At 45.0% G+C, this 105753-nt stretch overlaps 1 protein-coding gene across 2 annotated transcripts; it reads left to right on the top strand.

Annotated features, from left to right (window-relative positions):
- Window positions 1-21900: 21900 nt before the first annotated feature.
- Window positions 21901-103889, top strand: LOC130276934 (solute carrier family 22 member 6-A-like). Of its 2 annotated transcripts, none has more exons than XM_056526964.1 (11): window positions 21901-22058; window positions 26882-27685; window positions 28244-28347; window positions 28431-28585; window positions 54679-54847; window positions 67035-67158; window positions 74104-74219; window positions 76063-76277; window positions 76354-76462; window positions 99787-99990; window positions 103026-103889. In XM_056526964.1, the coding sequence occupies exons 2-11, from the start codon at window positions 27308-27310 to the stop codon at window positions 103099-103101; spliced, it is 1650 nt and encodes a 549-aa protein (XP_056382939.1). In that variant the 5' UTR covers window positions 21901-22058; window positions 26882-27307; the 3' UTR covers window positions 103102-103889. The 2 variants fall into 2 exon arrangements, with proteins under 2 accessions (XP_056382939.1, XP_056382940.1); XM_056526965.1 differs by having other exon boundaries at window positions 21901-22069.
- Window positions 103890-105753: the final 1864 nt, after the last annotated feature.

Below are 105753 nucleotides of genomic sequence, written 5' to 3'. Positions count from 1 at the left end.
TAGTTATTGTCACGATGCCGGCTGGCAGGTAGTGGATCCTCTGTGCCGGAGAGGGATTGGCGTGGACCGTGCTAGTGGATCGGTTCTAAGTCACTACTGGTTTTCACCAGAGCCCGCCGCAAAGCGGGATGGTCTTGCTGCGGCGGTAGTGACCAGGTCGTATCCACTAGCAACGGCTCACCTCTCTGGCTGCTGAAGATAGGCGCGGTACAAGGGAGTAGACAGAAGCAAGGTCGGACGTAGCAGAAGGTCGGGGCAGGCAGCAAGGATCGTAGTCAGGGGCAACGGCAGGAGGTCTGGAACACAGGCTAGGAACACACAAGGAAACGCTTTCACTGGCACGATGGCAACAAGATCCGGCAAGGGAGTGCAGGGGAAGTGAGGTGATATAGGGAAGTGCACAGGTGAACACACTAATTGGAATCACTGCGCCAATCAGAGGCGCAGTGGCCCTTTAAATCGCAAAGACCCGGCGCGCGCGCGCCCTAGGGAGCGGGGCCGCGCGCGCCGGGACAGGACCGAGGGAGAGCGAGTCAGGTACGGGAGCCGGGGTGCGCATCGCGAGCGGGCGCTACCCGCATCGCGAATCGCATCCCGGCTGGAAGCGGAATCGCAGCGCCCCGGGTCAGTGGAACTGACCGGAGCGCTGCAGTGGGGAGAGTGTAGCGAGCGCTCCGGGGAGGAGCGGGGACCCGGAGCGCTCGGCGTAACAGTACCCCCCCCCTTGGGTCTCCCCCTCTTCTTAGAGCCTGAGAACCTGAGGAGCAGACTTTTGTCTAGGATGTTGTCCTCAGGTTCCCAGGATCTCTCTTCTGGACCACAACCCTCCCAATCCACTAAAAAAAAGGTTTTCCCTCTGACCTTTTTAGAAGCTAGGATCTCTTTGACGGAGAAGATGTCCGAGGAGCCGGAAACAGGAGTGGGAGGAACAGATTTGGGAGAGAAACGGTTGATGATGAGTGGTTTAAGAAGAGAAACGTGAAAGGCATTAGGGATACGAAGAGAAGGAGGAAGAAGAAGTTTGTAAGAGACAGGATTAATCTGACACAAAATTTTGAAAGGACCAAGATAGCGTGGTCCCAACTTGTAGCTAGGGACACGGAAGCGGACATATTTAGCGGAGAGCCATACCTTGTCTCCAGGGGAAAAAATGGGAGGAGCTCTTCTTTTCTTATCCGCGAACTTCTTCATGCGTGATGAAGCCTGTAAGAGAGAATTTTGGGTCTCTCTCCATATGATGGAAAGGTCACGAGAAATTTCATCCACAGCGGGCAGACCAGAGGGCAAGGGGGTAGGGAGGGGGGAAGAGGGTGACGGCCGTACACCACGAAAAATGGGGATTTGGAGGAAGATTCAGAGACTCTGAAGTTATACGAGAATTCGGCCCACGGAAGGAGATCTGCCCAGTCATCCTGGCGGGAGGAAACAAAATGTCGTAAATAATCACCCAAGACCTGGTTAATTCTTTCTACTTGTCCATTGGATTGGGGATGATATGCAGAAGAAAAATTTAATTTAATCTTGAGTTGTTTACAGAGAGCCCTCCAGAATTTAGACACGAATTGGACGCCTCTATCCGAGACGATCTGCGTAGGCAACCCGTGAAGACGAAAAATGTGTACAAAAAATTGTTTAGCCAACTGAGGCGCTGAAGGAAGACCAGGAAGAGGGATGAAATGTGCCATTTTGGAGAATCGATCAACGACCACCCAAACAACAGTGTTGCCACGGGAAGGGGGTAAATCAGTAATAAAATCCATACCAATCAGAGACCAAGGCTGTTCGGGGACAGGCAGGGGATGATGAAAACCAGCGGGCTTCTGGCGAGGAGTCTTATCCCGGGCACAGATAGTGCAGGCTCGCACAAAGTCCACAACATCCGTCTCCAGAGTCGGCCACCAATAGAAGCGGGAGATGAGTTGCACAGACTTCTTGATACCCGCATGACCTGCGAGATGGGAAGAGTGGCCCCATTTGAGGATTCCGAGGCGTTGGCGTGGAGAAACAAAGGTCTTTCCTGGAGGAGTTTGCCTGATGGAGGCTGGAGAAGTGGAGATCAGGCAGTCAGGAGGAATGATGTGTTGCGGAGAGAGTTCAACTTCTGAGGCATCCGAGGAACGAGAGAGAGCATCGGCCCTAATGTTCTTATCGGCAGGCCGAAAGTGAATTTCAAAATGAAATCGGGCAAAGAACAGAGACCACCGGGCCTGGCGAGGATTCAGCCGTTGGGCAGACTGGAGGTAGGAGAGGTTCTTGTGATCGGTGTAAATAATAACTGGAAATCTTGATCCCTCCAGCAGATGCCTCCATTCCTCAAGTGCTAATTTGATGGCTAGAAGCTCTCGATCCCCGATGGAGTAGTTCCTCTCCGCTGGAGAGAAGGTCCTAGAAAAAAAACCACAAGTGACAGCATGCCCGGAAGAATTTTTTTGTAGAAGAACAGCTCCAGCTCCCACTGAGGAGGCATCAACCTCCAATAGGAAGGGTTTGGAAGGGTCAGGTCTGGAGAGCACGGGAGCCGAAGACAAGGCAGACTTGAGTCGTTTAAAGGCGTCTTCCGCTTGAGGAGGCCAAGACTTGGGATCGGCATGTTTTTTGGTTAAAGCCACGATAGGAGCCACAACGGTAGAAAAATGTGGAATAAATTGCCTGTAATAATTGGCGAACCCCAAAAAGCGTTGGATAGCACGGAGTCCGGAGGGGCGTGGCCAATCTAAGACGGCAGAGAGTTTGTCTGGATCCATTTGTAGTCCCTGGCCAGAGACCAAGTATCCTAGAAAAGGAAGAGATTGGCATTCAAACAGACATTTCTCAATTTTGGCATAGAGTTGATTGTCACGAAGTCTCTGAAGAACCATACGGACATGCTGGCGGTGTTCTTCTAGATTGGCAGAAAAAATTAGGATATCGTCCAGATATACAACAACACAGGAGTATAAAAGATCACGAAAAATTTCATTAACAAAGTCTTGGAAGACAGCAGGGGCGTTGCACAGGCCAAAGGGCATGACCAGATACTCAAAGTGTCCATCTCTGGTGTTAAATGCCGTTTTCCACTCATCCCCCTCTCTGATGCGGATGAGGTTATAAGCACCTCTTAAGTCCAGTTTAGTAAAGATGTGGGCACCTTGGAGGCGATCAAAGAGTTCAGAGATGAGGGGTAGGGGGTAGCGGTTCTTAACCGTGATTTTATTAAGACCGCGGTAGTCAATGCAAGGACGTAGGGAGCCATCTTTTTTGGACACAAAGAAAAATCCGGCTCCGGCAGGAGAGGAGGATTTACGGATAAAGCCCTTTTTTAAATTTTCCTGGACGTATTCAGACATGGCAAGAGTCTCTGGGGCAGAGAGAGGATAAATTCTGCCCCGGGGTGGAGTAGTGCCCGGGAGGAGGTCGATAGGACAATCATAAGGCCTGTGAGGAGGTAGAGTCTCAGCTTGTTTTTTGCAGAAAACATCCGCAAAGTCCATATAGGCCTTAGGGAGACCGGTTACTGGAGGAACCACAGAGTCACGGCAAGGGTTACTGGGAACCGGTTTTAGACAGTCCTTGGAACAAGAGGGCCCCCAACTCTTGATCTCCCCAGTGGACCAATCCAGGGTTGGGGAATGAAGTTGAAGCCAGGGAAGTCCAAGGAGAATTTCAGAAGTGCAATTGGGGAGGACCAAAAGTTCAATCCTCTCGTGATGAGATCCGATGCTCATTAGAAGGGGCTCCGTGCGGAAACGTATGGTACAGTCCAATCTTTCATTGTTTACACAATTGATGTAAAGGGGTCTGGCGAGACTGGTCACTGGGATGTTGAACCTGTAGACGAGAGAGGCCAAAATAAAATTTCCTGCAGATCCAGAGTCCAAGAAGGCCATAGTAGAGAAGGAGAAGGCAGAGGCAGACATCCGCACAGGCACAGTAAGACGTGGAGAAGCAGAGTAGACATCAAGGACTGTCTCACCTTTGTGCGGAGTCAGCGTACGTCTTTCCAGGCGGGGAGGACGGATAGGACAATCCCTCAGGAAGTGTTCGGTACTAGCACAGTACAAGCAGAGGTTCTCCATGCGGCGACGTGTCCTCTCTTGAGGTGTCAGGCGAGACCGGTCGACCTGCATAGCCTCCACGGCGGGAGGCACAGAAACGGATTGCAGGGTACCAGAGGAGAGAGGAGCCGAGGAGAAGAAACGCCTCGTGCGAACAGAGTCCATATCTTGGCGGAGCTCTTGACGCCTTTCGGAAAAACGCATGTCAATGCGAGTGGCTAGGTGAATGAGTTCATGTAGATTAGCAGGGATTTCTCGTGCGGCCAGAACATCTTTAATGTTGCTGGATAGGCCTTTTTTAAAGGTCGCGCAGAGGGCCTCATTATTCCAGGATAATTCTGAAGCAAGAGTACGGAATTGTACGGCATACTCGCCAACGGAAGAATTACCCTGGACCAGGTTCAACAGGGCAGTCTCAGCAGAAGAGGCTCGGGCAGGTTCCTCAAAGACACTTCGGATTTCCGAGAAGAAGGAGTGTACAGAGGCAGTGACGGGGTCATTGCGGTCCCAGAGCGGTGTGGCCCAAGACAGGGCTTTTCCAGACAGAAGGCTGACTACGAAAGCCACCTTAGACCTTTCAGTGGGAAACTGGTCCGACATCATCTCCAGATGCAGGGAACATTGGGAAAGAAAGCCACGGCAAAACTTAGAGTCCCCATCAAATTTATCCGGCAAGGATAGGCGTAGACCAGGAGCGGCCACTCGCTGCGGAGGAGGTGCAGGAGCTGGCGGAGGAGATGACTGCTGAAGCTGTGGTAGTAACTGCTGTAGCATAACGGTCAGTTGAGACAGCTGTTGGCCTTGTTGCGCTATCTGTTGTGACTGCTGGGCGACCACCGTGGTGAGGTCAGCGACAACTGGCAGAGGAACTTCAGCGGGATCCATGGCCGGATCTACTGTCACGATGCCGGCTGGCAGGTAGTGGATCCTCTGTGCCGGAGAGGGATTGGCGTTGACCGTGCTAGTGGATCGGTTCTAAGTCACTACTGGTTTTCACCAGAGCCCGCCGCAAAGCGGGATGGTCTTGCTGCGGCGGTAGTGACCAGGTCGTATCCACTAGCAACGGCTCACCTCTCTGGCTGCTGAAGATAGGCGCGGTACAAGGGAGTAGACAGAAGCAAGGTCGGACGTAGCAGAAGGTCGGGGCAGGCAGCAAGGATCGTAGTCAGGGGCAACGGCAGGAGGTCTGGAACACAGGCTAGGAACACACAAGGAAACGCTTTCACTGGCACGATGGCAACAAGATCCGGCAAGGGAGTGCAGGGGAAGTGAGGTGATATAGGGAAGTGCACAGGTGAACACACTAATTGGAATCACTGCGCCAATCAGCGGCGCAGTGGCCCTTTAAATCGCAAAGACCCGGCGCGCGCGCGCCCTAGGGAGCGGGGCCGCGCGCGCCGGGACAGGACCGAGGGAGAGCGAGTCAGGTACGGGAGCCGGGGTGCGCATCGCGAGCGGGCGCTACCCGCATCGCGAATCGCATCCCGGCTGGAAGCGGAATCGCAGCGCCCCGGGTCAGTGGAACTGACCGGAGCGCTGCAGTGGGGAGAGTGTAGCGAGCGCTCCGGGGAGGAGCGGGGACCCGGAGCGCTCGGCGTAACAGTTATAATGCTAAAATATGCTAAAAAATTTCTAAAAACTACTATTCGAGTTACATCGGTATGCACACGGTGCTGTACGGATGTGCGGACGTGCTGTGGTTCACCTAGGTATCATGCGACCGATAGTCCACTAGTTTAATATATATTGAGTTCAACTAACATACATAGATTAAATCACATTGAGTAAATACATTATATATCCGCGTAGTATGAGTTGGCGTTGTGCAGTTACAGTCACGTTTTGCATATTGGGAGATTTAAAGTTAGCGTCGGTGGTTGTCATGGAGCTGCTTACACGTGACCGCTGCGGAACAGGCAATGTTTGCCATATGACCATTGCGGTCTACGTGATTTGCATCATGTGGCCTTCCACAACAGGAAGCTTTTACTACACAGGCGCAGTAACATTGTTACACGCCGCCGCCACCTTGACACATGTATGCAAGCGGTAAGAATCCTCCTCTCGCATATTGGCAAAATGTTAGGGTGAATTTCATTATAAAATACAGTTGTATACAACAAGTGTTATAGATTAGCAATCAATGTAAAGAGATGTTTTCAAGCACTTTATTAATTATGCACAATGTCACTTTCTATACTTTGTATACACTATACCTAAGAGATGAATTTGTTTGCACTGAGAAAAATATATGTATTGATTATTGCATGTGTTTTATATTATATTATGAGATGATTGATTGTATAACATGATGATGATCACCGTTGTTTTCTGCATCTTTTTGAGTGCTGTGCCAATCTTTGGTTTGCTATCTACATGCATGGACCCTAATCAGGTTTTTGGGTGCTGGCATCCATCACAGTTTATTTTGGTGAAGTAGTGCTGGAAAGCTTTTTTTTCTCTCTACATATATACATATATATATATGTATATTATATATATATATATATATATATATATATATATATTAATATATATATATATATATATTAATATATATATATATATTTTTTTTTTTTTTCTGGTGGGGGAATGGGTGCTAGGTAAGAGATCGTGGGGGTTCCCAGTGGTTGGACTCTCTGTGATCAGACATCTTAATCCCCTATCTCCTTTGGATAGGGCATAAGTTGTCTGGGGCCGGCCCAATGGTTGTCCTGCTCCTGCCCCTTGCCAGGGATAGGATAAGGAACCTAATGTTTAGTTAGTCAGTGTAAGTTCTGGCTCTGAACAGAGAAGAGTGAGCATATATATATATATATATATATATATATATGTCACGATTCGGCAGGCTGGAGGTGGATCCTCTGTGTCAGAGAGGGATTGGCGTGGACCGTGTCGGTGGACCGGTTCTAAGTTGCTACTGGTTTTCACCAGAGCCCGCCGCAAAGCGGGATGGTCTTGCAGCGGCGGTAGCAACCAGGTCGTATCCACCAGCAACGGCTCAACCTCTCTGACTGCTGAGATAAGCGCGGTACAAGGGATAAGGCAAGAGCATGGTCGGATGTAGCAGAAGGTCAGGGCAGGCAGCAAGGATCGTAGTCAGGGGCAACGGCAGGAGGTCTGGAACACAGGCTAGGAACACTCAAGGAAAGGCTTTCTCTGGCACAAGGGCAACAAGATCCGGCGAGGGAGTGCAGGGGAAGTGAGGTATAAGTAGGGAGTGCACAGGTGATGACACTGATTAGGCCTGCTGCGCCAATCAGTGGCGCAGTGGCCCTTTAAATTGCAGAGACCCGGCGTGCGCGCGCCCTAAGGAGCGGGGCCGCGCGCACAGGGACAACACAGACGGGGAACGGGTCAGGTACGGGAGCCGAGATGCGCATCGCGAGCGGGCGCGTCCCGCATCGCGAATCGCATCCCGGCTGGGAGCAATATCGCAGCGCACCCGGTCAGCAGGTCTGACCGGGGCGCTGCGAATAAGAGAACGCTGCAAGCGCTTCGGGTAGGAGCGGGGACCCGGAGCGCTCGGCGTAACAATATATATATATATACACTCTCCTCTTATGAAGAGGGTTGCACAAAGGAGCCTCAGGTGTAGCACAGATCAGGCACACCTTTACCTAGCAAGGCCACAACATCACCAGCACTATGTCAAGGCAAGTTTTCTGTCTAGTAAGACCCGAAGTATATGCAACATGCATAGAAATTAAACATTGTGGATTTAAACACCCCTTCCCCAAGATCCCTCTTCCACCCTCCTATGTTTCTCCCTTACAGTTCTCTCTGCCCCCCCCCCCCCCCCCCACAACCCTCTGTCTCCCTCATAATTACTCCTCTGCCCTCCCCATATCTCTCTTTAGAGATGGGCAAATCTTAGCTGACGAAGTCGATTTCATTCTGAATTTCATGAAAAATTTGATTCTAAACAAATCCGAATTTCCTTGCACTTGATGGTAACAAATCGCTTTATTTACTACATTTTGTGCGGGCAGGGGGACTAAAATGGTGGCTACACGTGTGAGGACATGGGGCAAGGAAGTCTGGGAAGGTGGGTAGGCGGGATCACCCTGAATCACATGACGGTATGCAGCCTATCAGCAGCCAGCCTTGTGATGTCTAAGCCCTATATATTCGGCAGCCATTGCCGAAGACGGGCATTTCCGAAAGCAGAGACTGTGTGTGCACACTAATCACCGTTACTGACAATACATATCTTTACAGCGGTGAATCATTCACCTCAAGCCCGCATTCGTTCTGGCTAAAGAGAGAGCAGACACTGTGTGGTCACTATTCAGCATTACTGACAATACAGATAAGGGAAATGCATTGACCTCAAGCCCACATCACTGCAGGCAGGCAGGAAGGGAGAGTTTAGAAGTTGTTTCATAGTCTGCCAATGGAGATCATCACAGGAAGCGCTCCCCATTCAAAGACTGCAAGTAACCATAGTGCATCCAGAATCTGTCATTGTGCCGCTCTGCGGCAGTGATTCTAATAGCGATGAATGTAATCTGCATGTCATACTGAATAACAGTATTATTTCCCTACCCCAGCACACTCTATCTGCGTGGTACGGCAAGGCAATGTGTTCTACACCCCTATTAAGGCTCTCTGTAGCCCGTTTTTAATAGCCATTCTCCATGAATATATTCTGATCAAACCAAATTTTTTCTGAAAATTCAGGCGAAAATGTGGTAGCCCTTGGGGGGTGGTATATGATAGGGGTCGTATAGTATCGGTATAGGAGGGGTTAATGTTAACCCTATAGTTCGTGACGCCAGGTTGAAGGCTGGTATGCTGAATCAATGTTCCGGCCTATCGCCGCCCTTATGAAATGACTGAAGGTCCACAAAGAGATTTAACTTGAACGTGAATAACTTTACTGAAGTGCTTGCAATATCCGCGGCACAGTAACAGTCTCATATAAACAGTCCTTAGGTTACTTAGTGACTGGCAGTTGTTGCGGATCTTGAGTTAGTGATACAGTCTCTGAATTTAGGGAGAGATTTGCAGATCCGTCCAGATTTAGGGGAGTTTTTAGGTCCGGTGGTGCTGCAGAGTGTTTGGGAATTGATACACTCTATAATTAGATTGTTCAGCCATCACCGCAAGGCTCGGGCCTAACTCACTGCGTCAGTTGCTGTACAGATCTTGCTTGCTTGCCCCGGAACAAGAGAAAGAGAAGATGGCCCCCGCTCCCTTATATGGGCAGGGGGCGGGGCGAATCTGATTGGTCCAAACATCTGCCATACACCATTACATGGTGTAATGGGATTGCTTACGTCACAGGGCCTCCAAAGGTCCTTAAGCTTAATACCATAGAGTTCACCTAGTCACATGACCAGCAGGTCCTGCAATGCTATGGAAACAAGTAATTAACCCTTTATTTACAAATAAATCATTACATTTACATTAACCTTATATAGACCACTGGTCTACTAGTAGAAATAGAGGCGACAAGGGGTAAACTACATTACATGGATCCCTACTTCCTAGGGACTCTGGCTATGGGGACCCATACATAAATAGGTACCGTATAGAATGCGGTACCAGGACACCACAAAAAATTCACCCATCTCAACCCCTCTTCCCCCCTCCCACACCTCTATGTCTCTCCCTTACAGACTCCTCTGTCTTCCCATTACAGACTTCTCCTCCCCAGACTCCTCTGCCCCTCTGACCTCCCCCTTACAGACTCCCCTGTCCCCCCAGACCCTTCTGCTCTCCCTACATCCCTGTTTCCCCTTACAGACTCCTCTCCCCCCCCCCCCCCCCACATCCCTCTGTCTGTCTAAAGACCTTACAAGTGACCACAGCACTGGTGGGAAATAGACAAAATACCCAATAACATAAACTTACAGGTGATGTGTATTCTGTAATTGTTTTTATTCCTCGCAATTTGGTCCAAATCATAAAGACTTGTAGTGTTTGATGCCTGGACATCTTAAGTGCTTCACCTTTGCAGCAGATCTTCATCCGCTACCTCACAGTAGCTCACACTGTTGTCCCTAAGAACAACAGCTCCACACGCTGTACCACTGATTTCTGTGTCCCCTTTATTCCCCTACACCCACTTCCCCCACACCCCTCTGTCTTTCTCTTACAGACTTCTCTTTCCCCCCTAGACCACACTGTCCTCCCCCACACTCCTTTTTCTATAAAAAAAATTTAGCATAAATCCCTGTTTGAAAATTAATTAAAATTTTGTTCTAGTAAAGATAAATTTCTTTAAATACATTTTTTTCCATCACTCCGGTATCTTTTTTAAATTTTTTTTTAATGGTACCCTATGACATTTTATTTTAAAAAATGGTATCGCCATGACTTTTTTGGATCGCTAAAGTTCATATTTTCTCCGTTATTGCCTCCTAAATGGACCATTCTAATAATGGATGCAAACTGATACAAAGGGATGCCATTTAGTGGCATCCATTTGCATCAGTTATTCATCCGTTGATATCACCTGCCAGCAGACTCCCACAGCCGGGACTACTACTACCCCCATCATGGAACAGACTTCTTTCCTTGATTGGAGTAGTAGTTCCCTGGCTGAGGGAGTCCGCAGGCAGCTGGGGAGGCTACATTAGTGTTTGTATTACTACCCCCATCATAGAACAGACTCTGTTCCATGATGGGGGTTGTAGTACAGGGGCTGAGGGATTGATCGTACCGGGTCTCTACTGAAACCCGATGTGATCAGAAGTTATTAAACAGGGGAGCGGGCACCATGCTCCACTCCCCTGCGATGTATTTTTAATTTCATTTTTAAATTCCCCACCAGGAGCCCTGAATGGCCGGTACGGAGGAGCCATTCAGGGCTCCCGGTGGTGTTTTTAAACTTACAGTGTGCCTAATTACTGTATAATCACATTCCCCCTGACTTAAGTATATCCATTTTATTCCCCCCGATGTGTATATGTAGGATTCCCCCCCCCCCCTGCCTACTGCCCGGTCATCTTCTAGAGCTGTCACAGCGCACAGCAGGGACATGCCATTCCATTCCCTGCAGCTCATCTCTGTACCCGACAGAGAGGAGCAGCAGAGAATGGAGGGACCTATCTCCCCTGTGCGCTGTTATAGCACTCCATTCCCTGCCACCGCCGGTACCTGACCTGTCCCCTCTGTGCGCTGCTTCATTCATTCATTCCCCAGCACCGCCCTACATGTCCCTGCTGTTGCCCTGCTCCAAGCGCAATCAGAGCGCACAGTGGGGACATGTTGGGAAACGGCGGTGGCAGTAAATGAATAAAGCAGCGCACAGGGGGGACAGGTCCCTCCATTCTCCGTTGGAGACCTCCTCTCGGTCAGGTACGGAAATGAGCAGCAGGGAATGGAATGGCATGTCCCTGCTGCGGGCTGTGAAAGCGCTAGAAGATGACCGGGCAGAAGGCAGGGGGGAATCATACATATACACATGGGGGAATAAAATGAATATACTTAAGACAGGGGGGAATATGAGTATAAAGTAATTAGGCACAGTGTAAGTTTAAAAACCCTGCCAAGAGCCCTGAATGGCTCCTCAGTACCGGCCATTCAGGCTTCCGGCGGGGAATTTTAAAATGAAAGTAAAAATACATTGTACATTGCCGGGGAGTGGAGCATGCCACCTGCACCCCTGTTTAATAACTTCTGATCGCATCAGGTCTCAGCCCCTGTACTACAACCGCATAATGGAACATAGTCTTTTCCATGATGGGGGTAGTAGTACAAACACTATTGTGGCTGCCACCAGCAGACACCAGCAGACTCCCGCAGCCAGGGAACTACTACTCCTATCATGGAAAGAAGTATGTTCCATGATGGGAGTAGTAGTAGTCCCGGCTGCGGGAGTCTGTTGGCAGAGGTGTTAAAACGGCCATAAAATAAAGGTATATAACAGATGTTATAACGGGTCTCAATAGATGAATATGCCCATTATTTTGACCTGTTATTTCATCCATTATTATACATCCAAAAAAGAGATGTTTAATAACGGATTAATAATCTATAGTGTGAAAGAAGCCTAATAAAAATGTAGTGTGTGTGTTTCTGCCTTTTTTTATTAAATTTTTTAGGTAGTACTACTACTCCCAACATGGAACACATTGTTCCATGATGGGAGTAGTAGTACCTGTACTAATTGACAGATCACCCGTGTCACTTCTGACATCCGTTGCGATCCTCCTATATAATGTATAGATGTGGCCGGCCACTCTTCTATGATCCCCTGCACTGCCGTATATACACACCTATTCATGTGATATCCTGGGGGACTAGGGTATATGGGGTGTAGCTGTGCGGTGACTAAAGGGTGTTTGGTTAACCCTTGCTATTCTTGACACCAGGGTGAGGGCTCCTCAGTAATGCTTGTCCTACCGCCACCCTTCCCAAGTGCGATGGGGAGGTAGTAAATAATGGAATGTCCACAACTGGAAAGTTTGCTGAAACAGTTGTAACTTTTACTGAAGATTTTATGCAAGCTTAATAACCGGAACAGTTGCTAAACATGCAAGCTTTCTTTGGAGATTGACAAAGGTTGGGACTTTAGCAGTTTAGAGTCTTTAGGCTAATATGTGTCGCTCCCCTGGATTTAGGGGATTTAGTTGCGGTCCAGTAGTCACGCTAGCTTTAGTGGGGAGTAGTTTAGAACTCACCGTTTAGTTCAGCTGAGGCCGGTAGGTTTTCTGGCCTAGCATGTCTTTGCAAGTTGCGCAGATCCGTCCTGCTAAGAGAGCGATAATTGGCTACAGCTCCCTTATATGGGCAGAGGCTGGACTAGAGCTAATTGGTCCAATACTTGTGTCAATCACCATTACAAAGGATTATGGGTAACATGGGACCCAAGGACCTCCAAAGGTCCTCCAACATACCATAGAGGTTTTAAAATAGTCACATGACCGAATGTCCTGCAACGCAAAACAAGGTAAGTATACCATACATTATATCAAATATATATTATTACCAAATATATACATATATGAACATTGTAGAATTAGAGTAGAGGAGAGGAGACTAGGGGCTGTCCCACCTGGGGGACCCTACCTGAGCATAGAAACTCTGACTTTGGGGACCACCATACTAGGTACGGTATGCAATACGGTAATGGGACACCACATTCATATTTCCTGCAGAGAGCTGTGACTGGCCAGATGGTTCCAGCCAATCACAACTCTCTGTGGGAAATATGAATAGGTGTATATATACGTCAGTGCAGGAGACCATAGAAGAGCGGCTGCCCGCATCTATACATTATACAGGAGGATCACAGCTCTATTAATGCAGGTACTACAGCTCCCAGCATGGATCAAAAAGTCCGATCAATGCAAAAATGTTACCCATGAAAACGTCAGAACACGGCGCAAAAAATGAGCCCTCATACCGGCCCGTACGCGGAAAAATAAAAAAGTTATAGGGGTCAGAAAATGACAATTTTAAATGTATACATTTTTCTGCACGTAGTTATGATTTTTTCAGAAGTACGACAAAATCAAACCTATATAAGTAGGGTATCATTTTAACCATATGGACCTACAGAATAAAGATAAGTTGTCATTGTTACCGAAAAATGTACTGCTTAGAAACGGAAGCCCTCAAAATTTACAAAATGAAATTTTTTCTTCAATTTTGTCGCACAATGAATTTTTTTTCCGTTTCGCCGTGGATTTTTTGGTAAAATTACCAATGTCCCTGCAAAGTAGAATTGGTGGTGCAAAAAATAAGCCATCATATGAAATTTTGTGTGCAAAATTGAAAGCGTAAGGCTAAGTCTGCACTTGGTTTTTTGCACTGCGTTTTTAGGGATTAAAAAAACGCCGGAAATATCGCCAGTGCAAGTGACGTCATCATGCGTTTTTTCTGGCGTTTTTTTCCGGCGTTTTTTTCATTTGTGTGGAAATTGCACCTTGGCGTTTTTTTTGGGATGCAGCAGTGATGGAGACATTTTTATTAAACGCAATGTATATATTTTATAACCCAATTTTTATTATTTTTTAATAAAGTGTGTTTCACTTTTTTTTTTAAATAAATTTTTAACATTTTTTATGTAGTACTACTACTCCCAGCATGGAACAGACTGTTCCATGCTGGGAGTGATAGTACCTGTACTATAGACATATATCGTCCATAATATAGCAGAGAAGCGAGCGGGTCTATACATCGCTCGCCTCTCTGCACTATACTCCGGCCACTGATGTCAACAGAAATTCATATTTCCCACCCAGAGCTGTGATTGGCCGGATGGTTTCAGCCAATCACAGCTCTGAGGAAAAGATGAATGAATGAGCGGCCGGCCCGTAGTATAGCGCAGAGCAGGGATGTGAGCGATGTATACAGCCGCTCCATTTCTGCTATAGACAGGACGGTCACAGCGGGTGTCAGTAGTGACATCCACTGTGATGTATCCTTAAGCAGGCACTACTACTCCCAACATGGAGCACACTCTGCTCCATGCTGGGAGCTGTAGTACCTGTATTAATAGACAGATCGCAGCGAGTGTAACTTCTGACACCCGCTTCGATCTGTCTATTAATGCAGGTACTACAGCTCCCAGCATGGAGCAGAGTGTACTCCATGTTGGGAGTAGTATTACCTGCAGTTATGGAAAGATCACTGCGGGTATCACTCCTGACAGCCGCTGTGATGCTCCTGTATAATGTATTGATGCCGTGGCCGCTCTCCTATGGTCCCCTGCACGGCCGTATATATACACATGTTTCTATTTCTCACAGAGAGCTGTGATTGGCTGGAACCATCTGGGAAATATGTGGGAAATATGAATAAGTGTAAATATACGTCAGTGCAGGGGACCATAGAAGAGCGGCCGCCGCATCTATATATTATACAGAAAGATCGCAGCGGGCGATCTGTCTATTAGTACAGGTAATATTACTCCCATCATGGAACAGTGTGTTCCATGCTGGGAGTAGTAGTACTAACTAAAAAAAATGTAAAAAATAAAGCAAAAAAGTGAAAAACACACACACAATACATTTTTATAATTGTCGGCTACATTTTTATTTCCCCGCACACATAAATTGATCCCTGTTTAAAAAGTAATAGTTTTTTTTTTTCAATAATATACATTTCGTTAGATACAATTCTTTCCTTCACTACTGTATATTTTAAAAAAAAATTTTAATGGTACCCTACGAAATTTTATTAAAAACAGCTATCTACATCACTTTTTTGGATCGCTAAAGTCCAAAAAAGATTAAAAACCGCCTACAAAAACGCCAAAGTTAAAATCCACATAGCGTTTTTCTTGGCGTTTTCTCACTCCCATAGACTTCTATCGGAGCAAAGCTCCACGATTTTGACAAAAAACGCCGGTTTTAGGGAACTACAGCGTTTTTTTTCAAAACGCCAAAGAGCGGAAAAAAAACGCTGAAAAAGTGAACAAACGCCAAAAGGATTAAAAAAACGCCAAAGTGAAAAAATGCAAAGTGGAATTCGAAATTTGCAATTTCTCATTGACTTACAGCTAACATCTGGCCGCAGCGTTTTTTGACCAAAAAAAAGGCCATGCGGTAGAATTGGCATTTTTCTTTGGGTTTTTCAAAAAAAAGAGGAGACTGAGCCTTATGATTTTTAGAAGGTGATGAGGAAAAAATGAAAATGCAAAAATGGAAGGGGTTAATGAAGAGTGCGTTTCATAATTTTTTTCTAGTTTTCGTTCTAAATCATAATTTTTTTTATTTTCACTTTACTTTTTTAGCCCCATTTTTTATGTTGAGCGCTGAATTTTCTGGTCCCTGCCCACTCTCGAAAATTGAAAGACAAAAAAAAAAATGTTTAATATTAATTTTTAAACAGGGATCAATTTATGTGGGCGGGCAGGGACCTAGAAATGCAGCCGACAATAATAAAAAGGTGCCATTTAAATGTAATTATTTTTATTAGTAATGTATTTTAATACTGTGTTTAATAAAGTGTGTGTGTGTGTGTGTGTGTGTACTTTTTTTTCCCTCTTCCCTTTAAATTTTTTTTAGGTGGTACTACTACTACCAGCATGGAACAGAGTGTTCCATGATGGGAGCTGTAGTACCTGTACTAATTGACAGATCACAGCAGGTATCACTCCTGACACCTGATGCGATGATCCTTTCTATTGCAGAGATGAAGCGGCTATCTGCTGCGCTCACATCTCTGTACTATACTCCGGCCGGCCAGTGATTTGAATAGAAGTCACATCACTTATTCATATTTCCTGCAGAGAACTGTGATTGGCCAGATGGCAGCCACTCACAGCTCTCTGCGGGAAATATGAATAATAGGTATATATATGGTATATACTCATTCTACAGTGGGACCAGAGAAGAGTGTCCGGCCGTCCGCATCCATACATTATACAGGACAACTGCATCGGGTGTCAGAAGTGAGTAATAGTAATAGTACCTGCAGTTAAGGACAGATCACAGCAGGTATTACTCATAACTAGAGATTAGCGAATTTACAGTAAATTCGATTCGTCACGAACTTCTCGGCTCGGCAGTTGATGGCTTATCCTGCATAAATTAGTTCAACTTTCAGGTGCTCCGGTGGGCTGGAAAAGGTGGATACATTCCTAGGAAAGAGTCTCCTAGGACTGTATCCACCTTTTCCAGCCAACGCGAGCACCTGAAAGCTAAACTAATTTATGCAGGATAAGCCATCAACTGCCGAGCCGAGAAGTTCGTGACAAATCAAATTTACTGTAAATTCGCTAATCTCTACTCATAACACCAGATGCGATCGTCCTATCTAAATGCGAGAAAGCCGCCCGCATCTATACATTATACAGGACGATCGCAGCGGATGTCAGGAGTGACACCCGGGGCGATCTGTCTATTTGCATAGGTACTACTACTCCCATTATGGAACAGTCTGTTCCATGCTGGGAGTAGTAGTACTACCTAAACAAATGTAAAAAAAATAGAGAAAAAAAAGTGAAACACATACACATTATTAAATACATTATTAAAATACACTACTAATAAAAATTTGCCAAGAATGTATTCAGACCGAATTGATTTTTATTTTTTTTTCACTCGGCAAATCGTCTCAATCTAATTTTTTTAAAAACGTGCTCATCTCTAATTACCCCTTATGCTTACTAATATGGCTGATGGCTGATCCAAGCGAATTTGCCCTGAATTAATTTCTAGTGACAAATTTTGCCAGTCGTGCACCAAACTTTTAAAAGATTATGTAATGATACTTTGCAAGAATGCTTTTTAGTGCTGATTCATAACCCAGGCAGATGGGCTGCCCACTTTGGCTGCATCTCCTGCCATCACTATTGAACTTCTGGGAGGAGATGTGTCCATCATTATCATTTGGTACAATTTAACTTTAATCTTGCACTCCTGTCCCTTGCCAGTGACCTCTAACAGCCGAGAATCCATCCATCCATGCATTCATATACAATAACTGGACACTTTATTAGGTATACCTGTTCAATTGCTTGTTAACACAAATAGCTAATGAGACAATCACATAACAGCAGTTTTATGCATTTAGACATGTAGACATGGCCAAGACAACTTGCTGAAGTCCAAAATGAGCATCAAAATAGAAAAGAAAGGGGATTTAAGTGACTTTGAACATCGCTGTCACGATTCGGCTACAGGTAGTGGATCCTCTGTGTCAGCGAGGGATTGGCGTGGACCGTGCTGGTGGACCGGTTCTAAGAGGCTACTGGTGTTCACCAGAGCCCGCCGCAAATCGGGATGGTCTTGCTGCGGCAGTAGCAACCAGGTCGTATCCACTAGCAACGGCTCAACCTCGCTGACTGCTGAGAAGGCGTGGGACAGAAGGACTAGGCAGAGGCAAGGTCAGACGTAGCAGAAGGTCGGGGGCAGGCGGCAAGGTTCGTAGTCAAGATGGATAGCAAGGGTTCAGGTAACACAGGCTTGGACAACACTAAACGCTTTCACTGGCACAAGGCAACAAGATCCGGCAAGGGAGTGCAGGGGAAGTGATCAGATATAGCCAGGGAGCAGGTGGAAGCCAATTAAGCTAATTGGGCCAGGCACCAATCATTGGTGCACTGGCCCTTTAAGTCTCAGAGAGCTGGCGCGCGCGCGCCCTAGAGAGCGGAGCCGCGCGCGCCAGCACATGACAGCAGGGGACCGGGACGGCTAAGTGACCTGGGATGCGATTCGCGAGCGGGCGCGTCCCGCTGTGCGAATCGCATCCCCGACGGCCATGACAGTGCAGCACTCCCGGTCAGCGGGACCGACCGGGGCACTGCAGGGAGAGAGACGCCGTGAGTGCTCCGGGGAGGAGCAGGGACCCGGAGCGCTAGGCGTAACAGTACCCCCCCCCCCCTTAGGTCTCCCCCTTTTTTTGTCCGACAACTGCTTTACCTGGGACGAGGACACCGGGAGTGAATGGAGGGTTTCCTCAAAGGCAGGCAGTACAGCAGGAGTGGGAATGGGGAGGGAGGGCAGAGGGTGAAGCTTGGCACGGGGCAGGGTGACACAAGGACGGGGGCCATGAGGAGGCACTGAGGCTTGCCTGACGGGACTGGGAGGGGGGAGAGGCATCTCTTGTGGCAAGCAGAGTCCCAGTTCTTGATCTCCCCGGTGGTCCAGTCAAGGGTGGGAGAATGAAGCCGGAGCCATGGCAGACCGAGGAGGACCTCAGAGGTACAGTTGGGAAGGACGAATAACTCAATCCTTTCGTGGTGGGGTCCAATGCACATTAAGAGGGGTTTTGTGCGGTAACGCACGGTGCAATCCAATCTGACTCCGTTGACCGCGGAAATGTAGAGCGGCTTGACGAGACGGGTCACCGGGATGCAGAATTTATTCACCAAAGACTCCAAAATAAAATTCCCAGAGGCACCAGAGTCCAAGCAGGCCACGGCTGAGAGGGAGGAGTTGGCTGAAGGAGAAATCCGCACGGGCACCGTGAGACGTGGAGAAGCAGACTTAGAACCAAGAGACGCCACACCCACGTGAGCTGGGTGCGTGCGTGCGTTTCCCAGACGTGGAGGACGAATAGGGCAATCCACCAAGAAATGCTCGGTACTGGCACAGTACAGACAAAGATTTTCTTCCCTACGGCGATTCCTCTCTTCCTGGGTCAGGCGAGACCGATCCACTTGCATGGCCTCCTCGGCGGGAGGCCCAGGCGAAGACTGCAAAGGATGCTGTGGGAGAGGTGCCCAGAGATCTAAGTCTTTTTCCTGGCGGAGCTCCTGATGTCTCTCAGAAAAACGCATGTCAATGCGGGTGGCCAAATGGATAAGTTCTTGCAGGTTGGCAGGAATCTCTCGTGCGGCCAGCACATCCTTGATGTTACTGGATAGGCCTTTTTTAAAGGTCGCGCAGAGAGCCTCATTATTCCATGATAATTCAGAAGCAAGAGTACGAAATTGGATGGCGTACTTGCCCACTGAAGAATTACCCTGGACCAGGTTCAGCAGGGCAGTCTCGGCAGAAGAAGCTCGGGCTGGTTCCTCGAAGACACTCCGGACTTCAGCGAAGAAGGACTGGACTGTGGCTGTGGCAGGATCATTGCGGTCCCAAAGCGGTGTGGCCCAAGACAAGGCCTTTCCTGAAAGAAGGCTCACTACGAACGCCACCTTAGACCGTTCTGTAGGAAACAAGTCCGACAACATCTCCATATGCAGGGAACATTGAGACAAAAATCCACGGCAGAGTCTAGAGTCCCCATCAAATTTGTCCGGCAGGGACAAGCGGAGGCTAGGAGCGGCCACTCGCTGCGGAGGAGGTGCAGGAGCTGGCGGAGGAGATGGTTGCTGCTGTAGCAGAGGCAGAAGTTGCTGTAACGTGGCGGTCAACTGCGACAGCTGCTGTCCTTGTTGGGCAATTTGCTGCGATTGCTGAGCGACCACCGTGGTAAGGTCAGCGAGACTTGGCAGCGGCACCTCAGCGGGATCCATGGCCGGATCTACTGTCACGATTCGGCTACAGGTAGTGGATCCTCTGTGTCAGCGAGGGATTGGCGTGGACCGTGCTGGTGGACCGGTTCTAAGAGGCTACTGGTGTTCACCAGAGCCCGCCGCAAAGCGGGATGGTCTTGCTGCGGCAGTAGCAACCAGGTCGTATCCACTAGCAACGGCTCAACCTCGCTGACTGCTGAGAAGGCGTGGGACAGAAGGACTAGGCAGAGGCAAGGTCAGACGTAGCAGAAGGTCGGGGGCAGGCGGCAAGGTTCGTAGTCAAGATGGATAGCAAGGGTTCAGGTAACACAGGCTTGGACAACACTAAACGCTTTCACTGGCACAAGGCAATAAGATCCGGCAAGGGAGTGCAGGGGAAGTGATCAGATATAGCCAGGGAGCAGGTGGAAGCCAATTAAGCTAATTGGGCCAGGCACCAATCATTGGAGAGCGGAGCCGCGCGCGCCAGCACATGACAGCAGGGGACCGGGACGGGTAAGTGACCTGGGATGCGATTCGCGAGCGGGCGCGTCCCGCTGTGCGAATCGCATCCCCGACGGCCATGACAGTGCAGCGCTCCCGGTCAGCGGGACCGACCGGGGCGCTGCAGGGAGAGAGACGCCGTGAGCGCTCCGGGGAGGAGCGGGGACCCGGAGCGCTAGGCGTAACAATGGCATGGTTGTTGGTGTCCAACTGGCTGGTCTGAATATTTACGAAACTGCTGATTTACTGAGATATTCATGCACAAACAACTCTAGGGTTTACAGAGAATGGTCCAAAAAAGAAAAATATCTTATGAGCAGCAATTATTTGGATATAAATGCCTTTTTGATGTAAGATTAGAGAAGAATGGGCAGACTGGTTCAAAATAACAGAAAGGCAAAAGCATTTCAAATAGCCTCTCACTTTTATCAAGGTATGCTGAATACCATCTATGAATTCCCAATACTGCCTACAGCAGCAGAAGACCACACCGGTGTCATTCTTGTTAGCATTCTTGTAAGAACAAAAAACTGAGGCTACAGTAGGCACAGGCTTACCAAAATTGGACAATGGAAGAACATTTCCTGGTCTGAGGAGTCCTGATTCCAGCTGCAATGTTCGGAGTCAAAATTTGGTGTAAAAAAACATAACAGCCGGAATCCATCCCACCTTAAATTAATGGTTCAGGCCAGTAGTGGTGTAATTTTTGGTACACTTTGGGCCCCTTAGCACCAACTAATCATGATTTAAATGTGTCAACCTAGCTGAGTATTGTTACTGACCATGTCCACCCCTTCATGACCACAGTGTCCCCTGTATCTTCTGGTGACTACTTCCAGCAGGATAATGCACCATGTCACAAATCTCACATAATCTTATACATGCCAATGAGGTCACATGACGCCAATGGCCTCCACAGTCACCAGATCTCACCTTTGTCATGTGGTGGGACGAGAGATTCGCATCATGGATGTTCAAACCAGCAACTGTGTGATGCCATCAGGTCCTTATGAAACAAAATGAATGTTTCCAGCACCTTGTAAAAAGTATGCCACGAAGAATGAAGGCAAAAGGGGGTTCAACCTGGTACTAGTGTACCTAATAAAGTGGCCGGTAATATTATATTCCTTTTACCATGTGCGTGTTGAAGGCTAAAAAACTGTAAGCTGTCCCAGGCAATATTCCTATGAAGTCAATCACACACAAAAGAAATTCTCATTCTTAGAATGCAACATTTTTGCAAGCATTAGGAGCGTCTATGTATTACAGTATATGCTGCAGTATTGACCTCTGAGAACACAGAACATAGGGTTCTTATCATATACTGGGTGGTTCTGTAACAGGCAGCTATGGCACTCTGTACCCCATGCCCTTTGCCCAGTTTTCAGTACATTCCCCACATTTCCAGCTTCCTCTCATTAATCCCCCACTGATTGCAGTGATACTTTAACTCTGCTGGACTCTGACTCTATATAATCCAGGACCTTGAGACACAAATACCTGTGTCGCCTGCGACCTGCAAGAGAAACTTTGCAAATGCTAAACAGAGCAGAAGGGTCTGGAGAATAAATGATATAAAATTCTGCAATTTGTCTTGATTCCATACATCCCTGAGGATCTGAACGGAATCCCCAACATTGAATGGAATAAAGGATTTTCTTTGGACATCTGATGTACGTTTCAAGTAAGATTTTCAATTGTCATTTAAACGAAAAATGTGATTTTCTCTTGTTCTGTTCTTCCCATTGTTCAATAAAACTTTCAGCGACACATTTCAGATGTCTATCTATCTATCTATCTATCTATCTACATGTCATTATTGATCAGGATTTAACCTCCTGATGTATAGTTTATATAAAAAAAACATAGAATGTGTCGGCAGATAAGAACCATTTGGCCCATCTAGTCTGCCCAATATCCTGAATACTATCAATAGTCCCGGTCCCTATCTTATATAAAGGATAGCCTTATACCTATCTCTATCTTATATGAAGGATAGCCTTATACCTATCTCTATCTTATATAAAGGATAGCCTTATACCTATCTCTTTCTTATATAAAGGATAGCCTTATACCCATCTCTTTCTTATATGAAGTATAGTCTTATACCTATCTCTTATCTGAAGGGTAGCCTTATACCTATCTCTATCTTATATGAAGGATAGACTTATACCTATCTCCATCTTATATGAAGCATAGCCTTATACTTACCCCTATCTTATATGAAGGGTATCCTTATACCTATCTCTATCTTATATGAAGGATAGCCTTATACTTACCCCTATCTTATATGAAGGATAGCCTTATACCTATCTCTATCTTATATGAAGGATAGCCTTATACCCATCTCTTTCTTATATGAAGGATAGCCTTATTCTTATCCCATGCATGCTTAAACTCCTTCACTGCATTTGTAGCTACCACTTCTGCAGGAAAGCTATTCCATGCATCCACTACTCTCTCAGTGAAGTAATACCTCCTCATATTACTGAATAAACCTTTATAATATAAAACGATGTCCTCTTGTGGTAGTTTTTCTTCTTTTAAATCTCCTCTCCTCCTTTACTGTGTTTCTTTATGTATATAAAAGTCTCTATCATATCACCTCTGTCTCTTCTTTCTTCTATACATGTTAAGGTCATTTAACCTTTCCTGGTAAGTTTTATCCTGCAAGCCAGAATATAATTATTCATTTATAATTATACATTTTTTTACATTCACATATTTTTTAGTATGTTATGGTACATTAATAAAATCTGGTGCTACCTGGATACAACAAACAACTAGGTTAAATATGGTTTGTGCCCCTCCGCTGCACCTTATAAGGAATCTGTTGACCTTAAGAGCTGCAGTGATTCCCAAGTACAGTCCTCAGGTACCCTGAAAAGGGGATGTTATTCCCAGGTGATATAACTGCGCTGATGCCTGATGCACTGACTATCATTATACCAGCTGTGATAGACTAAGGAGATCCTAAGAACATAACCTGTTGGGGGGACTTGAGGACTGCACTGGGGAAACACTGGCTTAGGATATAAGAGCAAGCTGTATCTTTCCTGGAGCTGATGGTGGTTGCCAAATTTATAAGATTGTCTTTTTTTCAAGTGTCAAGGAGGTGGAGCCAAGCTGCTTAAGTTCGGCAGCCTGGCACCCGTCTTCGCCTGCCTTTTCAATTGATTTTGTAAATGTGGAGTGCAGGGGGAGCAATGTAGGGCAGATGTTGTAACCCTGGGGACAGATGTTATTAACCCCTTCTTGTCATGACGCCAGGGCCTGGTTTAGCCTTAACCACCCGAAGTTAATACCACTGGTCCTGGGCTAGGCATGGGGGTAATGAAGACACCGACACCAAGTTACGGACAACGGTAGCTTTACTGAGGGTAGACAGTTACAGTCTATGCAGTACAGCCCAATATCCCAAGGAGGTGACCAGTGACACAGGGGGACCTTTCAGGCTTGCTGGGACTTGCAATATTTAGAGACACTTTAGTGCAGGCCACAGTGACTATATAGAAGACTTCACTGACTTGGCAATTGACATGAAGATGACTTTGAGCTTACTTGAGCTGACTTTATGGCTGCAGACTTTAGGCTTGAAGCCTCCAATGCTCTGGACACTCAGACGACTGCACTGGATCTCAGCAGGAGCAAGAATGCGGGAAGAGAGATTGTAGCTCCACCCCTGGTTTTATAGGGTGTCTAGCAAAGAGCCAATAGTTCACTTGGTCACTAGTGCCTCCTGGGTAACAAGCGCTTGGTCACAGTAATTAAAGAAACATTACACTTTTAACATATAACATATGTGCATAGGGGATAACACTGCAGGGGGCCCTGGGGACATAAAGGGACTCTGCCTGACAGGGCAGGAGAAGGGTACGGGGAAACATATTTCCGTACTGGGCCATCACATAAGTTTGGCAACCACCATAAATTCCAGGATAGTTACTGTTGCTTTAATGCCCTAACAGCTATTTAACAGTGTCTGCAGTGTTTATACCAGATTTGCATGAGACTATAATTTGACTATAATTCTATGTATTAGCAGTGAAGATATGATGAGATATGATACGATCATATAAAGCTCAAGTCAATGACTTCTCAAGGCTTTATTTTGTCACTCTCTCTGTATGAAGGTCTTATCATATATTCAATAATCCTAAGTAATTATTATAAGAAGGAAGTGTGGTAAAGTGTATGGGAAAGTGGTGGATGGGGTGTATATTTCGCCTGGTTTCCTCAGTCAGACACGATAAAGAAAATCCAGAAGCATATGCGGCTTTAGCAGAGCTAGTCTGCTAGGCCTCTTTTGTTTAAATTTCATGGGTTGGATGCTCCAGTCCACACCCCTAGTCCACTTTGGTTTTCCCAATTTCAAGGTGTCCTCAGGTGAGGTTGGGTGGCTGCTGTTTGCTGGAGAGACAGAGGAGAAGCAGCCATAGCCAGAGCAGCAGCTGAACCTACGAGGTCTGAACCTTCCTCTATGGACATTTGTGTGAGTTGGCTCTGGGCCAGACATTAGGCCCACAGTAGGATAGTGAGGTATCCTGATGTATAGTTAGAGCCGGACAGGCTTAGGTTTTGTTTGTACTATGCTTTGTGCCTAAAACTCATTTAAATAAACATCCTCTTGGACATTTGAAACCTACTGCCTGTGTGAATCCTGTCATTGCAGACCCCACTGTGTGAGCTGTTCCCTACAATATCATTGTTAACATTGATGATCCTATACACGAGATCCCCAAAATGTGGAAATTTTGGGTCAGCTTCTGCTTCTTGTGGTACACCATTTATTACCGTGACATTTGCCCTTGCAGTTCCCAGAGGGGGGTCTCTCAATTGCCCGGTCCCAAAGTTACCCCAAGACACTTCTAGATCTAAGACCTGTTGGCCAGGTAGGAAAGTTTCTTCTTCTTCCACCGTTAACAACTGCAAAGGAAAAAGGTCATCACTACACATTTCAGGTGGACCCACATTTCCATTTTGCCCCACATTGTTACCATCGTTTTCAATGGTGGTCTCACATGACCCATTATTAACAGGGAGAGGGATTCTACAGAGTTTCTTCCCCAGCTGTAGAAGCACCACCCCTTTTTCACAACTCACAGAACAATGGGAAATCATGGCCTAATATAACCACATACATAAGTTGTTTTACGACCCCGACTTTGTAAGTCACAGTTCCAGAGGGAGTCACCAACTTAACAGGGGCCACGTGGTAGGCTACAATATCTCCGTGGATGCACAGCATTCTTATGTGCTTGTTCAGCACATAGTCCATAGTCACAAGGCTGGCCCAAACCAAAGTAACTCCAACTGTGGACTCTCCTGGCACGAACAGCTGGCGTAACACCAAGGAGAGCAAGGATCACCATTTTCAGTTTAGCATAGTCCTGGACATTCTGCTCCCTGAGGTCATAGTAGGTCTGTTGCGGTTCACCTGTCAGGGCACAATTACTTTTGCCCACTCTGCAACTGGCAGTCTCTCTCTCTCCGCCACTCTCTTATATACGTCATCATCAGGTGTCATTTTTTGTCAGATCCGCTGAATGGCCCTCCTCACATTCACAGTCTCAGGGGGGCTTCTCTCCACTTGTGAGGTATTAGCCACAACAGTCTCTCTGAGCACAGCAATCTTCCCCATTAACAGACGATTTGTTTCCTTTTGTTGTGCCATGGTATGCTCATGTCTCAGATTAGCCGTGTCAACTGCTTTATCAGCTCCTCTATTGTTCTGGATGGGCCTTGCAATGCAGCAGCAGCTTTCATCCAGGACATATGCTTCTGGCCCTTTTAATGTCCACAAAATTCACATGCAGTGTTTTGTCATGCTGTTGCCCCTAGAAACAGGGTTTGCCCGCATCCTCCACCAATTGTAGGGGTCGGCAATGACAGTATTCACACAGGCAGTAGGTTTCAAATGTCCAAGAGGATGATTATATAAATACATTTTAGGCACAAAGCACAGTGCAAACAAATCCTAAGGCTGTCCGGCTCTAACTATACATAAGGATACCTCACTATCCTACTGTGGGCCTAATGTCTAGACCCAACAAACTCACACAAAGGTCCATGGAGGAAGGTTCAGACCTGGTAGGTTTCAGCTGCAACTCTGGCTGTGGCTGCTTCTCATCTCAGTCTCTCTCTAGCAATCAGCACTGGAGGCCTCACCTGATAAGACCTTACATTAGGGAAACTCGTAGTGGACTAGGGGTGTGGACTGGAGCACTCCCACTTCCAACCTGTCCTCTAGTACAGGAAATCCTGCCCATGAAGTTTAAACAAGAGGCCTAGCAGACTAGCTCTGCTAAAGCTGAATATCCTTCTGGATTTCCTTTATCGTGCCTGGCTGAGGAAACCAGGCGAAATATACACCCCATCCACCACTTTCCCATACACTTTACCACAGAAGATATACGGTCTTTGTAAATAAGATATGAATGTTACACAGCTGCATCACGAGAAACCTTGAAGTTAACAGAGATGTTTGCTCTTCTAGGAATAAGAAAAGGTGAATCTGAAGTGAATCTTTAAATTGGTGTGAAAAGTAAAATTGTGGATATTTCCATTATATCATCAGCACCAAAATCTAAAGGAAACAGAAGGATTATTAATGAACCGGCAGTAATGATCTAAAGTTTTCACAAGGGTTTTCAATACTCAAAGTCTAAAGAACATAATTCTGAGCAAAAACAGGGGATTGTATTATAATCCTGTTTAAGAATGCCTTTGGAAATGTTGGCATGAGCTGTTCTCAAAACCAAATACAGAACACAGACATTTCTTGTGGAATTGCTCTTATGTTATGTTGTGGAAAAATATTTTATTGAATTTAAATTTCTGTAGCAAAACAGCGTATTTACTATAAGAACACAATCTGTTTCCATATTTGGCTGGATAGAGAGGTCAAGTTGAGTAATCCGTCATGGGGTTTGCTGATATCTTGGAGAGAACTGGAGGAATGGGACGCTTCCAGATCACACAGGTTTTTTTGCTGTGTCTTCCCATATTACTGATGGCAAGTCATAACCTTCTGCAGAATTTTAGTGCCGCAATTCCAAGTCACTGGTGTAAAATAAATGGTACAGGGATACTTAACAGTAGTGACGAGGGCTTGGTGGGCATGTTTAACCCATTGGATGAAAAAGGGATGCCAGAATCATGCCTGGAATTTGTTGAAATACAGTGGAGACCAGTGGGTTCCAATATGACATCCCATAATAGTACAGGTGCAGAAACAAGATCCTGTACAATCGGTTGGGAATATGATAGAGAAGAATTCACATCAACCATCATCAGTGAGGTAAGTCTGTATGTAACATACAATCTGAATAAAAGGTGAATACAGAATATGGTCATGTTGTGTGGACAAACTCCCTACACCTACATCAATAGCCAAAATGCTGAAAAACATTATTCTACTGGCAGGGCTAGGAAAATATATTCATCATAACTGCTGTGTGGCGAAAAGAAGGTTACTACAATATAAAACGTTTTGAATTCTCAGAAAAGTGTAACAGGTTAAGAGCCCCTTTTAGGACTTAATGGTGGCTCTCCCCTGCACATAGCACTAGCTAAGCCCTGCCTCAACTTCCTGTGCTCAGTCTTGGTGTCTCTATTTCTAGAGATGGACTGAGCCTAACAAAGGACAGCAGTTTGCAGGGAAGTGAGACACCTAGTGGCCAAAACATTATGACTTTTTTTTCTGGAGTAAGAAGTAATTCTTGGTAAATTAATATTTACAAATATGTCAGGAATGACATCGACTATCACACTGAGGGACATTGTCTGACACAACAGTGACCATTTATACACACAATATCTGCGCACATTAGGTTAATCATTACTCTTACTCTTATAGTGGGATTTGGTATGTGCAAACAGAAACAGAAGGCAACTGGCTCAATCCCTATACATGGCCGGTGTCTTGGTAGGAGCAGTCATCCTTGGAGGACTTTCAGACAAGTGAGAAATACCTTATCATGTATACCTTGATGTATTTTCTTCTTCCACAAGTAACAGTCATACAACATCACATTTTTTCCTAGGTATGGACGAAGGGCACTGCTCATCTGGTCTTACTTACAAATGGCTATCAGTGGCATCTGCACAGCCTTCTCTCCAAATTACCTATCCTACTGCGTGTTCCGGTTCCTTGGGGGAATGGCTTTGTCTGGAATAGGACTCAACACTACAGCATTAAGTATGTAAAGCATGTTTGGAATAGTTTAAGGTGTAGCAATTGATATCTGAGAATGATTCAATTGCCCTCCATTTACAGATGAGCATTGATTGTTTACCATAGGTGACTACCAAAATTTTGATATGGGGTAAGTGCTATCCCATCAATAATACGCTAAAGGGAAGTACTTTACCTAGGTGGCTGCCTACCTTGCCTTACCTTATCATTGTTTTGTGTTATTTATTTTTTTCTTCCTATTTTTACTCACTGATATTTTTTATAATATAAAATTAACTGGAACAGTATTACTTCAGTAAAGGGGTATAGGCATGACTGTCACGGTGAGTGCTCCGGTCCAGCGTTTTAACCGTGAGCGCTTACCGCCCCGCTCTCCCGGGCGCGATTCACATCGCGGGACGTGCCTGCATGCGAATCGCGACCCGTCCCTTACCTGCTCTGGGCTCTGGTTTAGGGCGCGCGCGTCAGCTGCCTGGGATTTAGAGGGACAGTATACCGCTGTCTGGTGCCTGGTCCTTCTGCTAGTTTATTTAAGGCAGCTCCTCCCCCTCTTCCCTGCCGGATCTTCAGTGCCCCATAGCCTGAGATTAAGCGTTCCCTTTGTCTGTTGTTTGCCCGTGTATTAACCCTTCCGCTACGTTATTTGACTACACCACCTTGCCGCCTGCCTTGACCTTTGATCCACATCCAGCATCAATACAATGACTTCAAATCAAAGGGTGTCAGGATGTTATAAAGATTTATAATAACCTCTATTTAAAGGGGTACACCCCTGGAAAACATTATTTTTTAACATTATTATTTATCAACTGGTGCCAGAAAGTTAAACAGATTTGTAAATTACTTCTATTTAAAAATTGTAATCCTTTCAATACTTATCAGCTGCTCTATGCTCCACAGGAAGTTTTCTTTTTCAATTTCCTTTCTGTCTGACCAGAGTGCTCTCTGCTGACACCTCTGTCCATTTTAGGAACTATCCAGAGTAGGAGCAAATACCCAGAGCAAACCTATTCTGCTCCGGGCAGTTCCTAAAATGGACAGAGGTGTCAGCAGAGAGCACTGTGGTCCGACAGAAAGGAAATTCAAAAAGAAAAGAACTTCCTGTAGAGCACACAGCAGCTGATAAGTGCTGGAATAATTGAGCTGATAAGTACTGGAATGATTAACTAGAAGTAGATTACAAATCTGTTTAACTTTCTAGCAGCAATTGATTAAAAATTTTTTTCCAGGGGAGTACCCCCTTAAGTCTTCAAGCTCTTATAAGCTCCTGTAAGCCCTGGATGAAGTCCTGTTTCTTTCTAGTTAAACACAATGCTTTCTGCTGCAACCTGTTAGTGTCAGCAAATCCCCACAGTAAACCTCTCCTGCTCTGGGCAGTTCCTGACAGCAAAGAGGTGGCAGCAGAGAGCACTGTTGCCTGACTGGAACTACAAAATTTCCTCCGGGGCATACAGCAGCTGATAAGTTGTAGAAGGCTTGAGTTTTATAAAATAGATGTAATTTACAAACCCCATTAAAGGGGATTATCAAGCTTTCAAAACCATACCCCCTATGCCCAGGGTAAGGGATGAGTGTCTGATTGCAGGAGTGCTCCGGTCCCCACCTTCCGAGACTCATTGACTCAGCCAGTGAATGGCTGCACAGGTATGATGGAATGGGAACCAGGAAATGGAGATCAATCAGAATCCTGGCATTGTCAGAATAGCAGCAGGGGTCAATGAGTAGTTATTTTATTTTTTTTTATCCTGCCGTACAACCCCTCAAATTATTGGCTATTGAAAAGTCATCACTTCTAGTGGAGATAGTAAATGCAATTCCCATAATTTTTACGAACAAGTATCCTCATTTTTTATGACTAAAAGAAAATCCTGGCGTGACAGATCCCATCAGTGTCACCATGCCTGTGGGATTTTCAGAAGAAATAGTAAATTGGATGCAAATGTGTAGAGCAGTCATGTCTCGTGGTTTCCCTGAAGCCATCTAGGAGACTAGCACTGGAAATCTGTAGCTCCGAGTGATCATTTCCGAGAACTCAGACGTTTGATGCACTCAGATACACTGAAATAATAGAAGAATGAAATAATAGAAGAATGATCCATTTAACTGCTTTACTGCATCTGGCACCCAAGAGAAATCAAGTGGTGCCCTTCATTGACTGAGGAGGCTGCATAGACTTATTGCTGAACAGATGTCCATGTTCTGTTTCCTACATTACCGGCTTTGCATAGAACAAATTCAAATAAAAATGTTAAATAGACACAATAAATGGAAAAAAAAAGAAAAGAATACGTGATCTGAGTGTTATATAAAAATGCTGCATTTCTAACTATTTCCTTCTAATGTAAAAAGAGATCAAGGTGTCAAATTATTCATTATCTTAAAGGGGCATTCCGGCTTTATACATTTCTTCCCCTATCCACGCCACCTAGTGACATCACGCCCCCTCCATTCATGTCTATGGGAGGGGGTGACAACCATCATGCCCCCTCCCCTAGACATGAATGGAGGGGGCGTGGTGTGATGTTACTAGTGGGTGTGGCCGTGATGTCACACTGGACCGAGATGGATGTATAAAGCTAGAATACCCCTTTAAATTTTTGTATTTCACCATTGGTTAACCATTGGTCTATTGGTCCTTTTAACCCCTTAATGAGGTAATCATTTTTTTTTTTATAAATCCTTACCTTCTAAAGATTGGCTTTTTTTTTTTTTACTTCTCTATCAACATAGCCTTACAAGGTTATTTTGTAGGAGAAGTTGTTGTTTTTAGTGGTAATATTTTTTATGTAATTTTTTTAGGCTTAATTTTTACAGGTTAAAAAATGTATGTAGTTTCTGTTATATATTACTACTTTTAATTCTTTTTTTTTTCTATCGTATTGCATCACCATGACCCCATAACTTTTTTATCTTTCTGGCTGTGTGATGGCTTGTTTTTTTTTTGTTTTTTTTTTGCAGGTATCATTTGATACCATTCAGATTTTTTATTACTTTTTAATTCATCTTTTTTAGGAGTTGAGAAAAACATTAAAATAATGTTTTATTTTAGTTGCTCAGACTTTTCCTTATGAAATTTTTATTTATTTCATACAGTTTATTTTTATATGATGAATAGTAACAAGATGGGTTCCACTTATTATTTCTTTTATGTATTTTAACCCCTTAGAGACACAGCCCACTATGACCTTAAAGGTGTACTCCGGTGAAAAACTTTTTTTTTTAAATCCACTGGTGCCAGAAAGTTAAACAGATTTGTAAATTACTTCTATTAAAAAAATCTTAATCCTGGGGGGGCGTGGTTTGCTATGCCGGCGTGAGGACGTGCATTCTCGGAGCTCCGGTCCTAAACCCCCTGTTCTGCCCGAAAACCCTGTCCTAACCTATGGGGAACCAAAAAAAGAAACAGCGGAGACAGTCTAGGACCCGACCATCCTCTCCTCAGAGGGATTTGCGGGGTTACTTCACCAGATCTCAGCCTCCAAGAAGTGCCTCCCTGCCTCCTGCGCAGCCCGGCAAGATGGCGGCTCCTTCCTCATCCCTGCCAGCCTCGGAGCACTGCCCTGCTAGAGACCAGCCCACTCCTCCCCCGGCTGGGCGCCCGACACATACCTCACCGGAGCTTTCAGAAGTCCGGAGGCCTCCGACCTCATCCTCCTGGTCGCCGGAGGCTGCCGCTGCCCTGCTGCTCCGGGCCGAGGCGCCTTCTTCTAGGCCACACTGGAAGGACCCTGGAGCTGTCTGCGCCGCGCCTGCCGCGCGCACGCCCCGGACCCCGCCGCCTCAGTCCACCGAGGGCGGCGAAGAGACCGTGGCCGCACCATCAGCTGCCGGACAGGTGAGACTGTGCCCCTCTCCACCAACTGACCCAGGGGACCCCCTGTCCGGCCACCAAACAGCGGCATCCCTGCCAGTGACTGCCGGTCATCAGCTCCCCCCTGCGGTCTCTCCCCCCCTGCAGAAAACTCCTGTCCCATCGGGGTCTCCATCTTGGGCACAGCAGCCCCCTGCCTCATTGGTGGTGGGCCCTCCTGCACCCTCAGTGGGGGGACTGATTTTGGGACCACCCCACCTGCCAACAGACTGGCCCCCACATCCTGGCTCCTGCTCCTCTCCCTTGGTGTCCTTCTATGCGGTGCCTCAGTCGGGCCCCTCTTCCCTACCAGGGTCCACCGCCTCATCACCACAGTGGTCCTCGGGATCCTCCTGGGGTCTCTCAGCTCACCGCTCCCCAGCCACCATCCTTGAGACTGATCTGACACTCCTCTGTGGCCAGCCACTATCTGTAGGGACTGCACCCATGGCCTCCATGCTTCCCGCTGACCTACCCCTGAGCCTACGGGGTACGCCACCAGAGTTCCGGACCCCCTCTCCGGGTCCCACGGATTTGCCACCTGTCCTGGGACTGTCTGCTTCCTGTATCCCCCCACTCCAGCCTCGGAGACTGACCGACCACTAACACTGGCCGACCTGCGCTCTCTGATTTCTTCCTTACCTACCAGGGAAGATTTTTCCTCTATGGCTAAACAAATGGTGGCGGAATGCAAGCAGGAGTTTGCCCAACTCCGTTCTACAGTTGCCACGTTATCGGCCAGAATGGACACTGTCTCCTCTGCTCAGGACTCTTCTTCGGCCGCCATTCAATCTCTCAAGGTGACGGTCCAACAGCACAGTGATCAACTTTTCCATTTGCAGCAGCACCTGGACGACATTGAAAACCGCAACAGGCGGAATAACATTCGCATACGGGGCTTGCCTGAGGCGGTCGGCCCTGATGAATTGCATTCTGCTCTGCTCACGATTTTCAATGACCTACTAGGCCGGCCCGTGGATACCCATATTGAGCTCGACAGAGCCCATAGGGCCCTGCGGCCCCCCTCGCCGGATGATCATCGTCCCAGAGACGTTATTTGTCGGATACATTTCTATACCATCAAAGAGGACAACATGAAGCAATCACGCTCCCGCCGCCAGATCTACTATAAAGACGTGGAGATTCAACTGTTTCCTGATTTATCCCGCCACACCCTGGCGCAACGTGCTACACTTCGTCCCCTGCTGGAGGAGCTCCGAGGAAGGGGTTTGTTATACCGTTGGGGCTTCCCCTTTGCCCTCACGGTTCGTAAAGATGGCAAGGCCTACACCTTACGTTCCCCGGCTGATCTCCCGAGTTTTCTTAAGGACTTGGACGTTCCCCCCCTCTCCTTGGCTGACTGGCCCACACTAGCTCCTCAGGCCCCCAAGCGCCCCATGCACAGGTCGCCACAGTCATCTTCCAAACTGACCCGGCCGGGTCTCCCGCCTCGGGACTCCAGACGTCAACGCCTGGTCACCAGATGGGAATCTGTCCATGCCCCCTCCCGAGCGGGCCCAGGCCCCTTCCCCGCCACCTGAGCCTTATTTCTGCCTTTAGGCCTTGATCACACATTGCTTGTATGCCTTTAAGGCTTGTTTTTGATGCTGTTAACATGATGTTTTCTCATTCCATAGGACCGTGCCATTTGCAGCCTCTTCCTTCTACTGCCCCCCCCCCCCCCCCCCCCCCCCGCTGTTAACTGTGTCCTTGTTTTGGTACTCTCTCCCTACGCTATCATTTGTATGTACTGTTTCCCCATTCTCCATCTGCCCTGGATCATAGTCCCTACTCTTTGATAGAGGTTTTCTTGTCATTTTGTACTCCTCATGTGCGTCTAGGGGGGTGCCGGCTCCGGCCTCCTCTTCTGTCTGTTTGCATTCCACGCTACCCCAGTAGGTTGAAACTGTCAGGGGATATCTCCCCGACGTAGGTTTCCTTGGTCTAGGACCGTCTTCTATGTAGACTGTGCTGCAGCGGATTATATTCTGCTGCTACGTGCCTTCTTGGTGTTCCTCTCTGACTCCCTCCCCCCCCCCTCACTTTCTCCCTCTCTCAGTTAGTCCTCTACTCTTGCTCATCCCTGTGTTTCTCTCTTGTCTTTTTGGAGGAAGGAGCCAGCGGGTGAGCGCCCCCCCCCTTCCTTCGTGCCTACCCATGGCGGATCTCAATCTAGCTTCTTTCAACGCGAAGGGTCTCAACACGCCAGCGAAACGCACGCAGATTCTACATCATCTTCATAAACGTAAGGTACATATCGCTTGCTTTCAGGAAACCCATTTTAAGACGGCCCACGCTCCCACACTTAAAAACAGGCATTTCCCAATATGGTTTTGCGCCAACAACCCGGAGGCCCGTACTAAAGGGGTCGCGATTGCCATCCACCGATCCCTTGCCCACCAGGTCCTTAACGTTGTGCTTGATCCGCATGCCAGGTATCTCATCCTGACCCTATCGGTCGGAGGCGCCCCGCTTACAATTGTCAATGTGTACGCCCCTAACCAGGGCCAGGTCGGTTTCTTGGTGGAGCTTATTGACCGGCTGTTGCCTATGGTCTCGGGGACTGTGGTCCTGTGCGGGGACCTGAACATGACTCTGGATCCCACTCTGGATAATTCCCTGGGACGCTCTAGCCTGTCTTATAGCGCCATTAAGCGTGTGAAGCGTGCTTTTGGTCTCTTACAATTGCATGATATCTGGCGTTTGCACCACCCTACTGACAGGGACTATAGTTTTTTCTCCTCCCCGCACGGGTCCTATAGTCGCATTGACCATATCCTAGTTCCGCATAGCGCACTGCCCTGGGCGAGCTCCTCCTCCATTGGAAGCATATTGTGGTCGGATCATGCTCCGGTGTTTTGCTCCTTACGCTTGCCCACCCTGACCCGGTCCACCTGGTCCTGGAAATTGAATGAGTCTCTATTGTTAGACCCCCTGTGCATGTCTGATCTGACCACAACTGTTTCCTCGTTTGTGGACGATCATAGTGCTGACTCTACTGCTCCTTTTTATCAATGGGAGGCGCTCAAATGTGTTTTGCGTGGTGTCCTCATCAAACACGGCTCCCGGTTAAAACGAGGTAGAGCCCTTGCCCTTCAGAAAGCCCTTCACTTAGTCTCCTCGCTAGAACTTTCCCATAAGCGCTCGCTTTCCGCAACGGTCCTCAGAGAACTGCAGCTTGCTAGGCTAGAGGTTAAGCGCCTCCTGGAGGCGTCCTGGGGTCGCTGGCTACAGGTGGGTCGCAGCAGATTCTATGAGTTTGGCAACAAAAGTGGCCGCATGCTGGCCAGGGCGCTGCGCGCTAAAATAGCCCAGACTCATATCCCGACCGTACGCTCCCCTACTGGTAACGTGGTGCATACCACCCCTGACATTGCTTCTTCTTTTCTTGACTTCTTCTCAGACCTGTACAACCTCCCTCACCCGCCCGACCCTCCCCCTCCACAGTCCTCGCCTTTCCCGTCCCTGCCCCTGGAGGAGGTGGAAGCCCTCGAGGCCCCCTTCACCTCGGAAGAGTTAGCCGCAGTAGTTCGTGATCTCCCTGGCGGGAAGAGTCCTGGCCCAGATGGCTTCACGGCTAGATTCTTTAAGACCCTTCTAGACGCCCTCTCCCCTCTTCTGCTTCGGGCCTTTAACTCTATCTCCACATCGCACCCTATCCCCCCCGCCTCTTTGCTGGCACATATAGTTGTTATCCCCAAACCCGGAAAAGACCCCCAGGTCTGTGGTAGTTACCGCCCCATTTCCTTACTAAATGTAGACCTAAAGATTTACGCCAAATTGCTGGCGATTCGCCTGAATTCCGTTCTCCCTTCCCTAATCCATCTTGACCAAGTCGGCTTTGTGCGGGGAAGGGAAGCCAGGGACAACACGATCAAGACTATTGATCTGATCCACTACGCTCAGTCTTCTAAACTGCCTGTAATGATACTCTCCCTTGACGCCGAGAAGGCTTTCGATCGTGTTTCCTGGTCCTCCCTGGCGCAGACCCTACGTCACATCGGCCTTGGCCCTGTTTTCACCTCTAAAGTACTGGCCCTTTACAGTTCCCCCGCAGCCCGCCTGAAGATTAACGGCTCTCTGTCTGACCCCTTTCCCATACGCAACGGCACTCGTCAAGGTTGCCCCCTCTCCCCCCTACTGTATGTCCTGGTGATGGAACACCTTCTTGCCGGCATCAGAGCCGATCCCAACATTAAGGGAATCTCCATCGGAGGCCGGGAATATAAATGTTCGGCCTTTGCCGATGATCTCCTGGTCTATCTCTCGAACCCTGTTACCTCCTTACCTAATCTTATGTCTCGAATTCGAGATTTTGGTGCCTGGTCTAATTTTTAAATTAATCTTTCTAAATCAGAGGCCCTCAATGTTTTGTTGCCAGGACACGCAGTGGACTCTCTCCGTTCAGCTTTTCCCTTTACGTGGCCCTCCAGGGGTATCACATACCTGGGTATGAAAGTGCCCTCCGATCTGTCCCTTCTGTTCCCTCTTAACTTTTCTCCTCTTCTCACGCAATTTAAGCGGGATCTGGCCGCCTGGGATAGACGAGAATTTTCCTGGTTTGGAAGAATTAGCATTTTAAAAATGAACCTCTTACCCAGGCTGTTATATCTGCTACAAACCGTACCCATTCATCTCCCCTCCTCCTACTGGCGTGCTCTCCAACGCTGCTTCGGTTTGTTCGTCTGGTCATCGGCTAGACCCCGCTTGAACCGTCTCCTCCTTTCCAGGCCTAAACTGTCGGGTGGAGCGGGCCTGCCGGATTGCCGTTTATATTTCTTAGCCTGTGTACATGCACGGGTCCTGGACTGGACGCACAACACCGAATCCAAGCAATGGGTACGCATGGCCCAGGACCTATGCACCAAGGCCTTATCCACCCTCCCCTGGACCTGGTCACCTGCTTCTCTGACTGCCTTTCCTACATCCTACTCCACTCGCCACACTTTGGCCTCCCTACACTCTGTGCGTGGGAACAGTAGCTTGGTTGACCGCATGGGCCCCCTCCTCCCAGTCAGCCTCCTCTGCTGGCCCCTTTTTTGGGGCTACTCGGTCTGCCCCCTTGCGCTTTAGACACGTCCTAGCAGCGTGCCACCTGAAACCCTTGGAAGCTTTGTTGGAGGAGTACCCTTCCTCTACCAGGGCCCCCTTTGCCTATCTGCAGTTACGCCATTTCTATTCCTCCATCCCCGCCCATTTTGACTTACATAGGGACCCGCGGCCCTTTGAGCACCTTTGCCTGGCCTCGTCGTACCCCCGCCACGCCATCTCCGTTCTTTATGAATTTTTGCAGTCCCAGCGCTCGCATGCTGTGCCTGCTTACTGCACGGCTTGGGAGGCTGAACTGGGAGTGTCGTTCTCTCCTGAAGCCTGGGCCAAATGCTTCTTTTTGACCCATAAGGCGGTGGTGGCCACCAAAGCCCAGGAGACTTGCTACAAAATTCTCACTCGCTGGTACCGTGTCCCAGCGATGCTTCACCGCTGGTATCCCTCGGTCCCCAGTGTGTGTTGGAGATGCGGTGTGGAGGAGGGTACCATGACGCACATCTGGTGGAGCTGCTCCAAACTCGTCCCCTTCTGGCAATCGGTCCTCCGGGTTGTTCAAGAAGTCACTGGGATCTGTGTCCCCCCCGCTCCTGCTGCTGCCCTACTGTTTATGTTCTCCATGGCGCAGGCTAAATACAAGAAGTCTCTGGCGAGGCACCTCCTTCAGGCCGCGAAAGCAGTGATACCCCGAAAGTGGCGGTCTGTTGACCCCCCTACGTTGGACGAATGGATGGCGGAAGTTGCCAACTCACGTCAGATGGAGGAATTGATGTCGGTTCATCCTGATGACGCTGTGCGTGTTGAGACCACTTGGCTCCCATGGGTACAGTTTTGTTCCTCCCAGAGATGCAGATCCCTGTGATTTCCCTCTCATTGGGCTCCCGTATCAATCCTACTCCCTGCATCCATGCTGATGTGACACCCGCTGGTTCCTGGCTCCTTTTCTCCCCCCCTCCCCCGTTCCCTCCCCCCCTCCCTCTTTTTTCCTCTTCTCAGTCCCTCTCCTTTTCTTGCCAACCCTTGTCTGTATGTCCCTCTTTTACTGCTCAGAACCTGACTCCTTACCTTTTTCCTCCTTCCATGGCCCTTTTCCCTTTTCTGGCACCAGTGGATTTAAAAAAAAAAAGTTTTTCACCGGAGTACCCCTTTAATAACTCTGGGATGCTTTTACTTTTCATTCTGATTCCGAGATTCCGAGTTTTTTCGTGACATATTCTACTCCATGTTAGGGGTAAATTTTTGTCGATACTTGCATCATTTCTTGGTGAAAAATTCCAAAATTTGATGAAAAAATTGAAAATGTAGCATTTTTCTAACTTTGAAGCTCTCTACTTGTAAGGAAAACAGACATTCCAAATAAATGATATATTGATTCACAAATACAATATATCTGCTTTATGTTTCCATCATAAAGTTGACAGGTTTTTACTTTCGGAAGACATCAGAGGGCTTCAAATTTCAGCAGCAATTTTCAAATTTTTCACAAAATTTTCAAAATCTGAATTTTTCAGGGACCAGTTCAGTTTTGAAGTGGATTTGAAGGGCCTTCATATTAGAAATACCCCACAAATGACCCCATTATAAAAACTACACCCCTCAAAGTATTCAAAATAACATTCAGTAAGTGTGTTAACCCTTTAGGTGTTTCACAGTAATAGCAGCAAAGTGAAGGAGAAAATTCAAAATCTTCATTTTTTACACTGGCATGTTCTTGTAGACCCAGTTTTTGAATTTTTACAAGGGGTAATAGGAGAAAAAGCCCCCCAAAATGTGTAACCCAATTTCTCTTGAGTAAGGAAATACCTCATATGTGTATGTCAAGTGTATGGCGGGCGCAGTAGAGGGCTCAGAAGGGAAGGAGCGACAGTGGGATTTTGGAGAGTGAATTTTTCTGAAATGGTTTTTGGGGGGCATGTCACATTTAGGAAGCCCCTATGGTGCCAGATCAGCAAAAAAAAAAAAAACACATGGCATACTATTTTGGAAACTACACCCCTCAAGGCACATAACAAGGGGTCCAGTGACCGTTAACACCCCACAGGTGTTTGACAAATTTTCGTTGAAGTCAGATGTGTAAATGGAAAAAAAAAATTTTCACTGAAGTGCAGTTTTTCCCCCCAAATTTACCATTTTTACAAAAGGGTAATGGGAGCAAAAATCCCCCCAAAATTTGTAACGCAATTTCTCCCGAGTACAGAAATACCCCATATGTGGCCCTAAACTGTTGCCTTGAAATACGACAGGGCTCTGAAGTGAGAGAGCGCCATTCACATTTGAGGCCTAAATAAGGAATTTGCAATAGGGGCGGACCCAGTTACCTACAGTAAAATCCTACAGCAGTGTTTCCCAAACAGGGTGCCTCCAGCTGTTGCAAGACTCCCAGCCTGCCAGGACAGTCTATGGCTGTCCGGCAATACTGGGAGTTGTGTTTTTGTAACAGCTGGAAGCTCCGTTTAGGAAACACTGCTGTATGAGACGTTTTTCATTTTTATTGGGGGGGACGTGTAAGGGGGTGTTTATGTAGTGTTTTACTTTTTATTATCTGTTAGTGTACTGTAGTGTTTTTAGGGTACATTCACACAGGCGCAGGTTCATAGTAAGTTTTCCGCTGGAAGTTTGAGCTGCGGCGGAAAATTTGCTGCAGCTCAAACTTGTAGAAGGAAACCCACTGTAAACCCGCCCGTGTGAATTTACCTTGTACTTGATTCCAACCCATGTGCTTCCAGCTGTTGCAAAACTACATGTCCCAGCATGTAGGGTCTGTCAGTGCATTCTGGGAGTTGTAGTTTTGCAACAGCTGGAGGCACGCGGGTTGTAATCACTGAGTTAGGAAACAGACTCTAGCTCATTGTTTCCCAACCAGTGTGCCTACAGCTGTTGCAAAACTGCAATTCCCAGCATGGCCAGACAGTCAGGGATGCTGGGCGTGTAGTTCTGCAATATCTGGCCCTTCAGATGTTGCAGAACTACAACTCCCAGCATAACTGGACAGTCTAGGCATGCTAGGAGTTGTAATTATGCAACATCTGGGGAACAACAGTTTGGAGACCGCTAAGTAGTGGTGTCCAAACTGTAGCCCTCCAGATGTTGCAAAACTACAACTCCAAGCATGCCCAGACTGTCGAGGCATGCTGGGAGTTGTAGTTCTGCAACATATGTAGGGCCAGATATTGCAGAACTACACGCCCAGCATCCCTGACTGTCTGGCCATGCTGGGAGTTGTAGTTTTGCCCATGACCCATGACCCATTTTTTTTTTTTAAATACCCCCAGAAGTCTTTAGTTGTTTATGGGGTTAAAATTTGGAATGTACCCTTGACTTGGTACATTGGGGTAAATTATGGAAAATTAAAAGAAAAGGGAAAATTTTATAATCCATGGAAGTGTGATACTCCCTGATGGTCTATTCACACGTACAGTATTCTGTGCAGATTTGACAACGCAGATTTGATGCACGGGATTTTCTGCTGCAGATTTTAATGTAAACTGAACACAGTTTGAAATCCTGCACATCAAATCTGTGCACAATACTGTACATATGAATAGACCCTGAAGCAGTTTTTAATGCAGAGATGATTGGGGCAAGTGTCACATTGAGTGGTGGTATCCTTCCATATCCCCCTCTTGTGACACACTGCATTTTTTCTGTAATCGTCCCTTCTTTCCAGTGTGGGGGACCTCACCTGGAAAGTTCTGGCCTGGGACAATCCTACAACTCCAGTTCCTTAGGACCTCCGGCTTGCTCTTTCCCTGTCGCCAAAGATCATTCAGGACCTTTAGGACTTCTTCTTGGAGCTGGAGGTATGTCCCTGTGTTGCCAGCGTTTTGGGACAGTACAAAAGAGTTAAACAGGGCAACCTGTACCGATTGTAGTCCAGAATACAATCAGGCTTGAGGACCGTTGTTGTTGTACCTCGTACAGGGACAGGTGAGCTGCCCTTACCATCAATTGTGGTCAGAATAAGGGCATCCCTGGTATCCTCATACCTGACCAGCAACAGCACGGGACTCACCCTTGGGCAAAGATGTCTGCAAAAAATTTAGAGGGAGGCCTCTCTGGTTCTTCCGCACAGTCCCACAAGCGGACGTGGATCTGGTGGCAAGGGATGTGAACAGAGGGATGCTGGTATAAAAGTTGTCCATGCAAAGGTGGTAACCCTTATCCAGCAATGGGTGAACAAAGTCCCAATCGAGTTTCCCACTAACACCTAGAGTGGGGGCATTCTGGGCGTTCAATACACTCTAAACTTGTAAGTGCACCCGGAAGTACTCTCACAACGTTTGTAGAGTTTCAGGCCATACCGCACCTGCTTTGAGGGAATATACTGGCGGAAGGTGAGTCTCTCCTTAAAACTGATAAGAGACTCATCGACCGAGAGTTCCCTGAGCGGTACGTAGGCCTCCAAAAATTTGGCCCAAAGTGATCGATGACCGGCCTCACTTTGTAAAGCCGGTCATAGACAGGATCACCTCTGGGGGGACATGCCTCATTATCAGCATAATGCAGACATTTATGAATGGCCTCAAACCGCTTGTTACGCCGAGCGCTCCCGGTCCCCGCTCCTCCCCGGAGCGCTCGTGGCGTTCCCCTCTCTGCATCGCTCCGGTCAGACCCGCTGACCGGGAGCGCTGCACTGACACTGCCGACGGAGATGCGATTCGCATAGCGGGATGCGCCCGATCGCGGATCGCATCCCAATCCACTTACCTGTCCCGGTCCCCGGCTGTCACGTCCTGGCGCGCGCAGCTCCGCACCCTAGGGTGCGCGCGCGCCAGCTCTCTAAGATTTAAAGGGCCAGTGCACCACTAATTGGTGCCTGGCCCAATCAGTGTAATTAGCTCCCACCTGCTCCACGTCCTTATAACCTCACTTCCCCTTCCCAGCATTGCCGAATCTTGTTGTCCTTGTGCCTAGAGAAAGCGTTTCCTGTGATTGCCATACCAGTGTTTCCAGACCTTTTGCCGTTGCCCTTGACTACGAACCTTGCCGCCTGCCCTGACCTTCTGCTACGTCTGACCTCGCCTCTGTCTAGTCCTTCTGTCCCACGTCTTCTCAGCAGTCAGCGAGGTTGAGCCGTTACCGGTGGATACGACCTGGTTGCTACCAGTAGCAGCTTAGACCCGGTCCACCGGTACGGTCCACGCTAATCCCTCGCTGACACAGAGGATCCACATCCAGCCTGCCGAATCCTAACACCGCTTCTGTGTCATGGCCATACTGTAAAGTGGGGTCTGGTAGAGGACGTTCCCGCTCCAGTACTGCCTGACACTAGGTTTTTTTGACTAGGCCCATATGCAGCATGAGGCCCCAAAACGTCCTCATTTCTGCTGCATTGATGGTGTACCATTCATTGGGCCTAGCCAAAAACGAATCTAGGTGGTGGGCAATGAACTGTTGGGCGTACAAGTTCATTTGCTCCACCATTAGATTGACAAAGTCGTCACTGAAATAAAGAATAAAAAAGTCCATTTCAGTGTACCTGACTATGTCAATCTCGCCAACAAACTCAGGAATCCGTGGCTGATATTCCTCTGGGGGTCTCCAGACAGGTTCACCGGTAGGGAGCTCCAGTACGCTTGTCTGGGGGGTTGGACTCCTATTACAAGCAGCATGGCCACTGGTACTAGTGTCAGCCACTATGTCACTATCATGGGAGGTGTGTGGCCTCGCCTGGCATCATCACCGCCTCCGTGCAGTGCGCTCATCATCAGCGCTAGATGATGAGGAGGATGAGGAAGAACACAGAAAAGTAGGATCTTCTCACTGGTGGATTGGCGGGGGTGGGAGGAGATGTGTGCGGGAGGGGGCGGCGGAAGTGTGCATGTGTGTGTGCTTGGGTGCAAACTATATAACGGTGTGTGATTATAAGTCACACACTTATATTTCAACAGGAAAAAAAAAGATACTTTAAAAAAAAAAAAAAAAATGTCATAGGGTACCATTAGAAAAATTATAATAAAAAAGGTACAGTAGTTGTTACGCCGAGCGCTCCGGGTCCCCGCTCCTCCCCGGAGCGCTCGCTTCTCTCTCGCTACCGCAGCGCTCCGGGCAGCTCCACTGACCCGGTGCGCTGCGATACCGTCTCCAGCCGGGATGCGATTCGCGATGCGGGTAGCGCCCGCTCGCGATGCGCATCCCGGCTCCCGTACCTGACTCGCTCTCCGTCTGTCCTGTCCCGGCGCGCGCGGCCCCGCTCCCTAGGGCGCGCGCGCGCCGGGTCTCTGCGATTTAAAGGGCCACTGCGCCGCTGATTGGCGCAGTGGTTCCAATTAGTGTGTTCACCTGTGCACTCCCTATTTATACCTCACTTCCCCTTCACTCCCTCGCCGGATCTTGTTGCCATTGTGCCAGTGAAAGCGTTTCCTTGTGTGTTCCTAGCCTGTGTTCCAGACCTCCTGCCGTTGCCCCCGACTACGATCCTTGCTGCCTGCCCTGACCTTCTGCTACGTCCGACCTTGCTTCTGTCTAATCCCTTGTACCGCGCCTATCTTCAGCAGTCAGAGAGGTTGAGCCGTTGCTAGTGGATACGACCTGGTCACTACCGCCGCAGCAAGACCATCCCGCTTTGCGGCGGGCTCTGGTGAAAACCAGTAGTGACTTAGAACCGATCCACTAGCACGGTCCACGCCAATCCCTCTCTGGCACAGAGGATCCACTACCTGCCAGCCGGCATCGTGACAGTAGATCCGGCCATGGATCCCGCTGAAGTTCCTCTGCCAGTTGTCGCCGACCTCACCACGGTGGTCGCCCAGCAGTCACAACAGATAGCGCAACAAGGCCAACAGCTGTCTCAACTGACCGTGATGCTACAGCAGCTACTACCACAGCTTCAGCAATCATCTCCTCCGCCAGCTCCTGCACCTCCTCCGCAGCGAGTGGCCGCTTCTGGTCTACGACTATCCTTGCCGGATAAATTTGATGGGGACTCTAAATTCTGCCGTGGCTTTCTTTCCCAATGTTCCCTGCACTTGGAGATGATGTCGGACCAGTTCCCTACTGAAAGGTCTAAGGTGGCTTTCGTAGTCAGCCTTCTGTCTGGAAAAGCTCTGTCATGGGCCACACCGCTCTGGGACCGCAATGACCCCGTCACTGCCTCTGTACACTCCTTCTTCTCGGAAATTCGAAGTGTCTTTGAGGAACCTGCCCGAGCCTCTTCTGCTGAGACTGCCCTGTTGAACCTGGTCCAGGGTAATTCTTCCGTTGGCGAGTACGCCGTACAATTCCGTACTCTTGCTTCAGAATTATCCTGGAATAATGAGGCCCTCTGCGCGACCTTTAAAAAAGGCCTATCCAGCAACATTAAAGATGTTCTGGCCGCACGAGAAATCCCTGCTAACCTACATGAACTCATCCATCTTGCCACTCGCATTGACATGCGTTTTTCCGAAAGGCGTCAGGAGCTCCGCCAGGATATGGACTTTGTTCGCACAAGGCGTTTTTTCTCCCCGGCTCCTCTCTCCTCTGGTCCCCTGCAATCCGTTCCTGTGCCTCCCGCCGTGGAGGCTATGCAGGTCGACCGGTCTCGCCTGACACCTCAAGAGAGGACACGACGCCGCATGGAGAATCTCTGCTTGTACTGTGCCAGTACCGAACACTTCCTGAAGGATTGTCCTATCCGTCCTCCCCGCCTGGAAAGACGTACGCTGACTCCGCACAAAGGTGAGACAGTCCTTGATGTCTACTCTGCTTCTCCACGTCTTACTGTGCCTGTGCGGATATCTGCCTCTGCCTTCTCCTTCTCTACTATGGCCTTCTTGGATTCCGGATCTGCAGGAAATTTTATTTTGGCCTCTCTCGTCAACAGGTTCAACATCCCAGTGACCAGTCTCGCCAGACCCCTCTACATCAATTGTGTAAACAATGAAAGATTGGACTGTACCATACGTTACCGCACGGAGCCCCTTCTAATGTGCATCGGACCTCATCACGAGAGGATTGAATTTTTGGTCCTCCCCAATTGCACTTCCGAAATCCTCCTTGGACTACCCTGGCTTCAACTCCATTCCCCAACCCTGGATTGGTCCACTGGGGAGATCAAGAGTTGGGGGCCCTCTTGTTTCAAGGACTGCCTAAAACCGGTTCCCAGTACCCCTTGCCGTGACTCTGTGGTTCCCCCTGTAACCGGTCTCCCTAAGGCCTATATGGACTTTGCGGATGTTTTTTGCAAAAAACAAGCTGAGACTCTACCTCCTCACAGGCCTTATGATTGTCCTATTGACCTCCTCCCGGGCACTACTCCACCCCGGGGCAGAATCTATCCTCTGTCCGCCCCAGAGACTCTTGCTATGTCGGAGTACATCCAGGAAAATTTAAAAAAAGGCTTTATCCGTAAATCCTCCTCTCCTGCCGGAGCCGGATTTTTCTTTGTGTCCAAAAAAGATGGCTCTCTACGTCCTTGCATTGACTACCGCGGTCTTAATAAAATCACGGTAAAGAACCGCTACCCCCTACCTCTTATCTCTGAACTCTTTGATCGCCTCCAAGGTGCCCACATCTTTACCAAACTGGACTTAAGAGGTGCTTATAATCTCATCCGCATCAGAGAGGGGGATGAATGGAAAACGGCATTTAACACTAGAGATGGACACTTTGAGTATCTGGTCATGCCCTTTGGCCTGTGCAACGCCCCTGCCGTCTTCCAAGACTTTGTTAATGAAATTTTTCGTGATCTCTTATACTCCTGTGTTGTTGTATATCTGGACGATATCCTGATTTTTTCTGCCAATCTAGAAGAACACCGCCAGCATGTCCGTATGGTTCTTCAGAGACTTCGTGACAATCAACTTTATGCCAAGATAGAGAAATGTCTGTTTGAATGCCAATCTCTTCCTTTCCTAGGATACTTGGTCTCTGGCCAGGGACTACAAATGGATCCAGACAAACTCTCTGCCGTCTTAGATTGGCCACGCCCCTCCGGACTCCGTGCTATCCAATGTTTTTTGGGGTTCGCCAATTATTACAGGCAATTTATTCCACATTTTTCTACCGTTGTGGCCCCTATCGTGGCTTTAACCAAAAAAAATGCCAATCCCAAGTCTTGGCCTCCTCAAGCGGAAGACGCCTTCAAACGGCTCAAGTCTGCCTTTTCTTCGGCTCCCGTGCTCTCCAGACCTGACCCATCTAAACCCTTCCTATTGGAGGTTGATGCCTCCTCTGTAGGAGCTGGAGCGGTCCTTCTACAAAAAAATTCTTCCGGGCATGCTGTTACTTGTGGGTTTTTTTCTAGGACCTTCTCTCCGGCGGAGAGGAACTACTCCATCGGGGATCGAGAGCTTCTAGCCATTAAATTAGCACTTGAGGAATGGAGGCATCTGCTGGAGGGATCAAGATTTCCAGTTATTATTTACACCGATCACAAGAATCTCTCCTATCTCCAGTCTGCCCAACGGCTGAATCCTCGCCAGGCCAGGTGGTCTCTGTTCTTTGCCCGATTTAATTTTGAAATTCACTTTCGGCCTGCCGATAAGAACATTAGGGCCGATGCTCTCTCTCGTTCCTCGGATGCCTCGGAAGTTGAACTCTCTCCGCAACACATCATTCCTCCTGACTGCCTGATTTCCACTTCTCCAGCCTCCATCAGGCAAACTCCTCCAGGAAAGACCTTCGTCTCTCCACGCCAACGCCTCGGAATCCTCAAATGGGGTCACTCCTCCCATCTCGCAGGTCATGCAGGCATCAAGAAATCTGTGCAACTCATCTCTCGCTTCTATTGGTGGCCGACTCTGGAGACGGATGTCGTGGACTTTGTGCGAGCCTGCACTGTCTGTGCCCGGGATAAGACTCCTCGCCAGAAGCCCGCTGGTTTTCTTCATCCTCTGCCTGTCCCCGAACAGCCTTGGTCTCTGATTGGTATGGATTTTATTACAGACCTACCCCCATCCCGTGGCAACACTGTTGTTTGGGTGGTCGTTGATCGATTCTCCAAGATGGCACATTTCATCCCTCTTCCTGGTCTTCCTTCAGCGCCTCAGTTGGCTAAACAATTTTTTGTACACATTTTTCGTCTTCACGGGTTGCCCACACAGATAGTCTCGGATAGAGGCGTCCAATTCGTGTCAAAATTCTGGAGGGCTCTCTGTAAACAACTCAAGATTAAATTAAACTTTTCTTCTGCATATCATCCTCAATCCAATGGACAAGTAGAAAGAATTAACCAGGTCTTGGGTGATTATTTACGACATTTTGTTTCCTCCCGCCAGGATGATTGGGCAGATCTTCTACCATGGGCCGAATTCTCGTATAACTTTAGAGTCTCTGAATCTTCCTCCAAATCCCCATTTTTCGTGGTGTACGGCCGTCACCCTCTTCCCCCCCTCCCTACTCCCTTGCCCTCTGGTTTGCCCGCTGTAGATGAAGTGACTCGTGATCTTTCCACCATATGGAAAGAGACCCAAGATTCTCTTTTACAGGCTTCATCTCGCATGAAAAAGTTTGCCGATAAGAAAAGAAGAGCTCCCCCCATTTTTGCTCCAGGAGACAAGGTATGGCTCTCCGCTAAATATGTCCGCTTTCGTGTCCCCAGTTACAAACTGGGTCCACGCTATCTTGGTCCTTTCAAAGTCTTGTGCCAAATTAATCCTGTCTCTTACAAACTTCTTCTTCCTCCTTCTCTCCGTATTCCTAATGCCTTTCATGTCTCTCTTCTTAAACCACTCATCATCAACCGTTTCTCTCCCAAATTAGTTTCTCCCACTCCTGTCTCCGGTTCTTCTGACGTCTTCTCAGTGAAAGAGATACTGGCCTCCAAGACGGTCAGAGGAAAAAGGTTCTTTTTGGTGGATTGGGAGGGCTGTGGACCTGAAGAGAGATCCTGGGAACCTGAGGACAACATCCTAGACAAAAGTCTGCTCCTCAGGATCTCAGGCTCTAAGAAGAGGGGGAGACCCAAGGGGGGGGTACTGTTACGCCGAGCGCTCCGGGTCCCCGCTCCTCCCCGGAGCGCTTGCTTCTCTCTCGCTACCGCAGCGCTCCGGGCAGCTCCACTGACCCGGTGCGCTGCGATACCGTCTCCAGCCGGGATGCGATTCGCGATGCGGGTAGCGCCCGCTCGCGATGCGCATCCCGGCTCCCGTACCTGACTCGCTCTCCGTCTGTCCTGTCCCGGCGCGCGCGGCCCCGCTCCCTAGGGCGCGCGCGCGCCGGGTCTCTGCGATTTAAAGGGCCACTGCGCCGCTGATTGACGCAGTGGTTCCAATTAGTGTGTTCACCTGTGCACTCCCTATTTATACCTCACTTCCCCTTCACTCCCTCGCCGGATCTTGTTGCCATTGTGCCAGTGAAAGCGTTTCCTTGTGTGTTCCTAGCCTGTGTTCCAGACCTCCTGCCGTTGCCCCCGACTACGATCCTTGCTGCCTGCCCTGACCTTCTGCTACGTCCGACCTTGCTTCTGTCTAATCCCTTGTACCGCGCCTATCTTCAGCAGTCAGAGAGGTTGAGCCGTTGCTAGTGGATACGACCTGGTCACTACCGCCGCAGCAAGACCATCCCGCTTTGCGGCGGGCTCTGGTGAAAACCAGTAGTGACTTAGAACCGATCCACTAGCACGGTCCACGCCAATCCCTCTCTGGCACAGAGGATCCACTACCTGCCAGCCGGCATCGTGACAGTAGTGATGTAAAAAATTGTATTTAACAAAAATGTATCTTTTTTATGATGACAGTTTTAATCATTTTTAAACAGGGATCAATTTATGTGTGCGGGCAGGGCACTAAAACTGCCGACAATAATAAAAATGTAGTGTGTGTGTGTTTTTCACTTTTCTTTCTTAATTTTTTACATTTTTTTAGGTAGTACTACTACTCCCAGCATGGAACACACTGTTCCATGATGGGAGTAGTGGTACCTGTACTAATTGAAAGATCGCCCATTACGATCCTTCTGTATAATGTATAGATGCTGCAGGCCGCTCTTCTATGGTCCCCTGCACTGACGTATATATATGCACCTATTCATATTTCCCACAGAAAGCTGTGATTGGCCAGTGCAGTGCAGAGGACCATAGAAGATTGCCCGGCCGCATCTATACATTATACAGGAGGATCATAGCAGGTGTCAGGAGTGACACTGTGATCTTTCCTTAACTGCAGGTACTACTACTCCCAACTTGGAGCACACTCTGCTACATGTTGGGAGTAGTAGTGCCTGCAGTAAGGGACAGATCACAGCAAGTGTCACTTCTGACACCCGCTGCGATCGTCCTATCTATTGCAGAGATGCGGAGCAGATCTATAGAGCGCTCGCATCTCTGCTCTGTACTCCGGCCGGCCACTCACATTTCCCTCTGAGAGCGGTGATTGGCTGCAACCATCCGGCCAATCACCACTCTGGGCAGAAAATATGAATGAGTGATGTAAATTTTAATTCACATCACTGGCTGGAGTATAGTGCAGAGATGAAGCGCTGTAGAGAGCCGCTCGGCATCTCTGCAATATTATGGACATCGCACACCCGGGGCGATATGTCTGTTAGTACAGGTACTGCTACTCCCATCATGGAACAGTCTGTTCCGTTCTGGGAGTCTTAGTACTACCTAACAAAAAGTAAAAAATAGAGAAATAAGTGAAACACAAACACACTTTATTAAATATTTATAAAAATTTTGTTATAAAAAAATAACAATTTTGTTAAAGGGGTACTCCGGTGCTTACACATCATATCCCCTATCCAAAGTTATCATGCCCCCTCCCGTAGGCTTGCATTGAGGGGCGGAGCGTGACGTCACACGGGGGCGGTGGCGTGACGTCACACGCCGCCGGCCCTGCGGTCGACCACACGCTCCGGGGACTGTTTACAAACGGGGTGTCGCGTGCATGATCACGGGCGTCCCCAGCTGCGGGACTCCCGCGATGAGTCATCTTATCCCCTATCCTTTGGATAGGGGATAAGATGTGTAAGCACCGGAGTACCCCTTTAAATACATTTTTCCCATCCCTACTGCATCCTTTTTATTTATTTTTTGTACCCAGAAATGCATTTTCCACTCAAATGCAAAAACGATAGATGCAGGAAATTGCACTGGCGTTTTTTCAGGTGTTTTTTTCAGTGAGAAAACGCCGGAATTTTTTTTTTTTTTTATCCTAGCCGTAAAAGCAGGATAGACATGATCTGAAAGCGGGGTAGAAAATGATCTAGGTGCAGATCTACGCGAAATTGATCATGGACTCTGCGACAATATGATAAATTTGGAGCAGCACCGCCAAAAAAATGCATCTGGACAAACCCCAAAAATGATCTAGCCAAGACCATTATTGATAAATCTCCCCCTAAGATTCTAAAAGATATTGGTTACTATTTCTGAAACTACTACCTTCTGAATGTTGCACTTTTTTTTATTTATTTTTTATTTAGTGAATAGGTTTTTTTGACAATGTTGCATTGTTGATAGGTTTTAGAAAAGTCAATCCAATATGGCAATCAGAATAAATCCCTAAATTAATGTTCTATCTCCAGAATTATAGTATCCATATCCTGTAATGTTATTTATTTATTTTTTCGAGAAAAGCATGCAGATCCCCCCCTTAAAGATCGCTCCATGCTGATAACTCACGATACGGGGGCTGAAGTATTGTGATGTCACGGCCCCGCCCCCTCAATGCAAGCCTATGGGAGGGGGCGTGACGGCTGTCACGCCCCCTCCCATAGGCTTGCATTGAGGGGGCGGGGTCATGACATCACGAGGGAGTGGGGCTATGACATCACAATACTCCGGTCCCTGTATTGGGAGTCCTCAGCACGGATGATCTTCGCTGATGGCAAGCAGGTGCTGCAGGAGAGATTGTGGGGGTCCCCAGCGATGAGACATCTTATCCCCTGTCCTTTGGATAGGAGATAAGATGTCCAGGGGCGGAGTACCCCTTTTACATTGTTCCAATCCTGTTATTTCTCCTGTCCTTTCTGTAGCAGTACAAAATAACATACATATAACTAGCAAGTTGCAATCCTGTCACTTACTACTAGATATCAACAGGCACAATGTAATGTTAGCTCTATGTCAGCAAATCATTTATTGTTTTATATGGTGTTTATCTCTACACTAGTGTTAATGACACCCACACATGGTATATTACACAGCTATTGATGTTTGATGTTGACACTCCTTATCTGTATTATTGAGCGATAATATAATCTATATACTGCAACTCGAGTTTTAGTTGCGTTTACACTCCCAGGGAACTGAATGTTGTCATAAAACACAAAATAATATATATTATTTATGTCACATTGATTGGTTTTATTGAGCCAATGGTTTAATGTTAATAATGCAGATATAACTATAAAAAATGGAAAGGTAAACATTTCATCTTTGTTAGCCTACAACTATAGCATTAAAGCCATTCTATAATATCCAGCATACCGAGATAAAAATAATTTTGCTGTGTGTAAGGCAACATTGTGAGCCTATGTTATTTTAGAATATATGCAGTAAGGGAGATCTGCCCATCTGAAAGTTGCACATGGGCAAACAATGACAACTTGTCTGTACTAGTCAGTGGAGTGACTGTACACAATTACGTGAATATATGTAATGTGTAGCTATTCAAAAGGGCTGACTGAGTAGAACAAGGAATCTCAGAAAATATTGCCTTAAAGGGGTACTCCGCTGCCCCAGCTTTCGGAACATTTTGCGAGTGCAGGCTGCAGGGGTAGTGACATCACGGCCAGCCATGCCTCTCGTGACGTCACTCCATGCCCCCTCAATGCAAGTCTTGACTTGCTTTGAGGGGGCGTGGCATGACATCGCGAGGGGCAAGGCCATGACATCACAACCCCCGCAGCCCCCACCCAGTGTTCAACATTTTTAATAGAAGTAATTTACAAATCTGTTTAACTTTCCGGAGCCAGTTGATATATAAAAAAAAAGTTTTGGCCTGGAGTACCCCTTTAAGCAACCGCAGCATGATGTTCCTTCTATTCTGGTAGCAGAAGCCGCAGAACAAATTTTGCCTAGACTTGTCTTATGCCAAGATCCATGCCAAGTAGTTTTTGGAATCCCTAGATTATCTTCTAGTTCTTGCACTGCCTGTTGCTAAACTATTGACTGCAGCCGGTACTCATTCAACATCCTCAGGTGTTCCAGAATGTGAATGACTTTCAACAGATTCTCAACATTCTCTATAGGATTTGTGCCACATTTATGCTCTACCCACTCAATAATTTTAAATGTGACGGCCATACCATACATATGCTCACTCACTATGTATGCTTGCAATAGCCCGCCATTGTTTGTGCATGCGTATTCCAGTCCATTTTCCTTATCTGACAAGTTATATCATTTTAATAACAATGGCTGAATGTTTTCTATGATATATATATATATATATATATATATATATATATATATATTATATCATATACTAGCTGAGTACCATACATCTTTAAATCCTGACCCCATATCCCCTCCTTATATCCCAACCCCAAACCCCCTCCTCATATTCCGACCTCATATACTGTCCTCATATTTTGTCCTTGTATCTCAACCTCATATCCCGTCCTCATATTCCGTCCTCCTATCCCAACTTCCTATCTTGACCTCCCATCCCGACCTCATATCCCGTCCTCCTATCTCGAGCTCCTATCCCGACCTCCTACCCCGACCTTCTATCCCGACCTCCTATCCCAACCTCCTATCTCGACCTCCTATCCCGACCGCCTATCCCGACCTCCTATACCGACCTCCTATCCCGTCCTCCTGTCCCGTTCTCCTATCCCGTCCTCCTATCCCGACCTCCTATCCCATCCTCCTATCCCATCCTCCTATCCCATCCTCCTATCCCGACCTCCTATCCCGTCCCCCTATCCCGTGCTCCTATCTCGACCTCGTATCCTGACCTCCTATCCCGTCCTCCTATCCCGTCCTCTTATACCATCCTCCGATCTCGACCTCCTATCTCAACCTCCTATGTCGACCTCCTATCCCATCCTCCTATCCCGTCCTAATATCCCGCCCTCCTGTCTCAACCTCCTATCTCGACCTCCTTTCCCGACCTCCTGTCCTGACCTCCTATCCCGACCTCCTATCCCGACCTCATATCCCGTCATCATATACCATCCTCCTATCTCAACCTCACCATTCCCGAGCTCATATCCCGCCCTCATATCTCGACCTCCTATCCCCTCCTCCAATCACGACCTCATATCCCGTCCTCCTATCTCGACCTCATATCCCGTCCTCATATCCCGACCCGTAATATGTGTACCAGGTATTGAAATATCTCCAGCCGTACGGAAGTTATGTGGAAAAATACATTTCCCATTGATTTGCATCGGACTTTAAACAAAAACCCTGACCCTGAAAAATTGGGTTAGTTAAGGGTTAAATTAACTATCCTATATTTTAAGTGGACATGTAAGTACCCTGTGACCAAGTATTATCGAAATATCTCCAGCTATTTGGAAGTAATGCAGTAACATATATTTCCTATAGTCTTGTATTGGACTTTAAACAAAAACCCCGACCCTGGCAAATGGGGGTGGGTAAGGGTTAAATTACCTATCCTATGTTTGTTGTTGACATATAAGTAACGTGTGCCAAGTTTCATGTTAATATCTTTAGCCGTTTGGACGTGATGCTGGAACATACATACACACATATACACACACACATACACACATTGAGTTTTATATATATATATATATATATATATATATATATAGACTAACTGAGCACCCGGCGTTGCCCGGTTTTTCCTTCCTAATCCTTGTTGGGGAGGAAAATAAACAAAGGAGGAAGCTTTTGACTTCATATCCCGTCCTCATATATTGTTGTCATATCCCAACCTCCTATCCCGTCCTCATATCCCGACCTCCTATCCTGACCTCCTATCCCGTCATCATGTCTTGACCTCCTATCCTGACCTCCTATCCTGACCTCCTATCCCGTCATCATATCTCGACCTCCTATCCTGACCTCCTATCCTGACCTCCTATCCAGTCATCGTATCTTGACCTCAAATCCCATCCTTACATCCCGTCCTCATATCCTGTCCTCATATGTAATATGTAATTAGCCTGCATCTCTCCGCCATGCAGTGTGCACCAGATGTATCAACAGGTTGATGGATCTCAGGCAAGGCTTAAAACCACTTTCTAAAGCCCTCACCACTTTTTTATGACCCATTCATATTATTATTGATAAATGTGCTCCATTTTAATAATTCTGTTTTTTCCATTTTAATCTTAATTTTTTTTTTTGTCTTAACAGTTGTAGAATGGGTTCCAACCAAAGTTCGCACCATCACAGGCACCTTGGCAGGATATTCCTACACAGTTGGACAGCTTATCTTGGCAGGTTTAGCATATGGCATACGAGATTGGCGATGGCTACAACTCTGTGTCTCTCTTCCGTTCTTTATATTTTTTCTCTATTCCTGGTGAGTAGTATGGGGCTATAAGGAATTGTGATTTTATAGAATGCGGCTAAGTTAATTACTTTTACTTTATTTTAATTACTTTTGGATATATTTATTAACTTAATTATTTTGATTAAAACTATTCCTTCAAACTTTGTGTTAATGCACACAAATGTATGATAGCTCCGTACAACAACAAAAAAAAAGCATAAATTCAATAGGACCATACGGCACCTCCCCATTTCTCTGATATCATATGGCAATGTATATGGCAATTTTTTTTATGTTGGATTCAGTAAATCTCATGTACATCAGTCAAAGAGGGGATAAAAGGTTAAGGCGATCATAGAGGTGTGCCAGGTTCTGGCACTTAAACAGCTTAGCCACTCCCTCCAGACACTTAAATATAAAAAAATGATTTTATAAGTCTAAAAACCACCATCAGCTACAAGAAAGGTGCAATTTGCTTTTATACCCTAACAACTATCCAACAGATTGTGTAGCTCTTAGGAACAAGTACAGCTGACAGATTTCCTTTAATAACGATCATACCTAAAATGTAGGTTTTCAAAGGAATAAGGTATAAACAAATTATTGGGAAATAGTTTTTGCTAGAGATTACCTTTTAATATAACGTAAAGGAAGAGAGACTGCACTCACCAGTCAGTCCTTGCAGGTAATCTTTATTCCGTGTAGAACGTGACGGTCATGCAGAGCAAGCGGCTAGGATGCCAGGAACATTCACAGGTGTGACAGCTGTTTCACGGGACTCACCCGCAGGCTGGGGGGTTGATGAACACGGTGAACACGGTCACTGTTGGTGAACACGGTCACTGCAGCTAGGACCTAGCAAGCAGCTAGGACACCAGGAACATTCACAAGTGTGACAGCTGTTTCACGGGACTCGCCCACGGGCTGGAGGGGGGTTGGTGAACACGGTCATGCAGAGCAAGCGGCTAGGACACCAGGAACATTCACAGGTGTGACAGCTGTTTCACGGGACTCGCCCGCGGGATCGAACATAATGTAAAGGAAGAGAGACCACACACCAGTCAGTCCGTGTAGGTAATCTTTATTCCAAGAAGAAGGGCTGGGGGGGTTGGTGAACACGGTCATGCAGAGCAAGCGGCTAGGACACCAGGAACATTCACAGGTGTGACAGCTGTTTCACTGGACTCACCCGCGGGCTCGAACATAACGTAAAGGAAGAGAGACCGCACTCACCAGTCAGTCCGTGTAGGTAATCTTTATTCCAAGAAGAAGGGTTTGGGGGGGTTGGTGAACACGGTCATGCAGAGCAAGCAGCTAGGACACCAGGAACATTCACAGGTGTGACAGCTGTTTTACGGGACTCGCCCGCGGGCGAGTCCCGTGAAACAGCTGTCACACCTGTGAATGTTCCTGGTGTCCTAGCCGCTTGCTCTGCATGACCGTGTTCACCAACCACCCCCTGTTCTACTTGGAATAAAGATTACCTACACGGACTGACTGGTGAGTGCGGTCTCTCTTCCTTTACGCTATGTTCGAGCGTCATGTGCTTTTCTAGCCTGCACCACCAGATTTAGCAGCATACCCCAGCCTCACTACAGCATGCTTTATGCGGGATTGACGAATTGCACCCCTGCAGTGCCAGGCATTGTGTATCTGTATCTTGTCTATACATAGTTATTACCTTTTAATATGTCCATATTTGAAAGAGCAGAACTCTATGTAGCAGTAACAACATCATCCCGACCCATTGATGTTTATAAAAGAAACACTGCCAGCAGAAACGTTAAAAAAAATCAAATAAAAAAAAACTACTAATCATTTTAAGTAAAAAAGATAGATTTGGCAACGGGCAAAACTGTTATCCTAGATTTACGCAAACACATCACTTTCTAGAGGCTTTTTCCCCGCCTAAGAGAAAGAACACACGCAAATGAGGCCTTCTCTACAAAAGGCCCAGCTGTATTCTGCTCTGCTTGCTCTTTGCACATCAAAGAAAATATTTTCAAATGAAAGTGCATTGTTTCTCTTCGGGCAAAATGAGTACCTTGATGTGAAATGTTATCACCTTAAACGGTAAATGTGTTTTATCACCACAATACAGATAATACAGAGAGAAACATCAGATGCAAAAAGACATAAATGTCACTGTCTATTTGATGATTAAACAGTAATAAAGTCCAATACGATCTCTCGTGATAAATGCATTTGTTGGTTTACCCATGTATTGTTCAGTGTGGGCAAAGTTCAGCACTAAATCTGCTAGTGCATATTTTTATAACATTGTTATATTAAAGGGGTAGTCACATCTCATAAAGTGATGGCAGAGAGCTAGGAAACAGCATCACTTTAGGATCAGTGAAATCCTTACTGATCCTGAGGATGAAAAGTCAACAACGCTCAGTCTGTCCCTCTACAATCTTCAGGGAAATTGTATTGCAACCCCACAGAGGCGGCTCTAGACTTGTTGAGGCCCTAGGTGAAACTGGAACACAAGGCCCTCACCGATGAGATATCGCAAGGTAGTGTGATTTGGTAGCACCTGGGGCAAGACAAAGTATTGTGTGCCTGCACCCTGAATGTAAGTGAATGGTGATGCATGGGGTGCTGCTCAACAGAGTTTTTAACGCAGGATTTTTCCAAGGGTTGGGGTAAAAAAACAAAGTATACCTCCACACCAGGACTATGAACGGAGTTGTGTTGACCCCCGTTGCCCCCCCTTCATGCATCTCTACGGGAGAACCGAACATACAGTACAGACCAAAAGTTTGGACACACCTTCTCATTCAGAGTTTTCTTTATTTTCATGACTATAAAAATTGTAGATTCACACTGAAAAACTATCAATTAACACATGTGGAATTATATACATAACAAAAAAGTGTGAAAATATGTCATAGTCTAGGTTCTAGCCACCTTTTACTTTGATTACTGCTTTGCACACTCATTCTCTTGATGAGCTTCAAGAGGTAGTCACCTGAAATGGTCTTCCAACAGTCTTGAAGGAGTTCCCAGAGATGCTTAGCACTTGTTGGCCTTTTTTCCTTCACTCTGCGGTCCAGCTCACCCCAAACCATCTCGATTGGGTTCAGGTCTGGTGACTGTGGAGGCCAGGTCATCTGGTGTAGCACCCCATCACTCTCCTTCTTGGTCAAATAGCCCTTACACAGCCTGGAGGTGTGTTTGGGTCCTGTTGAAAAATAAATGATGGTCCAACTAAACGCAAACCGGATGGAATAGCATGCCGCTGCAAGATGCTGTGGTAGACATGCTGGTTCAGTATGCCTTAAATTTTGAATAAATCCCCAACAGTGTCACCAGTAAAGCCCCCCCCCCCCCCCACATCATCACACCTCCTCCTCCACACCAGTACACCTGTGAAGTGAAAACCATTTCAGGTGACTACCTCTTGAAGCTCAACAAGAGAATGCCAAGAGTGTGCAAAGCAGTAATCAAAGCAAAAGGTGGCTACTTTGAAGAACCTAGAATATGACATATTTTCAGTTGTTTCACACTTTTTTGTTATGTATATAATTCCACATGTGTTAATTCATAGTTTTAATGCCTTCAATGTGAATCTACAATTTTCATAGTCATGAAAATAAAGAAAACTCTGAATGAGAAGGTGTGTCCAAACTTTTGGTCTGTACTGCACACAAGAACTGTATCTCTGGCTCTCCCATAGAGATGCATGAAGGGGGCATGTTGGGGATCGCTCCTTTAAATAACTGACTTTCTCTCCCTCTGACAGACCTCTCCTATCCCCCTTAATTTAACATTCCTCTTCTGTTGTACCAACTGCTGCTGGAGCTGATGACTGCCTGTGGGAGATTTGAAGAGAGAGTGGCTGTTGCTGCTGGGAGTTGTAGTTTTGCCATAGCTGGAAGGCCGTAGTTTGGGGGACACTACGACTATTCTATTGAATGGTGGGTGCTATGGAGATTACTGCCACAACCATGCATTAAAATCAAATTTTATTCCTCTTGGTAGTGAACATAAGGTGGTCTGTACAATATAATGCACCTTTTAGTTTTGTGCTTACATGAAGATTACAACCCATAAAATGCATTAAAATCTAATTCAGTTCCTTACAACCCCACTTTCCTCCATTATGAGGAACTAAATTAGATTGTAATGCATGGTATGGGTTGTAATCTTCATATAAGCACAAAACTAAAAGGTGCATTATACTGTGCAGACCACCAGGACCAGCCTATGGCTTAACAAACCTTGTTGAGCATGCCGGAAAGGTGTACAATAGAAGAAGCCCCCATTTAGATACTGTAGTAGCAGCAGTTCCCATAGGAAGTAGTAATAGAAGCCCCCTTTAGGTAGGTGTGGTAGCAGCTGCCTTTAGATAAGTGTAGTAGCAGCCCTATTAGGTAGGTTTAGTAGTAGTAGCAGCACCTATTAGGTACACACACCTATCATACATACAGTCATCACACATATACACACACACATCTATTGTACATACACACACATCATACATACACAAACACACACTGCCTCCGGACGTCCCTCACCCTGCACAATACATACACACACATCATACACAGTTTACACACATCTATCATGCATACACATACACACACATTCTCAATACACACACATCCATCATATATACACCCACCGCCTCTGGACCCCCACGCATAATAATACACATCATTCATACACTCACATACATACAAACACATAATACATACAAACACATAATCATACATACACACACATAATACATACACCGGCATCCTCCGGACTCCCCCCTCCCCCTTTCCCACGCATAATACATACACACACATCATACATACACACATAATCATACACACACACATCATACATACACACACCATACATACACACAATCATACAAACACACAATCACACATACAAACACTCATACATACACACACACCATACACATACAATCATACATACATACACATCATACACACACATCAGACCTACATACATACACACTTCATACACACACATCATACACACACCCCTACCCTTCAATTCCCTGGTTGAACTTGATGGACATATGTCTTTTTTCGACCGTTCTAACTATGTAACTATGTAACACATCACACATACATATACACACATCATGCATGCACACATCAAACACACATCATACATACATGCACATCATACAAACACATCATACATACACAAAGATCATACATACACACACATCATACACACATCATCCATACATGCACACAACATTAGTGTTGAGCGGCATAGGCCATATTCGAATTCGCGAATATTCGCGAATATATGGACGAATATTCGTCATATATTCGCGAATATTCGCATATTCGTTATATTCGCAATTTATTTTCGCATATTCGAATATTCGCGTATGCGAAAATTAACATATGTGAATATTAGCATATACAAAATTAGCATGTGCGAAAATTCGCATATGCGAAAATTAGCATATGCGAATTTTCGCACGCTGGTCTCACACAGTAGTATTACAGCCTTCTTTACACCACACAAGCTGGAAGCAGAGAGGGATGATCACTGTGATGTGTACTGTGAATAAAAAAATAAAAATTAAAAAAATAAAAACGAATATTCGTAATTACGAATATATAGCGCTATATTCGCGAAATTCGCGAATTCGCGAATATGCGATATTCGCGAATAATATTCGAATTGCGAATATTCGCGAGCAACACTACACAACATCAATAAATACACACACATCATACATATATACACACTTCATACACTCACATCATACACCCACATCATACATACACACATCATAGATACATACATACATCATACACACAATACACACATCATACATATACACACACTTCATGCATACATACACACATCATACATACACACACATCATTAACACACATCATACATACATACACACACACATCATACATACACTCACATCATACACACAAACACCCCCCCCCCCCCCCCCCCCGCATCATTGTCCTCCTCCTGTGGCCACCATGAAGGGAGATCAGCACCGAGGTCTGTAGCTGATCAGGTCCCGGGTCCCGGCATGCCTGCACTGGGGTTGGAAGGGTGGCAGATTAAGGGGTTAGTAAACGCGGTGGTCCCACCTCCCACCACTAGCGCCGGGCCTGCTGACAGTAGAGGGGCTGCCACTTCTTCTCCCGATCCTCTGTCTACTGCGGTGCAGTGCTTCGAATGCAGGCTGTGCGCGGTGACATCATCTCATCACGCACAGCCTGCATTAGAAGCACTGCGCTGCAATAAACACAGGATCGGGAGAGTAAAAAGTGGTAAAATACTAGAGCTGATTGGCGATGCGTACATATTGTCACACATGCTACTTTATCGGAAGAGTGAGTTAGGTGGCTGTGAGGCTCTTGCCAGTGTGAGGCCTTAGGCGGTCGCCTTACTCACCTTATGGTAGGGGAGCCTCTGCAGCCCCATTCAGGTGCTTCTGAGAGTGGTTCCTGTGTTGGTAGCAACTTGTCCAGCCGACCAAGAGAGAAGTGCAAAGCTCCCTGGCAATACACTCTTAGGGTATGTTCACATGACGAAAAATGTGTGGAATGTTCACCCAGAAAAAGAGCGTGGACATTCCAACATTTAAATAATCCTGCAGGCACTAGGTCTGCTTGGAAATGCACCGTGTCATAGATGGCAATGCATTTCCGAGCAAAGTCCGCAAAAATTCCAATGTGTGAAGAGTCCAGCAGAATCTCATTGAAATAAATGGGACTCTGTTGTAGCGGAATGTCCATGCAGAACGTACAAGCAAAATTCTGCATGGACATTCCGCAGTATGAACATGTGCTTATATGGTCTATGGGCCATCAGAAAAACTTAGATACCAAAGTTCAGATACAACTGCAAACTCTGCAATCCTTAGAGCTACAGTGAGAGAAAAATGATCTGTGTTCCTCTAATATGAAGCGTAAGACAAGATAATATGAAAATACCTTCTGTTCTTGGTACTTTATGTCAGACACCAAAACTAGGCCCAGCAAACCCTTGGTCTGTCTTGCTTGGCTGTACTGCACTGATACAGAAATTCGGTAAAACATTTTCTTGTTATCTATTTCACAATGTATCTGTAGGTCAACTTAGTTTTTATGAACTTAAATTTAATAATTTAATTTACAATGTAATCATTTTAGTTGCCTCAAGCCATTAGGGGAAGTCAACTGTTTACTGATGTTTACCGCTATTATTGGATTTGATGGGAAGTGTACAAATTTGTACGCTATGAGCTTGTCCCAAATGGAAGCTGTAGGTAGCCTTGTGGTGGGAATAGATGAGTGCTGTTCCCCCTTCTCTATGGTAGGAATTAGAGATGAGCGAACTTACAGTAAATTCGATTCGTCACAAACTTCTCGGCTCGGCAGTTGATGTATTTTCCTGCATAAATTAGTTCAGCTTTCAGGTGCTCCGGTGGGCTGGAAAAGGTGGATACAGTCCTAGGAGACTCTTTCCTAGGAATGTATCCACCTTTTCCAGCCCACCGGAGCACCTGAAGGCTGAACTAATTCATGCAGGATAAGTCATTAACTGCCGAGCCGAGAAGTTTGTGACAAATCGAATTTACTGTAAGTTCGCTCATCTCTAGTAGGAATGCCACTGCCTGATGGCTTCCTTGTTTATTTCATATTAACCCTTATAAACCACAGCCAGAGCTATTGACAAAGCAGATGCCTGACAGTCATGTCCTAGAAACAATGTAGAGTAATTCAAAGGTTGAGACCTTGGTTCGCATATGTCCGGCCAGGGGCGGACACAGACAACAGAGGGCCCCTGTGCAAAGAATGTGCCTGGGCCCCCCCCCCCCAAAAAAAAAAGTAATATGCCATAAAATTCCACTGCAACTCACATTAATCTGCATTAGATAGGCAGCAGTTCCCCCACATTAGGTAGCATAGATTCCCCACATTAGGTAGCATAGTTTCCCCACATTATGTAGCATATATTCCCCACATTAGGTAGCATTGCATAGTTTCCCCACATTAGGTAACGTAGCATAATTTCCCCACATTAGGGAGCGTAGCATATATTCCCCACATTAGGTAGCGCAGCATATATTCCCCACATTAGGTAGCGTAGCATAGATTCCCTACATTAGGTAGCGTAGCCCCACATTAGGTAGCGTAGCATAGCATATATTCCCCACATTAGGTAGCATGGCATAGATTCCCCACATTAGGTAGCGTAGCACATATTCCCCACATTAGGTAGTGTAGCAAAGATTCCCCACATTAGGTAGCATAGCATATATTCCCCACATTAGGTAGCATAGATTCCCCACATTAGGTAGCATAGCATATATTCCCCACATTAGGTAGCATAGATTCCCCACATTAGGTAGCATAGCATATATTCCCCACATTAGGTAGCATAGATTCCCCACATAAGGTAGCGTAGCTTAACCCCAACAAACAAACACACACACACTCTCACTCACCCACACACTCTTACCTGGCCTGCACTACTTACATCTGCCCATGGGGACTTCCTGGCAGAGGTGCGCGCTATAAGTGACATCATCGCACGCTCTGCGCTGGACGTCAGCGTCCAGGTGCTTGCGATGACGTCACTCACTGCACGCACCTCAGCCAGGAAGTCCCCATGGGCAGATGTAAGTAGCAGTTTAGTGACTGGGCAAGACTGGTTTCCCTGTCATATGTGCACTGGCAGGGCTGCCATCAGAAATTTCGGGGCCCCTTACACAACTCAAGGCCTGAGACCCCCACCGATCACCTCGGTTGAAGTGGTTCTCCAGCTGTTGGAAAGCTAAAACTCCCATCATGTCTGGAGAGCATCAGGCAATGGGAGTTGTAGTTTTGTAACAGCTGAAGAGACACAGATTGGACACAGTTTTACCCATCATCACTGCAGAACTTACAAGTGACTACAGCTCTGATGGGACAGTCATAAGAACACACAATGATGTCAGTGACCTGAGTGACGTCTTCTTTTCTTCTTCATCTCGTCCAGAGACCAGGTCTTCCCCCAGCTCCATCTTCTCTGCAAAGTCTGACATGCAGACATCATTGGCTCCTCACTTTGTCAGCAGATCCTCATCCTCTGCATGAAGACAGTAATCATTATAACCTTGCCAGAAAGTGTAACTAAATAAAATACTGCCCCACACTGTACCCTGAATATAATACTGCTATACACTGTACCCACTAAATATAATACTGCCACACACTGTACCCTGAATATAATCCTGCCACACACTGTACCCTGAATATAATACTGCCACACACTGTACCATGAATAGCATACTGCCATACACTGTACCCACTAAATATAATACTGCTATTCACTGTACCCACTAAATATAATACTGTCCCACACAGTACCCTAAATAAAATACTGTCACACACTATACCCTAAATAAAATACTGCCCCACACTGTACCCTAAATATAATATTGCCAGACACTGTAACCTGAATACAATACTGCTGTACACTGTACCCACTTAATATAATACTGCTATACACTGTATCCACTAAATATAATCCTGCTACACACTGTAACCTGAATATAATACTGCCACACACTGTACTCCGAATATAATACTGCCACACATTGTACCCACTAAATATAATACTGCCACACACTGTACCCTGAATATAATACTGCTATACACTGTACACTGAATATAATAATACTATACACTGTACCCTGAATATAATACTGCTACACACTGTGCCCACTAAATATAATCCTGCCACACACCGTACCCTGAATATAATAATGCTATACACTGTAACCTGAGTATAATACTGCTATACACTGTACCCACTAAATATAATCCTGCCACACACTGTACCCTGAATATAATACTGCTATACACTGTACCCACTAAATATAATCCTGCCACACACTATACCCACTAAATATAATACCTCTTATCCTCTGTGTCCTCATCATTCCTCATCACCCCCATAACCCCTGCCAAACCTCTCCTCAACACTACTATAACCACCCCCGCACCTCTCCTCATCACTACTATAACCCCCCCACACCTCTCCTCATCACTACTCTAACCCCCCCACACCTCTCCTCATCACTACTATAACCCCTGCACCTCTCCTCATCACTGCTATAACCCCCCATGCACCTCTCCTCATCACTACTATAAACCCCCGCACCTCTCCTCATCACTACTATAACCCCCCACACCTCTCCTCATCACTACTATAACCCCCCCCCGCACCTCTCCTCATCACTACTATAACCCCTGCACCTCTCCTCATCACTACTATAACCCCCCGCACCTCTCCTCATCACTACTATAACTCCCCACACCTCTCCTCATCACTACTATAACCCCCCGCACCTCTCCTCATCACTACTATAACCCACCCGCACCTCTCCTCATCACTACTATAACCCCCCCGCACCTCTCCTCATCACTACTATAACCCCCCCGCACCTCTCCTCATCACTACTATAACCCCCCCGCACCTCTCCTCATCACTACTATAACCCCTGCACCTCTCCTCATCACTACTATAATCCCTGCACCTCTCCTCATCACTACTATAACCCCCCCGCACCTCTCCTCATCACTACTATAACCCCCCCGCACCTCTCCTCATCACTACTATAACCCCCCCCCCGCACCTCTCCTCATCACTACTATAACCCCCCCACACACCTCTCCTCATCACTACTATAACCCCCGCACCTCTCCTCATCACTACTATAACCCCCGCACCTCTCCTCATCACTATTATAATGCCCCCTGCATCTCTCACCACCCCCATAACACCCCCCTGCACCTCTCTTCACCCCCATAACACCCTCCTGCACCTCTTATCACCCCCATAACCCCCCCTGCACCTCTCATCACCCCATAACACCCCCCCCCCCCCCTCTCATCACCCCCATAACACCCCCTGCATCTCTCATCACTCCCATAACACCCCCTGCATCTCTCATCACCCCCATAACCCCCCTGCATCTCTCATTACCCCCATAACCTCCCCATGCACCTCTCATCACCCCCATAACCTCCCCATGCACCTTTCATCCCCCCATAACACCCCCTGCACCTCTCATCCCCCCCATAACACCCCCCTGCACCTCTCATTACCCCCATAACACCCCCCTGCACCTCTCATTACCCCATAACCCCCTGCACCTCTCATCACCCCCATAACCTCCCCATGCACCTTTCATCCCCCCATAACACCCCCCTGCACCTCTCATCCCCCCATAACCCCCCCCCCTCTCATCACCCCTATAACACCCCAAGCACCAGTTCCCCTGCACCTCTCATCACCATTGTAGTCTGCAAACAACATAGCCCCCATCCAACTCCCCCCCCCCCCCGCCACACACACACACACCCCGTTCACTCACCCTGCCGGGGTTCGGTGCAGCTGCTGCTCCTGTCAGAGTGTCACTGCACGGGGAGGATCCGTCGGGAGGCTGCTGGACTGGAGATCGCGCCGGGACAGGTCAGGTGACTGGAGTAGACGTGCGTGCCTGCGCGGGGCACGTCGACTTCCATCAGCCCCTGGCCTGTCCGGCCCTGCCGTACTTCTTAAGGGGCCTGCGCCCTAGAAAGAGCGGGCCTCATAGTCCTGCGGGCCCCCCAGACTATGAGGCCCGGTCATAGTTCTGACGGGTACCCAGCCAGGAGTCAGTGAGTTACAGTCGCAGTCACTCACTGACTACCCGGAAAAAAAAAAGTACAGGGACGTCCGGGCCTCCCTGAAGCTCCGGGCCCCACACAAGTGTATGGGTTTACCCCCTGATGGCGGCCCTGTGCACTGGGTCCGATGGTAGGACCGGCCCAGCGTGTGAGGGTGGGCCCCCTCCCACGCTGGGTCCCTGTGCAGCTGAACCGGCTGCACAAGCAATATGTCCACCCCTGTGTCCGGCATAAGTGAACTCAGCCTAGATCTGGACGCAACTAATGCCACAACTAATGACAAGTTGTCATCACTTGTATGGCATCCGGCATTCATTGTTTCTGGAAAGGGGAACTCAGCAATTGCGTTCCCCTGTCCGGTGCCCTCCGGTGTGTCCAACCATCCAGCATCAAAATTGAGACGCTGGATGCTTTTCAACTGTCCCATAAAAATTAATGGGATCAGTTCTAGCATCAGTTTCCCTCCGGTGCACACCGGAGAGAAACTGTTCCGGACAACTGATATACGTGAACCCAGTCTTACTAGTTGTGATGGACACAATGGCTGATCTTCTTTTTCATAGGTGGTTCCCAGAATCTGCCAGGTGGCTTGTTCTCTCTGGTAATCCTTCCAAGGCTGTTAAAGAAATGAAAAGAGTAGCCAAATACAATGGAAGGCAGGAGGAGGCTGAGAAGATAACACTAGAGGTTGGTTATAAATACTTTCATGTATGTAGTTTTCAGGTACCTGTTAACCTATCGTCTGCTTCTTCATAATCTAATGCACAATATTCCCTGGAAACTTGAAAACCAATACAATTCATGATATTTTATGAAACACAGAGATCAAAATCTATAGTGCGATACATACAGTGAAGAAAAAATATTTCATCCCCTGATGATTCTGTATGTATGATCAGTCTATAATGTTAAGAGTTAGTTCATTTAAACTGCAAGAGACAGAACAACAAAAAACATCCAGAAAAACTAATTAAAAAAAAGTTAAATATTGATTTGCATTTTACTCAGTAAATAAGTATTTGATCCCCTATGAATCAGCAAAGTTTTTGGCTCTCAGGAGTCTTTTATACAGGTAACAAGCTAAAATTAGGAGCATTCCCTTTAACCCCTTCCCGCAAATTGACATTTATAAACGTCCTAAGTGCGGTCCCTGTCTATAACGCGGGGTCCCGGCGGGATCCCGAGTCATAGCGGGATGGTCCCGGCGCCTATTCACAGCCGGGACCTGCGGCTAATAGCGCGCAGCCGCGATCGTTCGGCCACGCGCTATTAACCCTTCCGATGCGGTGCTCAAAGCTGAGCGCCGCATCAAAAGTGAAACTAAATGCTTCCAAGCTGCTCAGTCGGGCTGATCGGGGTCATCGCGATAAAATCGTGAGGCCCCGATCAGCTACCCGGAGAGAAGAAGGTCTCTTACCTTCTCCGGCGGTGTCCGGGCTCCGATTGATTACTCCCAGCCTGAGTTACAGGCTGTAGCAATCAATCACCGATTTCACTGATTTCACAACGGCAAGGCAGCAGTCTGTGAATGAAATCAGCCATTGCAAGCTGATAGGTCTCTATGGCACCTATCAGCTTGCAAAAAAAAAAAGTGTAAAAAAAAAGTTAACCCTTTCAGGTATTCCCTTCTGAATTAATAATTTAAATCACCCGGCATTTCCTAGTAACAAAATAAAACAGTGTAAATAAAAATACATGTATGTGGTATCACCGTGTGCGGAAATGTCCGAATTATAAAAATATACCGCTTTTTAAACCGCACGTTCAATAGCGTACACGCAAAAAATTCCAATGTACAAAATAGCGCATTTTTTATCACTTTTTATACCACAAAAAAGTGAATAAAAAGTGATCAAAAAGTTATTATTAATTAATTATTATTAAAAAGTTATTATTATTAATTATTAAAGAGTTATTATTATTATTATAATGACGTCAGCAAAGAGAACTGTGCTCGTGATGTCATCAGAGAGAATTCCAAAAAGAAAAGCATTTCCTCTGTAGTATTCAGCAGCTAATAAGTACAGGAAGGATTAAGATTTTTTAATAGAAGTAATTTACAAATCTGTTTAACTTTCTGGCACCAGTTGATTTAAAAGAAAAAAAGGTTTTCACCGGAGTACCCCTTTAACCCCTTAAGGACCAGGCCATTTTATACCTTAAGGACCGGAGCGTTTTTTGCAATTCTGACCACTGTCACTTTAAACATTAATAACTCTGGAATGCTTTTAGTTATCATTCTGATTCCGAGATTGTTTTTTCGTGACATATTCTACTTTAACTTAGTGGTAAAATTTTATGGTAACTTGCATTCTTTCTTGGTGAAAAATCCCAAAATTTGATGAAAAAAATGAAAATTTTGCATTTTTCTAACTTTGAAGCTCTCTGCTTGTAAGGAAAATGGATATTCAAAATATATTTTTTTTGGGTTCACATATACAATATGTCTACTTTATGTTTGCATCATAAAATTTATGAGTTTTTACTTTTGGAAGACACCATAGGGCTTCAAAGTTCAGTAGCAATTTTGAAATTTTTCACAAAATTTTCAAACTCACTATTTTTCAGGGACCAGTTCAGTTTTGAAGTGGATTTGAAGGGTCTTCATATTAGAAATACCCCATAAAAGACCCCATTATAAAAACTACACCCCCTAAAGTATTCAAAAAAACATTCAGTAAGTGTATTAACCCTTTAGGTGTTTCACAGGAATAGCAGCAAAGTGAAGGAGAAAATTCTAAATCTTCATTTTTTACACTCGCATGTTCTTGTAGACCCAATTTTTGAATTTTTATAAGGGGTAAAAAGGAGAAAATTTTGACTTGTTTTGAAACCCAATTTCTCTCGAGTAAGCACATACCTCATATGTCTATGTTAATTGTTCGGCGGGCGCAGTAGAGGGCTCAGAAGGGAAGGAGCGACAAATGGTTTTTGGGGGGCATGCCGCATTTAGGAAGCCCCTATGGTGCCAGGACAGTTAAAAAAAACACATGGCATACCATTTTGGAAACTAGACCCCTCAGGGAACGTAACAAGGGGTAAAGTGAACCTTAATATCCTACAGGTGATTCACGACTTTTGCATATGTAAAAAAAATATATATTTTTTTTACCTAAAATGCTTGGTTTCCCAAAAATTTTACATTTTTAAAAAGGGTAATAGCAGAAAATACCCCCAAAATTTGAAGCCCAATTTCTCCTGATACAGAAAACACCTCGCATGGGGGTGAAAAGTGCTCTGCTGGTGCACTACAGGTCTCAGAAGAGAAGGAGTAACATTTGGCTTTTTGAAAGCAAATTTTGCTCTGGGGGCATGCCGCATTTAGGAAGCCCCTATGGTGCCAGAACAGCAAAAAAAAACACATGGCATACCATTTTGGAAACTAGACCCCTCGGGGAACGTAACAAGGGGTAACGTGAACCTTAATGCCCTACAGGTGTTTCACGACTTTTGCATATGTAAAAAAAAAAATTTTTTTTTACCTAAAATGCTTGTTTTCCCAAAATGTTTACATTTTTAAAAAGGGTAATAGCGGAAAATACCCCCCAAAATTTGAAGCCCAATTTCTCCCGATTCAGAAAACACCCCATATGGGGGTGAAAAGTGCTCTGCTGGCGCACTACAGGTCTCAGAAGAGAAGGAGTAACATTTGGCTTTTTGAAAGCAAATTTTGCTCTGGGGGCATGCCGCATTTAGGAAGCCCCTATGGTGCCAGAACAGCAAAAAAAAAAAACACATGGCATACCATTTTGGAAACTAGACCCCTCGGGGAACGTAACAAGCGGTAATGTGAACCTTAATACCCTACAGGTGTTTCACGACTTTTGCATATGTAAAAAAATATATATTTTTTTTACCTAAAATGCTTAATTTCCCAAAATTTTTACAATTTTAAAAAGGGTTATAGCAGAAAATACCCCCCAAAATTTGAAGCCCAATTTCTCCCGATTCAGAAAACACCCCATATGGGTGTGAAAAGTGCTCTGCTGGCGCACTACAGGTCTCAGAAAAGAAGGAGTCACATTTGGCTTTTTGAAAGCGAATTTTGCTCTGGGGGCATGCCGCATTTAGGAAGCCCCTATGGTGCCAGGACAGCAAAAAAAAAACACATGGCATACCATTTTGGAAACTAGACCCCTCGGGGAACGTAACAAGGGGTAATTTGAACCTTAATACCCTACAGATGTTTCACGACTTTTGCATATGTAAAAAAATATATATTTTTTTTACCTAAAATGCTTGTTTTCCCAAAAATTTTACATTTTTTAAAAGGGTAATAGCAGAAAATACCCCCCAAAATTTGAAGCCCAATTTCTCCCGAGTACGGCGATACCCCATATGTGGCCCTAAACTGTTGCCTTGAAATACGACAGCGCTCCAAAGTGAGAGCGCCATACGCATTTGAGGCCTAAATTAGGGATTGCATAGGGGTGGACATAGGGGAATTCTACGCCAGTGATTCCCAAACAGGGTGCCTCCAGCTGTTGTAAAACTCCCAGCATGCCTGGACAGTCAACGGCTATCTGGCAATACTGGGAGTAGTTGTTTTGCAACAGCTGGAGGCTCCGTTTTGGAAACAGTGGCGTACCAGACGTTTTTCATTTTTATTGGGGAGGGGAGGGGGGCTGTGTAGGGGTATGTGTATATGTAGTGTTTTTTACTTTTTATTTTATTGTGTGTTAGTGTAGTGTAGTGTTTTTAGGGTACAGTCACACGGGCGGGGGTTCACAGTAGTTTCTCGCTGGCAGTTTGAGCTACGGCAGAAAATTTGACGCAGCTCAAACTTGCAGCCGGATACTTACTGTAATCCTCCGCCCATGTGAGTGTACCCTGTACGTTCACATTGGGGGGGACATCCAGCTGTTGCAAAACTACAACTCCCAGCATGTACGGTCTATCAGTGCATGCTGGGAGTTGTAGTTTTGCAACCGCTGGAGGCTCCGTTTTGGAAACAGTGGCGTACCAGACGTTTTTCATTTTTATTGGGGAGGGGGGCTGTGTAGGGGTATGTGTATATGTGGTGTTTTTTACTTTTTATTTTATTGTGTGTTAGTGTAGTGTAGTGTTTTTAGGGTACAGTCGCACGGGCGGGGGGTTCACAGTCGTTTCTCGCTGGCAGTTTGAGCTGCGGCAGAAATTTTGCCGCACCTCAAACTTGCAGCCGGATACTTACTGTAATCCTCCACCCATGTGAGTGTACCCTGTACATTCACATTGGGGGGGGGGGGGGGGGGACATCCAGCTGTTGCAAAACTACAACTCCCAGCATGTACGGTCTATCAGTGCATGCTGGGAGTTGTAGTTTTGCAACAGCTGGATGCACACTGGTTGTGAAACACCGAGTTTGGTAGCAAACTCAGTGTTTTGCAACCAGTGTGCCTTCAGCTGTTGCAAAAGCTACAACCCCCAGCATGTACGGACAGCGGAAGGGCATGCTGGGTGTTGTAGTTATGCAACAGCTGGAGGCATACTACTTTGGCTGGGGATGCTGGGGATTGTAGTTATGCAACAGCTGGAGACACACTGGTTTGCTACTTAACTCAGTGTGCCTTCAGCTGTTGCAAAACTACAACTCTCAGCAATCACCGACAGCCAACGGGCATGCTGGGAGTTGTAGTTATGCAACCACCAGATGCACCACTACAACTCCCAGCATGCACTTTAGCTGATTGTGCAAGCTGGGAGTTGTAGTTACACAACAGCTGAAGGTGCATTTTTCCATAGAAAGAATGTGCCTCCAGCTGTTGCAAAACTACAAGTCCCAGCATGCCCATAAGGGCATGCTGGGAGTTGTGGTGGTCTGCCTCCTGCTGTTGCATAACTACAGCTCCCAGCATGCCCTTTTTGCATGCTGGGAGCTGTTGCTAAGCAACAGCAGGAGGCTGTCACTCACCTCCAACGATCCTCGCTGCACCAGGTCAGTCCCTCGTCGTCTCCGCCGCCGCCGCTGCTCCTGGGGCCCCGATCCCAACAGGGGCGCCGGGGATCGGGGTCCCCAGCACCCGGGGTGCACGTCCCGCACCCGCTCACGTCCTCCGGAAGAGGGGCGGAGCGGGTAGCGGGAGTGACACCCGCAGCAGGCGCCCTGATTGGTCGGCCGGTAATCCGGCCGACGAATCAGGGCGATCGTGAGGTGGCACCAGTGCCACCTCACCCCTGCTGCCTCTGGCTGTTCGGGGCCGTCTCTGACGGCCCCGATCAGCCAATAATTCTGGGTCACCGGGTCACTGGAGACCCGATTGACCCGGAATCCGCCGCAGATCGCTGGACTGAATTGTCCAGCGATCTGCGGCCATCGCCGACATGGGGGGTCATAATGAGTTATAGACTGATCATTGGGGGGTCATAATGAGTTATAGACTGATCATTTCTATGTCAGTAGGTGAACATACAAAATTAGCAGGGCATTAAATAATTATTCCTTTCATCCCATAAGGATTAACATGAAAAAAAAAAAAAGTGTCTGATAATATTGCACAATATTTCAGTTCAGAACTATAACACAGGGTTATAGTGCTGGATTTAAATTATGTATAAATCACCCAGGAAGAAAAAAGGGAAACCCCAGAGCTAAATTCTCTGTATGGCTGCATTCACATCTCGGTTTTACACTACGGGTGCCGGATCGTCATTTTTGACCCGTATCCAGTCTTGTGACCGGACCTTTAAGGTCCGGTCACAAAACTGGATACGGGTCAAAAATGAGCTGACCGGAGTCCCCTTTTGACTCCGGTCGGCTCATTAAAGTGAATGGAGTTCAGCACTGGTCCGGCTGGGGTACGGGAGAGCCCGGTTTGCCCCTCCCCCAGCCGGATCCGGCACCCGTAGTGTAAAACTGAGATGTGAATGCAGCCTATCACAGCAAAGAGTCTGAATACTTATGTCTACGTGAAATTTTTGTTTTTTTGTATTTTAATAGGTTTGCAAAAAATTTCTAAAATTCTGTTTTCACATTCCAATTGTGGGGTATTGAATGCAGCATGATGGGGGAAACTTCATGAGTGTTTTTTTTTTTTTTTAAGTACTGAAGAAAAATCTGTACCAGCACCATAATTATCACGTGATCTGCACCATTTAATAAATTTGGCGCACATACACGCTATCACCACACAAATTAAAGGGGTAAAAACATTGACCTACATCACTCTTGAGGAATTTCACTTTTTATTCCTCACCTGCAGTGATCTCCGCCATTATAAGCCTTAGGTCGTTCTCTAGATCAGTAGGGGTCTCAGCACTGAGACTCCAACTGATGAAAACTTTTGAAGTGTCTCTGCGACATATCAAAAGATTTTCTAAACGACAGGGACACTTTAATGATTAGAGCCCTAAGCAAGATAGCATACTGTTATCAGCGCCTGAATGAGGGTATATGTGAGATATATATGAGATACATATGAAGAGTATGGAATATTCTTTTACATCAAAAAAATATGTATGCCCTGTTAAACAAGCAAGTGTTCAGCAAAAAGTAACACATCCGAGGACAGTTAATAATAGGGATGAATGAACAAGAAAACCAAACCTCTCTAATCCATTAGTGTCATATACATGTGAAGCTCTATAAAGGATTACAGATATGATCTCCAGCATTTTCATGTCTTCTAATAGTCTTATTCATTCTCACAATAGTCACTAAAGGCTGACATGATGAAAGAGATGGCTTGTAGCAATTCATCCTATACCATTTTGGATTTGGTTCGAACAAGCAATGTGCGGAGAATTTCCTTTGCTGTGAGCTTTGTATGGTAAGTAGAATTTACCTGTCTCCTTTACCTATATTTTTCCTTAATTTATCATTCTTAAGTATTTATTAAAATGGAGAGAATGTCTGTTATTGTATGGGGGGGATTGTGTGACATTACAAACAATTAAAGGGGTACTCCGCCCCTGGCATCTTATCCCCTATCCAAAGGATAGGGGATAAGATGTTAGATCGCTGCGGTCCCACTGCTGGGGACCCCGGGGATCGTCGCTGCGGCACCCCGCCATCATTACTGCACAGAGCGAGTTCGCTCTGTGCGTAATGACGGGCGATACAGGGGCCGGAGCAGTGTGACGTCATGGCTCCGCCCCTCATGACATCACGGCCTGTCCCCTTAATGCAAGTCTATGGCAGGGGGCGTGACGACCGCCACGCCCCCTCCCATAGACTTGTATTGATGGGGGCGGGCCGTGACGTCACGAGGGGCGGACCCGTGATGTAACGATGCTCTGGCCCTGTATTGCCCGTCATTACGTGCAGAGCGATCTCGCTCTGCGCAGTAATGATAGTGGGGTGCTGCAGCAGCGATCCCCGGGGTCCCCAGCAGCGGGACCCCGGCGATCTGACATCTTATCCCCTATCCTTTGGATAGGGGATAAGATGTCTAGGGGTGGAGTACCCCTTTAAAGAATGCATCCTTTAGCTGTAGGTCCAGTAGGTGGAACAGGTCTCCTAGCGTGCAGAATAAAGCAGGGCATATACGGAAAAAAATCCCTCTCAATCCCCCATATACATGCACACTTGGCTTGGCTGAAAGTACATTACACAGGTTATGTATACTAGATTTATAGGGATCCAGGGATTTATTCAGATTGCCATATTTGGAGTCGGAAGGAATTTTTACCTCGAGTATGAGGTTTTTTTTTGCCTTCCTCTGGATCAATCCAATAGGGACTCATTAGGGATATAGGTTGAACTTGATGGACTCTGGTCTTTTTTCAACCTTATGAACTATGTTACTATGTTACTATGTATGCTACATGTCTTCTGATTGGGGTGAGAGGACAAAGTGGCAGCTTATTTCACCAAGAACAGGATGAGCTCAGACATCCCCAATTTTTCTCACCTCTGACATCTGCCATTGGGGAGAGTTGGAAAGAAACCAGGCACATTGGATGGTCAACTGTTCCTGCAGAAACTGGCACAGGTCAAGTGTACGGGACCACAGTGGCAAGTGCATTCTGAAATGCTTTCCCTGAGCAACAAGAGAGTTTGCTCTGCCTATGCCAGAAGCATTGAGTATTGTCAATAGTGTTGAGCGGCATAGGCCATATTCGAATTCGCGATATGTCGCAAATATATGGACGAATATTCGTCATATATTCGCTAAATTTGCATATTCGCGTTTTTTCCGCATATGCGTAAATTCGCATATGTGAAAATTCGCATATGTGAATATTCGCATATGTTAAAATTTATGAACTTTCTAGCAAGTATACCAGTGTAACTTGAAGCAGCAGAAGGGAGGGATCAATATTCGGGAATATTCGCATATGCGAATATTCGTCCGGCGGTCTCACACAGTAGTATTAGAGCCTTCTTTAGACCACACAAGCTGGAAGCAGAGAGGGATGATGACTGTGATGTGTACTGTGAAAAAAAAGAAAGCAAATATTCGAAATTTCGAATATATAGTGCTATATTTGCGAATATTCGCGAATTCGCAAATATGCGATGTTCGCAAATAAAATTCGAATTGCGAATATTTGCGAGCAACCCTAATTGTCAAATGCAAGACTCTGCAAAGACAAGAAGGCCGAGATCGTCTTAACACATCTGGTATAATCCAAAACATCTTTACTCACAATTGCTTACTTTTATTCCAGGTTCTCCACAAGTTTTGCCTATTATGGTTTGGCTATGGACCTTCAAAAATTTGGAGTCAGCATTTATCTTATACAGGTCATCTTTGGAGCAGTTGATTTTCCAGCCAAGCTAATTTCCACCACGAGCATGATCTACATTGGGCGAAGAGTCACACAGTTCTTCTCCCTCTCTCTTGGTGGACTGGCCATTTTGGCAAATATTTTTGTTCCAAATGGTAAGAAAACTATTGAGTTATCTCATCCTCACTGATCTCCCTATATACCAGAGTCTTAATACTGTTGTCTTTTTAGAGCTTCAGATAGTGAGGACCAGCTTGGCAGTATTTGGAAAGGGGTGCCTGGCGGCGTCATTCAGTTGTGTGTTTCTTTACACCACAGAATTGTACCCTACAGTGATCAGGTGGGTGCCACAGCTGTAAATGTGACAAAAAGGCAACCTAATAAAATAACACATATATGAATTAGTAACCTTATTTACATTTTATCTACCTACTTATCTGTGGTGTTCCAGTACGGGATGTGGTCCTGTATGGTCCTAAAGTCCCGTCAACTTGAGTCCCTGTCTGTCCCTGGGGTTCTCCTGCAGTATCTCCCCCTGTGTATATACGTTTTCACATAAAGAGTAAAGGACCTTTATTGTTTGTCACATGATTGCATGTCACATGATTATACTTGTACCACATGATTGTATTGTTACCCAGAGAACACCAGTGACCAGGTGACCTCCGAAGTAACCTATGGGCTCCTTGCACAGCCCCCCTATATAAGATAGGGAGGAGCTGCAATCTCTCTCTTCTCTTCTCTATTCTCTTTCTGCTGAGGTCAAGTCCAGTCGTCTGTCCCAGTGCCTGTGTCCAGCCATTGGAGGCCTAAAGTCTGCAGCCACCTGTCAATTGCAAGTAAGCTAAAGTAATCTAATTGTCAGTCATCAAGTGAGTCAAGTCAAATCTACTGTCTAGTCACCATGGCCTGCATTATAGTCAGTCTACCTACTGCAAGTACCAGCAAGCCCAGGTCTCTGTGTCACTGGCCACCTCTCTGGGATACTGGCTGTACGGTATAGACTGTACCACCTGTCTAACCTCAGTAAAAGCTACCGTTACCCTTAACCTGGCCTCGGACTCTTTATTGACCCAAGATCTCTGACGCAAACCCAGCTTTCTGACACTAGACTGTACAGTGTGACCCAAAATCCATTGGTAATCCTCAGATTTCATGATGCCTTGTACACATTCAAATGCAAAAGGGAAAAAAACACAGCCAAAGGTGCGCTCCTGGGTGAGGATCATCTGGAGAAGTAAATCAGGATAAAGGGAAAGATGGGTCTTTACCCTTCGGTGTTGCGCTGAGAGCACAAAACCTACAATAGCGTTTAGGAGAGAGGAAAGCCGGACAGCTGCCACGAGGAACTTCCCGGGGTGACGTCAGTCTCACCGGTAGCAGAGCAATAGGAAAATTAATGAAAACGTGTTCCTCAATGAAGGCGCTGGTCCATGGATGCATGTAATAGTTTTATTTTCATTTGTACAGCAACACGTTTCAACCCCGGACAGGGGTCTTCATCAGGCATAAAATACAACATACAGAAGGCTTCCTTTTATATATAAAAGGAAGCCTTCTGTATGTTGCATTTTATGCCTGATGAAGAGCCCTGTCCGGGGTTGAAACGTGTTGCTGTACAAATGTAAATAAAACTATTATATGCATCCATGGACCAGCGCCTTCATTGAGGAACACATTTTCATTCATTTTCCTATTGTACACATTCAAGACACCCAGTGCCAGAGGCAGCAAAACAACCCCAAAATATCATTGAACCTCCACCATATTTCACTGTAGGTACTGTTTTCTTTTCTTTGTAGGCTTCATTCTGTTTTCGGTAAACAGTAGAATGATGTGAAGAAATTTATAGATCCAGCTCCTGATGGAGAAAAAATAAAATAAAACTTTAACGTTTAATAAACCATATTAAAAACTGGTAGCTACATCAGTGGCAAGTGACACTGGTTTCATTAAGTGACATGTCACTTGCCACTGATGTGGCTACCAGTTTTTAATATGGTTTATTAAACGTTAAGTTTTATTTTTTCTCCATCAGGAGCTGGATCTATATATTTCTTCACATCATTCTACTGTTTACCGAAAACAGAATTAGAAAAAAAGAACACAGTACCTACAGTGAAATATGGTGGAGGTTCAATGATGTTTTGGGGTTGTATTGCTGCCTCTGGCACCGGGTGCCTTGAATGTGTGCAAGGCATCATGAAATCTGAGGATTACCAACGGATTTTGGGTCGCACTATACAGCCAAGTGTCAGAAAGCTGGGTTTGTGTCTGAGATCTTGGGTCTTCCAGCAGGATAATGACCCCAAACATACGTCAAAAAGCACCCAGAAATGGATGGCAACAAAGCGCTGGAGAGTTCTGAAGAGGCAGCAATGAGTCCAGATCTAAATCCCATTGAACACCTGTGGAGAGATGTTGAAATTGCTGTTGGAAAAAGGCGCCTTCCAATAAGAGAGACCTGGAGCAGTTTATAAACTTTTATCCAAAGGGTGTGCAACCAAATATTAAGTTAAAGGGGTACTCTAGTGGAAAACTTTTTTTTTTGTTTTTAATCAACAGGTGCCAGAAAGTTAAACAGATTAGTAAATGACTTCTATTTAAAAAAATCTTAATCCTTCCAGTACTTATAAGATGCTGAGTACTACAGAGGAAATTCTTTTCTTTTTGGAACACAGAGCTCTCTGCTGACATCATGACCACAGGGCTCTCTGCTGACATATCTGTCCATTTTAGGAACTGCCCAGAGCAGCATATGTTTGCTATGGGGATTTTTTTCTACTCTGGACAGTTCTTAAAATGGACAGAGATGTCAGCAGAGAGCACTGTGCTCATAATATCAGCAGAGAGCTCTGCGTTCCAAAAAGAAAATAATTTCCTCTGTAGTATTCAGCAGCTAGTAAGTACTAGAAGGATTAAGATTTTTTAATAGAAGTAATTCACAAATCTGTTTAACTTTCTGGCACCAGTTGATTTAAAAAATTTTTTTCCACCGGAGTATCCCTTTAACCCCTTAAGGACGCAGGACGTAAATGTACGTCCTGGTGAGGTGGTACTTAACGCACCAGGACGTACATTTACGTCCTAAGCATAACCGCGGGCATCGGAGCGATGCCCGTGTCATGCGCGGCTGATCCCGGCTGCTAATCGCAGCCAGGGACCCGCCGGCAATGGCCGACGCCCGCGATCTCGCGGGCGTCCGCCATTAACCCCTCAGGTGCCGGGATCAATACAGATCCCGGCATCTGCGGGAGTTCGCGATTAAAATGAACGATCGGATCGCCCGCAGCGCTGCTGCGGGGATCCGATCATTCATAACGCCGCACGGAGGTCCCCTCACCTTCCTCCGTGCGGCTCCCGGCGTCTCCTGCTCTGGTCTGTGATCGAGCAGACCAGAGCAGGAGATGACCGATAATACTGATCTGTTCTATGTCCTATACATAGAACAGATCAGTATTAGCAATCATGGTATTGCTATGAATAGTCCCCTATGGGGACTATTCAAGTGTAAAAAAAAATGTAAAAAAATGTAAAAGTAAAAGTAAAAAAAAAGTGAAAAATCCCCTCCCCCAATAAAAAAGTAAAACGTCCGTTTTTTCCTATTTTACCCCCAAAAAGCGTAAAAAACATTTTTTATAGACATATTTGGTATCGCCGCGTGCGTAAATGTCCGAACTATTAAAATAAAATGTTAATGATCCCGTACGGTGAACGGCGTGAACGAAAAAAATTTTAAAAAGTCCCAAATTCCTACTTTTTTAATACATTTTATTAAAAAAAAAATTATAAAAAATGTATTAAAAGTTTTTTATATACAAATGTGGTATCAAAAAAAAGTACAGATCATGGCGCATAAAATGAGCCCCCATACCACCGCTTATACTGAAAAATAAAAAAGTTATAGGTCATCAAAATAAAGGGATTATAAACGTACTAATTTGGTTAAAAAGTTTGTGATTTTTTTTAAGCGCAACAATAATATAAAAGTATATAATAATGGGTATCATTTTAATCGTATTGACCCTCAGAATAAAGAACACATGTCATTTTTACCAGAAATTGTACGGCGTGAAAACAAAACCTTCCAAAATTAGCAAAATTGCGTTTTTCGTTTTAATTTCCCCACAAAAATAGTGTTTTTTGGTTGCGCCATACATTTTATGATATAATGAGTGATGTCATTACAAAGGACAACTGGTCACGCAAAAAATAAGCCCTCATACTAGTCTGTGGATGAAAATATAAAAGAGTTATGATTTTTAGAAGGCGAGGAGGAAAAAATGAAAACGTAAAAATTAAATTGTCTGAGTCCTTAAGGCCAAAATGGGCTGAGTCCTTAAGGGGTTAAGGGTTCCAATAATTTGGTCCAGCCCATTTTTGGAGTTTGGTGTGACATTATGTCCAATTTGCTTTTTTTCCTCCCTTTTTTGGTTTAGTTCCAATACACACAAAGGGAATAAACACGTGTATAGCAAAACATGTGTTACTGCAATCCTTTTCTGTGAGAAGTGCTTAATTTTCTTGAAAGAATTTTGGGGTGCTAACTAGAGATGAGCGAACTTACAGTAAATTCGATTCGTCACGAACTTCTCAGCTCGGCGGTTGCTGACTTTTCCTGCATAAATTAGTTCAGCTTTCAGGTGCTCCCGTGGGCTGGAAAAGGTGGATACAGTCCTAGGAGACTCTTTCCTAGGAATGTATCCACCTTTTCCAGCCCACCGGAGCACCGGAAAGCTGAACTCATCTATGCAGGATAAGTCATCAACTGCCGAGCTGAGAAGTTCGTGACAAATCAAATTTACTGTAAATTCGCTCATCTCTATTCAATTCTTGGGCTGATATACAGTGTTGGGATTATACTTTAATTAGGATAGACATGATTTTTTGAACCGTGGGAACTAGGTCAATTGGATAGCACAGTTCAAACACTTTCTTAACTTTCAATTGACCCCTATATATCCATCTTAATTAAAGTATAATCCCAACACTGTATATGAACCCAGGAATTGAACCCACACCAGTGTCCACCCTCCACATTACTACCAGGACCCTGCTGTTTAGCTTTCTACCCCATTTGGCACAAGATCTCCATAGACCACAATGGGCAAAAAATCACAATGTTATAGATCTAGCCCATTCATTCCTATACATCACCAACAGACCCTGGAGGCTTATGTCATACTCAGCCTCCAATGGCATTCAGACCCGGCAAACTTCAAATGTTTAATGGATTAATGTATTCATGGAAATATGTATATATAAAGTACTGTATCTACACACTGTATCTCGGACCAGAGGAAGGAGGGAGACACATATAGATAGATGTATTAAATGAGTATATATATATATATATTTTTTATTCTTTTGAATTTTTTTGGGAATTTTATTTTTTTGGAATCACCATCATTACTGAAACGATAGGAAAAACAATGTGTTAATAAAGCTAAAACCTTGCTTAAAAATGTAATTGTGCAAAGAAAATAAAAAAATGACAAGTAAGAATTGCTAGAAAAAGACGAGGCAGGCAAAGGAGCAAACAGCCAGAGAATTTACTCCGCTTTCTGAGACTTTATACATGCTTTAATGTGTCGGGTTTTCTTCCCAGATAATTCACATGAATTTCAGAGTGGTTTTAGGAAAAGACGAATGATTTTGGCTGAAATGTAGGGAACACGCCCCTTTTCCCGAAAACAACGCCCATTTTGTAGTTTTTTGTTTTTTTTCACTCTGAGTGATTCAGATCCTGACAGGTTTTTTCTCTCACACATTCTGTCGCACGTTAGGCGCAAAACCCGACAAAAAGAGTCGGAATCATGTTAGTAAATGAGGGCCTATGATACTATGTTACTGAGGATTTTAGCCAGGCCAGAATGAGTAATACTGGCTTGGCTAATAATCCCCAGTCATGTCTCAAGGCTCTTTAAGGGCTAGAGAATTGACTCACATGGAAGCCACCTCCAATAGGTATCACCAATAAATATGCAAAGTAGGTCTCTACCTTGTGAAGAACACCTACTTTGCATATTTTTTCCCAGTGGAGCATTGTTTGGCCTATAGGACTCCACACAACAGTTTCACACTATACTTAAAGAGAAACTTTAGCCCTTTAGTAGACAACATGAAAACAATATTTTGCAATGCAGAGGGTCCGGGCTGAGGGTCCATGTTCATGAGGTTCTGTAGTTACTCATGTTTATGTAATGGTTTACAGTAGATTTTCCTCCCACATTCAGCTGTACTTCTCTCACTATATTCTATTGATGTAATGCTAATAGTTATGTAAGCAATCAAAGCACCTTCTTCATCACAATCAGATCAGACTACTTCTCGGCTCAGGTGATTGAAGAGCTTAATGTCATAGCAAAAATTTGTCCTTGAGGAGATTGTAGAACACAAACTTCTAATGTGCAAACTACTAACAAAATTAACAGAAATACAGAGCAGGTGTCTTTACAAGACTGAATTGTATTAAATATATCATGTTAGATAATGCTGAGAAAATTTTGAGGAAATGTGGAAAAATGAATAGAAGTAAACCACGTAAAATACCGTAACAATATAAGGAAAGCCTTAAATGGGCACTGTCAGATACAAAAACTTTTGGTATGTTGTAAAGCATGCAAAACTAATAGGTTTTACATTTGTTTTCATTACAAAATTTTCAGTATTTCATACTGAAAAAGACAGTCAAACAACTGCCCAACTGCCCCCCTGCCTGCTTGGACACATGCCCCCCTGCCTGCTGTGTCCATGCATCATCACCTATGTCATGGACACACTTCCTTGATTGACAGCTGTGAGTGCCGGGTTCACAAATGGAGGAAAAATCCTCCCACTGTCAGCTTGTGTCCCACTACTGTCAGTGAGGACAAGCTGGGAGTTGTGGCTTTGCTAATGCTGGGGGAGATGTGAGCAGACAGCATACTGAGGGAGGGGGCGGAGACCTGCACAGTGAGGCCATGCCCCCTCCCTTTGAGAGAAATGAAGACTAGTGAGCTAAATTAAAAGTGTATTAAAAAAATAAATAAAGGTGTTAGACACATAAAAATTAGATGTACATGGTTAGGATTATGTACTGAGTGATATATTTAAAAAAAAATCCCCAAAAGAAAGATATTACTTAAAATGACAACCATGTTTGCCGGGAGCTGAAATCAACTTCATGGAACACAGGGGTTAAGTCCTGGGGGAAAAAGTGTTGGAACTGCTAATGGGAATGGTTTTCCTGCTGTGGAAAAAGTGCAGGAACTCAGTTCCCACATGTTTCTGCAGGACTGAGCCCTTATGGCACATAACAATATAAACAACTTATAACCTACAGGGATGTGGAAATTCCATCACTGACGCCCAGGACATGCAGTTCAGGGCACCGTGAATATTTCTGGGCAAGCAGAGCAGTACCTCAAAGCCCCCAACAAGTACGGCAGCATAAATGCTCCCTGGTCTAGTGGGGGTGATCCACTGTAGAGGTAGCTGGAAGGCTTACATCTTCTTCCCTGGTGTCCGTGGCTCTGTCATTGATAAAGTCTGGCTGGACCAGGCTTTATCAATGGAGCGCAGAGCACACAGATCAATGGCATTCAATAGAACTGCATCTGTATAAGGAATCTAATCATTTCTCCACTCAGGGGACTAACAAAATGTAAAAAAAAAAGTTCAATAAAAGTTTAAAACACACACATTAATGTGTGTCTTTTTCTAATAGCAATATAGTAATATTATATATCCCATACGGTAAATGTAAAAAAAAATACCAAACCCCAGAATTGCATTTATTTATAACATTATATCCCAGAAAAAATAAAGTAAAAAGTTATTGAAAAGACAGATCAGAACAGATTACTGCAAAAAAAAAAAATGAGCCTGCTATATGAAAAATGGAAATCTTACAGGGATCAGAAAATGGCAACTAAAAAAAATTCTAAAAAGTTTAGAATGTTTTTAAAATTAGTAAAATGTGACAAAAACTATACAAATTTGGTATTGCTGTAATTAGTACAACCTAATGTATTAAAATAACATGTTAGTTTGACCACAAGGTAAATGGTGTAAAAAAGAAAACCATCAAATTTGCAAATTATTTTAATTTAAATTTTACCTCACAATAAATTTTTGTTTTTTTGAAGCATATGTTATGGAAAAATAAAAGGTGTCATTACAAAGTACAACCGGTGCTGCAAAAAACAAGTCTCATATGGGTCTGTAGATGGAAATATAAAAGAGTTACTGCTATTGTAGGGCGAGGAGGAAAAATCGAGAAATCGGCACAGTCCTTAAGGGTTAAAGTGTTTTCAGGTCTGCCTATTAATTTTTTTTATTAATGAAGACCTCATTTACATACTATTTTGGTTGAAATTATTTTGTGTACCAGGGCAAGTGGATTTTCATGAGGGACAAGAATATAGTGCTTCTGTTTTAGTCCCTTGGACAAGTAGTTTTTTTATTTTTTTATTTCCACACCCCTGAACCTAATCATTTATGGAAATTAATGTCAACAGGATTATTACCAAAAGCATTTGCAAAGCGTATAAAATTTACCATATGATATACACTTAGAATTCCTCCCACCTCCCACTGTTAATATATAATAGTGGTATACATGTTCATGCAAATTAAAAAGAAATCATAAAATACACATAAAGGCTTACTAAACTGAGTAGAATCTAAATAGAAATCTCTTCAAATTTACATAAAAGGCAAATCAAGCTTCTTGTGGTTAAATGGGATGTTCATGGCTTCAAAAATGAATTTCGGCCACAAACATTTGCACCATTAACTCTGCAACATTAAGGAACAAAATATGCCTGGTCATGAAACATAAAATCAACAAAAAAAACAAACAAAAGGAAAAAAAATGTAATTAATTAATTAATGCAATATTTTTTCAAACCCAATGATTATTTACGTATGTACATTATTTACGTATGTTTAGTGATAAAAGAAATACAAATACATATCAGAAGTGAATTTTGTACAGAAAATACCCTAAAATATTCTGCATAATAACTTGTCCTCAGATTTACATAAGCATATAGGTTATTGCTTTTTAATAATTATAGTTACACAACAGATTTATTTTACAAGTGACTGAAAATATTCACATGATAATTCAATTCCGGGAAGAGTGAACAGGTGCAGCATTCCTCTATAGGACTCTTAGAGCCAGCTAATGGTAAGGGAGCCAAGCTCTAATGCTATCATTGCTTTACAGTGTTAATAATTACCTTGAGATATGTTAGAAAACAGTTAATGTAACCAGCACAATATAAAACATTTGCATACAGTTTTACACATTCCCTCTCACTGTACATATCCTAAAGTCCATCCTCCTATTCTACCATTGAACCATGTGTTAATCACTCAGTAGACCTCCAGCAACTATGTCCCGTGTGGCGGTAATCTCTGCCCTGGAGAGTCACCCAGACATCTGTGCAGTAACAGACAGTCACAGAACAGTCCCAGAGCCATTGTATTCTAGGTTTTGTAACACTACGCTTTATTTCATATGATATTTTCTGATATTATCTTTAGTTTGACTGAAAATTTGTATTCAATGTGTTGCTATTTGTAGTGTATTATTTGTAGTGTATAGTAATTAAAGAGGGGTACTCCGGTGGAAACCTTTTTTTTTTATTAAATCAACTGGTGCCAGAAAGTTAAACAGATTTGCAAATTACTTTTATTAAAAAAATCTTAATCCTTCCAGGACTTATTAGTTGCTGAACACTATAGAAGAAATTATTTTCTTTTTTGCTCTCTGCTGACAACTCTGTCCATTTTAGGAACTGTCGAGAGTAGGAGAAAATCCCCATAGAAAACATATGCTGTTCTGGACAGTTCCTAAAATGGACAGAGATGTCAGCAGAGTGCACTGTGGTCATGATGTCAGCAGAGAGCACTGTGTTAAAAAAAAGAAAAGAATTTCCTCTGTAGTATTCAGCAGCTAGTAAGTACTGGAAGGATTAAGATTTTTTAATAGATTGAATTTAAAAAACTGTTTAACTTTCTGGCACCAGTTGATTAAAAAAAAAAAAAAGTTTCCCACCGGAGTACCCCTTTAACCTTTTCAGGACGTAGGGCGTAAGCATACGCCCTGCATCCCGAGTCCTTAAGGACGTAGGGTGTATGCATGCGCCCGTGGGAATTATGGTGCCCGCCGCTAGCCGGTTGGGGACCGGACCGGGATGCCTGGATGCCTGCTGAAATCATTCAGCAGGCATCCCGGCACATCCGAGGGACACCCCCCCCCCCATGTCGACATGCGATTTTCTGCTATTCTGGGCTGATCAGGTTTATGGTGACCCGATTGCCCCGAAAATAGAAATGATCGAAGCTGTCAGTTACAGCCCGATCATCCTGAGGGATAGGAGTGAGATTACAGTGTTGCAGCCTCCTTTTATCCCCTGCCATTAGTCAGAAATAAATTCTGACCAATGGCAGCGCACGACAGGGGGTTGCCATGGAAACCCCCGCTCTGCCCACACCTGGATGTCAGGCAGAAAGGGGGGGGGGGGAGAAGATGGCGGCGGGAACAGAAGATGCTGTGGGGACCGCCGATCATCGGTGGAGACTGCGGAGATCAGCGGCGCAGGTATGGAGGCAATGGTGGGGGGGGGGAGGGAGGGGGCAGTAAAGAGATCTTTACTGCTGCCCTTCCTAGTGGTTGCCAAACTGCAACTGTTGGAGTTGTAGTTCTGTAACATCTGTCCCTTGCTGCTCTACTTTGAAGCCCTCTAATTTTTTCAAAAACTAAAAATATGTCCATTTTATGATGCCAACATAAAGTGGACATATTGTATTTGTGAATCAATATAACATTTATTTGGAATATCCATTTTCCTTACAAGCAGGACATTTTCATGACATTTTGGGATTTTTCACCAAGAAAGGATGCAAGTAACAATGAAAGTTTACCACCAAAATAAAGTAGAATATGTCATGAAAAAACAATCTCAGAATCAGAATAATCGGTAAAAGCATCTTAGAGTTACTAATGCTCAAAGTGACGGTGGTAAGAATTACAAAAAAGTGCTGCGCCCTTAAAGGGTACCTTTCATCAAAAAAACTTTTGATATATTATAGATTAATGTATGCAGAATAACTTTTCAATGGCATGTTATTAAAAAATATGCTTCTTTCTATTTCATTTTCCACTTTGAAAAAATGACCACTAGGGGTCTCCCTACCAGTCCTTTTTTTTATAGATTTCAGACTCATGAACGAGTCCTAAATCTCAGACTGCAGCTGGGACAAAGTCAAGCTCAACACTGCTCCCTGGCTGTGAGCAGTGGTGAGTTTGTCTGTGTTCCGGCTGCAGTCTGAGATTTAGGACTCCAGCATGAGTCTGAAATCTATAAAAAAAAAATGGCTGGTAGGGAGACCCCTAGTGGTCATTTTTTCAAAGTGGAAAATGAAATAGAAAGAAGCATTTTTTTTAATAACATGCAATTGGAAAGTTATTCTGCATACATTAATCTATAATATATCAAAAGTTTTTTTGATGAAAGGTACCCTTTAAGGGGTTAAAGGCAAACAAATGCCCTGACGCGTTTACAATGTAATGATGTTCTCCTTCAAAGGGCCCGAGAAAGAATACACCACATTCAAAATGTGTCAGGGCATTTCTGTTTGTCTTTAGCCAAGTGTGTCAGATATCTCTTCTGTGATCTGTAAACAATGCAGCTATTCTACATGGTTAATAGACTGGGTAAGGGTATTTTGTTGACCTGCATTGAGATTCTGTTTGCACACTTTTTTATTGTATTAGTTGAGCACTATATGGTTTACCATGAAGGGGAAAGCCAGTGGAAGATATAGGGCACTATTTAACTTCAGGCCAGTCCTAGCAGTGGTCAGTCACTGTCCACAGATGTGCTGTCAGTATGGACCACATGTCATCACTGCAGCTAATGCTTGAATTTTAAGAACAATACTGTTCACAATAAATTGTAAGTTATCAATACAATGGCCAAATGTACAGTAAGTTATCATACAATGGCCAAATAATGCTGCTATCCAACCTATTTAGATATTCTCATAATCTCAAGGCCCAATGTTAAAGGGGTACTCCACTGGAAAATATTTTTATTTAAATCAACTGGTGCCAGAAAGTTAAACAAATTTGTAAATTACTTCTTTTTAAAAATATTAATCCTTCAAGTGCTTATCAGCTGCTGTATGCCCCAGAGGAAGTTCTTTTCTTTTCAAATTTCTTTTCTGTCTGACCACAGTTCTCTCTGCTGACACCTCTGTCCATGTCAGGAACTGTGCAGAGCAGGAGAGGATTGATATGGGGATCTGCTTTGTTCTGGACAGTTCCTGAGACGGACAGAGGTGTCAGCAGAGAGCATTGTGGACAGACAGAAAAGAACTCCAGAAAGAAATACAACTTCCTGTAGAGCAGCAAATAAGTACTTAAAAATAAAATGTTTTCCACTGGAGTACCCCTTTAACAGCCCAGCAGGCAACCTTATACTATAGCCTAAAGCCTAATAATAAATATAGTATAAAAAATGTCTGCCTTTTCCTACTAACCAAAAGATGACACCATCTGCCGCCCTATGCTTAGGGGCAGCCTAGAAATTGTCTTGATCCTAAAACCTTTCAATTATACAGGAAACATCCCTTATCCAAGAATCTGGCCATATGGGTCAGTATGGAACCAGAATACAGTCACATTGGCCCAAGTATTACATCATAACCTTAAAATGATAACTGGCTTCTACGGGCAATGTAAATGCCATGTAAATGTCATCCGAGTCATTTTTAAAGATAAAATGATGGCATTGCCCCATACACACACATTGGTTCCATTCCATCAGTCTACTTTGGTCGCCAGTGGGCTGATTAGCATTGCCTGGCTGAATTTGAACCTATAGCCCTAGTGCTGAAAACCCTAACCCCAGAAATGTCTGGCTAGAAATCATGTACGTTACGGGAGGAGAAAATATGGATAAATCCCAGTTCATAGTGTAAAGAGCTTGGATGCAGGAAGAGTGCTGCTTGCACTGGCAGAATTGTGGCTTTTGAATAAATGAACACGTGATAATTTATTAACAGTCAATAACTTATTCAGGAGCCTTGAGTGTAGTCATTTCTTGACATATACATGTTATACATTTAGAATACATTAAATAAACATCTCTTTCACTTCTGGCAGACCATATCTTCAGTATTCAAGAGGCTTTGGTTATTTACAGTAATACACATGTGATTTGATTCCCAGGTTTTTACTATTCATGCGATTTCATGTATGGCTCTTCCCCAATAGTAGCACAGCGGTTTGTTTGTGCCTTTCAAATGCTCTTTTAACCCCTTCCTGCTCCCTGATATAATAGTAAGTCTAAGTAATTAAAGGGGTACTCCGGCCCTGAGACATCTTATCCCCTATTCAAAAGCTGGGGGATAAGATGTCTCACAGCGGGGGTCCTGCCGCCGGGGACCCCCGCAATCTTGTATTCACCACCCATCTGTTTGAGCTGCACGCCGCAGTGCCAGCTCACAAACAGCCGGGTGGCAACCACGGGGCCGGAGTATGGTGACGTCACCACTCCGCCCCCCGTGTGACGTCACCCCCGGCCCCTGCTATGCAAGTCTATGGGAGGGGGCGTGACAGGTGGGTGGCGAATACAAGATTGCGGGGGTCCCCCACGGTGATACATCTTATCCCCTATCCTTTGGATAGGGGATAAGATGTCTCAGGGCCGGAGTACCCCTTTAACGCTCCTTCCTATTCCATTATATGGAGGTGATCACCTTCTTTGCTTTCAATGAAAGGTGGATTCCCATCGACATCTTGGACATGACCTTTGCATTACACAACATATGGAGCACATAGGTAGATTTCAGGATGGAATTCAGACTTTTTTTTTTATAATAAGTTCCCTTCTTGCTACCAGGGATGCTCAAGTGTCCCGTGCCATGAAAAATAATTTGTACATTAATAAATATATAATATGCCAAGGCATATAACACCCCCTGCTCCCACTAGCAGGGCATGTGTGAGTTTTTTTGCGGACGAACCGTATGTTGGTGGATGCTGTTGGCGCATGTACAATGTTTGAATTTCCCGCTAGTTGCAGGAGCCCTGGCAGCTGATGCTTTCCCTCTCGTAGTGGTACCAGAAGCTGCGGTAATCGTGCAAGGTCAGGCTTTGCCACGCGCTGACTCTGCAGGTGTAACCCCGTCACTATCAGAGACTGCGTTATTTCCCGGCTGTTCAGGTATGATGGGGAATTTGGGGGTGGGGGGCTGGGCGAGGCTGCGGCGAGATCGTCGGCGCATCTAGTATCTGCCTTGGGTCATGTGATCCTGCCGGGTTACGCTCTGGGTCTTACGGGTATCGGCTGGAGGCTCTGGTACCGGGGTGTTATGTTTTTCCTTGGTAGGCGGGGCAAGTTCTCCGCAGACCATGGAGTACGGGGGTATGACAGGAGGTCAGTGGACACCGCTGGGTCCCGTGCGCTCTCATCCAGCGCTTTCTATGCTGAAAGGGGAGCTGTATATGGTCGTTACTATTGATGTCACTGTGTGATTCTGGTCAGGGGTTATACTGTACATATGCTGTTCTATTTACACTGTACATAAGCTAGTAATTGATATAAGGTACACATACTGGTACCGTTTATACGATATATGGATCGGTACCATTCATATGGTATATGCGCTAGTTATTGACATATAGTACCCATGTTCATAAGTTTAATACGGTGCATTCGCTAGTAGTTGTTTTCACTATACACTGGTATCATGTATGCAAGAATTACGTTGGTACCATTTCTATTGAACATTTACTAGTAGTTTTATATTAAACATACGCCATTAGTTACAAAACATACACAAGTAGTTGTTATACTGTACATTCACTATCGATTGTCATACTGTACATATGCTAGTAGTAGTACGCTGGTAGTTGTTGTGCTCGGTGAGTATGCCTTTTTGCATTTGTAGGATGTAATCTGCATAGCGTTTTCAGTGGGTGTACAAGTTCACAATAGGCACACATGTTAGCGATGTCACAATGTGTAGGTGATAATATTTGTTTCGTCGTTTTTCTGTATTATGTCTTAGCATTTAATTCCATACCTAATGGCATTGTTACTCTTCTCACATCTGTCTCACATTGACATCTATATGGTTGACACAGCCATGGCAGCGATACGTTTGATACGCTAGGGCATTCATATCGTGCATACGCTCATGGCATTATACTGTTTATAATAGTGTTTAGTCTGTTAATACACACATGGCATTTATACCTCATCACACGCTTGTGGGTTCATGGCACTGTAATATTCACATGCTCAGGGTTGGCATACACTTATACTCTTATGGCAGTTATACTGTCCATACAATCTTAGTATTCATGCTGTCACACACTTATGGAAGTTATTCTATTTATACACTCACGGTACTTACATCCTGCATACGTTTCTACTTTATACTGTTCATTCACTCATATTATTATTATTTTGTGAATTCGCTCATGGCCATACTGTTCATACGCTAGAGATGGTTTATATTTTTCATAGGCCCATGATTCACTCATGGCATTCATTCCATTATACGCTAATGGCAGGGGTCAAGTCCTGGGAAAGAAAGTGTGGGAACTCACCCAAGATTTGCACTAAAGGGCTGATCCTGCAGGATTCCTACTAATAGGAATGGTGTTCCTGCTGTGGAAAAGTGCAGGAACTTAGTTCCCACGAGTTCCTGCAGGACTTGAGCCCTGGCTAATGGTATCTATACTGTTCATTAGCCCACAGTATTTATACTGTTCACATGCTCTTGGCACTTGTAGTCATATGCTCGAGGTATTGATGCTGTTTTTACGCTCTTGGCATTTATGTTGTGTGTGCAAGTATAGTATTACACGATTTGGACGCTTATGATATTATGTTGTTTCATATGCTCATAGTACATTCATGGCTTTTCACCATCCATATGCTCGCGGTATTTATGCTATCCTTATGCTCTTGGCAATTACTGATCATATGCTCATGGCACTCTTACTGTCATACGCTCATGGCACCTATATGCTTCACACGATTATGGTATCTTTTTATTGTTCACATACTCTTAGTATTTATAATGGTCAGACACTGTGGCATCGCTACTGTTCACGTTCATGGCATTCATACTGGTCATATGATTATGGTATTCACACGGTTCACACCCTCTCGTTGTTCATACATTCATAGCATTCATGTATCCTCGTGTTTTGGGTTCAGGCGCACAGGGTATTCATATTACGCAGGGAAATAATACAGTTCTTTACGCTCATAGTATTGCGGTTGTGTTTTCCAATCATACCTGATATGTCCACAGGGGGTTGCACTGCATAGTTGTTGTCACTAACATGTCTTCAATAATATCACAATATTTTGGTGGTTGTATACCCTCCATACCTGGCATGTCTGCAGGGGGATACACCGCACAGTTGTTGTTACTGACACATCTTCAGAGCAACGACATCATGACACATAGGTGGTTGTATACCCTCCATACCTGACACGTCTGCAGGGGATGCACCACGCAGTTGTTGTTACTGACACGCCTTCAGAGCAAAAATATAACGACACATAGGTGGTTGTATACCCTTCGTACCTGCCACGTCTGCAGGGGGATGCACCACGCAGTTGTTGTTACTGACACGTCTTCAGAGCAACAACATCACGACACGTAGGTGGTTATATATGCTTCGTACCTGCCACATCTGCAGGGGGATTCATTGCATAGTTGTTGTTACTGACACATCTTGGAGTAACAACATCATGACACATAGGTGGTTATTATCCTTCGTACCTGCCACCTCTGCAGGGGGATGCACTGCGCAGTTATTACTGACATGTCTTCAGAGCGAAAACACCATGACCCATAGGCGGTGTTATACCCATTATACCTGCCACCTTTGCAGGGCGATTCATGGCATAGTCGTTGTTACTAGCACATCTTCAGAATAACAATATCATGACACATAGGTGGTTGTGTATCATTCGTACCTGCCACATCTGCAGGGGGATGCACTGCGCAGTTATGGTTGATGACACGTCTTCAGATCAATAACATCATGACACATGGGCGGTGGTATACCCATTATACCTGCCACATCTGCAGGGGGATACTTTGCATAGTTTTTCTTTCTGTCACGTTTCAGAGCTATAACATCACCACACATAAGCGGTTATATACCAATCATACACAACACTTCTGCAGGGGAATTCACTGCGCAGTTCTTCTTAGGGACACATCTGGGGAACAACAACACCACGACACATAAGCGGTGGTATACCCATCATACCTGCCACGTCTGCAGGGGATTTCACTGAATAGTTGTTGGTACCGACACGTTTTCAGAGTTACAACATCATGACACATAGACGGCGGTATACCCATCATACCTACCACGTGTGCAGGGAATACACTGCGTAGTTGTTGTAACTGACATCTTCTGGGCCACAACACCACGACATATAGGTGTCGGTATACTCTTTATACCTTACATGGTTGTAGGAGGATGCACGGCAGAGTTGTTGTTACTGACACACTTTCAGAGCAACAACATCATAACACATAGGGGTCGTATTCCTGTCATACCTGCCACACCAGAAGTGGGATGCACTGTGTAGTTATTGGTCCTAACACGATTTCTGAGCTACAGTTTCATGACACATACTTGATATAAAAAAAAAAAATACGACGGTTATGCCAGACCGGTCACGCATACAGGAACGAGGGTTATGCAAAGACCTGTCACTTCTACAGGTATGATGGTTACGATAAGACCTGTCACATCTACAGGCATGATGGTTATGAAAAGACCTGGTGAAGCATCAGGCATGGTGGTTCTCGAATAAGACCTATAGGTACGAGGGTTACGCAAGGGACGGTCAGGTTTACAGGTATGATGGAAGTGAAGTTAGCTGTCACTCGTGGCAGGACGTCATCCTGGAGTTCAATTTGAGGTAGAAGTTCGGAGGTTTAAGGTTGGTTTTAGTGTCCAGGAAGAGGTTATTCGAGTGTAGTCGAACGGATAGTCCTGGCCTGTCTGCAAGAAGGATGGTTATGGATGGATTGATTACTCGCAACAGGCCATTTCTTAGGAGTCAAGTTGGGGCATACTTCATTGTTTAATCTTTTCCATGCAGGTACGTAAACGTTTGCGGCACAAACATGAGTGGAAGCCCTGAGCACAATTGTTAAGCCTATAAGGCTGTGTTTATTCAAGGGGCTGGAGTATTCCGCCCCTAAACTACTAGGCGGGGCATATAGGGGTTGTGGGTGGGGGCAGGTGCATATAACACACCCTGCTCCCACTAGCAGGGCGTGTGTGACATTTTTGCGAATCTCTCCCAACCCGCCCTGTATATTTTCAATTTCTTTCATTTATTATAGTTTATGCCCTCTAAAGGCCTGCCCTCAGTCACGGTTATGGGCACAGTTTGACTGCTGTTTTTAGGTTTAATCTTTTCCATGCAGGTACGTAAACATTTGCGACACGAACATGAATGAAAGCCCTGAGCACAAATATTTAGTTTTTCAGTTTAACTCATGGATGGCATTGTGTCTCAGAGCTCTTTTGATCACTAAAAACAATGTCGGACACCTGTGATAATTAGATTGCCAGGTGAGCCAATTTAAGGAAAAACTACGGTTAGTAAAGGTGGGTATTCCACATTATTAAGCAGAGCACCATTTTCAAGTAACATGGTGAAGAAAAAGGACCTCTCTGCTGCCGAAAAGAGTAAAATAGTTTAATGCCTTGGACGAGGTATGAAAACATTAGATATTTCACAAAAACTTAAGTGTGATCATCGCACTATTAAGAGATTTGTGGCTGATTCAGAGCACAGATGGGCTAGTGAAGATGTCTGCCAGATTCATGCATTGGATCAAGAGAGCAGCTGCTAAAATACTATTACATAGCAGCAAACATATATTTGAAGCTGCTGGTGCCTCTGGAGTCCCACCAACATCAAGGTGTAGAGTCCTTAAACAGTCTTGCAACTGTGCATAAACCTTCTATTCGGCCACCACTAACCAATGCTAACAAGCAGAAACGGCTACATTGGGCAGAAAAATACATGAAGACTAATTTTCAAACAGTTCTATTCACTGATGAGTGCCGTGAAACTCTAGATGGTCCAGATGGATGGAGTAGGGGATGGTTTGTGGACGGCCACCCTGTTTCAACAAGGCTGCGACGCCAGCAAGACATTGGTGGAGTCATGATTTGGGCCAGAATCATGAAGAGAGCTGGTCGCCCCCTTTAGGGTCCCCGAAGGAGTTTCTGACTGACCACTTTCTTCCCTGGTACAGAAGGAAGAACTATACTTTCCGTAATAAAATCATCTTCATGCATGACAATGCACCTTCTCATGCTGCAAAGAATACCTTTGTGTCAATGGCTGGTATGGGGATAAAAGGAGAGAAAGTCATGGTGTGGCCTCCATCCTCCCCTGACCTCAATCCTATTGAGAACCTTTGGAGCATCCTCAAGCAAAAGATCTATGAGGGTGGGAGGCAGTTTACATCCAAACAGCAGCTCTGGGAGGCTATTTGGATATCTTGAAAACAAATTCAAGCAGAAACTGTCCAAAAACTCACAAGTTCAATGGATGCAAGACTTGTGAAGCTGCTTTCAAATAAGGGGTCCTATGTTAAAATGTAATGTGACCTGATAAAATGTTTAAAAAGTTAAAATGTTGTTAAAGGAAAACTGTCATCCTGATTACCCACACTAAACCCAACACACTGGGAATCCAAAGAGGGGTCACTTACTATAATCGGTGCTGTGGTTGCAATTCAAAGAGGGGTCACTTACTATAATCGGTGCTGTGGTTGCCTAGCGAAGTTCTCCTTCTGAATTCAGGGAGTCGTGCACAGGGGGCGGGGCTCAGCCGCCCCTTAGTTAGCATATTCATATTCTGCGACTCCACGTCACTAGGATGGCTGATTGAGAAGACGGAAAAAAGCAGGGGAGGTCAGCCAGTGGGGCCCCGCCTCCTGCTCGCGACTCCCCGAATTCAGATGGGGAATTTCTCCAGCCAATATTTCGGGAACCACAGTACCGATTATAGTAAGTAACCCCTCTTTGGATTCCTGGTCACCCACACTATAACCCGGTGTATTGGGTTTAGTGTGGGTGATCAGGGTAAAAGTTTTCCTTTACAAGTCTGATTGAAATAGCTTTTGAGCTCAGTAAATATGCTGCACACACAAAAAATGACAATTTTCAGTTCTATACAACCTATAAAGTGTTTTGAAACTTATTGTGCGTAATAATTTGGAACAGTGCGTGTTTAATGTGTTTTATGTTTTAAAAAAAAATACTGTTATCATTAGGAGGTTTGTTCGATAGAATTTGAATTTAACTTTTTTTTTTCAACAGTTTTTTTTATTAAATAATTTTTCTTCAAAACAGATATTTGGCAGTAAAGAAAATATAAGTATGCAGAATAATAAACAAAGGTCATTACATATTAACAAGACCAGGTTACAATATGGTAATCTGCATAGATCCGGCTGTCAAGATGTGAATTGTACTCTTAATAGTTGATAACATGAGAATTGTGCTGACTGTTATTTACATCAATTATTTAGGTAAATTAGAAAAATATAATTTGGATAATTTGGAACAGGGTGTATATGCCTGCCGCTATGTTTCCTTGTTATCTGTTTACTACTTTGCATTCCTGCCATCATTTAGTATACTGGTTCCCTATCTTTGTTAGCTTGTTCATCTTATTCTTCTGACCCGCATCCCCGACCTCATACTATTCTGTTTATTGTTTTGACTCATGTCGGCCCTGAACTTTAGTTCAGCTGAGAGACCAATCCCAAGTTGTGGAATTGTTGCCTAGGGCAATTACGCAAGTATTCCCTGCCCTACCTAACATGATGACATGACAGTGCAGCAATATTTTTCTTTGCTTTTTACTACCATGTATCTGGACTGTGTATAGCATTGCACCACAGATAGACTGCCACATACCCTCTGATCTTCCTGATATCCTCTACTATCCTGCATTTGGTCTGTATTTTTTCTTGTCTCTCATACCTTAATTGTGTCCCCCTACCTTCCTATGCCTCGCCTTTAAATAAGACAGTTTTCCCACTACAGAAGGAGCTATACCCAGTAGAAATTCTGTCAGCTGTGGGCACCGCTGAAATCCTTCAGCAATAAGACTGTGCAGACTTGTGCTGCTAGAATTTTTGGCAATGCAATTCCTGCAGACGAAAAAAGAATGAACATGGAATTCGGAATTTGCAAACTCTGACGTTGAAATTCTGCAGTGTGAATTCACACTAATGTTGGAGTCATGCAGCAGAATTTCGGAGCAGAATTAATCTTGGACTGCAGTTTGAACGTTGACTTACTTTTAAGGATACTATTACAACTCAATTATTTTTTTATAACTGTTTTATTTATATTTTTTTCAAATTACAGTATCAAAGAAAGGAGAATACGTGAAAATGAAATAAAATAAAAAAACATTGCATGATCATGTCGTACAGCTAGTAACAGAAAGCCTGAATATAAAAGGAGGAAGTAGGGAAAACAAGGAAAAAAGTTGGGAGAGAGTAGGGGAGTTTCTGAAAATTTTTAGATTGGTGGGGGGGGGGGGTAATGATAATAAGAAAATTGTAAGGAAACTGGGGAAATACCAAAGTAAACTAATAGAAATAATTAATAGAAAAACTGACATAAGAAGGGATATTAAAATGAGACCATTGAGTAGGAGCGAAGAATTTACATGCGGTGAAAACTACTGAAGTAGCAAATAACAAATCAGTCACAATACAGTGGTCCCTCAACATACGATGGTAATTCGTTCCAAACGACCCATCGTTTGTCGAATCCATCGTATGTTGAGGGATCCGTGCAATGTAAAGCATAGGAAGCTGTACTCACCTGTCCCCGCCGCTCCACACCAGGTCCTCACCGCTCCCGCTGCTGTTCCAGGGGCTCCCGATGCTGTCCCACTGCTCCGGTGTCTTCTTCGCGATCCTCCGGTGTCTTGCGCATCATCTGCAGGATCCGGGCCTCGCTCTCTGGTGACGTTATTACGCTGCTGCGCCGGCGCGGCATGTGTAGTGACGTAATAACGACGCCGGAAAGCAAGGCCCGGACCCTGGAGAAGATGCGCAAGACACCGGAGGATCGCGAAGAAGACACCGGAGCATCGGGAATAGGTAATTGAACCTGCTGGGGCACATTACACTGCTATCCGACAGCAGCTTAAGCATTTTGCGCTGTCGGATAGCAGTTAATGCGATGGCCCCGACATATAAAAGCATCGTATGTCAATGCTGACATCGACATGCGATGGCCTCTGAGAGGCCATCGTATGTCGATATTATCATATGTCGGGCCATCGTAGGTCGGGGGGTTTCTGAATAACCTATAGGAACCAATATATATATATATATATATATATATATATATATACCAAAAAACAAAGAGAGCGGCACTCCAAGGTACGTGTAACCCAGTGAGGGTGTATTTATTCACACATCTGTAAGAAAACGCAATGTTTCGGCTCCTCAATAGAGCCTTTTGAGGAGCCGAAACGTCCCGTTTTCTTACAGATGTGTGAATAAATACACCCTCACTGGGTTACACCTACCTTGGAGTGCCGCTCTCTTTGTTTTTTTGGTGGATTTCTTTGGGGCCTGAGTCGGACCCTGGAGCTGAGCACCCGGAGGGATATGGAATCCTTGGCAACAGCCACGCATGGTGCTTCTTCATCTGGATTGTTAAATAAATATATATATATATATATATATATATATATATATGCATCCTTTCCACTAAGGGTGGTAATAATGCACAGGGTCCTCATGTCAGTTACACTAAGCATGAATATCAATCTGTACGCGAATACCATGTATTATGATAGGGGTCAGGTTGTTCTCAGGAAAATTGTCCCACAGATGTGAGGGAGAGGAACGGGTCAACAACAGACTAGAAAATACATAAGAAAAGAGAAGAGCTAAAGCATAGATCAATAAAAAAAGAAGATTCTCGCATGGCCAGGAAGACAGCTCACTTTGTAGGTTTACAATTGAATTCATGGGGTCCTGGTCAGGATCCCTTTTTTCCTGGAACCATCTACTATTTAACAAGCAACTTCAGAAGTACATGACTGGCCTGATCCAACTCCTCTATACAGGCATTCATATACAGTACATCTTCTATAAAAAATAATGCTTACAAAGAAAGACGTTTCAATGAGTATAATAATAGTCACAATGATGTAATGATTTGTAAGGAGCATAAAGACACTTCCTCTATCTTTCATTTAGTTCTAATATTAAATAACAAACCTTTCCAATGGTCTACAGTCATAGAAACAGATTTTACAGCACGGTTCTCAGTTTGACCAAAATGTCCAGTCCTTTCTCCATATAAGGGTTCAAAATGGCACCAAAACCCTCTTCAAATGTCAACTGGTTTACATTAGATTTGGATCTGGAATGACATAAATGAAGTCCTGTTATTGTTGGCCAGATTAGACCCAGATGCAGTTACTTAGAAGTCATTCAGATTGTATTTTAAGATGAACATTATCAATTCAAGATTCTCCTGAATAAATTTAACTCACCAGAAGAATGTTATAATACTTTGTGTGTGACTCTATTGTCCTCTTTAATTTGCAGACAGAGTGGTCTTGGTTTGGGTAGCACCATGGCACGCTTGGGTGGCATTGTGGCTCCTCTGGTGAAGTTGTTAGGTGAATTCTATCCTTTCTTACCTTTGCTGATCTATGGAGGTGCACCAATATTATCGGGGCTACTTATCTACTTTTTGCCTGAGACTGTGAATAAACCGCTTCCTGATACCATAGAAGAGGTCGAAACTGGGTAAGTCCAATGATGCAATTGTAGAAATATTAGCATTTCAGATAAGGTAACACATCATCTTTAAATAAAATATTCTCAGAATGTGGGGTGGAAAAGCACAAAAGTGGCCAGCTAAACATCCAGAATTGTTGAAAAAGATGCAACCTAATATGTGTGGAGCCATTTTCTGTAGCTTGAATACAGCAAGTTTGGATTTAAAGTGAATCTGACAGGTGGTTCAGCCACACTAAACCTAACACACAGTGTTATAGTGCATGCGAACCTAAGTAAAATAATGCATTACTCACTCTGATCCATGGCCCCATTGAGGACCTAGAGCCTCCATGGGCCTCCTTGCACAATGAAGGTGTGAGATGGCTCTCCAAGCTTTTTTGCTTCCGTCCCCTCTGCTGCCATATGCCCGTCTGTCTCTGCATTCATATTGTCTTCAGAAAGGGTCACATCTTAATAACGTGAGAGCCTAGGCCCACGTGACTGCTCTGAAGGAGATTTTTAGTCTGTAGGTAATGTAACTGAAGCAACCAGTGTCAGGCAGCGGCTGCCAAGTCAAATAAAATCATGGGGTGCATCAATAGGGGCATAGATGCCCACGACAAGGAAATAATTCTACCGCTGTACAAATCACTAGTCAGACCACACATAGAATACTGTGTACAGTACTGGGCACCAGTGTACAAGAAAGATATAGTGGAGCTGGAGAAGGTTCAAAGACGGGCAACCAGAGTAATACGGGGAATGGGAGGACTACAGTACCCAGAAAGATTATCAGAATGTATTAGTTTAGAAAAAAGCGGCTTAGGGGGACCTAATAACTATGTATAAATATATCAGGGGACAGTACAGAGATCTCTTTCATGATCTGTTTATATCTAGCACTGCATCTATAACAAGGGGGCATCCTCTAAGACTAGATAAAAGAGGGTTTATCCACCAGCACAGATGGGGGTTCTTTACTGTAAGAGCAGCAAGACTATGGAATTCTCTGCCAGAGGAAGTGATCATGGTGAACACAATAAAAGAGTTCAAAAGAGCATGGATGCCTTTCTGAAGAGCAATAACATGGCAGGTTATGGACACTAGATCTATAGGGACAGAATGTTGATCAGGGGATTTATTGTGATTGCCAGACTGGAGTTGAAAAGGAATTTTTCCTCTATCCTGGGTCAATTGGCATCAGCCTCATAAGGGTTTCTTTGCCTTCCTCTGGATCAACACAGTAGGGACATAAAAGGGATATAGGTGGAACTTGATCGACTCTTGCCTTGTTTCAACCTTATAAACTATGTATATATATATATATATATATATATATATACAGTAGATAAGCACACAGAAATACACACACGCAGTGTAGAGATTGAAAGAAAGATAGATAGAGAAACACATAAAGGGGGGTATTTATAATTTTTATCTGTTGTCAGTTTCTTTTTACCCGTTTTTTTTTTATTTTGGTTTTTAAGGATGTGCGCCAAATTTATCATTTGGCCTACGTTCTTTAGTAATTTTTACGCATACCATATTCTTTTTTTGATATGTTTGTTTTCCATGTCAGAATATTGTTGGTGGTGATTTACGCCAAACATGTATCAAAAACAGGTAAATTAGTGCCAAAATACAATTGACACAATTGATTAATTACTGACCACTGCAAAAATCAAACACAGGACCGTCAAAATCAATGCAAGTTTACAAAAATCAGAAAGCAGAAATGCTCCAAAGAAACGCAAAAAAATATATAAATCCGTTGGTAAATACCCCCCAAAGTGTATGTATAGATACACACACAGACAAGCACACTTACTTCCAAAGCAACAAAGCTATAGGGCATTTAGATTAAGCAGAATCCTCACAGCCGACACTGTGCTCTCTCCCTCCCCTCATCCTCTGTTCCAACAACAGAGAAAAGGAAGCATCCTGACAGGAGGGGGAGGGATCTACGGACAAAGCAGGGGAAAAAAGAGAACAGGCCCTATGTTTAATTTGACCAGGGCTCCTGACAGGGGTGTGGCCTTGGCAGCGGGACGCGAGGTTTCAGTGGGGAGCCCATAGAGATAGACCACGAATGGGTCACAGTTGCGTGGTCTGCTTCTTTGGACACCACACCACAGAGCTGAGTGCCTCTTTAATAAAGGGTATGTATCACCCAGATTTTTTTTACTGACTAGAAACAGATATTAAAAAAATTTAAATTCTAATCTGCTTTTATTTTCTGATTGTTTACTGATTCTAATTTTTTTAATTTATTTATTTCTAGGACATTAATAAGAGGGCAGGCATATTTCTTGAGCTATTTATAGCAGCATTTAGAGATATACTTTACAGCAAGCCCAATGGACAATGCAACAATAGACTGAAGGGGTCCCAAGTCACTTCTATGGGAGAGTTTTCTAGGCACGTTCTGTGGCCTATGTAAAGATCATTGTGCGGAGAAAGGGAAGGCTGAAACCTGACCATAATTTGGGGGGGGTTGCCAGGTGTGGGCGCCATAAATAGAAAAAAGTATTAAAACAACACTTTAACTTGCCTCGGTACAAGTCATAAAAATAATGGCCAAGATGCCCTTTTATTTAAAGGGGTACTCCGGCGCTAAGACATCTTATCCCTTATCCAAAGGATAGGGGATAAGATGCCTGATCGCGGGGGTCCCCCCGTGATCTTGCACGCAGCACCCCGTTAGAATCAGTCCCCGGAGCGTGTTCTAATTACTGGCGATCACGGGGACGGAGCAGTGTGACGTCACGGTTCCGCCTCCTGTGTGACGTAACGCTCCGCCCCTCAATGCAAGTGAATGGGAGGGGGCTGAGTACCCCTTTAAGTACTCTGGAAGCTAGTTAAGATAGAATTAACCATGAATATAAAAAGACAGCTATTGTGTTGGCTCTAACACGCATTAAAATTAATATTGGTGTATTTGTAAGACATACATTGCTGACTATTGTGGCTATATCATTTTGAGGTCAATACTAAATATATTATAGAATAGAAAAGTTATATGACCAATAAATGACAATTTCTTATTTCATTTTGTTCCAAAGCAAGAAAAAGACACCAGTGAAAGAAATTGTGCCTCTACAGACGGTAACCACAAGTCCTGTACGTGTGGCCCTGTAATATGGGACGTGCCAATGCAGCTGGAATGGTCACTCTGATACCGCCAAAACATTATGCATTCACTGGCATACATATGGGTGCTTCTGAGACATGCTCATTGAAGGACACAGAGGAGAACTGAAGAGAATGCTATCTGAGAAGGGGCAGGGTCTGCTTCAGAAGCCCAAAATGTATCAAGGCTTCAACATTGGTGGCTCAGTGCATCGGCTAAATGATGCATCCAAGTCAATAAAAACTTCTGTAAGACTGACCTATACTTGTGTCATCTTAAGAATGATACCAACCTCTGATGATATATAAAGTCAGGAGGGTACAGCCCTTGTGCCAACATTCTAATTGTGATTTCCTCTAATTCAAAAATCATAAAAAAATGTAATAAAATCTCAAGAATCTGCTCCACAGATCAGATGGGGAGTGACAGTAGTGACAAACATGGAGCCAGACCACAGCCAAATTGGGCCATGGGTAGAATAATAGTTTAAAGGGGTACTTTACTGGAAAACATTATTATTATTATTTTATTTTTATTTTTTTATCAACTGGTGCCAGAAAGTTAAACAGATTTGTAAATTACTTTTAGTAGAAAAAAATCTTAATGCTTCCAGTACTTATCAGCTGCTGTTATGATCCACAGGAAGGGATTTTCTTTTAGAATTTCCTTTCTGTCTGACCACAGTGCTCTCTGCTGACATCTCTGTCCATTTTAGGATCTGTCCAGAGTAGGAGCAAATCCCCATAGAAAACCTATCCTGCTCTGGACAGTTCCTAAAATAGACAGAGGTGTCAGTAGAGAGCACTGTGGTCAGACAAGGAAACTCAAAAAGAAAAGAACTCCCCGTGGCACGTATAGCAGCTTATAAGTACTGGAAGATTACAATTTTTAAATAGAAGTAATTTACAAATCTGTTTAGCTTTCTGGCATCAGTTGATTTAAAAAAAAAAATGTTTTCCAGTGGAGTACCCCTTTAAATCCTCCTTTCTCTAATCTCCAGACACTTTGCTGTCTTAATATTAAGTAGAAAATGCTACAAAAAGATAACTGATACTTAACACAAGAAACAAGATGAATGATTTCTACCAACCATGTTGCATTTATGTACTATATAATGACAGGGCCGCAATGAGCAATATCTGGGCCTAAGGGCAAATGGCCAGGTCCTCTAAACTCCCCATATCCATTTGGTGTCACCTTATAAATAATATATTATACTTCTTCTAAGCACAGAGCCATTAAATGTGAAATGAAAAGTAATAATTTGATTTTTTTCAGGCCCTTGCATAAGTCTAGTGGGTTCTCTTCTATGTAGAGGTGTCCCTTGAAGCTGCCTTATAGGGGCTGTGGTCTCTGGCACCAGGGCCAAGGTTTCTATGCACCTTCTATAGCTGTGCCTAACCAGGTGTGCATATTATTGCCTATTTAATAGTTAATGTTTTTTACTGGAATACCCCTTTAAGTGAAACTTTTTGGTTCCTACAACAACTAGTAGGTTTATTATTTATCTTGGCCTGACCACAGTAGTACCTGTAATGCCTTGATGGCTAACATGCACAGACGTGGCAGGTAGTGCAAGGCCCGCATACATCATTTTCCTATGTCACAGGCAAGTTTTTGGCCCCTGGCAGCAGTCTTATTTGTACAGTCCTAATGGCTGACTTACGCATACCAGACTGTTGGTGTAAAGCCTGCATCATTTTTATAATAATATCATTCTAGTACAATGTTGCATGGTTGATAATTCAGAAATTCATAGGCAACAGAAAAGAACAGAATAGTTTTACTATCTTATCATTCTAAAACATCTAGTTAAACATCTACTGCTAAAACACATCATTATTTACATCCTACCTGCAGGGTGTATGTTGGCATAGTGGCAGAACGGTGTGCGGATTCATACTGCGATGTACCTGTGCCAGGTGCATTGAGTTCAATAGACTGAACATGGTCTGCTAGTGAATATGCATGGTCCATTTCCAAGCATTTACGGATTTTTTGTGGGGCATGTCTACCTGTGTCTTGAAGTTCCACAAAAAACTGTTTATTCTTGGTAATGGATCACACATAGGCATTACCTCAGGATACTGTTCTGCTGGTATGCTGATATCCTAAACATAGGCTACTTTTCAGATATGAATGTAGCCTTACGTGGGCTTAAGGGCCTTCTATACAGTTTGGTCCATAAACATTCTATGCAAATTTGTTCCCAATCATTCGCTCATGTAAACATCCCAACGATCACCCAAAAAATGAGCAAGTGCGCAATTATTTGTGATCACATATTACAAGTCATCATTTGTCCACAGCACATCTCCACTTGTAAATCGGGAATATAATATATCAATTGTGTATTCATACCCCTTCCAATAATTGCCTAGCAGAACTGAAAGTGATCAAGCAGAAGCTGACTTTCTAAAGAGACATGTAACAGGCGAATTTATCTACCTGTGTAAAAGAACCCATAGGCTGGCCATACATTTCAGCTGTCAGTTTAACACTCGTTCAGCCTGATCCCCACATAAATATACATACTGTATTATTCTGAATGGTAGAAAGTATTTGCTGTATTTGCTACTAGTGTGGCACCTTGCTGGGGGCGGCACCAAGGAAGTTTTTTTTTTTTTCTTACTCCCTTCCCCAATATACTATGCAGTAAA

Source organism: Hyla sarda, chromosome 6, assembly GCF_029499605.1.
Source record: "Hyla sarda isolate aHylSar1 chromosome 6, aHylSar1.hap1, whole genome shotgun sequence".
In the NCBI taxonomy this organism is placed as follows: domain Eukaryota; kingdom Metazoa; phylum Chordata; class Amphibia; order Anura; family Hylidae; genus Hyla; species Hyla sarda.
This window is presented reverse-complemented; position numbering and strand designations above follow the sequence as displayed.

What these genes read in the sequence shown, in the direction of transcription:
- LOC130276934 (XM_056526964.1), top strand. Translation starts at nt 27,308, where the DNA reads ATGGGGTTTGCTGATATCTTGGAGAGAACTGGAGGAATGGGACGCTTC. An exon ending in CATCAACCATCATCAGTGAG is followed by an intron (nt 27,686 to 28,243) that starts GTAAGTCTGTAT and finishes TTACTCTTATAG; the next exon opens with TGGGATTTGGTATGTGCAAA. An exon ending in ACTCAACACTACAGCATTAA is followed by an intron (nt 28,586 to 54,678) that starts GTATGTAAAGCA and finishes TTGTCTTAACAG; the next exon opens with TTGTAGAATGGGTTCCAACC.